This window comes from Halichondria panicea, chromosome 1 (assembly GCF_963675165.1).
Source record: "Halichondria panicea chromosome 1, odHalPani1.1, whole genome shotgun sequence".
Taxonomy (NCBI): domain Eukaryota; kingdom Metazoa; phylum Porifera; class Demospongiae; order Suberitida; family Halichondriidae; genus Halichondria; species Halichondria panicea.
This window is the reverse complement of record NC_087377.1, coordinates 14,247,516-14,369,411: the sequence shown is the minus strand read 5'-3', so window position 1 is coordinate 14,369,411 and position 121,896 is coordinate 14,247,516. Positions and strand designations below refer to the sequence as shown.

The window sequence follows — 121,896 nt, the reverse complement described above, 5'->3', positions numbered from 1 at the left end:
TGTGAATACAGCTTAAATTGCTAGCCTCCTTCGCAGCCTCTCCTTTTTCTGTTCTTTGTCATAGTTCAATAAGATAAAATATGGGACTAATTGGAGGAACAAAGAAAGAAAGAAGGAAGAGACAAAGTTTCCTTCTTTCTTTCTTTGTTCCTCCTCTGTGACAAAGAACAGAAAAAGGAGAGGCTGCGAAGGAGGCTAGAATACAGCAATGGTATACCGTTGTCATATAGGCGCGAATGACTCCCCCAAATAATGACTCCCGGTCACTCCTATATACCTATAGTTACCAGTGACCCCCGGTCACTCATGCCTAGGAATAAATGACTCCCCCTGTCATTGACTCCTAGTCACGAATGACTCCCCCCCTAAATTTAACTTTGAGAGATTTCAGCGGAGGTCGAGGGCGGGGAGGTCGTGAGCTGGGAGGAGAAGATGAGCTGTGGGGTGGGGAGGTATAGGTGGGGGTTCCGTACAGAATGTCACTAAATGAAAAAAGTGCCCCAAGTATATAGGAGAGCTTTAATGCTCGTCGGCACTATATCTCTCCTATATACTATGAGGCATTTTTATAATGCATGTGCATTAAACAATTTCCCCAGGTATATAGGAGAGCTTTAATGTCCATTGGCATTAAATAGGAGAGCTTGCACAGTTCGTAGGAGTGGGGATTGCCTCAACCCATTTTGTAAAATAATCACTAATGGTCAGTATAATTATATCTAGAGCCATCCTCAGAGATCGGGGTGATAGGTCCAACAAAATCTATGCTAATGTGGTAGAAAGGGCTTTTCACATGCACGAACAGGGTGCAGTTCAGGTGACGTGGTTGTCATCTTTTGCTTGACCCGTTGACAAATGTCACATCCAGACACCTTTGAAGTATTACTCAATAAACATTATGATAACAGTAATAAGTATAACACACACCATATGATTTCCTCTACATCCTTGGATGAGTCCATGCCATACGAACCTCTCATTGATACGATACAGGTTCTTTTGATTCCCATGTGACCAACTGCATGTTGGTTCGATATGTGATGCTCGAAAAATTCTTAGTTGTTCACTCCGATCTCTTATATATCTCACCTCAACTGTACTCTTATATATCTCACCTCAACTGTACTCTGTGCATAAAGTAGATACACGTGCATTGAAACATTCTAATTTCCTTTCTTCAATTAGAATAGCTTTCCATTCTCTACAGCAAATTTCTTGGCCTTTCTTCTAACTGATCTCTTCTTGTCTGCACTTGCTTCCACTGGATACCTGACTTCATTTATGTAATTATATACTGCATCAAGCAGGTTGTCTTCAGCACTCATACTCTGTGCTTCTACATGATTCTGAACACTCTGCAGCTGCAATATCTTCCATCTTGGTCCAATGGGCTTCAGCAATCTTACTCTGTCAATCTGTGCTTCTTATTCTGACTGTATATAGCTAGCACTCTGCAGCTGCATTATCTTCATCTCTTTGGCTACACAAATCAAGCGTGGCGGCCGGACCATCTTTGGTGCATGTGAACTAAATTTGGCAGCGGACCGATTTTGTCGTGACAGTCCAACAGTGCTTGGCTCCCCCATTGGAAAACCAGAATTTATCGTAAACTTTGTGAATAAAAAAGCGAAGGTATGGTGTGAAGAAATTGTGAAGCTTTCAGAAATTGCCGATAGCCAACCACATGCTCAATGACACATGGATTCACCAGCAAATGGGCGTACCTCACTAGAACAACTCCAAACATATCATGCTTTTAAACCCCCTAGAGCAAACCGTCAGGTGTCACCTAATCCCAAAACTCACTGGAAGAGAAGCCCCCAACGACACAGAAAGACAATTGTTCGCATTACTAACAAGACTTGGTGGGTTAAACCTCCCTGACCCTGCCGCAACAGCCGGAGAACAGTTTATTATGTCTAAGTCAATTACAAAACCCCTTGTGGATCTTATAGTAGCAAAGAACATCACGTACCCGTACGACACTCTTGTGGAACAAATGGAGGAAAAAATAATTGTCAGAGAGAAAAGAGGTGAACATGCAAAACAATCTGCAATTATGGTTAGAGATTCCCTGCCTCAACCTCAACAACTAGCGATGGACCTTGGGAGCGAGAAAGGTGCCTCAAGCTGGCTATCTGCTTTACCATTGGAAGAGCACAAATTTACCCTATACACAAAACTGCCTTTCGTGACGCAATAGCCCTGAGGTATGGTTGGCCCCCAGCAAACACACCATCCCACTGTGTTTGTGGACAGACGTTCTCCATTCAACACGCTCTCTCATGCCCCAGAGGAGGCTACCCCAGTATAAGGCACAATGAACTGAGAGATATCACTGCCTCTCTGCTGAAAGAAACCTGCCACGATGTCGCAACAGAACCCACCCTACAACCAGTGACAAGTGAAACCTTTGAAGGCGCCTCAACAAATAAACAGGATGGTGCCCGCCTTGACGTGGTGGTGGACGGATTCTGGGGAAGTACCTTTGAAACTTGAGAACGTACCTAGATGTGAGGGTATTCAACCCCCTGCCCCCCCTCTAACCAAAAGCGCTCCATGTCCGCCACATACAGGAGCCACGAAAAAGAAAAGAAAAGGCAATACGAACAAAAAGTCCGTGAGATAGAACACTCCTCATTCTCCCCCCTCGTGTTTTCGTTGACCAGAGGACTGGCCCCAATCGCAACCACTTTCTATTAAAAGACTTGCCTCCCAATTATCAGAAAAGTGGAAACAACCCTATGGCCCCACGATGCGCTGGCTGAGATGCCGTATCTCCTTCTCCCTATTGAGATCATGCATCATGTGAGCAAGGTCATCCGCAAAGAGCTTCAACAGCCAGCTCGCAGCAACGATAGACCTGACAATTGCTGACACCAATCTTAACTAACTCCTCAAATCATTATCAACTAATCAAGGTGGCAAGGTTAATAAACTGGAGCCAAGTACTGAGCTGAAATCTCGCCCAAATGTAGAAGCACACAATGGGTTGTTACTGTGACTGTCTGTGGGCTTTATTCAGCAGCAGAACAGTGGCAGCAACAACTGTAGTTTATTTGCTATTGCCGCTGCATACCTAGCCTCGATCCCGCACTTCACTCAGGGAAGTGGAATGAAGGCCAGTGAAGGAGGCTACTGCATACCACGAATTGCAAGGAGACAATTATTTGGATGACATCATCCCAAAATGAGGCACCACCTTGTACGTTGTTTTGATGAAGAAGATTTTTGAAGTCAAAAGAACTGAGTAGCCATGCACAAGAGATTTTCCAGCATTGTGAATACTATAATTATACTGCCATTGTCTCCACCCAGACTCTTACGATGAAATGATACAGTGTGATACGTGCAACTTGTGCATGGTATCATTATACGTATTAAAGTATCTCCACTTGCAGAATATATAGCTATAGCTAGTTGTAGATCTAAATTGAATCTAGGCTGCTTTCGTTATCTTCCACTGCTGTTTTTGTTTTTCATAATAATTATTTGCACTGTATTGTTTTTGTTTTTCGTGCACTGTAATAATTATTGTGATGGATGTTGTTGTTTCAAAATTATATTGCTTTACAGTGGATGTGAAAATGTTAACAGAGTGTTTGACTAAGTACGATAGTTAATTAAGGAACAGCTATAGCAAAAAAAACTATCACTTGTAACAGGTCTCTCACAGATATATAACAGTCTTGAACTTGATTGTATGTATATAGTGCAGTCTTTTGAGGTCTGGATGTATACTTAGTAGCCCCACAGCTCATCTCCTCCTCCCAGCTCATCTATACCTCCCCGCCCCACAGCTCATCTCCTCCTCCCAACCCACCTACCTCCCCGCCCCACAGCTCATCTCCTCCTCCCAACCCACCTACCTCCCTGCCCCACAGCTCATCTCCTCCCAACCCACCTACCTCCCCGCCACTGGAGCTATCGTATATTTCCCCATCATTGCAAACACTGAGATTGTTCCAGAGCCAAACTTAAGTTTTCTTGATGAAGATATTTTTATCTTAACGGCTCCAGCACCTGTTTTGAACTTATTATCAAGTATACAAGCAAGCAATACCCATTTTTCCAATATTGTCAAGCTCTCAAAAAATTGCACACTACATTTAAAACGAAGACATAATAATTATGACAAAGGAAACACCTGCTGTTCTTCCCCCATGCAAGAAATCTCGAAATGAACAAGCTTTGCTAGAGATTCAAAACAACGACAGAAAAGGAATGCTTTAAAGAGATGAAAAGCAATGCAAGATGACAAGAGCGAAGACAACTCTGAGTCAAGGCCTCTCAGTTTGGTCTCCATCACTGAAGCTAAATATTCAAGGCCGACAAAGACATCTTAGAACATCCACATCAATGCATGGCTCACTGATAATTTGATTGATGTCGGGCAACATCTACTACATTCTCAGTTTGGTCATCTAGTCTCAGGTTTACAGGATGTTTGATAAACTTGTACCCTCTCTATTGATATAGAAACTGCAGAGTTTGTGCAGGTTCTTAATGTTGCCGATAGCCACTGGATTCTGATTTCTACCATTAATTGTCTTCCTGGATTCGTGAAAGTGTATGATAGTGGTGGCAGATACACAACAAGTCGAAACAAAGAAGAAATTGCTGCTCTACTTCACACAAGCAAAGATACCATAACGATTCAGTATAATTATGAACGTACAGCATCAAATCGGTGCTTCAGATTGTGCATGGTCTGTTTGCTTTGGCTTTTGCAACTTCCTTATATGTCTCGCAATCAATCCTACTAGTATGGTTTATAACCATGCAGATACAGATGAGAAACCACTTGATCCAGTGTCTTGAGAGCGGGCAACTAGACCACTTTCCAATTAATCGCTCAAGAAGAGCTATTAGTCGCCCCAGCAAAACAGAGTCGTTCAATGTATGTTTTCACTGTCGTTTGACAGATTCAGGAGCTGCATGCGTCTGACAGGGTGGTATGGTGCAGTGGTATCACGACACTTGCGAGAAAATCGATGAAGAAGTACTAAACACCAATAAACGCTGGTACTGTAGAAACTGCAAAAAGTAATTTACAGTTGGCTAAGCCCTCATTTATACTGCATAGATGTAACTGATGCATTCATCTACTTTATTGTGAGTATACACTAGCCTGATTTTAATATTGCTGATGGCTCGCGATGTGTTGTTGATGAAAATTGAAATAAACAGTTGAGACACTATCTACAGTCCAAAAGAAGGAGGCTCAGAAGATTGCATCCTCACAGCATTCAGGCAGGGTATAGGACCAATTATGGCAATCCAATCAAGACCAGTCCGGGGGGACCACTTTTGCTGCCAAAATCGGTCCCCCTGGACTAATTTTAGGGGGGGACAGATTTTGCCGTGACAGGACTTCCGCCCAACTAGTATTAGGCGGTCACTTTCCTGCAACAGCACCTGAGCCACAACTATTTGCAGTGTCATCACCTTTTTTATTTTTCACAATAGTTTGTCTATAAAAAGGTTCACAAAATTTCTAACATAGTCATATACCAGGAGTGCTCTTGGTCATACCCAGTACAGCAGAGTTTATGGAAGAGTTAGATTCCCAGCTTTTTCCCCTGGTGTTTGTCCCAGTATAAAATGTCCCTGCAAACATCCCGATAATCATATAACGTCTTTTTGTCTGTGGGCGAGGTCGACCAAGCCACCCATTTCCACTGATAATTACAGTACCTTTAGTCTAGAGAGTAAAAAAACGCAATATTTGCTCCTCAGTATTGGTATATATAATTAATTATTAGCTACAATCACAAAATAATTTCTAAGTAATACTACTGATACCATTGTGTAAGTAGAGAACGATCCAAAAAAGATTTCCATGGTAACCAAAGGTGGTGGGTATATATGGTGGTTAATTATAAAACAGCAACGGATTTTTCTATATAGTGGACAATCTCTTAGCAAAATGGAAAAGACCAATTGTTGTCCGCTAAGGTCTGCACAACATTCCTGAATAGTTTAGCTATTATAATTATATATGCATGAGTTCTTATAGTTTACATAAGTACACACATGCAGTGATTACTACTCGATTATCAGGTTTTTTGGGTGCCTTTTCGAGCCCTTTTCGTTTAGCGATGGATTTCAAGCGAACTTGTTGGCTAAGTTTTTGTTCACGCTCAATGCTAGGCCTGAGCTAATTATACACTTGAATAATATTTTGAATAATAGGCAGCATCTTGAATAATAGGCAAAATTAACCGCAAAACACTATTGCACATGTGCAGAATGCTCTAAATACTATAACAGCAAGATCATCTAATTTGATCGAAGTGTTCAAAGCTCCTCATGCTCATGCAAGCCTTGCCTCAAGCATCAAATCTCACAAGAGAAAGGTTGCAATCCACTGTAGGAAGAAAGAGGACAAATTTATACTGTTTATGCTATTACATTCCAGATTATTCCGAGCATAATAATTATTTATCAGGGCTTATACTTTGTCTACTGGAATCTGAAGGGCAAGCTAACGTAAGACCTATACTCTCCAGGTGATCCTGATTATGAAATATGAAGTTAACTGAACACTATAACCAGGTACATAGAAAGCAATGTTTTGCAACTGATAACCTTGTCTTCAAATATAGATCTAATCCACATCAACATGTGAATTGAAGTATGAGAGACTGCACGTGAACTACGAGATAGCTACATGACTGTATATTTGTTTTTAGTAAAATAATTTGGGAGAATCATAGTAATAGCCATTATTGTTCTGTCTCAAGTAGCTATTAGGATGGCAGTATTTCACTTGGTAATGAGTATTGTCTTACTGTGTTTCACTGTTGGACAAATCGGAGCAATTAGTAAGATCCCAGCATGTTTTCAATGATTTAATTTGCTATGCAACATTGAGTGCATGTCATGTTGCAGGTGTTTCTCTGACTGTCGAAGGAGGAGTGAGTCTGGTTGGTGAACACTGTCCTGGAACTGTCAGACTGTTTTGTGAGGGAGTGGACCTCACTAGTTTGCGTTGGAGTTACAATGTCACTAAGGAAGAAATTCATTCATTCTATCCTGACAGTATGATTTCTACTCAAACTGTACCAAATCCAGCCTTTATTTCTGTTGAGTTGAGCTCAGTTTTGCAGAGTGATAAACGGAATTTCGGAAACTTTTCTTCAACTCTTACCCTCGACATCTCAGAGCTTGAGGAGCAGCACATTAATGAAATCAGATGCGGCGATCCGGTAACGCACCAGACAATCACAATTGATGTTCAGGTAAGGCAACAGGCATTATCAGAAGACCCTCAACAAATCAATATTGTCAAATCCTTTAAATCTTCTGCTTCTGTTATGCTGACCGTTTCATGGGAACCACCAGTAAGCCATACCATTTTTACCATGCAATACTGGCCGAGGGGCTATATATTTATACCTTATCTGATCCATGCATGATTGTCAATCACAGGTTGTGGCATGCCCTGCTTCTAGACGACAAATACGCTATGAGGCCACCCTAACTGGGAATGATTATCATCACATCTCAACTACTAATAGTGGTACCTGTACAATGGTGTGCAGCGTCACATTCACTGTCCCGCTTTCCAGAGATGGTAACTACGTGTTGGAGCTCCAAGCTATCAACAACGTGGGGAGAAGTGATCCTGTCCTACATAATATTTTTATAGGTGACTTCTATTAATGCATAAGCCTTTAACATCAGCTGTATAATTTCAGTGACGGGGAGCAGTTCCAATGGTATATCTGTCAGAGTGATCGTAGCAACTACTGTTGGTGTATTCATATTCTCTTTGGTACTCGGTTTCGTCACGGGAGTTGGTACATACTATATTGTGCTAAAAAAATTAAAATTGAAAAGAGAAACAGAAACTAGAGTGCAACCGAGAGAGAATGCACCGGAAATACGAATACAAGAATCAAGGGAAATTGATCGGGAGGTTGTCTATTCGAATCCAGAAACAGCACAGCAAAATGAAGACCTGACTCACTCTTATTGTGAAGCCGATGATCCAATAATAGGCAGTAGTGTTTATACAAAGTCGAGTGTAAGTTCAAAGGAACCAATTCCTAACGAGTCTTATGGAAAGCCAAAGAAGGAACGTTCCCGACCAGATGAAGAAATGAGATTAAAAGCTAACCTATCTTACGATAAAGTGGGAATTTTGAAAAGAAGTGGAGCTAGAAGAGGCAAGATGAACATGGAAGCGAATCAGTCGTATGGTTTGGCAAGAGTATGCACTGACCCAGAGAATAAAGTGGAGTACGATTACGTTGACAATGAACTGTTTCAATCTTGCAAATAGAGTCTCCCATTTAGATCTAGCACATGCAAGCATGTCAGTTTAGTGCAGTATCACAACGTTGTACCTTATCGGATATTTTGTAACAGTATGTGTATATCACACTTCCAATTATACAACCCTTCTTGCACTCATGCATACAATCAATGTAACGTAATTGATTATCATAATTACTGCATGCGTACTTTTAAATTGATCGCTAGTCTCAATAGCAAAGTGTAGATAAGAAGTTGAGATATAATTATTATGGACAAACACGCACTAATAATAGTGAAGTGGCATCACGTACATACACACAGCACATTGTGTCACAAGTACCGAATTTACAATCAGTACACCGTTATAGCTGCAATGTTTCTATCAATGCGAATACATAATTATACAACTCAACATTATCCAGCTTTATACTCTTGAATGGAAATTGACGGAGTTCTGGTGTGTACATGATATAACCTCTTCAAGTTTCCCATTAAGTCATCCTGTGTGCCACGTCTGTTTGATGGCCTTAATTAACCCCATTGCATGACTCGATGAGCCAAAAACGCGTGGTCTGCACTGCGTCCACCAGATATGGCACATGCAGAGAGTGCACAAAGTTAATTGCTAAAATCACCACGTGTAGTGAAGTGAAATTATTCTCCCGTGTTTTGGCACATCCTCTTGCCCAAACATGTATGGAGGAATTTTAAGAGGGCGCAAAAGCCCTCCTTAACCGGGGTTCGATCTCCTTGGTTCCATACTTTTAAGGTTTCAGAACTCCCGAGACATCATTTGGCAGCTAGCTGAGGGTGTACGCTATAGAGTCTGGTACCAACCTCATCATGTCCTGTTACATACGTGTCATCATGCAGCTGCTTCAAGAATACTTTGAGGCTGCCGAGAATATCAAGAATCCCTGCACATTCCGGCCATTATGAAAAGGGGAGGGATTTTACTAGGGTGCATGTTGGATGACATGTGGTGGGATTGGGTTACCAATAGGAAAAAGGGACCTGAAAATTGAGGTCAGTGGGTGACAGCTAGGCCCTGACAAATTATGATCGGAATAATTATGTGTCTATAAATTATAATGTCCACTTTTGGTAAAGATCATTGCATGTATAACGACGTTTTCATTGCAAAAAGGTGAATTACAAGTCAGCAAACATAATTATAATACTGAGAAAATTATGTCGTGCATGTGTCAGTTGTGTGCTGTGTTTATGTCTTGGTCTTAATTTTATCTATAATTATTATGTCACACAGATTTTTTATGCGGATTTTTTATTCTGAGAATAAGAGGCACATTTTCAAGAATAGAATAATGGGAGAAGATAGCATAATTTATCAGGGGGCTGCTTGTTGTAGAAATCTGCACATGAAACGGACGAGGTAGCATGCCGAGATTGAAATTTTTGTCACAATCATTCAGCTAGTAAAATTAATGAGAAGTGTGCTCCAGAGTGCTATAATTAAATTGCACGTACACATTAATGCATTTCTTTGTATCTTCGACACTGTAAACAATCTTCATGCTAATACCTCTGACGATTCTTGGATATTACATTTCTGTAATTTGCTGCTCTGACAATTGTTATATCGCAACCAGACCTATTGCATGTCACACAATTAACAGATAAATACTGTTACATACAACTGTAAATGGTTTACTTACCTTTTGTTTACTCTAGCTGTTTTATAAACTTTGTATCCCACTGAGACTCATTAAGATGCTATACGAAGTTAATAACAGTGCATCAAGCTGTTGGGAACTTGTTAGTTTGTGAAACACACATCTATATGAAAAGAAAACATGTAAGTTGGTATACCAATTCAACATACCATTATACACAAAGGTTGTCAACAGAGTGCCATATCCAATAAACAGGACCATGCAGGAGAATCAGTGTGATGATTGAGATTTGAATGTGTTTCTTATAATGAACATGAAGTTAGAACACAGTATGCTCACCATCTTTATGGTGCCATCGCCAACATTGATCTGAGTGACAGAACTTAATTGGTACATTATCATCGTATAATTATAGTGTGGACAGTAAAGTATCCTAAGATAATATTAATGGCAAGGATGACACCTTCTCAAGTGTAACAATTCTGTAGGTGTGTGGGAGTGACAATACACGTCATGGATACTTGGATATAAAATAATCTTATTAACCTTAAGTAAAGTGTGGTCTGTAACGCTCACATGCAGACATGCCCACTGTCTCGTATTTCAAAGGGAAGGGGTGTTAGAAATAGCCTTGCCGATGAGATCTGAGTCAATCTCTCGGTAATGGAGGGAATCTTTACCAGGAAGTTAAATGAGGGAGGCTCTTATATATAACATGCAATTGAGTCATTGCAGGTGATAAACTAAAAAACTGGTGCACTTTGATGTTTTCAACATCACCAGTTCCTGAGTCCATTCCAAACGTCCTTGCATTATGAACAGGTCTCAAGCATGCAAGCTCATGTGTCCTAGTACGTGTGCATATATACCTAAGGGCAGAAATGACCTCAAAATAGCAGGACCCTTTATACATGCATTGTCAGTGAGTGGACTGACTGATACTTATGAAAGGCCAGGTCTCAACTTGCACTCGAATATCTCTCTTATAAATTATGTATATAGTACTGAGAGTCCAGCTCTACAGATATTTAACCAAGAATATACACAGTGAGTCAATGGTATTATAGCCATAATGTGATTAGCCTCGATCCCAGGCCGCACTTCACTCAGGGAAGTGGGTAAAGCCTTCTCTGAAGAACCCATGCATGCACATAGTCCAGCACAAAGTACAGCTTATAGTGCTCGTTTGAAAAAATATATTAATTTTAGTCCTACTAGAAATGGGTGAGTCATGACATTTCTCTTGGGCATGATATGTTTCATCTTTGTTTTGCAGGACGTTGGTGCCTCAGTTTCCTTGCGTCCAACCCAATTTAGACATGTGTGCATGCATGTTATCGTGTTCATGTGTGTGTGGTGAACGTATGACGAGGTGTGAGGGTGTGTGTACGTGTGTGAGAGTGTTTGCAATGGACAAACAATGCTGGCTAAACATAGTACTGTATTGTGCATCTAAAGAATTCTAGGGGACTATTTTAAGCAGCTTAATTATTCCCAACAAATATAATTATGATAACACGCATGCAATACACTCAGATGTTACGATGACAGAATTATACTCAGTTTGCTATACATTAATTGCAATTCTTTATGAAATTGTGTGTGATGAACTAGTTACTATATATAGGTGCCGTCCGTATAATTATGTATATAGCTATATGCTTGTGCAGTGGTTCTTATCCCTCGTTATTAGGAGTCCACGTATATATAGTCGTACTCGTGCAGTGGTTCACATCCTCCTATCTGACCCACAGCACTTGTTAGCTGACAATACGACTGATTAGATTTCAACTCTATCTGCTCCTGCTCAATAGCATTCAGCTTAGGATGCTCACTCTTCGGTTTCGCTTTGATCTCACTGTACTGATGACGTAATGACAAATCTTGCTGGATTTTGCTGGCTGGTGTTGAACATAATGGACAAGCAGTCACGTTGCTCTTGGCAGTTGAAAACCTCTTGTCTGTGTGCCCGTAAGACTCGTTAGCTTTCAACTCAACTTCTGTCATATCCGAGACATTGCCTTTCACTTTTGCTAAACCAACCTCATCGTAGAAAACACTGTTAGAATGTTGACCTGATTTTCTTTGTTTGGGAAGTGTAGAGGGTGGACATTTCCTACTAGGTGTCGTCATTAGCTGGCTGCCATTCAAAGGCTTCTTCTGCATTGGAACCATTTCGTTAACGCCTTCGGGATGCAATTGTTGGCACTCCTGAGAATCAGGTGTCTTCTGAATAGCAAAATAAATTGTCTTAATTTGAAACACAATTTAATTACCTCAGGTGACTCTTGAGCGTTATATTGAGCTCTTTGTGAAGAGATGTTCGAACGAAGAGCATAGTCGCAATGAGACCTATATTAAATAATTAACTGTACTGCATGTTAAAGGAAGAACATACGTCGTATTTTCAGGCTTGTTTTTGGTTCCTATATACACAAAATAAGATGCATGAAAAGATGTATAATACAATATTAATTACTCTCTCTAAGTTACCTTTAGTATGCTGCTTGTATATTTTATATTGTATGAAGACCCAATAGAGGAGAAGGATTCCTATCCCAACACATGAAAGTACTAACATTGCATCAAGCAAACTGTTGGGAACTTCTTCATTTAATAAACACATATCTGTATTAAAAACAATGTCACACAAAGTATTGCAAACGAGAGTTGGCACCAGTCCAATACGTACCATTTGAAACAATCACAAAAGTTGTCAACAGAGTTCCACACACAATAAAGAACATGAAGAGGATCAGTGTTATCGAGAATTGAATGTGTTTGTTAGAAATGAACCTGGAAACTGTAGGATGACCCTCTGCAATAATTATCATAATACTATGTTATATAGATAGTACATGGGCATGAGGTATCTATGTGTTATAGTGTCCCATATCACGAGGGCTTTGCCTGAGGGATGAGGGACACTATAACCATAGATACCGAATATTGATATAATTGAGTGACAAAAATTAACGTATACATGTATACCGTATAGCGGGTAATTTTCGGAGGACAAAATATTCGTGGTTCAGCAATATTGAGACATTTCGTGGGTAATATTTTCGTGGTTGCTGCTTGCACTGCAGGTAAAGGTAGGTAAGGTCGCTTCATTCGTGGGTAAAATATTCGTGGTCAGACCTCCAACCACGAAAACCACGAATATTTTGCCCCACGAAAATTACACGCTATACGGTATACTTACTATTCAATTTTAATTGGCACATTACGATCATAGTGTGTACAGTAAAGCATCCTAAGAAAACTGATGTAATGGCAATAATGACGCCTTCTCTTGCACCCAACTGGAACAATTCTGTAGGTGTGTGCAGTATGTATCGTAGAAAATGAGCATGCACATGTCTATGAGACAAGATCTTGCCAATTGAAGTGGCTCTAAACTATTATCTCAAGAAAAATTCCTTCCCGTACCTCCTGATTCTGTAACGTACTCAATTCTCTCTGCGATCAGTAAGGTATCATTCACCAACACTGAGAACTCAAAGTAGTACATAGAACCAGATGTGACATGTGAAAGTAAGACAGGTGTTTTGCCAACAGGATTCATAATAGGATTTGATAGATTTCCATACTCTGGATCTGTAGTGTATCGAATGGTACACGTTTGATTCCCTCTAAAATATCTATGAATAGGTAAGCACTGAACACGAATTTGGCACCTCGACGACTGATTAACAGCAGGTCGGAAATATTGATTATAGTAATCTGTAAAAACGGTCGATAAATATAATACCATACCAATATAAAGTTAAAGCTCTTACCTAAAGATGTGGGATAGACTACTTGTTCACTCTCAATGTCAGCGATTTTGGCTTGTAGTGTAATTTTTCTCACATACTCTGTGCAATTGCTGAAAACTGACGAGCAAGTGATATCTTGACAGGTGTTATGGTTGATCCACATCCACCCACATCCAGTAACATTGATGAGGTATTCTTGTGAATTTTCATATTCAGGACAATCTAGTTGCTACAAGCGATGCCATGTGCATGCAATTGAATATTGATGTTTCCAATCAATTTACAAGCATTATTATCAAGAAGTATACTATATATACGTACCTGAAATTTTCTCCATGATACATCTACATTTGATACAAGTCCAGACTCATAGCGTACAACCACACTTGTATAAACGTGAGAAATAGCAGGAAAATATGGCTGTAAGATGCTGATATTCACTGGCACTGTCTTATTCACACTAACAGAACCACAAGAAAGTAATCTAATATTCTGGTTGTAGAGCTTTGTGAGATCAGCAGTGAGAATTGTTGAAGCATTAATCCGTGACTGATTGTTTTGGTTTTTATATACATTGAACTGCGTTAACTGGACAAATGGAAATGCTGAAAAATCAGTTGTGATCGGGTCGAAAGTTATTGCATGATCAGTTTGAAAATCAGAAATAATCATGTTTATTTTACTGCCATTATTGTACGTCCATAGCAAATTAGGAACATTCGTAACATTGCAGATAAGTTTAACAGTTGTTGGACAGTACGAACCAGAAAGTGTATTTTTTCCATCATCCATAATTAAATGTACTGACTTTCCTATTGAGAATCCACAAATGCCAAGTTATTTTTAAGGACTCATTGTACATACCTTGGCAGTATAGTATAGCCAGTTTAGAAAACAGATTACAAAGCATCTTGTACAGTAAAGTTTCACCAACATCATAAACTAATCTTCTGCTTGCAACAATTAAGCTCTTTTATATTAACATGTTTTGTGCTTCCTGTGATAATTATAGCGGATTGATTGTTTTTCTATGTTTCAGTTTACTTTTATACAGGTAAATTTAGAGCACATTTGTACCCAATAACACTACATGAACAATGACTAAAACTTGTAAACGTTTACGCATCACAGACTAATGATACACAGTCGATATAGAACACACAATTCCTTTGGTAATTAAACTATAATTATAGTCTAAAAGTGTCGTCAGCAATGTTCACACATATGGAACACCCTCTGTCCCGTGTTTCTGTGCGCCAGAAATAGCCACGGCATTAAGCTCGAAGCCAAAATGTCCAAGGTACACTTCGTGCAGTAATATCGAAAGAAAAGTGACCATTTGATAATGCATCAAGATGTATATATATAGTACCACCTCAGTGAGGTTCTATAGAGCAGCTAGACAATGAGAATATCGACGCTTATGGCCTTGTTGAGTGAGAGGACAGTGAGTCCATCGGTAACCCTTCATCATGCATCGATCGTTCTGCTAGGAGGCTATAATGCTTGGTATAGGACGAGTGCATGCCAGTGTGCCAAAGTGGTTAACCCTTAAGGGTAAGGCCTGGCATAATTGTAATGCTAACGCTTAAGGCATGCATGATAGTAAATTATTTACTATCTAGAAAATACCGAAGGGTATTAGGGGATGTATATAGATGAGTGGCCTAGCTCAGCCTCCCGGTTTGCATGCACATCTTAATTCCACATTTCACGAGTTATCAATAGTGAATTGTAATGTGTAATAACCAGGGTAAAAAACATTATCCTAGGGTGAGCTCTAACTCAGTACATATGGAAGAGCATCATGACACACTTAGCATGCTAAAACACGTAAAAGCTTACCCCGGGGTAGATTCTTCACCCCTACATAAAGCTACCCATCACCCCGGGGCAAGCTGACCCTATAGGATAAGGTTTCTTACCTTGGCATAAGCGTGCTCGTCACCCTGGGATAATAGTTTAGTAATTTTGTTACACTTATACGAGCGCAGCAGGGGTAGAGTGATTGTTGAATTGTATATGTGGACACAAAAATGATCGAGCTGTTTTCCCAATGTTATAGGGTCATTACGATAAAACGTAGTTGATCATTATAGATTGCTATAGTCTCAATAGCAAGGTGTAGAGATATGTGTTCCAATTATGACAAACATGCACTAATTATAGTGAAGTGACAACACATGCACACAGTCTCGCGAGCAGACTTGTCCTCCCACGTCTGCTACTAACAGTATATACATTGTGTCACAAGTATACTGAATTTACAATCAGTACGCCGTTATAGCTGCAATGTTTCTATCAATGTGAATACATACAACTCAACATTTTCCAGCTTTATACCGTATAGCGGGTAATTTTCGGGGGGCAAAATATTCGTGGTTCAGCAATATTGAGACATTTCGTGGGTAATATTTTCATGGTTGGAGCTTGCACTTGCAGGTAAAGGTAGGCAAGGTCGCTTCATTCGTGGGTAAAATATTCGTGGTTAGACCTCCAACCACGAAAACCACGAATATTTTGCCCCACGAAAATTACACGCTATATGGTACTCTTGAATGGAAATTGACAGAGTTCTGGTGTGTACGTGATATAATAATTATAGTATTACCTCTTTAAGTTTCCCATAAAGTCATCCTTTGTGTAGGCCTGTGCCAAATATTTCGGAATAATTTTTTGAATAATAGGCACTTGTGAAAATAGTTTAATGATATTCATTAAACTAGTTGCACATGCGCAGTAGCTCAGAACACGCCCACATTTTACATGACAGTAAATCTAATGTTAGTCCAATCAATGTTGAAACCACATTTTGTGTGCTAGAGTTTGTTATTTCGCTGCTGAAATTAAAAAGTAATGACTTAATCCCATTTTATGGTGCTATATAATTTATTATTTCACTGCTGTGTATGTTGGTTGAATGATTTGAATAATAGGTGTCATTAATAGGCTGATGAAGTTGAATAATAGGCGGATCCAATGCGAATAAATAATAGGTGAAAAACTTTGAATATTTGGCACAGGCCTACCTGTGTGCCACGTCTGTTTGATGGCCTTAATTAACCCCATTGCATGACTCAATGAGCCAAAAACGCTTGGCCTGCACTGCGTCCATCAGATGTGGCACAGCGCACAAAGTTGCTAAAATAACCACATGCATGTAGTGAAGTGTAATTATTCTCCCGCGTTTTGGTGCGTCCTCTTGCCCAAACGTGTATGGAGGAATTTTAAGAGGGCGCATGTCCTGATATAGGTGCATGTCGTCCTGCAGTTCAAGAATACTTTGAGGCCGCTGAAAACATCAAAAATCCCCTGTACATTCCGGCCATTAGGGTGTTGGGTGTGGCTGGATTGAGTTACCAATAGGACTGAAAATTGAGGTCAGTGGGTGACAGCTAAGGCCTTGACAAATTATTCGCATAATATAATTATAGGTGTCTAAGGAATTATTATGTCCATTTTTTGTAAAGATCATTACATGCTATAACGACGTTTTCATGGCAAAAAAGGTGAATTACAAGTCAGCAAGATAATTATAACACTGAGAAAATCATGTCGTGTGTTAGTGCTGTGTTTATGTCTTAATTTTGTCTATGATTGCACATTTTCAGATTTTTTTATGCCGATTTTTTATGCCGAGAATAATAGCGTCGAATTTCTTGTTTCCACGCTTTTTGGTGGTTCCTCCGGCCAATCCTAGCAATTTTAACATTCCAAATGTTTTTCTAGTCGGATAGATATAGAATGCCTTCGCCCTTGAGGCCTGCGGCCCTCGGGCCTAAGTCACTACTGAGCCAATAGGTAATGGGAGAAAAAAAGCGTAATTTATCAGGGCCTATATAGCTAGTGACAGCTTGTTGTAGAAATCTACACATGAATCGGACGAGATAGCATGCAGAGATTGAATTTTTTCTACAATCATTCTTCAGCTGGTAAAATTAATGGTTAAAGTGAGAAGTGTGCTCCAGAGTGATATAATTAAATTGCAGGTATACACATTAATGCATTTCTTTGTATGTTCGACACTGTAAACACAATCTTTATGACTAAGGTAAAAACCTCTGACGATTTTTGGATATTACATTTCTGTGATTTACTGTTCTGACGATTGTTATATCGCAACCAGACCTATTGCATGTCACACAATTAATATAAACATAAAGTACTGTAACATACAACTGCATGCAAATGGTTTACTTACCTTTTGTTTAATCTAGCTGTTTTTATAAATTTTGTATCCCACCGAGAGATGCTACGAAGTTTGCATTAATCTGTTGGGAACTTGTTGGTTTGTGAAACACATATCTATAATATAATTATTATGACATAATTATAAGTTGGTACCAATTCAACTACAATTATACACAAAGGTTGTCAACAGAGTGCCACATCCCATAAACATGACCATGCAGGAGAATCAGTGTGATGATTGAGATTTGAATACGTTTCTTAGTAATAAACATGCAGTATGCTCACCACCTGTAATAATTATTATGGTGCCATCGCCAATATATATACTGATCTGAGTGACAGAACTAATGTATATTATACTTACTATTCATTATTGTGATATAAAGTAATTATCAGACTGATTAACTGAACCAGCAAAAGTGTGGTCTGTAACGCTCACAGACATGCCCACTACTGTCTCGTACATTTCAAAGGGAGAGTGTCAGAAATAGCCTTGCCGATGAAATTCGAGTCAATCTCTTGGTAATGAATGATGGAGGGAATCTTTTACCAGGCGGTTGAATGGAGGAGAGGCACATGCAATTTAGTTATCACAGTTGTTATACTCAGTGCACTTTAATGTCTTCAATATTACCAGTTCCTGACCCTATAATTATACAGATGTGCTAAATTGTTGAATAGGTATCCAGCACTGCATGCAATTGATGTTGTTGAACTGATGTTGAACTGATGTTGTTGAATTGATGTTGATGAACACGTAAATTAGAGCAAGATCTCAAGTCATAAAAGTACGGTGGTACTGAGCCCATATAATCTGGTAGGTGACCACGCCCAGACACCACCAGTAGATACTGCAGCCATGCTTGTCTTGTGTCTTTTTGAGGCAGGTAAACGTAGGGTGCCGCAAAATGTTGCAGTCGTGTCTCTGAGGTTTTCTTTGCGAAGTCCAAAGCTCGTTTGTGTGATGTGTCGTCCTTTAGTATACGTGTCCAGTAGCATGTTTTCAGCGTTGAGACCATATTGCACCTGCACATATCTGAGGGCAGAAGTGATCTCAGCAAAATATAAAAGTATATAAAAAAAATTACAGGGCCCGTACATGCTTTGTCACTGACCGTATTTACAGATACTTAATGAATATTGCTTAAGGTGCTCAACTATAATTATCTCTATACAGATCTTTCTCTGTATAAATATGTAGTTCCATAGATATATATGGTAGTTCACACTTAACCAAGGCATATACACAGTGGGTCAATGGCATAATTATTATATGTTGTATTTGCATTGCATGCACAGATGAAGGATTACTTAACGATTAAATTAAACCGAGCTAGACTGACTTATACTCATCTGGTCTGAGCTCGTAAAACCTTCTCTCTCGTTATGAAAGAATAGCTTTCCACCATTCACATATAGTCCAGCACAAAATACAAAATACAGCTTAGTGCTCGTTTGAAAGTAGCTAGTATAGTAGAAGTATGTAGTCCCACTAGAAACGGGTGGGTCGTGACATTTCTCTGCATGTGTTTGATGTTTCTTTCACAGGATTTTGGTGCCTTAGAAAACAACAGTTTCCTTGCGTCAACCCAATTAGACATGTGAGGGTGTGTGTGCATGTTATGGTGTTTGTGCATGTGTGCATGGTAACGTAGGTGAGGGTGTGCAACAATGCAATGGTAAAGGCTATATAATTATATACAAGTACTGTATATACTGTACTGTATATCAGTCAATTCTAGGGGATTATATACTTAATCGGCTTATCATAATAATAGAAAATTTGTACCAATAAACATGATCGGCACATGGCATATACAATAAGGATAATACGCAATATACTCAGATGTTATACGATGATACTCATACAGTTGCTATATTGCAGTTCTTTAGGAAATTGGCTTGTGATGTGATGAACTATATAGTTACTAGGTGTTCACGTATAATTATGTATATAGCCATAATTATATAATTATGCTCGTGCAGTGGTTCTTATCCCTCGTTACTAGGTGTCCACGTATATATAGTCGTACTCGTGCAGTGGTTCACATCCCCCTATCTGACCCACAGTACTTGTTAGCTGACAATACGACTGATTAGACTTCAACTCTATCTTCTCCTGCTCCATAGCATTTAGCTCAGGATGCTCACTCTTTGGTTTCCCTTTGATCTCGCTGTACTGATGACTTAATGACAAACCTTGCTGGATTTTGCTGGCTGGTGTCGAACATAATGGGCAAGCAGCCACATTACTCTTTGCAGTTAAAAACATCTTATCTGTGTGCCTGTAAGACTCGTTAGCTTTCAACTCGACTTCTGTCATATCCGAGACATTTCCAACCTCATCATACAAAACATTGTTGAAATGCTGACTTGATTTTGTGGAGGGTGGATTTTTTCTGCTAGGTGACGTAACTAGCTGGCTGCTATTGGATAGCGTCTTTTGAATTATTACATTTTGCATTGGAACCATATTTTCATTAACACTTTTGGTTTGCATATGCTGGCACTCTCGAGAATCGGGTGGCTTCTGAAAAGCAAATGTATATAGATATTAAAACTGAAACTGTGATTTATTACCTCAGATGACTCTTGAATATTACATTGAGCTGTTTGTGAATTAATGTTCTGAGGTAGAGGCTTGTCGTGATGTGACCTATAATAAATAGTTAAAACTGTACAGATACATAATAATTATAGAAAGAACATACGTTGTGTTTTCAGGCATGCTGTTGGTTCCTATATACAGGATTATGATATGAAAAAGATACAACTTTGAATGGTTACACTTTAAATTACCTTTAGTTCGCTGTTTATATACTTTGTATGTTATAAACACCCAATAGAGGAGAAGGATTCCTATCCCAACACATGAAATTACTAACATTGCATCAAGCAAACTGTTGGGAACTTGTTGGTTTGTGAAACACACATCTGTAATGAAACAAATACAGAAAGTATTGCAAATGAGAGTTGGCACCATTCCAATACGTACCATTTAAAATAATCGCAAAGTTTGTCAACAGAGTGCCACAAGCAATAAAGAACATGAAACAAATAAGTGTTATCAAGATTTGAAGAACTTTGTTGGTAATGGACACATTCAATCTGGATACTGTATAAACATGAGGTGCGTGGGGTGGCCTTTGCTTCATGTATAGTGACAGTGAAATTTATGCTTACCTTTCCGAGCTATTAAAAGGCACAATATCATTGTAATGTGGACAATAAAGCATCCTAAGAATGATGATACAATAGTAAAGATAGCACCCTCTCTTACACCCAGCTGGAATAATTCTGTAGGGGGAGAGTTCTCAAAAGTAATCAATCAATACAATAAGACGATTGCTCAGTCACTAAAGCTGTGACGGTTGTTACTTTACATTTATTTACCTCCTGATTCTGTAGTCATGTACTCCATTCTTTCCACAATCAACAAGGTCTCATTCACCAACAAGGAGAACTCATAATAGTACATATTACCAGGAGTAGTAAGTGAAAGTGAAACAGGTGTTATGCCAACTAGAGTTGTGATAGGATTTGATAGATTTCCATATTCCGGATCTGTAGTGTATCTAATGGTACACATTTGATCTTCACTAACATCTCCTTGAATGGGTAAACACTGGACATAAATTTGGCATCTAGAGTAAGACGACTGGTTAACAACAGGTTTGAAATAGACATTATCGTAATCTGTAAAAAAAAATTGGCAATCAATGCATCATAACGTAAGTATAGCTCTCACCTACAGACGTAGGATAAAGTACTTGTAATTCACTCTCAATGTCAAAAATCTTGGCTTGTAGATTAATTTCTCTAACATTGTCTGTGCAATTACTGAACAGAGACGAGCAAATATTATCTTCACAGGTGCTATGGTTGATCCACATCCACCCACATCCAGTGACATTGATGAGGTATTCTTGTGAATTGTCATATTCAGGACAATCCGGTTGCTATATATACAAGTCAATGCAAGTGTATCCAAGACTCTATTTAAATTCATACTTACCCGAAATTTCCTCCATGATACATCCACACTAGACAATACTCCAGACTCATAGCGTATGGTCACACTTACATAAACGTCAGGAGTAACAGAAGGAAAAGATGGCAGTAAGATGCTGATATTCACTGGCAATGTGGCTGTATTCTTTGGGCTAATAGAACCACAAGAAATAATTTCAATGTTTTGCTTGTAGAGCTCTGAGAGATCAACAGTAAGAATTGTTGAAACGTTAATCCGTGACTGATTTTGCTGGTTTTTGTATGCATTGAACTGTGTTAGCTGGACAAAGGGAAATGCTGAATAAGTAGTAGTCATCTGGTTCAAAGTTAGTATATCATCAGGTTGAAAATTAACAATTTCTATTTTGCTGGCATTGTATGTCCATCGAAAAAAATGAAGACTCGTAACATTGCAGATAAGTTTAACAGTAGTACGACAGTACAAACCAGAAAGTGCTTCTTTTCCGGCCTCTGTAAATACACTTACTGACATACCTTGGCAGTAATGTAACCAGGTTAGCAGACAGATTACAAAGCATCTTTCATATTTAACCATCGTGATATGAAGAGCACCTACTTATGCAAAAACAACATGCATGCATGCATGCATTATGTGCTTTTATGTGGTTAACAAAATAAACATGCTTCCTGTTGATTTAATTTCCTCTCAAGTTTAGAATGAAAGCACTGCGGTGCTGATGCCTCGACGAATAATAAATTGTCAAAGCTATATATATACATATTAACATAAAGCTATATATTACCAAGAGTAGATAAGTGTTGAACTGCTGTAGTAATCGTGGAGGAACCGCATTTGCCTTAACATGCGTCATCACTGTCGTCACTATTTGAGTGCTGTTAAGTAAACTGTGGTCTGCATGTGGTTTGTAGCACTGAACTGCGCATTGTGAGCAATCACAGCATGTGCGGTTTCTGGAAGTGTTGCTAACATAACAAATCAGTACTGATTACTATCAAGTGATGACGTAGGAGCAGGCAAATGCTGTTACTAGCAGTTCAACACTCTTACTCTTATCTATATACTCTTGATATTACTTATACTATAATTATAGCTGTTAGGAGTGCACGAATATTCATGCACTCCTGCTGTTGCTAATACATCAGCATGTAGGGAAACTCGAAGAGTGCGAAATGATCGATGCTAAAAAATTAATGATGCTATAGTAAAATAATGTAAAATTAATGAATGCATTGCAGATGGGAACGGATGTGCGATTTTTCACCCGATAGTCATAAACAACATAATATAACCTCCAAAACTCAGGCTCAAGCTTCATGCATGTATCTAGCTTCTATTCCAGACCGCAAGGGCGGCTAATTCGTGAGGCTATTGCAGATTGGTTGTTGTGTTCGCGGATGTCTGACTATCGTTTTTAACAACAATTAACCATGGTCGATCATTACCCACTCATTGAGTTTTTCTCTGGATTCTGCTCTGGATTCTGCCTGCATGCAGCAAAATTTATGCAAAATGTTCATCATGATAATTTTATAAGCTATTGCTATAATAGCTAGTTGACACCTCCACTGAGGCATCAGCACCTGCCCGTGCGGTGCTTTCATTATGTTAGCCGGGATGTCAACTTGGTTCTGCATGTCAGTATTGTTATGTTACACCAATAAAGGAAAGAGAGGGATTGGAAACGGAAGTACCCTCGAATGAACATTCGCTCTTCTCCGCGGTTCAATCATTGTCAAAGGCCTTAGGCTGTCTTTAGCCTGCCTGGTCTTTAGCAACCCTTATCTGTAAGGGGCATGGCTTGGGAGGTAGCCAAGCCAATGCCTATTTCTATACACACTGGAGAATAAACCACTACAGCAGATGTGCTTATGCTGTGCAACTCACTTCTCTTTAAAGATCTACAGAGTTATAACCAAAAATACCTAGGCTCGTTCCCATGCAGGCGTTCCTTTTTCTTGCTGTTGTCATTGTTCATATAAATTATAGCAATCAAATACCTAGGCTCGTTCCCAGACATGAGCTTAAAGACAGAGCATTAGCATAGTAATCTTTAGTTTTTAGCATGAATTGTACATGTGTCTGCCGCTAGTCCCTAGTATAGTCCCCACTGCATGGTCCCTGACAGTCTCTATAATAGTCCCCACTAGTCTCTCTTTAACTACACCTTCCTTTTTTGCTGTTGTAATTGTTCATGCATATAAATAGAAGGTAGCGAAAAAAGATGAGGCATTGGCGTATAGTTCAGAAAAAGTAAGGCCTGGTTTGGCGGGAAATTGTGTGATCCACAAGGATTTTTATGAACGTGAGCTATATATAGCCCACAATCGTGACATAAGGTATTCTCCGCATTCAGTTCTGACGGGTGGCCGGGGGATCGAACATACTTGTATAGGATTTGTACTGCTGTGTTGCAACACTGCTGTGTAAGCACAAATAAAATTATAAAGGATATGAATATCAATACTTTAGTCATGAATATCTTATCGTTATCTTAGAAATAGCAATCTGATTGGGCTGCACTCCTCAATTGGTGCAGCAGTATAAATCCTATAATTATAAGCGTGTCCCCCGTCCCCTGCCCACCCGTCAAAACGGGTGCCGGGCCACGCCCAGCTAGGTACTAAGCTACTGCAAGTCAGAACCAGCGTGGCCAGCTCTGGTGGCAGTATAGCTAGATGATAATGATCACTAATCTATTAGAAGAAAGATATTCTGTATGGTATATATAGAATCTAAACAGGTATATAGCTATAGCTAGCTTGTATAAACTGCTTGAAAACTTTTTAAAGCTTCATTGTTGAATAAAAGCGAGCAAAAGCTAAGAAGCTAAACCTGCATGCCCCCTTGGCCTAGATGCACACGCAGCTTTGACTCGAGGCTCTGAACCTCAAATTAACGCGAGGGTTTGTACTTTAGTGCTCCAGTTAATACCGTTTGAACGGTATTTTATCTTACTGAACGATTGTGATAAAGAAGAGTGCCTGTGTAGGCTATCAAATATATATATATAACTTTACTTTCATGTCTCCTTTTACTGTTAACTTTCAAGCGAGTTACCAAGCAAAAAGTAGGACAAAAAGCGGATCCTCCGTGCTAAATGGTCACGTGCACCACTTCCGTTTCCAATCCCTCTCTTTCTTCCATCTCTGGTTAGCTACACCTACAGTATATACAAACTTACAAACATTATTAGTTATTGTTATAGGTGTCTATACTTGTGATATTTGCCAGCGAGTTAATTGGAAGCTAATCACTGGCAGGCCCGAAATTCAACCCATCCGTGTGCAGTTTCCTTGGTATATATATACTAGGAATTGATTTTGTTGGTCCTCTCTCTCCAACTGCTAACGATGATTCCCGCTACATCTTAACCATGAGCGATTACTTTACCAAGTGGGTAGAAGCTATTCCAACACCTGACAAGAGTGCGTAGCCATGAAATAGTATTATTATGTGTGAATGCCACACACATGCACAATGCATTCACTGCATGCATGGGCAGTAAATAATGATCTTCACACATTTTTCCTTCTCAGGTATTTATGAGAATGGGTCTGCCTCGCATCCCTGAAATCGATTAAGATCCCACGCTTTAAATTGATTGAGACCCCTCCCCTGAAATCGAGTAGTGAGACCCCTCATGTCGCACCCCTGAAATCAAATAAGACTTTTTGTGTCATCCTCCTTCAAGCCGACCCATCAAAACGTAACTCAGAGGATGTTTAATCGTAGGCAGGCCAAACGACCTCAAGCTGTCATTGAGCGATCAAGGAAGAACGTCATTGATGTCAACACTTGTACACGAAAAGCCACTAAAATCCTGTATTGGATACCTGAGCTTTGTCTAACTGTCTATGACAGGGAAGTTTTCTACTAAATCCACTTGGATGGTTGACAGACAAGCTGATAAATGCGCTTCTCAAAAGAGCTTTTCCAGCAGTTTGCGGCTTGCAGGATATGTTATCAAAGGTATTGTTTTCTCATAATTATATACGAGATTGAAAGTGGAGAGTTTGTATAGGTTGTAAACAATCACGATGGCAAATTGGCTCTACTATATCGGAACTCTTCACCCATTGGTTAACATGTATGACAGTATGTATCGATCTGTTAGTACTGGAGTCAAAGCTCAGATTGCAACTTTGTTGCATACGGAGACCAAAGAAATCACTCTTAACTTCATGAACATACATATTCAGGCAGGAGGATGTGGCTGTGGCTTGTTTGCTATAGCTAATGCAACAGCTCTTGTCTTTGGCCACTCACCTGAAAGCTTCCAGACAATCAACATAAAATGAGGCAGTACTTGTTTCCTTGCTTTCAAAAGCAACAAATATATATACTACCTTTTCCAAGAAGTATTGTCGTGCTCCTGATTCAATTGTGTCAATCGATACATATCCCATATGCAGAATGCCAGAGATGCATGGTGACTACCGTATAGCGTGTAATTTTTGTGGGGCAAAATATTCGTGTTTTTCGTGGTTGGAGATCTGACCACGAATATTTTACCCACGAATGAAGCGACCTTGCCTACCTCTTTACCTGCAGTGCAAGCTCCAACCACGAAAATATTACCCACGAAATGTCTCAATATTGCTGAACCACGAATATTTTGACCCCCAAAAATTACCCGCTATACGGTATTATGGAAAACTGGGTGGAATGCAGCAAATGCAAGGAGTGGTATCATTACGACACCTGCATGTGCATGTAAACGTTCCTGCCGCTTCTCCACAAAATCAGCCATTTGGCACTGTATGCAGTGTCTGCGAAACTAGTGTCTGCTAAACTAGTCTTGACTAAGGTGTAACTGTCAACCTTCCATGAACTATGAACACAGTCACGTGCTGTCTGATTATTAATCGTTATGTATCTATTCCAGACAGAACTTCGGCACATTATACCTAGTAATACTTATCAAGCTGTAAAACTGTCAATCAATCTTTATTTTGAAACAGTTGAAATTTATGATGAACTGATCCTTAAAATTGTGTAGTCTCATGAATCAGCTGCCCTCTTTTGTAACTGGAAGCCACATAACACACTGACAAGCTATAGTCTATACAGTTCTTGAATATTATGTGACTGCCTGCATGCATGCATATGCGTATCTATATGATGTGGAGAGGACCCTAGGTTGGCTTTCATAAGCTCCTGGTGCAGAGACGTCTTTTTACTATTTTTTCTGTCCCTGGACAATTTTTTTCAGGACGATTTTTCCAGTGACAGTGCACGTACTAGCTAGTTGTTTTGTAGATCTATAAACTGCTGCTGGATTGATATAGCTTTTTATTTTGTGGTAATTAGACTAATTAAACTATAGCTACCAAAAGCATTAAATCTGGTAGCTCTGCCTCTTCAGGTTATAGTGTGTCTGATATTTCATCTGAATGAAAGGGGTTCTTGTCACAGGAAAGGCAAGTTAAATCATTGTTTTAAGATGAATAGAGCGAGCAACCTTTATTGTCTGAGGGAACGGAAGTCATCTCCCCCCCCCCCCTGATGGGACAGGGACCCCCGAATTGACCAAGCATGCAGGATAAGTATATCACCTCCCAATAGGGTTCACTCGGACCCGAAGCGACCGGCCGCCTGTGAAATAAATGTGCCGATGACTTTCATTGCTAACTTACGAATCATGTAGTGGACTATTTTTATTACGGAATAACTAGAGTATATGTAATGATCTATTGATGCCACTAGAGAGCCCTCTGGATAGCGTGTGTTATCAGTTTCTGTCATTCAAGCTATATACAGTGGCGCGGATCCAGGAATGTTGAGAGGGAGGTTCCAAAACAGTTAGAGTGGTCAGGCAAATTAAACATTTGATCGAGTCAAGGCAACTCATTATAATTAATCGATGCAATATTGACGATAATTACAAGGAAACCAACATGCAAATAAGTTACGTATATGATGCAATTTTCGATGATGACAACCATAATTTATATTATCTAACCTATAGCTAGCATTTTTCTCAGATATGCGATTGTCGCGAGGCACGTGACCTCTCAGAGTGCATGCCTGGTCAGGCCAGAGATTAAGGAAGAGGGGGATTGGAAACGGAAGTCCACGCACGTGCATGGCTTTAATTATATTGGAGGGCGGGACATATTCATTTAAAAGGTGACGTGAGATGCACGCACATGCAGTGTACAGCTATCAGGTATAGATCAAAAGGTAAAACTGTAGCAGCAATGCCTCAAATAATTATAAGTGTTGCGTACAGCTTAAAGTTGCATCATTTGCCAGACTTTGTCTTCTTGAAATGCCTGATCTTCAGTTGTCGCTGAAGACTCTGTTCTTCATCTATGTGAGAGTAGTTGGAATCAGTCATGTTTGGTACTGGCCTTGACTTCTCCTCTGGCCTTAGCTGATTATAGACATCACCATTGGGTTCAATAGAGGCCTAGTATATTTACAAATCAATGTTATGCGTATACACAAATAAAATTAGTGTTACTGATTATAGTCTAAAATGTGTGCTCGTAGTTTGAGTTTTTATAAGCTAATATAAGCTTTGCTTAGTCGGGCACCGTCGCCCTCGACCGTTGCACGGAAGGAGCTAGGTCGGGAATCAAGCCTATCCACGGTTTAATTTCTTTTGCTGGTGGAATTCCACCAGCTCCAATCAGATTACAGTATCTCAAGTGGACTGATCACACCCACTCAACTTTATCACAAACTTTATCACGTGTGAATTTATTGAGAGGCGTGGCCAACACCCACTTTAATAAATGATATTCATCGCTATTGGCTAGCACCCACTTAGAATGAGTTAAAGTCATGATAATATTATTATTGCGTAACAGGCCAGAACAAAACTGTGGATAGTTGATTCCCGACCTCCCTTCCGTGTGCAACGGTGAGGGCGGCGATGCCCGAATAAGATTTGCTTACCTCTTCAAGATTACCATACACCAATTTACATGGATCATGAATATCAACACTGGTACACAAGGAAGTCTCATTTCTATCCAGAACGTCATAGTCATCCTGAAGTGCAAGTTTATTAACTGATATATATTTTAGTCAAGGACTTGACATTCACATACCCGAATCCGTATGCTGCAAATAATGTCAGAAATAGCAGACTCTGGTTGTGTTTCTCCAAGATGAGAGTAATTGGCATCAGCCAGGTTAGGAACAGGTTTCGATTTTTCTGTAGCCCTCAGTGGCTCATACACACCAACGTCCGTAGGGAGATACTCGAATGTCTAATTATAGGGGGAAAATTATGGGGTGCCATTTGTGTCAAAATTAATACAAATTGCACGTACATCATAAATGAATACATATATATAAATGCAGGTGCCCCATATGTAAATGCAGCATGTGCATATAGCAAATTAAGTGGTTGCATATACAAATGCAGCACGTATACATTTGTATATGTACCTGATATATATAAATGCAGCAGCGTCATATAATATATGCAGCAGTCCCATATAATAAATGCAGCAGCGTCATATAATATATGTAGCAGTCGCATATAATAAATGCAGCAGCCTCATATAATAAATGCAGCAGCCTTATATAATATATGTAGCAGTCGCATATAATAAATGCAGCAGTTGCATATAATAATTATATGCAGCAGTCGCATATAATAAATGCAGCAGCCTCATATAATAAATGCAGCAGTCCCATATATAATATATGCAGCAGTCACATATAATAAATGCAATCGCATATAATAATTATGTCTTGGTGCGCATGCGCATGCAAGCGAGGTATTAACGGTAGTGTGTTTATGCGTCTTGTGTGTAGACTATATATATATAGCTGCTACAGCTGCTCAAGGATCAATGAAGTGCAAGTAAGAGTTTCTATAGGCCTTCTAGTCATATTTTCTTGGTGTATTTGCAATTCGTTCTTGAGTTATGCTAAGTGTTGCTTACTTGCAATGACATTGTAGCCTTTTGAGAAGAGTGCGTATAAAAACTTGTCCATGGTGACTGAGTGTTGCTACTCTATACTTATAATAGTTAGCTCTGCACTAGAACGCTATATATATAATATCTATTGATAGCTGCAAGAGTGAGAAGAGAGCTCTGCTGCAATTAGGCTCTATAGCCATTCATTTTAGACTTGCATGGACTTTGGCATCGATCCTAACAATCATATCATGGACGATCATTACCCACTCGTTGCATTTATTATTGGGACTGCTGCATATATTATATGGGACTGCTGCATTTATTATGTGCGACTACTACATATATTATATGGGACTGCTGCATTTATTATATGGGACTGCTACATATATTATATGGGACTGCTGCATTTATTATATGGGACTGCTGCATTTATCACAGTAAATTTCCTATACTTTCAGGATAGTACAAAATTTCCTGTAGACTTTCCTATATGAATCGTACACATGTCCTGAACTTCTTTAGGAATAGTAAAGGAAACTATACAGGAAACGTTGCACTATCCTTTGTAAGTAGGTTGCAGGACACTTGCAGGACACCTGCCATTTTTCAGGATATGCGCAGATCTTAAGGGCTGCACTGTAGCAGCACTGTAGCAGGAAATTTCAATATTTTCCCTGTGTATTATATGATGCTGCTGCATTTATTACATGCGACTGCTACATATATTATATGGGACTGCTGCATTTATTATATGGGACTGCTGCATTTATTATATGGGACTGCTGCATTTATTATATGACGCTGCTGCATTTATTATATGCGACTGCTACATATATTATATGGGACTGCTGCATTTATTATATGGGACTGCTGCATTTATTATATGACGCTGCTGCATTTATTATATGCGACTGCTACATATATTTTATGGGACTGTTGCATTTATTTTATGGGACTGCTGCATTTATTATATGAGGCTGCTGCATTTATTATATGGGACTGCTGCATTTATTATATGAGGCTGCTGCATTTATATATATCAGGTACATATACAAATGTACGTGCTGCATTTGCTATATGCACATGCTGCATTTACATATGGGGCACCTGCATTTATATACGTATTCATTTATGATGTACGGGCAATTTGTATTAATTTTGATACAAATGGCACCCCATAGTTAACAGTGTTATACTATACAAGGGACCGTTTCAGGTTACTGGGTGGAGGATGGGCTTTAGGTAACTTCAGCCATACTATGCCAGTATCTAGATAGTGGCACAGTTCACCATTATTTTGACCTGTGCCATATGGCAGATATTGGCACAGTGTTTCCTTTGATCTGCCCACTCAAAATGCAACAAAAATATGTTGTTCTACCTCTTCAATTTTTCCATATATTTCGTCCTGTGTGTCATATCTGTTTGATGGTCTGGAACTCAGGGCGTGTTCCAGAGTATTATAATGTTCCTAAAATACGAAATATATAACAGCTTGCATCTCTGTTGAAGTGTGTATCCGTTCTGCATGTTTAACATACAATTAGAAATTACCTCAACTGGCTCCTGTAGATTACATAATGATTTAGCTATTTGTACATGTGATTTGCCGTTTTGATGAAGATTGCCATTGCAATGAGACCTAAAATATATAATAGATAAACAGAAAACTTTACTATGAAGAACATACGTTGTGCGGTTTTCAGGCTTGGTTTTGATTTCTATGAAAGTAGAATGAAGTAGCTACATGCAACAATAAAGTTTAATGTTTATCTTACCTTTTGTACTCTGTTTATAAACTTTGTATCCCACTGAGACCCAATAAGTGAGAATGAATGCTATCCCAAGGCATGAAATTACTAACATTGCATCAAGCAAACTGTTGGGAACTTGTTGGTTTGTGAAACACACATCAGATTCTATGAAAAACGAACAAACAATGAAAGGAGACTAGCACTAGTCCTAATGGCTATAGATCTACGTATACCATTTGAAATAATCGCAAAGGTTGTCAACAGAGTGGCACACAGAATAAACAGCATCAGGAGGATCAGTGTGATTGAGATTTGAACGTGTTTTTTAGTAATGAACATATTCAATCTGGAGACTGTATATATAAGCATGATGACAAATAACATGTCCATTATTGAAACGACAATCTTACTTTTAGCATCCCGATATTTTAGGAGGCACAATATCGCTGTAGTGTGCACAGTAAAGCATCCAAAGAAAAGCATTATAGTGGCAATGATGATATTTTTTCCTGCATTCAGCTGGAATAATTCTGTTGGTGTGCCTTAATTCCGTGGAAACGCAATAGTTAAAATTGTGCTCTAAATATTGAATTAAAAATATACATTTTATACCTCCTGTTTCTGTAATCATGTATTCCATTCTTTCCACAATTAACAGGGTCTCATTCATCAACACGGAGAACTCAAAGTAGTACATATTACTAGGAGTGATATGTGAAAGCAAGACAGGTGCTGCGCCGACTAGAGTTTTGATAGGATTTGATAGATTTCGATATTCCGGGTTCAAAGTGTAGCGAATGGTACACATTCGATGCTCACTATTATCTCCTTGAATGGGTAAACATTGAACATGATTTTGACATATTGACGACCAGTTAACAACAGGTTTGAAATAGAGATTATCGTAATCTGTAAAAAAAGTTGGCAATCAATGCATCATAATGTAAGTATAGCTCTCACCTACAGACGTAGGATAAAGTACTTGTTCACTCTCAATGTTAAAAATCTTGGCTTGTAGATTAATTTCTCTAACATTGTCTGTGCAATTACTGAACAGAGACGAGCAAATATTATCTTCACAGGTGCTATGGTTGATCCACATCCACCCACATCCAGTGACATTGATGAGGTATTCTTGTGAATTGTCATATTCAGGACAATCCGGTTGCTATATATACAAGTCAATGCAAGTGTATCCAAGACTCTATTTAAATTCATACTTACCCGAAATTTTCTCCATGATACATCCACACTAGACAATACTCCAGACTCATAGCGTATGGTCACACTTACATAAACGTCGGGAGTAACAGAAGGAAAAAATGGCAGTAAGATGCTGATATTCACTGGCAATGTGGCTGTATCCTTTGGGCTAGTAGAACCACAAGAAATGATTTCAATGTTTTGCTTGTAGAGCTCTGAGAGATCAACAGTAAGAATTGTTGAAGCGTTAATCCGTGACTGATTTTGCTGGTTTTTGTATGCATTGAACTGTGTTAGCTGGACAAAGGGAAATGCTGAATAAGTAGTAGTCATCTGGTTCAAAGTTAGTATACCATCAGGTTGAAAATTAACAATTTCTATTTTGCTGGCATTGTATGTCCATCGAAAATGAAGAAGATTCGTAGCATTGCAGAAAAGTTTAACAGTAGTACGACAGTGCAAACCAGAAAGTGTTTCTTTTCCGGCCTCTGTAAATACACTTACTGACATACCTATATAATTTTAAATTGTTATTTTAGTGATGTACATAAAATAATTACATACCTTGGCAGTAATGTAACCAGGTTAGCAGACAGATTACAAAGCATCTTTCAATCATCCTCAGGCTGATATAATAGTGCTGCAGAGCATCTACTTCGACAACATTATCAATAATATTATTATGTGCTTATTTCATGCATGTGGTTAACAACATAATAAACATGCTTCCTGTTGGATTTAATTTCCTCCCATTGAGGCCAAGCCAACTTAATAACATGTTTCACGACTTTCAATGATGTTTAGGGTAGTTAAACCATAGATTCTATGATTAAACAAGGTACTCCGCTTGCCCCGCCTATACTGCATTATGTATACTGCCCAGCATCTACGCGCACGTGCAACTATCTCTATACACCTCGTGCTTGATTATAGCTGTCTGAGTAATGGTATATCTAGTGCATGGCTTGCATACTTGGTGTACTGTAGATTAATTAGCAATTTTTACAGACCAACCAGGCCTGTAAAAAAATATATATACCATACAGTAGAACCTCGATTATCCGGCCCTCCATTATCCGGAACCTCGATTATCCGGCTTGGCAGTTTTCTTGTTATCACTGATAACAAGATCAGAAAATGGGCGTGTCCCTCAAATGCGCATGTGCGTTGCAGCTGTTACCATGGAGACATGCCTGCTTATCTTCTGCGCATGCGCAGACAACCATGTGGCACTGCTGTTTATCAATAAAGTGGGTGGATCAAGGCGTGGTTTATCTATTCAATTATCCGGCATATTCACTTATCCGGCCTGCTTCTGGAACCAAGGTGTCCGGATAATCGAGGTTCTACTGTATATGTATGAAAAATGAAGGGAGAGTGGGTGTTTTTTAGACTGTTAGAGAATTTTTAGGCTTCTCAAACCACACTGGTGTAACTTGTGGTCACAAATATTAAGCCTTATAAGGGTATGGAGTGGGTGGTTGTGGGTTTTTTTACAAAAGAGACCCCCCTTGCATCCGTGAAGCGTGTAATTCAGTTGGCTTGGCCCAAGTGTTAGTGAAATTGTTCATGTTTTCGATTCTGTTCGATTTCTGAATTCCTGATGCATTCACGTTTTCTGTAGGCCTACGCAGAGGAGAGTTGGGCATGTCTGTTCGATGGGGTCAAGGAGAACTTCAAGTATGTTCTTTCGAATGCAAAAGCATCAATAACACTGACCGTTCCTTCTGTTTTTACAGGAGGCTTAAATTTCCAACCTTCCGCTTTCTCAAATGATTTTGATGGTGTCTCACTAGCCGATTGTCCTCTAGTCTGATCAAATAGGAGACAGGTCCTGTAATTATTGCGGGTGACCACCTAACTCCTGTCCTGTTAGAATGTACGGTGCATGGGGCGGTTTGAATGTTTCCGTTGGGACTGTTTCAGTTCGACATGATCGGTCAGGCACGGCTTCATAATGTCTAGTCTCCAGTTCGATCTGATACGTCTGCCTGGAAGTAGCTCGGCAGGTGACACGTCCGTTGTGCTCTGAGGAGGAGTTTTGTAAGCTTTGGAAACCCTTTCTTGCCAACAGTTTTCACAATTTGCACCGCTCTTTCTGCCAAACGGAGAAAATGTTAGGTGCTTGATTGGATCCATTCTTCAGTACGAACATTTCAAACTTTTTACTGACAAAACACGTCCTGTCGGTCACAATCATTTCGGGCAACCCAAATTGAGCAAACAGAGTTCTGGATAGTTGAATGACTGTGGCAGAACTGGTAGGGAAGGCCTCAATCCATGGAATGGGAGTCAACTACCAAATCATCTTCCCTTGAAAGGGTCCTGCAAAATTCATATATAAGCGAACACGGCCATTTCCATGGCTGCTGCTGTTGGCATGTATCACATTTACGTACTGATTCTTCAATGTCAACTTCCAAACCTTGCCACCAAACATACATATTCTGGCCAATTATATAGGATTTGACTCGCATCATACCAGGATGACTCTCGTGCAGTTTCGCCCTTGAGGAGGGACAACTACTCTTGCTCCCGACAAGACACAATTGATACAGATAGTTCAGTTTGTTTCAAGCGGTATTTCTTTGTCCCTTCGTTTGGCCACCCTCGTTCTATTTTTTCACTTTAGAGAGGACAGGGTCACATCTGGTCCACACACGAAGGGCGATTCTCTTAAGTGCTCCATAAATAAGACCATGCAGTTGCGAGGGTTGATGGGAGTCACAGTTAGTTTTCTGTAGAAGCAACCTGCTCAGTGCATGCATCTGCATTCCCATGCTCCCGAAATGTAATCAAGTATTCGTATGCTGACAATATCAGTAACTATCGACGGATCCTAACTGAAGCCTGAGCTTTATACTGATGTACGAGAGCTAGGGTCTGCCAAGCTGACTTTCTACCTTTTCGCGATAGAAGTATATATGGGATACTATGTCCCCTGAGAAATTTGGGGGGGGGGGGGTGTTGGGCTCAACCATAATTTTGGTTTTAAAACCCTTCCTAGATCTGTACCAAACACGCTTTTCTAGCAGTTCGTTCATGCAGAGTAGCATTGTGAACCTAAAAAATCTTCAACCTGTGCCAACCAATTAATAATATGACTTAATAGGCTTGAACCGTCTCCTTCGACCACCAGCAAGGGCAGTACAGCTTCTTGGCCACCGTACTTCACAAGCACGCTAATTACCGGTATTAACTCACCAGAGTATGAGTGCAGCGTGATCTTCGACTCTTCCAAGGGTCTGTCTCCCCAGTGCATGGTTGTGGTACGTCTGTTCCGATACAAGTGTTGGTGAGGCTCCATAGTGTCGATTTCCATTGAAATATATAGGCATTCCTTGCACTTCCACTTTTGTTGTATACGGTTTTTAGAGGAATTAATTGCCCAGACTCCTCTCCCGAACTATATCTTGCTTGGTAAAAAGTATCCTCAAGCTTCAGTACATTCTTGTGGCGGTGCAGCTACGTGGTTCTCTTGCAGAACTTCTTCAAGTGACCTCTCTTCTGATACGTATGACACACTACATTCTTGTGTCTACAATCTTCTTGTCTGTGTCCCATCTTTCCACAACAAATTAATTAAGCAAGTTTCAGTGAATTTCTTCGGTGCCATGGGAATCCACCTCTTCGAATACCAGGTGCCACCTTATTCACTTCTGCGTTTAACTCGTTAAACGCCTTGTCTCCTGGTACACCAAACTGGAATAATAGGCTCAATTTTTGAGAATAGTCAAAAAGAATAATAGCTATGCAAAATAATTTGCCAAGGCCTATACTCGTCACGACATGCATGCAAATTGGAATACTGAGAGGAATCACAGAGAACAGTTTAATTCCTATGAGAGCTGAATGTCAGAAAATCTGTAGTCCTATACACTGGATTGTTCATCCATCCTACCCCATGGCATCCTATACTACAACCTTCTTCGTAGAGAATGTATGATAGGGTACGACAAGGTAGGATGTATAATTACCAAACCGTTACCCCGGGGTGAATGATAAATTTACGTAGGGGTAAATCCATCCCGGGGTAGATTCTCGTGTTTTTGCGCATGCTCAGTGTGCTATTAATAGCCTATTAAGTACTAAGCAGCCCCACCTCTCTGCAGAGAAATGACCCTACAACCCCAGAGAACCTCTGCTACAACCCTAGTTGGGCGTGGCTCGACCGTCTCCTGACGGGAGGTCGAGTTGCAAGCCTATCTGGGATTTGTTTTGCAGCATTATGTAACACTGCCATGAATATTCTTCTTCTCAAGTGGGTGTTAACCGATATGATGACGTGATAAACCACAGCATACTGCATGCGGTTTCGCAACTAGATGCAAATGGAAGTGTAACCAAGCACGTGAAAAATGCTGCAATCTGAAACAAATCCCAGATAGGCTTGCAACCCGACCTCCCGTCAGGGAGACGGTCGGGCCACGCCCAACTACTACAACCCTACAACACTGTCAGACACATGACTACAGAGAAATGACCCTACAACCCCAGAGAACCTCTGATACAACCCTACACTGTCAGACATATGACTACAGCCCGAGGCTTGGTTACAGAGCTTCAATTGTTGAATTCTTTTTCTCAGATAGACAGTTCTAGCTAGCCAATAGCCTAGGCAGTTAATGTAACCTAGTCAGCAGTGGCGTAACTAGCAATGAGGCTGAGGCGTGAGGCCCTTGCCTCCTGTACTTTTGAACTTCAAGTGTAATGTGACTCACCTCACTAGCTTTTAATAGCTCTGCATGGCTAGCTAACTTCTGGATAACTAGCTTAGAGCAGGTAAATAGCAGTTTACTGCCATTTGCATGCACTTCTAGGCGATAATTGGTAGGTGTGGTTTTCGGTGAACATTTTGCGGGGGTGTTGCCTCCTTCCCATAAATTTTCTAGTTTTACGCCCCTACCCTGTAGTGCCTATAAGCTAATAGGCACATAGATCAGATCAAGAGTACATGAATATAGGAGTAAGAAACTACTATACAGCCCATACAAACGTGTTGTTATCTCACTGTGTCATGCCACACATCATACTATATGTGTAAAACGCCCACATCTCAAGTGGCATACAACCACAATCAAAACAGTGTGGTTAATTATGCAAGCACACTAGGCCGTCCAGGTGGCTAGCTCTTGCACAAAATGAAGAAAAGCAAAGAAACATGAACACAGCAAAGCAACTGTGATAGAAGTTTCCAAAAGCTTGCTACTGAATAAAATAATCTAGCATTGGTGAGAAAATTAACTGAAGAAGTAGAGAAGCTAGAGATGTACCCTGAGAGAAAACAGGTTTTTAATATATTAATCTCTAAGGAACAGGATGATGGCTTGGTGAAGCTTGCAGACTGCCTGTGCAATCAATACAAACAATTTTACATCAAGTGTAAAGGCAAAGATGCATACTTAAATTTTCAAATTCAGTGGGTACGATTTCCTATGTTGCATTGCATCTGGGGTAGAAATAAAAGCTCTCAAAAGACTCACAAGTAATCGACTCAGACTATGAAGAAACTCCTACTTTTAGTGCATGGGCATCCCTTGTTACTGCTGTGTCTTTCAAGGTTGACGTTGTTTCCTCAGACACACAACTTGCAATATTCCATGACATTGCAAGTAAGAGATGAGCAACTTTAGTAGCTTGTCACACCTCTAGTTTAGTTCTCTCTATAAACGGTAACCTGGCACAACACACAATGTTAACTGCTTTGCATTGCATCAAACATGTTATTTAGCAAAGATTAGTTACCAATTTCATGGTGAACAGCAAAGTCTTGTATATAGTTTCAGCCTAGCCTAGCCTGCACATGCACTTGCACTCTTGTTGACAATTTCTAAGTGAGCCCGGTGTCATAAAATTTTGGGCCCCCCCATGTTTAGGCCCCCCGGGCCTAGAATTTTAAAATTTTGGACCCCCCGGGCCTAGAATGTTAACAGTTTAGGCCCCCCAGGGGTCCATACTGTTAACATTCTAGGCCCCCCACTGTGATATTAGGCCCCCCTCTTCTGCTATCCTTTTCTGCACGATAGAACGAAGTCAAAGAGATATAATAATATGGTAAGGTTAGCTCTATTAGTTGACAAAGCATCAAAGAGACTGCATGCATGCAAAGACTCTGTATCAAAGTAGCAAAAGTGTTTGCATTATTATTCTATCATGGAATTCAAAGTGAAGGAAGATTTACCTTTCAAGTTACTCATGCTTTACCTATAAGAGTTAAATGCTTTGATGCAGCTCTGCAATGTTGGATCTGCCTGTAAGACAATTGATGTTGTTGCATAGCTATCACCATATTTGCAACTTCGTGCTTACTTTCTCAGCCAAATTTCAGGATAAAAAAGTATAAAGCACACAATTTCAATGCAAAGACAACAATTCATATCTTCCTCCATGTTTTCCTATACATAGAAGATGTAAATTGTTGTGGGGATGCTCCAATAGCATCACTGGCTCAGCTCTCAAGTAATGTGGAATCACAGATAGAAGTCAAGAGAGAAACTGTTGTATCATGATGGAATCACAATAGCAGTTTCCTTTCGGGACAAAGGTAATCTTGGACAGTCCTGACCAATTCGGGACAGTTGGCACCTATGTGCTTTGTGCTGCATGAGGCCTGATTCATAGAATGACATGGTGCAGTGTGATGGCTGTGAGACCAGTGGTATACTACTGTACATGCATGAAATGTGTGTGTGTGAGGAGAGCTGCATTCAGTAACTGGCACTGCATAGACTGTGAAGACCATAGAAGACTGTATTGGTGTATTTTGAGAATGCACTGTCACATAATGTTACCGCTGTTGCGCTGTTAATGGGGGGCCTAAAATGTTAAAATTCTAGGCCGGGGGGGCCCAATCTCATGGGGGGCCTAAAATTTTATGACACCGGCTACCATGCAGCCATACATAGTCATGTGTACACAAAGTAACCACAGTTTACACTACTACATGTATTTGTGACGTAGTGAGATAATAACGAATTTATATGGTGTACATAGTAGTTGCTTACTCCTATTCATGTACTCCTGATCAGATTCATAAAGATTAAACAATGTGGTGCAGAGACCAACAAAAAAACAAACACTAAAAAAAGAACAGGAGGAGACAAAGATATATAGACATGGAGAGTTTAGAACATTCCACTGATACATATAGAGCACATGACAAACGTAAGTGGAACAGACATGACATACATCACATGAGAGGTGATCAGTTAACGGTTAATATCGAATTTATACTCCAACAATAATTATTATAATGTTGAAGGGTATTAGAGGACGTAGATAAGTAACCTAGCTCAGCCTTCTGGCTCCTTATAGTGCTACAATCATTCTCAGGCCTTACTCTACCCCAAGACTTGCCCTTAAGATTAGGTTAACCACCTCGGCACACTGCCATGCACTTGTCCTACCAACAAATAGTCTAGCAGAACGATCAATGAAGGATCACCGGTGTGGTGAGTGCATAGGTGGGCATGCATGCAGTTGCTGGACATTACCGAGGTCTATAAGCTGAATGGACAAAGGTTCTGGTGGCAGCTCGAAACCATACGTTGAAGCTACCAAGCCAACTTATATACTGGAGCAAGCTATAGCAGCCCTCTGCACTTAGGCTGTAGTCATGTGTCTGACAGTGTAGGGTTGTAGCAGAGGTTCGCTGGGGTTGTAGGGTCATTTCTCTAAAGGTTGCAACAACAGCATACATGGCACTTATAATATTATATGAAGAGGATATTTGGGGATAATTGGGTGTCGGGGGTAGCTATACACCCCAAGGAGCCAGGAAATCCAAAATAGTCAGCTCTCAATCTCTGATACGATAGCAAAACAAGCTAGAACTTTACATTAAAGTCATAGTCAAGCATATATGAGCCAGCTCAGCAAAATTTGTTGCACGTAATCGTGTCCAACCTCCCCTGACTCGCGCTCTCATATGCATGCAAGTCTGGGGTCAGGTTCGTTGACGTTTCCGTCATGTGAATGACGTTGTAACGGATTGGAGTTATGTATACTCACCGAATTTCTTGCTTCTATACGCTTTTTCGTGCGTTTCCTGGCAATCTTAGCGTTTCACATTGCAATTATTTCGATGTATATACATAATTATGTTTTGTGCCATGTGCTTTGGTCTCCATTTATATAATAACTGAGCTGTTGATCTATTGCTAAAGACTTTATCAATTCTGTTGCTACCACTGCTATTATAAACTGACTGGCTGCGCCAATAGAGGGAGTAATGGGTGTAATAGCGTAATCACCGTAATGGGTATAATCACCATTGGAATACACTGATCACTGTAATGGAATCATTGTAATGGGTGCAATGTAATCAGGATTCACCGCTATCGAAGCTAGTAATCACCGTAATGGACGTAATCTACGGGATTCCATATATGAGCCAGCCGCCCGCTAAAACTTACACATATCTTGATTAGGCCGCCCTCCTCTGCAGCTGTGGAGCCTCAAAAACTATCCGTGCAATGCCTTATATATAGGCGAGACAATTTTTTCTGGGTAACTCGCTCAAGATAAGAAAGTTGTGTTTCCTCAAGACATCATCTCTTTCAGCAATAAGACGCCTATACCTAGTTCCACGTTTAAGTACCGTATAGAGGGTAATTTTCGTGGGGAAAAATATTCGTGTTTTCGTGGTTGAAGGCCTGACCACGAATATTTTACCCACGAATGAAGCGACCTTGCTTATACCTTTACCTGTTGTCAAAAAGTTTTCGTGTGTCCGTGTTTGTGTCCCCCGTTGTCAGTTACACTGCATGGCCTAGGCCGGTCGACTTCGTCGCTAGGGTGTGTGTCTGTGTACCCCTGTTGTCAGTTACACTGGCCTTGGTCGGTCGACTTCGTCGCTGGGGTACCAGATGTGTGTATTAAAAATACATGTGTATCACACCATTTCAGTGGGGCACACCAATATTTCACACACCATTTAAGTGGTGTGAATCCAGCACACTCAGTGGCGGATCTATAGGATTCTTGAAAGGGGGGTTCCAGGGCTCTGAGCGGGTCAAAAAACATGGATAAGTGATATTTTACCTAAAAAAAAGGTCGTCACTTCTTTGAAACAGTGAGCATGCGCATTAAACACACCGAATATTTTCCTAAAAAATGGTCGTCACTTTCATAGGCAGTCTGCATGCACTAAGCTGGAGAGTTTTTAGCCTTCATAGTCACTGAAACTACACAGACAAAGCTTCGCAGGACTAACAAGGACTAAAGATAAGTGAGAAGTGCATGTGAAAGCTAGTAAGAAAGGAACAACTTGCTAATTAGTTGCTTGAGCCTCCCACTCACTTCTTTCTCAAAGGGGGGTTCAATTGAACCCAAAGAACCCCCTCTGGATCCGCCACTGACACTAAATTGACACACCATTTTGTCAGTTGGTGTGTATCCACACACCATTTTTTTGCACACCAAAGTCACACACCATTTTTTAATTACCACACCAAAATCACACATCTAATTCGACATGCATGGGCCGGTGTTTGTAGCACACCAAAAAGTTGGCACACCCTACCAAAGGTGCACGTCACACCAAATTGTGTGGTGTGCCAGATATTTGGTGTGCATTGCACACCGCTGTTTTTAGAGTGTACAATAGGTATATATATTATACTATATAAGTGAGTTGCATGCATGGATTGGACTGAGCACAGTTAATTGATAGCCGGGGTTGATAGATTATGCTATTCTTTTATGCTCAAGTTAACAGCGAGATTAATTAATCCCGAACTGTAATTATAATTTATAAGTGTTTTATTTCGCTGCATGCTGTGTATGTTGAATAATAGGTGTAACACAGTTCATTTAAGCTGATCAAGTGCGAAGAAGAATAGGTGAACAAATTTGAATATTTGGCACATGCCTAATTGCAACATAATTACGCTGTCCAGTGCAATATAATTATGGCATGTTGCACGAGAGCCTGCAATAACTAACTTGTTGCCCAATGACGTCAAACTCTTCTGATTGGCCAAGTTTTTCCTTTTTAAATTGTGGAATTTTAGTGAATTCCAAATTCCTAGGTTTTCTTCCTACAACTATAATTATAGTGGAAAGGTATAGTAGCCTATATAAAAGGGATCAAATGAGTTATTGGGTGGGAATTAAACACATAATAAAATTATTGTAGATATAGCATTATAATTTATGAGGTGTCTCTAGCTAGTATTTTTCAACTTCAAAAAAATCGGCCCGGACCAGGCCATGCATACCTGAGAGGTAGACATTACAGAAAGTGAACTCTATGCCGAAAGAGAAAATATTCCTCCATGCCTGCTTAGTGGCTAGTGCATGCTTAACAATAGATCTGTACTAAGCACTAGCCACTAAGCAGGCGACTATCTAGCTACATTATAAGATGTGATGAAATTAGGTCTACCGCCTATACGGACTCTGCATGAGGGTCAATTAAGTGCCTTATATATATATTATATGTGTGACGTCTACGGCCACTAACACTATTTATAGCAGGCGATGCAACTAGATAAAAGCAGCTTGCTTCATGCTCACTTTCACTATTCATATCAAGACCTCTATATATCACATCACATGACACACTGTCACAAAAATAAATAATCGTTACATATATGCTTGTTGCAAAGTCTCCCTATCATTTCAAAAATTATGCTAGCATAATTTTCTAAGCCCTATAGCCATTATACAGAGCACTGGAATGCTTTGATCTGCCCATGCACTCACTGGGCAACAAAGGTATTTGAATCTGCCTGGATTCGACGCTAGCCTATACAGTCATTATATGATTCGTATACTGCATGACTACTTCCAAACCCTGCCTATAATAATGTGTATTATTACATGGCTATATTCGTGCAACAAGCAGTTTATTGGCCGAATGCCCATGTAATAACTAATTTGTTGCCATGAAAACCATATTTTGCTGCACGATATAGAAACCAGCATAGAGACCACTTGCATGCAGCGTAGATATGAACAAAATTGTTGTTATGTTTTGGTGGCTGGAATTACAATATTGAAATAGTATAATTATGAGTAACTGCATCAACCATGCATATGTGAATTTCCCATAAATGTCTCATGAGTGTGTCACAATAATTTGACAGATTGGGTGGGAGGTGGAAGGTCAACTTAATTTCTGTATGCCATATACAGAACTGCATGACCACAGTGCAATGTGCCATAATTATAATTATTGGTACTGCTATTTCTTTGATCTCAGAGGTCAAAAGGCAACTAAGGTAACTAGAGCACTAAAGTGCAAACCCTCGGCTGGTGACATGATTATAAAGAAACCAGAAGACTGATATAATGCAGTGCATATAGTGATGTTGTTATCATCATCATGCAAGACTTGCACAGCAACTCAGGAGCAATAAAACTAAACCAGACTGGAGGCATGCTGAAACATTTGAGAACAGGTAGTAGTACTATAAATATATGCACTGTGGATTAGGATCACAGCAAAGAAGCATGGAGTCTCAGAGAAGTATGGCTCCAGGTCCTGCATGGATCCCAGTCAGCTAAAGCAAGCTTTCTGCTTTAGTGACCCTGTTCCAATATTGTTCCTGGTATATACAGCTTTCTACTTTAGTGACCCTGTTCCATTGTTTCTGGACCTGGTACAGGATCACTTCAGTTATAAGTAACGCATGTGCAAGTTCTGTTCAAGCTACATTTTGCTCGCTTTTATTAGACAACGAAGCTTTAACACCGAAAGCTGCCACTATTAGAAGTACTGACTTATTGTGTGGAGGCTACCCATGCTGTAAACGCAGTGCTAGAGCATCCAGGTAAGCAGACCCAGTCACAAGCTTCTTAGCTTTTGCTCGTTTTTATTTGACAACGAAGGTTTAACATGAAATTCTGCCACTATTAAAATTAATAACTTGTTGTATGAAGGCTATCCATGCTGTAAACGCAGTGCTGTGGCATCCAGGTGAGTAGATTCACCTGTCACAAACAAACAAACAAACAAACAGACAAACCAAACGACTACTATACCCGTGGCTGCCCACGCACGCCTCGGGTAACAAACCAAACGACTACTATAACCCGTGGCCGCCCACGCGCCTCGGGTTAATGATTATGCTCCCAAAAAAATGTGCCTATTAATTTTATGCTCAAAATTATGCCAGCACAGGTTGATTGTAGTTTGTTCTGCACTGCATGTGTGTATATATTGCAAACTGCAATGTAATGCGGATTTTTCTCGAGGGTATATCTTTGTTTCGAATCCCTTTAACTCTTATCTCTGGTAAAGCATCTGGAATTTTTAATAGTATAGAGATAGACATTCAAAATTATCAGTATTGTGACATTCACCAAACTAATTATTACAGCTACTGTTGTACAACATTCATAAACAGGTATAACTATACAACTAATTATGTAAATCCATCACAAGATCTTGAACTGTTCCAGGCAGAGTAATAATTTCAAAACTGTCATCATTCACCTATATAACAGACGAATAGCAGTTAAATTTGGTATGAATTAATGAAAGCAGCACATGCAGCGGGTGCTGATGCCTCTGCAGGTGTACATATACTTAATAACCATTTACCTGCCGAATGATTTTTGCAATCACACGTGCAGATTTCTAAACAAGCTGTCACCCACTGACCTCCCTTTTCCCCATTGTAGTAACCCAATCCAGCCACACCCAATACCTGTTTTTACAAATGATTTGCTGCATGCAGCACGGGAAACGCTATAGGAATGGGAAATGATTGACGTTGATTGTTGCTAAAAAGGACACCAGGAGTTCAAAGTTTAAAATTAATGGGAACAGTGTAGCTTTAGTACGTTCTTTCCAGCTATAGCTTTCTAGTCCAAAGCTAAAACTAAAGTGGAACCCCTCTATAATGGACACCTTTGGGGAACAATGTTTTGGCCTTTATACAGAGGTGGCCTTTGTTGAGAGGTTGTTTTTACACAAACTGTTCACATGGGACCTAGTATCCTTGGCTAAACTAACTTCGAGACTGGACAGTGTGAGGTAAGAGTTTAAACCCTCTGATATACGTTTCTCAAACAAGATTTATCTGAGTAACGAATAGGGGCCTAGAATCAGAGAGGTCCAGAAGCCTGCTAAACCTTCTTGAAAAATAATTTGAGGCATTTAATCATCCTTAAGTTTCCCTGGGTCACTATAATCATGCTGCAGCACAACTGCATGGCAACTCCCCTTGTGAAGCAGCTCCCTATGTGCATCTTTTGTATACTCACTGTGTGAATTTTCTATGTCAATTATAAATATTTTGCCGACAAAAATTGACAACGCACGCGCAGACAACTAGTATACCAGGCCTAGTTGTTTGCCTAACTGTATAAAAGCGAACAACTCGGCCTGGGATCGAGGCTAAGTGATAAGACAGACGCATAGTGACTTTTATTTATGATTTAAGCTTTCAAGCCAGTATTTTTGAGCTGCTATCCCAGCTCAGGAGCAGCAACCTTGAAAATCCAGTGCCTATACAGCCTAGAGAGTAAGTAATAGGGTGAGTAGTTGCATGTATACTTAAATGTATCAACATTTCTAAGAAATTGTGCTGATACCATTGTAAATTTGCAGGAATCTTAGACTAGTAATTTTAAACACTGATAACTCGTCAGAATGGAGATGCATGGGAATAGTTGCATGTCGGGGTAGCTTAAAGGAAGTCCAAAATAGTCAGCTCTCAGTCTCTGATATACGCTAACAAAACAAGCTGTACATTGAGATCATTGTCAAGAATGTGAGCCAGCTCAGCAAAATCTTGTTGCACGTGATCGTGTCCATTCTCCTCTGATGGGCACGCTGTTACCTTAATTGTCTGATCATGCTGAAAGAATGTGAGACATAGATGAGGTGGACTTGGACCCTTTTTGTTCCAATTCGGGGCGTTTCTAGAGATTGAAGCAGGGGGGTTCTCAAGAGCAGAGAAAAAAGGAGGTCGCAATTTTACGCCCACGCATTTATTATGGCGTGTCTTTTACATGCATAGCGTGTTAGTAAGAGTATCAAGACATAATTATTAGCTATAGCTAATAATTATGTCTTGATACAGTGATCTGTAGGATCTCGGGTACATCCTAGCAAACTGGTCAATTGCTGCTTCTACATCAATGGGGATGTCACAGTGCATTTGGAAGTCCAGTCAGTCTAGTATTAGTCATTGCAGATGTTATTGCAATCTAAATGGCGTCTTAATCCTAAGCTAGCTATATCTCTGTCACAGAGACATCCGGTTACTAAGTGGGGGCTCGAAAATGATGGCGCATTCTCGAATATAAGCGTATACAACTCTGCTATGACCCCATGAGCGTATGTTTCTACGGTAGACCAAAAATTATTTTGTGCAATAGTCACTATATAATTATAGTGATTATCTGTCCCTCCATTATCTGGAACCTCGATTATCCGGCTTGGCAATTTCTTTTAGAAAATGGGTGTGTCCCATGCACATGCGCGTTACAGCTGTTACTATGGAGACTGGCCTGCATATCTTCTGCGCATGCACAGACAACCATGTGGCACTGCTGTTTATCAATAAAGTGGGTGGATCAAGGTGTGGTTTATCTATTCGATTATCCGGCATATTCACTTATCTGGCCTGCCTCTGGAACCAAGGTGTCCGGATAATCGAGGTTGTACTGTATTGCAACATAATTTTATTACTGCTATGAAAAACACGAACATTTCTACAGTAACGAAGTACCGCTTCTATAGTGAGTATATAGTCCTATTATTATTTCAAGGCAACTAATAACTCACGTCAGCTGGCAGGTCGGTCTGTCCAGGGGGAACTATCGGTGAGGTCACAGGAGCACCACTTACTGGAGTAGTGCACGTTGCTTCGTCAGTTTGTAGCTTCACAAGTTCTGTTTGACCATTCTCCTCGTCAAGTCGGTTAGCAGAACTCTAATAATAACAATAATATAATTATTGATCAACTCCGGAAAATGATACGCTCCTTTTTCTTCTTATTACTGTATTCTACCGAGATTACGCCCATTCTAATTGCATGTTACCAAGGGTGTAGTTTTACACCCTCGCACTCATTAAGAAAAAGAAGTATTTTCTGTCTGCGTCTGAGGACTGTCAGCTATAATGATACATCGATACAATAATGGTAATGCATGGGTAAAGTAGCTAGGTATAAAGAAAAGTGTACAAGTAAATAAATTATTCTGCATCAGAAGGCTGTTCTTGTCACTGTCAGAGTCTTCAATATATATAGAGATTCAGAGAAGATTGTCCTTAATTTCTCTTGTAAATATACTTGCAAACAGGTGGATCTACATGTAGCTCTATCTAGCTATGTTCAGAGCTAACCAGCGTACACAAGAAGCTGCTAAACCTTTTCTTGACAACTGCTCACTGACAAATGCATCACTTCGTGGTGGGTGTATTCTCGAGGCAAATTAGCCTATGCAGGAACTTTCACTCAAAAGTGGGGGTAGGCGTAATTTTGGACGTATGCATTATCTCGGTATCTGCTTTAATTTAAACACTGCCCTAAATTCAGCCTATTATAAAATTATGCTTGTCAAAAGAACTCATTATGCAACGTCATAAATATATATAACTTTAGTATTGCATGTAATGATGTGTTCTAAATGTAAGAGAAGAAGTAAACGTTAGAAGCAGCAGAGAATAGCACCAAACTGACCAAAGTCGCAATTTTAACCCAATCATGCCAGTAAATAGTGACAGGCCATCCTATTATGGCATAAATTATGCTGGCATCATTTGCCAGGATATACCATATTGGCCACTTACCCCAGCTGGCAGGTCCGTCTGTCCAGGGGGAACCACCGGTGAGGTCACAGGAGCACAACCAATTGGAGTAGTATCTTTGCTCCTTCCAAACTTGAGAGGCCCCAAAGAGTATCTGTACTTGGGTTCCTGCTTTGCGTCTTTATCTTGCATTACTGCCACGGACAGTGGTGTAGCATCCGAAGTGTTGTAGGTAGTTTGTGGCTTCACAAATTCTGTGTGAACATTCTCCTCTTTAGGTCGGTTAGCAGAACTCTGTAGTAATATTGATCAATCGTTTATGTGCTCTTTTTTCTTCCAATTATGGTTTTGAGTATATACTGCCTCAATTTAGCCTATTATAATTATGCTAGTCAAAAGAATTAACCCAGGCATTATGCCTCACATTGATATATTTTTTCACAGTATTATTTCGTATTGTAACAGAAAGTAAGGGAAGAAGTTAATTAAAAGAAGTTCTGTAATCAGAAACAGCACTAACCAAGGTCGCAATTTCAATTTTAATCCACAATTAGCCAGCATAATGACCCTTCATAATTACATTATTATGCTCTAAATAAAATTTATTATAAATATGCTGCGATTTACCCCAGCTGATAGGTCTGTCTGTCCAGGGGTAACTACTGGTGAGGTCACAGGAGCACAACCAATTGGAGTAGTATCTTCACTCCTTCCAAACTTAAGAGGCCCCAAAGAGAATCTGTACTTGGGTTCCTGCTTTGCGTCTTTATCTTGCACTGCCTCGGAGAATGGTGGTGCATTGCTGGTTTCAGAACTGTTGTAGGTTGCTTCGTCAGTTTGTGGCTTCACAACTTCTGTTTGACCATTCTTCTCGTCAGGTCGGTTAATAGAATTCTGAAACAATAATAATTTACCAATCGCAAAATATTGGTTACTTACCCCAGCTGGCAGGTCCGTCTGTCCAAGGGTAACTACCGGTGAGGTCACAGGAGCACAATCAATAGGAGTAGTATCTTCACTCCTTCCAAACTTGAGAGGCCCCAAAGAGAATCTGTACTTGGGTTCCTGCTTTGCGTCTTTATCTTGCATTGCCTCGGAGAATGGTGGTGCATTGCCGGTTTCAGAACTGCTGTAGGTTGCTTCGTCAGTTTGTGGCTTCACAACTTCTGTTTGACGATTCTTCTCGTCAGGTCGGTTAATAGAATTCTGAAACAATAATAATTTACCAATCGCAAAATATTGGTTACTTACCCCAGCTGGCAGGTCCGTCTGTCCAGGGGTAACTACCGGTGAGGTCACAGGAGCACAACCAATAGGAGTAGTATCTTCACTCCTTCCAAACTTGAGAGGCCCCAAAGAGAATCTGTACTTGGGTTCCTGCTTTGCATCTTTATCTTGCACTGCCTCGGAGAATGGTGGTGCATTGCCGGTTTCAGAACTGTTGTAGGTTGCTTCGTCAGTTTGTGGCTTCACAACTTCTGTTTGACCATTCTTCTCGTCAGGTCGGTTAATAGAATTCTGAAACAATAATAATTTACCAATCGCAAAATATTGGTTACTTACCCCAGCTGGCAGGTCCGTCTGTCCAAGGGTAACTACCGGTGAGGTCACAGGAGCACAATCAATAGGAGTAGTATCTTCACTCCTTCCAAACTTGAGAGGCCCCAAAGAGAATCTGTACTTGGGTTCCTGCTTTGAGTCTTTATCTTGCACTGCCTCGGAGAATGGTGGTGCATTGCTGGTTTCAGAACTGTTGTAGGTTGCTTCGTCAGTTTGTGGCTTCACAACTTCTGTTTGACCATTCTTCTCGTCAGGTCGGTTAATAGAATTCTGAAACAATAATAATTTACCAATCGCAAAATATTGGTTACTTACCCCAGCTGGCAGGTCCGTCTGTCCAGGGGTAACTACCGGTGAGGTCACAGGAGCACAACCAATAGGAGTAGTATCTTCACTCCTTCCAAACTTGAGAGGCCCCAAAGAGAATCTGTACTTGGGTTCCTGCTTTGAGTCTTTATCTTGCACTGCCTCGGAGAATGGTGGTGCATTGCTGGTTTCAGAACTGTTGTAGGTTGCTTCGTCAGTTTGTGGCTTCACAACTTCTGTTTGACCATTCTTCTCGTCAGGTCGGTTAATAGAATTCTGAAACAATAATAATTTACCAATCGCAAAATATTGGTTACTTACCCCAGCTGGCAGGTCCGTCTGTCCAGGGGTAACTACCGGTGAGGTCACAGGAGCACAACCAATAGGAGTAGTATCTTCACTCCTTCCAAACTTGAGAGGCCCCAAAGAGAATCTGTACTTGGGTTCCTGCTTTGCGTCTTTATCTTGCACTGCCTCGGAGAATGGTGGTGCATTGCCGGTTTCAGAACTGTTGTAGGTTGTTTCGTCAGTTTGTGGCTTCACAACTTCTGTTTGACCATTCTTCTCGTCAGGTCGGTTAATAGAATTCTGAAACAATAATAATTTACCAATCGCAAAATATTGGTTACTTACCCCAGCTGGCAGGTCCGTCTGTCCAAGGGTAACTACCGGTGAGGTCACAGGAGCACAATTAATAGGAGTAGTATCTTCACTCCTTCCAAACTTGAGAGGCCCCAAAGAGAATCTGTACTTGGGTTCCTGCTTTGCGTCTTTATCTTGCATTGCCTCGGAGAATGGTGGTGCATTGCTGGTTTCAGAACTGTTGTAGGTTGCTTCGTCAGTTTGTGGCTTCACAAGTTCTGTTTGACCATTCTCCTCGTCAGGTCGGTTACTCTAAAACGATAAAATAATATTGAACAATCGACCCTGGAAAACTACATTATGTTCTTTTTTCTTCCAATTATGCTTTTGAGTATACTGCCTCAAATTCAGTCGATTATTATGCTGGTCAAAAAATTAACCCAAGGCATTGGACATTAATATTTTATAGTTTTCTTGTTGTATTGTCATTCTAAATGTAAGGGAGGAAGTTAAGGAGAGAATTGTATCAAACCGACTTACCAGCATAATGAGGGCCTACCAATCGCAGTATATTGGCCACTTACCCCAGCTGGTAGGTATGTCTGTCCAGGGGGAACTACCGGTGGAGCACCACCAATTGGAGTAGTATCTCCACTCTTTCCAAACTTGAGAGGCCCCAAAGAGAACCTATACTTGGGTTCCTGCTTTCCGTCTTTATCCTGCACTGCCTTGGAGAGTGGTGGTGCATTGCTGGTTTCAGTACCGTTGTAGGTTGCTTCATTAGTTTGTGGCTTAACAAGTTCTGTCTCCTCTTTAGGTCGGTTAATAGAACTCTATAATGTTAACAATACAATTGGTTTGAGTATACTGCCGCAAATTCAGCATAATTATAATGGTTTCATATCTAATGCATCGGGGGGGGGGGGGGGGGGCAGGGGTGACCCTTCCCCAAAATGCTCAGCTTTAGGTTCTAATATTCACGTTTCAATGCCAGGAAACCACACCCACCAATAGCTTTGCATGTGAAATACCGATGCATGAGAGTTTATACCGGTTTTAATTTTCGCGTAAACTGCTCTGCTCTCAAAAAACGCGAAATTTTGCACCTCACGAAAATTTCCAGCTAACGGTATTATAAATTATAAATCTACTGTGATGCATTAGCTTGTAACAGGGGGTGTGCTCAACAAAAGTAGGTTTAGCATTTTGCAGTACGCATAACCCTAAACTTTTTATCCAATAGATGAAACCCTGATGCACTTGTCAAAAGAATTAACCCATTATGCCATCATTTTAAGAACTGTATACATTCAATATACTGTTCTAAATGTATAATAAGAGGAAGCCCATTTGTCGGATTAATTTTCACTGTATGCCTCATGTACTAAGAAATCCCCTAAAAATGTTAGATATAGTGTTGTGAAAATTAAAGCCAGAAAATATTTGTCCATTATTCATATTGAATGTGTTTTGGTTGCCTAGCAACCTAAATTGAATTGAAGAGATATCTCTAAAGCCGGGCGAGGAGATTCCAGACAAGAAGTAGCTATGGAAGGAGCCATTTACACTTCAATATATCTAGTAGTGTCTACATTACCTTTCATGTATAAAAGATAATAGTCGGTGTGGTCAAGTCAGAGTATTGCTACAAGTGATGAAGAATTCAAGTACGACACATGGAATATCTTCCTCAGCAGCCTCAGCAAGCCTCAACAAAAGAATTAAAGCATGCAAGCATTGATCCATGTACTAGAGTACCTATGAACAGTAAATACACTAATGCTATTACCCGAGGTGCGCATGGGCGGCCACGGTATAGTAGTCGTTTGGTTTGTTTGTTTGTCTGTTTGTAATAATATGTGAATCTACTCACCTGGATGCCACAGCACTGCGTTTACAGCATGGATAGCCTTCACACAACAAGTTATTAGTTTTACTGTGGTAGATTTCGATGTTAAAGCTTTGTTGTCGAATGAAAGCGAGTAAAAGCTAAGAAACTTGCACGTTGCCAGCTAGCTAACTACACGCGGCCTTTATTCGAGATAGCCTACACATTTACAGCTCAAGTGATCTTGTACCAGGAACAATGAACAGGGTCACTAAAGTAGAAAACTAGAATTATGATTGTGGTTGTTTATTGTTTCCTAGCCCCAGAGCATACCATGCATACCCCAGAATCCATAACTAAGACTCCAGGTATTTGCCTGTCTAGTACACAGAATACCGAGAGGAGGTACAGAGGTGTAGGAAGCAATTTTGCATTGGTCAGGCAAAAAAGGGGGGGCGAAGACGCCCTTGTTATTACTATGAACTTTGAACTCAATCATAGATTGTGATGTCATCAGATTCTAGTTTTTGTAGCAGCTACTAAAGCAGAATCATAGAATTTAGCTAAACGTAGACAAGAGACTACTGGTAGACTACATCTATAAAGACAAGCTAGAAATATTGGTCAGGCATTTTCCTGGGCTGCCCCCCCTGCTCCTACGCCACTGAGGTATAAGACTCAGATGTCACAAACAGGCAAATAATGCATGTACTATAATTACTATACTAAAACTCCAATCTCATCCTGTCACTTGCTGCTTTATAGCCAGCAATTACTCTTTGGGTTGCTATATGCTTGTAGATCATGTCAACAGTTGGGGGTTAGCACTTCAGTGCTCTAGTTTCGCAGTGTGTGTGTCTATGTTTTCTTACTTAGAGTGATTCTCATCAATATCTAGTCTTCACAGCCATCCAGAGCTTCAAGATGTTTCCTGAAGACTTGTTATCTATAGCTATATACACTTAATTGCTACACTGTATTATCAAAAGAGAGCTCACAAGGGTCAAGTAAGATTAAACTGCACGTGATTTTAGTCTATATGTGACAGGCTCTAGGAAAACCAGACTATTGGAGCAGACTAAAATTTTGGTGATTAATGTACCAAGTGATAGAGCAGAGCATTGCCTACACAATGATATGCTTAGTGTTCACATACCTAGTTTCATACCCGAGTTATGCGCGTTGGAAACTCGAAGCCGTAAAATGTAGTATCGAGAAAAACGGCTCTCAAAGATTGCTTAATTAGGAAAAATAAGGTAATAGCGAAAGTTTGGACGAAGCGTTTCGATGGAAAGAGTTGGATTTAGAGCATCAGATTTTACAGAGAGGTAGTAGAAGGACTGTAGATACTTATACATCAATAACATTTTATTTGAGATTTTATACTGTAGGCATAAATTTAGCTGTAGCTCAATACTAAATTCTGCTCCAATAGTCTGGTTTTCCCAGAGCCTGTCACATATTATATATGGTGAGTTTTTTGCTAGTCTTGCAGTAATGCCTTAGCTATACAGAATGATGTCACTCAGCATGCAGCAAGTTAAGTATTTTCAACAGATTTTAGTAATTAGCTACCGCAGCGGGCTACGCTCGTGGCCCGCGGCATAAAAGAGACAAAAAAGCAGCAGAGAATTGTACCAAACTGACCAGGGGTCGCAATTTTAATCTTATTATGCCCATTATAATGACCCAGAATAATTGCAAGAAATTACAAAGCCTCTCGCCATGTTGTGTGCTTTTGTTCAAACAGTATTAGAGTGTTATATAGTAGAGGGAATAAGCTTTTATAGTTATAGGCTGAGTCCATGGTCTCTATGGGGTTTTGATAACCGAAGGCCCGATATTCTCAAAACTTTATAGTGACTGTTGGACGAGGCCTATGTAACTGATTTAGAATAGTGTAGCAACCACAAAATAAACTGCTAGCTAGCTATGGATAGCGTGAAGACACAACTTCAGTACCGCTGGGGATGCTGTTCCAGTGCTACGCTTTCTACTAGAAATTCTAGCTCTACTATAATTATATAGACTGACTGTAAAACTGACCCTTTTGATCCAAGGTGGAGTTTAGAAAATGCAGTTGAAGCCCTACTGAGTACGAGTGGCCACAAACAAGACCATAAACCTGAAACTGCCCCTACGCAGCCAAGTTGAAATGAAGCAGCTTCAATCTGCTGGTGTTGGCTCTGTATATAAGCAGGCTGAACTACTTTGCCTTGAAGAAGAAGAGTTGCTGTGGGATAAAAAAAAAATCTTAGGAGACCACAGTGCGGACACTCTTTTGAACATATATTATCGGTGTTCATTAATGGACTCTATTTTGCATTGCGCAGTGGAGGTGAGCACAGACAACTTCGCTATAATTCTTGCCAGATTGAACTTCGTGAGCCTCGAAATGAACGATCATTCCTCAGATACAGAGAAGACATAATAGAAAAATCGTCCTGGAGTAATGAAAGGACGCAAGTTCAAGCCCAAAGTAGTGGTTCACTAATCAAATCCCGAAAATCCTCAGAGATACTTTGTTGAGCTGTTTAAGAGATACAACAGCTTGTGTCCTCATGCATGATTGGCCGAGCAATGCGTCATACCTCTCCTCTGACAAAACCTAAAAAGATTGCTGGTTTTCCTGAGCACCTTTGGGACATAACACCTTGAAGAATATGGTGAAGAACGTGTGAATACAAGGATTCAAAACAAACCCTTTGCTCTGAGCCACAAATGCAACCAAGTACTCCAGTGGTGTTAATGAACAACTTGTAATGGAGCGTACAGGCCATACATCGCAGTATCGAAGGGATCAGAAGCTACAAGCGAACCTCCTTAGAGCAGAAAGAAAACATTTCAGACATCCTATATACGCACGATAAAAAGCCTAGTATGGACATTGTGCTTGTAGCCAGAAGCCAATTCATCAAGTCTTGTCTGCCATCTCTGCCTCCTCCAATGGCCACCACCATATTTTCTTGCTTACAAGTGTTGACAAACAACATCAGCGCACCTCGCACCTCATAAGTGATGGCTACATAAGTTCATGCTCATCTTCAACATATAATCATTCCAACTAACTGCATGTGAACTCTGAACGTCATTATCATTATTCTGTCGATATACCGTGTTGCTGCTTGCACTGCAGGTAAAGGTGGGCAAGGTCGCTTCATTCGTGGGTAAGTGGTCATACCTTCAACCACGAAAACCACGAATATTTTCCCCCACGAAAATTACCCTCTATATATATATATATATACGGTACATGCATGCTTAAAAATTAGTCAATTCAGTATTATTGTACCTCTGAATGTCTGAGAGGTATCTATGAGAAATAAAAGACCTCCACGTAACCAATTAGATTGCACCATATTTGACAAGTATTTTCTAAAATGAATTTTACGTTAACAATTTGCATTTGAATTTCATACAAAGAAAGTATAATATCTTATCTATAATTCTGCCTCAAGGCATTCTCTTGGATTTTGATTCGTGGATTAGCAAACTAAACGTTCTTTCTCGAGTTATGGCTAGTTTGACTCACATTGAAGGCTGTTGCAGTCTCTTCAGAATCATCATCTGTTCGCAAAAACTTTCTATTCAACACATGAGTTAGCCTTGCACTATAAAGCGTTAGCTTTTTGTTAGCTACAAGAGTCAGAAAAGATCTGTTAAAACTGCTAGCTCTAGTAGCCATTGTGAACTTGATCTCTTTGGACACACCCTTTAATTATTCCTGTGGATGCAATGCGCATGCGCGCTCATCCCCACATGTTAGAGAATCCAGTAGCAGAATCAACATACTTCTTTTTCTTGAGGTCCTGGTATACCGGTAAGCCACAAAACAAAAGATACCGTATAGACTAGATAACAATATTCATGTACACAAGTCTGATAACAATAGATACATTTACACAAGTCTTTTCTTCTCAGTACTAATATAGATAGATACACACGTTCTGCTTGTTTATATATACTATACTGTCTGTGATATACTACTGTCTGTGCTTAAATTCTCTCTTACTCTGTGCCTTTGCATTGTTTGGCTACAGGCCATTTAAATAACATGCAGTTGCTTCAGTGTCGTTGATTTAATTCTGTGATTGAATTGTACTTATCTCACAGATTACTGCATGACTATATGCCTTTGACAAAGATTTGCTCCCACTGTTTGGCTACAGGCCATTTCAGGGGTGGAGGAAGTTTAATGGCATTGGTTAGGCAAAAATAGGGCCCTACTAGCTGCGAAAAAATGTATACTAAATTTGACCTTTGAACTTGCATTATCATACCTCTGTATCATACCTGGTTAGGCTGGACTCCGCCCAATAATTATTATTGGATCTAGGTCCTCCCACTATTAGATCTACGTATAATTAGAATAGAACATTAAACATGTAACATTGAACTGGAATAGAGTTCGATCGTAGCTAGCTAGCTAGCTAGCTTATCCTCGGCCTCTAGCTGGTAGTTGACTATAAGTTAGCTAGAGTCTATAATTATAGCTAGGTTTGATTCAATATTGGTCAGGCAGTTGCCGGACCTGCCGGACCACTTCCTCCGCCCCTGCATTTAAGACGATCAGTATACACTATATATATTAACTGTGGATGCCCCTTTCTTGTGAAACAATCAAAGCACATTGCAAATTATTTACCTCTTCTATAACACTCTAATACTTTTGAGCGAAAGCAAAAACATGGCGAGAGGCATTAGCAAGCGCACGCTTGCAACACTCGTTATAACTGAGAAGAAAAGACTTGTGTACATGCATTTATAATAGTGTTTTGTGGCTTAGCTGCCAAGGACTGGGGTTCAAAATGGATTGTCTCATACGTGGGGATGAGCGTGCATGCGCAGTAGATCCACTGGAATAAGGGGTGTGTCTGCAAGAGGTCAAGTTCACAAAATTATTGGCTAATAATTTAAAATAGCGAGCTGATTTAGCAGCTCTTGTAGCTAAAAAGCTAGCGGTTAAGTTTAGTTTAGAAATTTTGTGCGAACAAATGATGCTATGAAAGAGTCTGAAGAGACTGCAACAGCAATCAATGTGAGTCAAACTAGCAATAACTCAATAAAGAAGCTTTAGTTTGCTAATCCACGAATCAAAATCCACGAGAACGTGGCTATAGAAGCCTATAGAAGCTGTGAGTTTTCGTCGCATTGCAACCGTTGAGTAGTTACAGCTGGAATACACACACAACACACAGCCAGCTTTACTGTATCCCTCGTGCGGCTACGCCTCGAGGCATAATTAAGTGGCTGCGATTTACCTCATCTGGCAGGTCCGTTTGTCCAGGGGGAACTACCGGTGAGGTCACAGGAGCACCAGTAGTATCTTCGCTCCTTCCAAACTTGAGAGGCCCCAAAGAGAATCTGTACTTGCGTCCCTGCTTTGCGTCTTTATCTTGCACTGCCTTGGAGAGTGGTGCATTGCTGGTTTCAGAACTGTTGTACGTTGCTTCGTCAGTTTGTGGCTTTGCATCATTGGACAAGTGTTGGTCGGCCTGCAAGCAAACATACAGTTACGAACATAGTACAACTTAAGGACATGAATGGTTATATTTTTACCCTAGATAGTGTGGTAGCAGGTAGGACACCGGGAACAACAACTGCAGGATTAGAGTTTTTGATCCTTTTAAATTTGAGGCGGCCAGAAGAGTCTGTGCACTTGGATTGAGTTGTGGACTCGTGACCTCCTTTATTGATTAGAAAAGCCGATGATTCACTATTTGCTGTACCAACCTTTGACTCGTCCCGCATATCAATAAGTTCATTTGTTTCTTGTCTATTGGCTGGTCTACTACTCCACCAATGTTTAGATTTTTCTTTTTGATAGCCAGTCTGTTTGTCAGCAGGATCACTGTATATATGATGATGCATGAGAATAGTACAACTATAATTAGGGTTCCATTACTTTCTATGTGGGTCAGCATGGAAAAGTACTGGACTGTGTTCTAATAGATCTATATGCACATCCATCATGTTTGAATCTGAAAATAAACATGGAATCGATTGTTATGAATTGATGCTGCCTTACTTTTCTTTACACAAGAGACAAGCAGGATGCAGACCAGAAACATGTTGCCAAAGCAAGCTAAAAGAAAGGCAGAAATGATCAATGCGTTGCGTGTTCTCCTCCAGTCCAAACTGCATGTGTCTAGAAATAATACACAGTTTAATAGAATAAGTACAATTTGTTTTAAAAAAACTTGCCTTGCTGGACACCAGTGATAATTAAGAAAACAATAAGAAACACCAAGCTCAATAATCCCAAGAAACTTGCCACACAAAAAAAAAGTCTTGTTACAAACTTTTGTAATTGCTTTAAAACACAGTCAACTGCAAAAGTGTAATAATTATAAGTGAATGCTTTGGTGATAAGTAACTAACCTATAATAAATGCTGCTACAAGAATGAGAGCCAAAATAGTCAGAGTTAGGAACACAATGACCAATAAACTGAGCCTCGGACCTAGAGCAATAACAACGTGTGACCATAACAATAATTATAACACTATTACATAATAAAGCTTACTTGATATCGATTGTTTTGTAATTTTGTTCCTAACAAGTAGAGTTTTGTTCACAGATAAAAAAAAATCAAAATAGTAGATGGTATTGGAAATTATTCCAGTTATTTCAAATTGTGTATTGAGCGGAGAAACAATTGCTGATGGATCCATGTACATCGAGTCAGTTGTGTACAGCACATTGCAACTGTCTGTATCCAGACTTCCATTTGAGAAGCACTCACAAGCAAACCGACAGTCGTTCGAGAGGAAAGTAGGTGTAAAGTAGAAGCTGCTTTTTTTCACTGAAATAATTATCAATTACAGTTCAGATAATAGCTTGTGTAGGTCAAAGTTCACACTATGTTGATGAAAAGGAGTACGTTCATTGTGCGTATGCGCACGTGTACTAATGTATGAAGCGCATGTGCGCACACTGGTAATCTGTGTATATATAGTGTATAGCTTATACTATTAAGCTACAGCCATGTACAACTGTATCCAGTGGCGGATCCAGTGGGGCGCTTTGGGGGCTTGAGCACCCCCCTTGTAGTTAATTTAATTGAAGACATCCTCACAAAACCACTATGTTGTTACTTGTGGTTACTACTATACTAGCGCATGCATTGAAATTAAATACTGCGTGTGCAAGTCTCAGGATTTAAACGTTGCATTTTTGTGGTTAAATTATGTCAATTTGTTACTATGTGCGGGCACCCCAATTAGGAATCTGTCATTACAAAGTTGTCAGCCGATGATTCTACTGCTGATGAGTTTGTCTTATCATTTGTTAAAGCAATTTCAATAAAGAAGCTATATATATGCCCTGACCAAATATTTAATTGCGATGAGATGAGACTGGTGCAGTATATTTCCAGATTGGTTTCACGAGGCATTTGTTCCTTACGTTCGTCAAGAACTGATCAAGCTTGGTTTAGAGCCCCGAGCAATCCCAACAGTTCTGCCCACCCACACATTAACCACCTGTTAGTGAGCACATTGTAGATGAGATGTTCCACCATCCTTGAGCATTAGTTTGCCTCTTAGATCTAGTACTATACTGCACTTACTGTGTATATATAGTAGGTATCTTCAAGTCTAGAGTTGATAAAACTCTCTGGGACAAAAACCATTGTGTAGCTCTTATTTTCAATTCAAATAGCACATGTATTGCAGAATGTAAAAGAGTGTGCTAACTCGATCAGCACAATTTTACTGCGGAAGTTATACTGGAAGTAATTAATGCATGGGCATTCGAAGAGCAATCAAAACTCCAGGCTCTATAGGACTATTACAGCGCATGTGCAACACTAAGATATTGCTGAGTAAGCTGCATTTGTGGGTGTAGTTAATAATATAGTCAATTATCTGGTTATCTGGCCTGCATGGCTATGGAAAAAAGGTGTCCGGATAATCGAGGTTCTACTGTACCATTAAAAACAATATTATGTCCTGTCACGCGATGGCAAAACTATAATTATATTCATGTACCAATCAGAGGCTAAATATTTCATTTTGCTGGCAGAGGAGGCTACAATTCGAGAGAGGCCACTGTTCAAGAGAGGCGTCATCAAAAGTTATTTTCACCTGCATAAACTCGAACTCTGCCATGAAAAAGTCTTTGTGAATTGAAGCACTAACAAACTGTTACCTACCTACATGTACATGTAGCTAGCTGCTAGTATTAATATGGCTTCTACGTGCAGAAATGCGCTAGAGTCAAACTTTACTGTACTATATTTGAGAGCGGCTATATACTACCTTAAGGTGACCTACTTTCGCGAGTATTAATTTCTGTGAATGAGAGTAAAATCGAAAAATGTGTACTCGCAGATAATTGGAAAATGCAATGAATCTCATTAAAACCACTTGTGAGTAATTAGAAACGCTATGAATAATATTAATTTCACAACTTGAGCAGCAGCAAAATTAGCTAAAACAGTGAAAACACAAACAAATCTACCTGTGAAATATGTCACTTTAAGGTAAACGTTTCATTATGCCTTGAACTATAGGCGTAGCCGCACGAGGGACACGGTAAAGCTGACTGTGTGTGTGTCTGTGTGTCTGTTCCAACTGTAACTGCTCAACGGTTGCAATGCGAGGAAAACTAACAGCTTCTATATAGGCTTCTAGCCGTTCTCTTGGATTTTGATTCGTGGATTAGCAAACTTTCTTGAGTTATGGCTAGTTTGACTCACATTGAAGGCTGTTGCAGTCTCTTCAGAATCTTTCATAGCATCGTCTGTTCGCACAAACGTTCTATTCAACTTATGAGTTAGCCTTGCATTAAAGCGCTAGCTTTTTGCTAGCTACAACAGTCAGAAAGAGCTGCTAAAGAAGCTAGCTATTTTAGTAGCCATTTGTGAACTTGCACTTATTCCTGGATGTAATGCGCATGCGCACTCAATACCACGTGTAAGAGAATCAGATCCTGGATTTTCTTCTTTGTTGAGGTCCTGGTAAGCCACAAACTAACCTTTTCTGATAAATATAACTCTTTTTAGATTGCTTGTTATAGAGTCTACTTTCTGTGGTTGAATTCTGTGTTTAAACTCTTTTTAGACTGCTTGTTATAGATACTATAGTCTACTTTCTGTGATTGAATTCTGTCTTTAATGCTTATCTCACAGACTACTAACTATGCCTTTGACAAAGGCTTACTCCCACTGTTTGGCTACAGGCCATTTAAACAATCAGTATGCACTATTAACTGTGGACCCCCCTTTCTTGTGAAACAATCAAGCACATTGCAAATTATCTACCTCTTCTATAACACTCTAATACTTTTGAGCGAAAGCAAAAACATGGCGAGAGGCATTAGCAAGCGCACACTTGCAACACTCGTTTTGCTAGCAAAGGAGGCTATATACTATTTGAGAGCGGCCTCTGATCAAGCATATACGGTACATGTAATTCAGACATACCGATAGTGGTTGGATATTCCACAACTTCACTTGTCCCAATAGAATTTACAGCATACAGCAATACCCTATACTCCACAGAAGCACCAGAAAAATTCTGAAAGCTGGTCATACACACTTTTCCACAGCTTGTGGGATTTACTGCGACAACACCGGAGCCTAACAGTGTGACTTGATAGATCAAGGAGGTCTGAAAGTCTGGACATCGTATTTCCTATATCAAGTATTTACAATTCATCATTTACATGAGCATTTATTGATTTAGTATAACCTATAGCCGGCCGATTAAAATACGGCCTGGTATCTATTGCATGTGTAATTAATCATAGGCCATGCATGCATGCACTATCTATACATTGCATATGTCTTATGGGTAAAGCTTAGCTATAGCTATAGCTGTGGCCCTCTATTGTGTTGTTGCGAAAGCTTGCACTAGTCTGAAGCCAGAAGAGGCTCTCATCTACCTCAAGAATGGTCGTATGGTCGGGATGTTTGAACTTGGTTTCTGTACAGACTATAATTATGCATGGCAAGTGTTTGACTTTGTGCTTCCAACTGCAACCATACGACCATCATAGAGGTATAGATGAGAGCCTCTTTTGGCTTCAGACTATAGCCTTCTCGAAAATGGATTAGAGGACATAAGCCACAGCTTCACAGGAGACAAAATACAATATAATTTTTTACCACGGTTTTACTCGTAGAACGAATTCTTCAGATTTTGGGGAACTCAGTTTGCACATAGCTATGTACTATCACCCATGCAATAGATACAAGCCGTATTTTAATTGACCTGGATTTGAGGCTAAGCATAACCAGGAGCACATGAGGAGATGTCGCGTCTTACTACGCGGATTCTGATATCGTCCTGCTATATATGCACAAACATTGCTAAATTATAATTATGTTAAAGCGCAATAAGTACTGCTTACATTATTCATTGTATACTTAAGGTTACGATGCAGTGTTTGCTCATAAATTATCATGAATTTTTGTTTTTTGAGAAAGAAAGACATTGTTTCTATTACTTTATGTGTCTTTGTAGTTTTTTGTACAAAGATCAAAGGAAAAACTATGCTAACAAATCCATAGACTAGGATCTACAACTGTAGTAACCACAGACCGTGCTCTATTATTCTGTGGTTGGCATTTTTGGAACAGTTTGGTAGTTATGCCTCGGTGCGCATGCGCAAGCGAGGTATACGGTAGTGTGTTTGTGTGTCTGTGTGTCTGTGTAGACTGTTTCAGCTGCTCAAGGATCAATGAAGTGCAAGTAAGAGTTTCTATAGGCTTCTAGTCATGTTTTCTTGGCTTGGTATTTGTGGATTTGCAAAATAAAGTTTCGTTCTCGAGTTATGTCTAGTTTTGCTTACTTGGAATGCCATTGCAGCCTTTTCAAAAGAGTCCGTAGCAAAACTTGTTCACCGAGTGTTGCTACTCTATACTTAGTAGTTAGCTCTGCACTAGAACGCTAGCTATTGGTAGCTGCAAGAGTGAGAAGAGAGCTGCAAGGCTCTGCTACTTGCAGCCATTAATTTTAGACTTGAACTTTTGGCATCGATCGTTATTAACAACAATCATCGTCGATCATTACCCACTCTTTGTGTTTCCCTGTGATTCTGGATTCTGCATGCAGCAAAATTAAAAATATTCATCATGATAATTATAATCAATGTGTGTATAGAAGCTAGCTATTAGTAGCTTTATGTTATGTAGCTTTGGCACCTCCACCGAGGCATCAGCACCCGCGGTGTTTTCATTAGAGCATGGCTGGGCCGGGGTAGTTAGAGCACGGTTGGTGGTCAAAATAATTGATTTTTGATTTTTAAGCCATAGAATTTTAGAATAGAATAGCTACAACTGCTCCATGGTTGCAATGCGAGTATACATGCAGCAAAGTGATTCTTAAAATAAGCTTCTAGCAATGCTATCTTGCTAACAAATGCTTTATTCTTGAGTAAAGGCTAGTTTTGCTTACCAGTACGTTGAAAGCCATTGCAGTCTCTCCAGAATCAGGAATAGCAAATTTTAAATCTTTTCGTATAAGGTTGCTATTCTACTTAGTAGTTAGTTCTATACTAGAGCCGATAGCTATTGGTATATAGCTGCGAGAAGCTAAAAACTACAAACCAGTTAATGCACTGTTTTACGCTCATGCTCTATGGATATTATTGGCCTCGCGGAAGTTCTCGAAGCATCATGTAGCACTCGGCTTTGCCTCGAGCTACATGAGCTTCTCGAACTTCCGCTTGGGCAATAGAGCACTTGCAACCGTGCATTAACTACTGTTGCACTGCTCATGCATATATAAGTAACTATTATATACAGTGCATGCTAGCTATCAGTACGCTAACTAGACAGCACAACTTCATGCAGGGGTGTAGGCAGGATTTTGAAGAAGGGGGTGCTATCATAGATAAAAGAGGGCGCTTTTGATTTTTAGCCGCGCAGCGCCGAAATTTGATTGACCGGAAGCCACACCTCTTATTAGTGACGTCAAATTAACTTATCTGGCTAGTTGGGCTTGCCCCAATCTTCTACAGTGCATCCAGCTTAGAGAGTAGATTACCACAAATTTCTGAGTAGCTGTACTTAAATGTAAATATCTTTCGATTGGAACATTTCTAAGAAATTGTGCTGATACTAATGTGTAGGTGAATGACCAAGCTACAACATACTCAAAAATGTTTCCATGGAAACATAAGGTGGTGGGTTTGTGGTGATTAATAAACAAATTGTTATAGTGGGTAATCGGTTATGTTATAGTTAAACAATGGCCTCGAGTGGTATATTTGATTTACACGCGAGAGTAATCTGATAAACCACGAGGCGCAGTCGAGTTGGTTTATCTGATTACTCGAGCGTGTAAAGCACGAGAGGCCATAGTTTAACTGGCTTGTACTATGTTTAGAACTGTACTACTATGTTTAGAGCTACTTCCTGTCATGCTTCTTCAATGAATATGCTTATAACTACTGTTTACTGTCACTGTTGCTATAGCTATGCAATGAATTTGCCTGAAGAATTGTGAAGGAACCAGATAAACACTTGGCAGTCTGGACCCTTCTTACTGCTCCTGGTCCCATGCAGCAATGTAATAAGCAGGTTGTGACAACCAATGTTGAAAGAAAGCAACACAAACAAACCAGTATCGTTCACAGAGTTCTTCCAAATTTGCCTCCCTTTTTGGAACTATTCATCGCTCGAGCTTGGCTCTTCTTATGTTGACTAGTAGTCTGTTTTGTATTGAATTCTCTCTAGCTCTAATATCGATCGAATTGAGTAGTGTGTCATTGTTTTAATTGAAACAGTGTGTCAATTTTGTTGCAAAGGTGGGATACTGTATTCAGTTCTAGCTGTACATGTAGTTTGACCACAAGCCATGGTATATGGCAGTTATACACTAGGGTATAATGCCATATACCATGGCTGTGGTCAGACAGGTTGTATAAGTAGTATAAACTACAACTGAAGCCTTTGATCTTTGGTGCAACCGTAGTACAAAGTCAGTAATCTTGTACAGCTAAGGTCCTAGACTTTGTCATAATTGTTCAATGGTTTAGGTATCCTGACCATCCCTTTATGGGTCTTACATAATTATGTTCACAGTATAATTCATGATTTACTAGTTTTTAGGTACACTTTTGGTTAGAGTAATATCTTCTGAAAATTTTATAGCTTAGGTTTAAAAGTTCTCTGGTAAGTTTACAAATAAATGGGCTACATTTTGATACCAAGAACATCCTCTATGCTTATTCCATTGTTGAGATATCACTGAAAAACTACATATTCTACTATTTTCTACCGTTTTGATGACATCACAAGCTGCTAACCACAAATCGATGACACTTTAATTAACTACGTAAGTGGGCGTACAGTCACTCTTAATTAAGTTTGTGGTTGATTAAAGCGACATTGGTTTGTGGTTTGCAGCTGCTGATGTCATCAAAACAGTAGAAAATAGTAAATTATGTAGCTTTTCAGTGTTATATCAGCAATGGAATAAGATGTTCTTGGTATCAAAATGTAGCCCATATATCTGTAAACTTACTCTACAGAAATTTGAAAGCTAAGCTATTAATTTTTCAGAAGTTATTACTCTAACCAAAAGTGTACCTGAAAACTAGTAAATCATAGACACTGTGAACATATGTAAGACCCATAAAAGGGATGGTCAGGATACCTAAACCATTGAACAATTATGTGATAAGTCTAGGACCTTAGCTGTACAAGATTACTGTTTTATTACTCTAACCGATTAATACCCACTATAACAATTTGCTGTTGTTCTATTAATCACCACAAACCCACCACCTTATGTTTCCATGGAAACGTTTTTGTAGCTTGGTTATTCACCTACACATTAATTGGTATCAACACCATTTCTTAGAAATGTTCCAATCGAAAGATATTTTACATTTAAGTACAGCTACTCACAAATTTGTCGTAATCTACTCTCTAAGCTGGATGCACTATATTTGCATACAGAAGCTACGAAAGAGAACTAGTTCACACATTTAAGCCAGAATAGCTCACAGTTTATAGAGACTGAATCGTTTTTCTTGCCTACTAGCTAGCTAACTGCAGCAAGATATGGAAGAGAAAGGGTGCAGTTGGATAATCAGATACATTTCTTTGTGTTTTGTACTTGACACAGGCTGTATACGGGGGTGCTCGAGTACCCCTAGCACCCCCCTGCAACTTTACCGAACACATATTGTGGTCATAGCCGATTTTAGTCGTCAAATATCAGGACTCTAACCAGAACTAAACAGTTACCTACCAGCAGTTCATGATATTCCTGAGGACGGCTCGAAGAGTTCTTGATGACTGCATGTTCATTGTTTTCAAGAAATTGTTTCGAGAGTCGCCCTACCCCTTTCCTCGTTGCTGGCAAAGAGCATGCAATATCTATCATATAAAGTGACGACTAGTGTATACAGTCAAGACAGCTTGCATGATTTACTACTATAGATAATTACTGCGTGGGCGAACACTGCATCGTACACCTTAATAATACACCTTAATAATACTCACTATTACATCAAACGCGTTATTAGCCACACATGTACAGAGAACTTAGCACATTACAAATGTAGTTATAGACTACTATGCATAATAACCCGCTCCATCTCCTCATGTGCTCCCGGTATATAACTCACCAATTGTTCCCAAGAAACAATGACATCCGTCAAGGATCCAAATTCATAGAGAGCTGTTACATTAGTTCCATTGGGACTCTCAGGTTCAGTTTGTTGTATAATCTCAACATCCACTGGAATCATTTTGAAAGTATCCGGATCTCCGCATGTAATGCTCATTACACTCACTGCCTGCAACTGTGACACATTTACAACAAGTTCTGACGAAAAGTTACCGAAATTCGGATCCACTGGATCTTGTGCTACTGATAGCAGCTCAACACTTAAGAATGCTGGATTATTGATCTCAAATGAAAAAGGAGCTGAGGCATCTGAAAAAACGGTTACTATATCTATGTTCCCATTGTATCTCCATCGTAAAATTGACAAGTCTATTCCATAGCAAAACATTTTCATTGTCCCAGGACAGAGCTGACCAACCAGACTGCCTCCTCCTTCAACAGTCAGAGAGACTGATGGCATTGTACCTTTAAAAGGAAGCAACAGAATCAACTACATGCATACAATAGTGCAGGTGTTTTAATTTCCCACCTTTAGACTGAGCTGTCAAGTATGCAGTTACAATGAAGACAATGTAGCCTTGGATCAGATGTTTCTGTATGGTGGTACAATTGAACACAATTAATGTGGTTATATACATATGGCTGTGGAATTTCCCTGGGAAAACCCCACTACGTATTTATACATAACACACCACCTCACTGATATGGGTTAACCCTGATATGAGGTACACATGCATGAATGAATAGCATTACTAACACCTGCCTATGACGATCACATACTTTCTAATCATGAATTTCGCTACTAATCAGTTTATTTTTGTAAAACATGATGTGAAAGCTATGAAAAGCAACTAATTATAGCACCAGCCAAATAGCGCCAGCTATAATATATAAAGTTAACTACCGTATAGCGGGTATATACTTTCAGGGAATAAGCGTTAAAAAGTTTTCGCAGAAAAGCAGCTTTTTTGCAGCATGCATGCATGCGATATTAGGGTGTAAAAATGTTTGTGGTACATGCTAGATTACTGCAGGCACAGTGGACCAAAGTGGCCAACTTGGATTTACACTGCATGTGACAGAATCTGGTGCCTAGTGCACATGAAATTAGCTTTTGGTTATAAGCTCAGCTTTCAGCTATCAGTTCAGTGGACCAAATGGATCACTTGAAGTTAGGACTGTAGTGAGGGCATGCTACCCTTCATGAGACCGGATATACTGTACACAAAATATATTAATAGATACTGTGCTTTTCCATCCCCTTTAGTTTTTACTCTCTATATGCCCTTGGCACTACAGTCTGTGAGGTTCTATTCAGTAGCTTTTTAGGTGATCATGCAGCTATACCATGCAGGAGCAGAGTGCATGGCCAACTCGGTATACAGGTATACAGTCATATGAAATTAGCTTTTGGCTAACAGTTTTGGTCAGTACATGCACATAAAGTCGCCATGGCAAGTTGAATTTAGAGCTGTGATTCTAAAATTAGCATTTGGCTTTGATATGGTAGATTGTTATTAAGATCTATTATAATAGCCTGCCGAGGAAGCTTTCAGCATCCAGTTTATTAATAATAATTGGTTTCTATCTAGTTAATATAGATTCTATTTTCTATTAAAATGTATACATGTACACGATCAAAAAGTATGCAAATTAAACCTGCTCTTGGTATAATAATTACCTAAGGCGCGCGTGGGCAGCCACGGGTATAGTAGTCTGTTAGCTTGTTTATTATAGCTGCATGATCGCCTAAAAGCTGAATAGAACCTCATAGACTACTGTGAGTGTCAGTGCTCACTTCACTTTTAGTTGGTCCAGAATAATACACCAGTTTCTGTGGTAACAGTCCTAAATTCAACTTGGCCACTTCGGTCCACTGCATGTGCAGCGCTGATGATAGTTGATAACCAAAAGCTAATTCAGATTCTGTGGTCTCACAGTGCTAAATTTCGAGCATATTCAAGTTGTCCACTTTGGTCCACTGATACGATCCTGGCACTTAATTTATATATATACTGGAGCAACCCTTCTCAGCTTACCTTCATTTTACTCAGTATTATCCTTACCTTCATTTTACTCAGTATTATCCTGGTGCACAGGCCAGTAGAGATCGTGGACCAGTGTAAACTTAACTCAAAGTAACACGTATAGATCTCCACAAGACGAAAAGTTAGGGTGGGGCTCGAGGTGCAACAAGTGAAAATCTCGTAGCTTTTTTACAGCCCCACTGCACTAAAGGCTTGAACTCTTGGAATCAGTAGAAGTTTATCAATACGTACGTGTGGTCTTCAATCAGAGGAGCTACGACATAAGGTTGACCTTTTGCTAATGAGTTACTCCCGTATTGCATTCCTGCAGCATGACAGGATGTCACGCCCATATGATATTGGTCTTTGTGGTTTCTCTAATCGCTATCCGTTATGCTCGCGCTCATGTATGGTTTCTCTAATTGCACTTGTACACTGAATCACTTGTACCGAGTACTGCTCTCTACTATTGCACTACCTGTCATGGCTACAAAGAGACCAAGAGGCCCTCCTACAGGGCAAACTCCAAAGAAGCCTCCTAAAGTCCCAAGGAAGGCAAGCAAATTCAAGGAAAATGCAAAAGGAAGTGGCTGGACTACCTCGAAGATTCATCTCTAGTTCAATTCATAGCTTGTAACGAGGGGTTTATGAATAGTTGGCCCAAAGCAAGAGCTGGTCATAGTGTATGGGAAAGGGCTTCAAGCTCCTTGATTTCACCTATTCATAGGACACGGCGAACAAGTATGTGGCTTTCCGAGCTTGTATTCACTGTCCATGCATGCATGTTTAGTCTGTGCTGCATGTAGCTTGATAATTACAAGTGTAACTTCTATAGATGGAAGCTGTCGTGCTCGAGTTGTATTGGTGCTGGCTAAGAAGTTTGCTTCTCCCAAAGATGCAATCACATCAATGACTGAGCAAACGAATGTGCAATCAACTCCTGCATCTTCATTGAGTTCAATTCCTATAATCAAAGAAGAATTATTGATGAATTCTTTTCTTCTATTATCGTCTGACGAACAGTTGGTGTTAGTATCTGATATGTTTAAGCACATCGCATCAAATCAGTACAGCCTCAATGCACCAGATGACTTCGTTGAAATGTCGTTGAAAGGCATGCAGAAGTTACTGTCCGATGGAAAGAGTAATGTCATCTATGGTCTATGCAATGGATTTGGACGTTCTCGGCCAGAAAACGAGAATGAAAGTTATTTTCCTACATCACGAATGCCAATGGGGTTACTCGAGTACATGGTGAATTTTTTTATCACTGAACATGGCAACAAAGTAAGTACTGTTATTGTTATTTCGCATCATTCTGTGTAAACCCCTATAATCAACCCCATAATTTCTCAGGTCAAATGCCCCACCGATTATTCCGAATGGCTACAGAGTATGTACACTCTGTTTGGAACGAAATGGTGCAAGCTGCATCGTGGTCCTGCTTAGTCGTATGAAGCTATACTGAACAGGGAGCAAGGCAATCACATATGGGTTTAAGCCCACTCGTTGTAAGATTGCAGTGTTGCATGGTGTATAGCGTGACAATTTATGTTTCTAATTTCTCGATCTATATAGGCTCGAGTAAACGTTCCTGCACCAAGTGACAGAAGCATACAGAGAATGATTGCTAATTCTGATGTCACGGTCACTGCCGAAATCCAGGTATATAAACACATATGCACATACAGTGTATACGTATCTATCACACAGGTATAATATTTTCATTATAGCAATCAGTTTTAGATGAAGCACACCGTATTCTCCCCAATGCTCGTTGGTGGATTAAAGGTGATGGGGTGGATTTGACATGTAGTCTCCAAGAGTCGGTTGCTGGTGAATGGAATGGTGATGTGGACTTGGGAAATGGGAAGTTGCAGCTACTCCGATCCGAGTACACCAAGAGACTGGAAGAAGTTCCAAAACTGCAAGAGCTTGTATCTTTTGCTCGTATCCAAAAACTGGTTAAGGATATTGAACAGGACCTCAATAATATATACAAATGTAAGTTAAAACTAGTTCAGAGAAAATGAGTATGTGTGTATATTTTTAGTGCTGGACACAGCCAACAAGCAATATGAGAGTCAACTGCAGTCTGAGAAATCTGGAAAAGCTACTTACAATGCTGGATGGAAGGTGGAAGAGCTGTCCACATTGAATGAAGAGGGTCGCCGCATTGTTGTCGAGCTGAAAGTGATTATGCAATCGATGCAAAGTGATGAGAGGGTTCATAAGGCACACAAACTGTACAAGATAGGGATTGATCTGGCGTTGTTCCTTAAGGGTAGGTCACTGTTTTTTAATTGCCCGTCAATTAATCTATATAACTGATTGCAGGCTACTTCAAACACCGACGTACAGCATGCAGCTACTCACGTATATGCTGTTCTAATCAGTCCTGAAGATAGAAAGCGAAAACCATACGCACTTTCAGTACAACTGATTCCTTATGTTGGAATGGGACAAGAGAACATATACGGAGAGTTCTCAACAACCTCATCTTGAAGATGAAAGAAATGGGTATGCGTGTAGCAGGTATGTATATATGCTTGTACTATGGTTGCACCAAAGATCAAAGGCTTCAGTTGTAGTTTATATACTACTTATACAACCTGTCTGACCACAGCCATGGTATATGGCAGTTATACCCTAGTGTATAACTGCCATATACCATGGCTGTGGTCAAACTACATGTACAGCTAGAATTGAATACAGTATCCCACCTTTGCAACAAAATTGACACACTGTTTCAATTAAACGAGCATGTTGGCTTTAATTACCGGATTAGCAACTTCCGGAACTCGGAGCGAGTTTTGAGTATAAAAAGAGCTGCCGTGGGCGCAACCTTTGACCCCTAAATTTTCATTCAAGCCTTAGTAACGAGCTGTTTTTTTCTCTTGCGCAAAATCGCTCAGAACCCACTCACTACACACTGTGAACACTAAAAAATATACACAAAGGGAAGGGAAATACATTCTTGGTAGTTTTTCTTTTTTACCAGAAGCAGAAACAAAAAACAAAAAAATAAAATAAATGGCTGACAAATACTTTATGTATATACAGCAAAAGGCAATGCACAATAAAGGAATCTTTTCAGCTCCAAGTCAGCTACAGTGAGCATACTCCAGGGCACGTTGTGGAAGAGTTAGGAAGCTTGCTTTCTTGCATAATAGACGGCATTGAAACTGTGCCATTGTGGAAATTCACCGAAAGTTTGATTCTGAAAAGGATTTATATGAATATCAGTACATCTATATCAAACAAATTCTTTACTACCATTTTAATAGGGCAAGTGGAGTGCATGCCACCAGATAGTGAGGCTCTCCTCCCCCCAGCAAAGAGCTAGGGATATATGCTTGATACAGAAGTAATACTTACATTTTATACATAGGTTGATGATGTATCCAGGGAGACTGTCAACAAGCAAAGGCAGTCGCAGTCCTTCAAAGCGTCCTTCAACGCGACCTGAGAAAAAAATGAATGTTACTGAAAGGGTGATGATGCCTCAGTGTAGGCAATGAAGCATGCAGTACCATTATTAATGAATACACTGCACATATAATTTACAACATTTTAGATGGATTCATCGGCCCTGGTGGATAATGCTTAATTCTTTTTATTTCTCGTTATTCCCCTATTTTGCTACACACAAGTTGTACTAGCTTTCAAAGTAAGCAAACATAACCGTAAGTATTATTTTGCAAACCCAACTAATTGCAATTCAAGAAATAATTATGATTAGCAGCCTACAATAATTATACAGAAACTCTTCGAGCTTCATTTATCATCGAGCAGCTGTAACAGTCGATCTACACACACACAGACACACTACCGTATACCTTGCGCATGCCCAACTGAGGCATGACTGTATATATGAACGAACAAACTGCAAATAGATATTATACAAAGGTCTTTCCCTACAGACTTTCAACTCTCCTCTTCGTTACTTTATCCATGAAAAATGAACAACAAGCTAAGAAGCGAAAAAGCGTTCGCAGGTTGATGAAGTCACATTACTTTATACTAGACTAGTACTTTTACTATAGACCTATGGACTACTTACTTGAGTTATTTATGTCCACATCTTCAACAACAGCATCAGTTTGTCAGGTCCTTATGTTGGGCCAATGCATCTCTTGCCAGAGATAACGCTCAGCACTGTCAATTATACCTACAAAGACTTGCTTGGTATCTTCAGTCTCGAACTTTAGCTCCTGTGGAACCCCCAGTAGGAGGTTGAGAACAGACTTCTTCATGCTTCTTGAAATAAACTTTTGACAGCCATTTTTGTTGTGTCTACTATCTCGTGAGAGAGCGGAAGAAGGCGTATCAAAAGAAGAATGTAAAAATGTAAAGAATGTGCATTATAACTGTCAAGGGCGTCTTTTTGCAAGACTCAAGAATATTCATTGTTGCCATTTTGTCATTTTTTGGTTGCTTCCGGTCGGAGCTGCCCACGGCACGCCCTTTTATAGTCAGCATGCTCGTTTAAAACAATGACACACTACTCAATTCAATCAATAATTATTAGCAATATTAGAGTTAGAGAGAATTCAATACAAAACAGACTACTATACTAATGATTTTAGTCAACATAAAAAGAGCCAAGTTCAAGCGATGAATAGTTCCAAAAAGGAGGCAAATTTGGAAGAACTCCGTGATCGTGAATCGAACGATACTGGTTTGTTTGTGTTGCTTTTTTTCAACTTTCAACATTGGTTGTCACAACCTGCTTATTACATTGCTGCATGGGACCAGGAGCAGTAAGAAGGGTCCAGACTGCCAAGTGTTTCTCAGACTAAAGAGACTGCACTGCACTGGGCCAGTACAGTAGGCTTGTGGAATGATATTTTGGGGTACATTTGCACTCTTTGTAGACAAGTAGCACCAGTGTACTTTCTTGAAGTGCCTTCTATAAAGATGCAGAAACACAGCCTTCACAATTGCTTGCTTGAATCATAGACGCTTGCTTGAATCAGCCATCGCTTTTTTTAAAAAAATAGCAAATTCATTGCATAGGTATAGCAACAGTGACGTCAAACAGTAGTTATAAGCATATTCATTGAAGAAGCATGACAGGAAGTAGCTAAACATTAGTACAAGCCAGTTAAACTATGGCCTCTCGTGGTATATTTGCTTTACACGCTCGAGTAATCAGATAAACCAACTCGGCTGCGCCTCGTGGTTTATCAGATTACTCTCGCGTGTAAATCAAATATACCACTCGAGGCCATTGTTTAACTATAACTTGTATATACAATGTTACAGTTAATTACATCATGCATGCATGCCGGTACATGAATTACACGTAATTGTTTCATATATATAGGTTTCGTCTCCAACGGTGAACACAACACATTGAGAGCAATGGGTTATACTCGTCCGGTATCTGTCCTTAGGATAAAATCAACTGTGAAGGACAAGTATTCTAGGATGAGTGTCAAGAAACTCCTCATGATGATTACTCCAGATGGTATATGTTACATAATTATAATTATGTAAGCGTAATAATAATTATATACTCATGCATATTACTGTTTCAGACAACTGTGATCCGGCTCCAATTGCTCAAGAACCCACGAGTCCAGTACCACAAGAGGTGATTTGTGAAGTTGCCAGCCTACAAAAGAGTGGTCTATCATTGGAAGATATCGTCTCAAGGCTCAGATGTAGGACAGTTCCAACGGGGTATCCTATTCATCCATGGAGAGCAGGTACAGTGTAGATGTTATCACTATTACATATACATACCTAATGTATATATAACTGAAGCAGTGGATCCAGTAAGTTGCATTCAACTGCTTCTACCTATTATATATAGATGAAGACGAGGAACTGCCTGACAAACTACGATCCATACTTGCTCAATACGAGTTTGCCAAAACGATCAAGTCCTGGGATGCAAAAGGGGTTCCATTCTCAACTTACCTCTATGTACCAGAAGTGCATCCCATACTGAAGACTGTGTTCCATGAGAGGGAAGATGAAGGTCATGTTTACAAGGTACTGTATAATATATACACCAGAGTAGTGTAGACCTTACATATTAATTTTTTGTGTGCTAAATACATTGATTGTGCCTGTGCAGAGAATGGGGGAATCCACTCGAAAGGGAGGTCCTGACAAAATGAAAACTGAACGCTACACTGAGGCTCTTTATGACCCTTCAACCAATCTGACGTACCCGGCTCTTACTGGTCAAAGAAAGCAGTCGATCAGAGATGTAGAGGCGTTATTTTCCAAAGGGGTTGAGGACTTCATGAAGCGAAAGGGTTACAAAGTTGAGGAAGAATATATTAGAGCCATTAGACGGTGGAGACTTGCCTGTGACCAGAGAGGACTCACCCAACTACAGCGCTGTCACTACAACTACGAACTTCTTTGTTTACTGTTAAGTGACCTCATGCCCTGGTACAAAGACATCTACGATTTCTCTACATTGGAAGTAACCAGGTGCATCAGTGAAATATCATATTTTGCTTGGCTGCATGAATATTGTGCAAGTTAATTTGTGTATAGTATTAAATTATTATTTCATACATAATTTCATTATTTAGACCAACTAAGGGAGTGCTTGGACTGACTCGAGAGACTGTCATCGCTTTGACTACAAATATTGAAAGTCGAGAATGGCGAAGACGAGAGAATCGAGACCCAGAGCATCCGAGGGCATCAACTACAGATGACGTAGAATGTATCTTCAGTATAATGAGAGATATGGTTGGAAATCATTTCACCCTACAGTGTGTAAAGTACAATTGGCGGAAAGTGTGCAATGAGTTTATGAAGCGACTGGACCCTTCACTTCCTTTTTACTACCACACAAGTACTCACGATAGATTCTACGAGGGAGATCGGCCATCATTTGATGAGAAACGTGGTACATCGTAAGGAAATCCGAGAGCACAACGTTTACGTGCAGTAGAAAAGTTAGTGCAAATGCAAGGTCGTGTAACGCTTCCTGCACCAGTCAATTAGGAGCACATACCACAACAAACCTGTTGATCAGCCTCCACCACCTTCAGGAGTTAATCCTCTCAGTGAGCACAACTATGCAACACTATAAAACTAACTTTCATAACTATATATCACCTTAGTTTGCGCATCAATGTACTGTCGTTTTCATAAACACGATAATTATACTGTCATTACACATCACAAATTAACAACAATAGCAGCTAGAGGAGAACAGCCTATACAATGAAACAGAATAGCGTGGGTTGTTATTAGAGTTCATAGAGTTCAGTATAACTATAGAGGTCCTCACCTAGTACTTTTTGCACGAATGACAATAGAAGGCCATGCACCTCTCTTAGTTACATATATACACCTGCGAAGAATCCGGGCCCACATCTGTACCAATCGGTCACGTATTTAATCCATTTAAAGGGAAGGTACCATGAAAAAATAAAATATTATTTTTTTGCCTTAAAATGTTCTTTGTGAGATATAAAATAACCTTGATGCAAAAAAATTTTTTTTAAAATTAAAGTTTCTGAGGAACAGGATTGTTAAGAAAGGCTTAAAATTTTACTTCCTGTTGAGGTCAAATGTGGGCGCGGTCAAACGTGACGTCAGAGTAGGTACTAGTAAACATTGAATTGATGCATACTGGTGGCTGCATGAGTCTGACTGACAGACACATGTGATTTTAGCTATGATTTTCAAGCCAGTTGAGTTTTTCCTACTCCTTCTCATCTGTTGAGCATGAAAAAAGCTGCAGTGAAGATAAAACAAGCGCTGTGGAGCCATATCTGTATGAGCGAGAAAGCCTTCCCATGCTAGTTCGAGTGGTGATGATGATGGTGACAATGAAGGCAGGATAGGAAATATTAATTGACTAATTAGTATATAGACTAGGTCTATATGTATAAGTATACAGTCATGCAATTGAGTGTGTCAGGTGTGAATGCATGCGGTAGTACGTTGTGTAGAAATGTATATACCAATAGAGAATCAGTGTGATGGATTTGATCCTTGATATGTGGGTGCTACAGATGGCGTACACTGCCCACAAACACAGATATGGTGAGGCAGATGAGAATGAAGTATACACCAGTAAGTTTATCAGTGCGAAAGGTATAACTTTCTTAACTAGTCGGTTGTGCTGGGGCTGGCTTGGAAGACATATAATTATACGAGTTGTTCTATCAAGCTGTGCATGCAGTATAGCTGCGATTCGTAACAAATTTCCTTCTTCTTCACATGCAGGATTATTGACTCAACCTGTATTACGTGTATTACTCTTGAGACAATTTAAAAGTTACGTTTTTGTCAATGTCGCGACAAACGTTTAGGAGAAGAAGATGCTGGGCTCAAAATTAGGTTGTATGGGATTTAACAACAGGGGGAGAGTCACCATGCATGAGTCCAAGCACTTCACACTAAATATCGACATCCTTGGTAGTTATAATTTATAATTTAGATGGGGTTTGAGTTACTATCGGTAATCTTTACATTATTAACACGTCAAGTTTTGGTTTCACTTGTCTTTGCATGACAATGAGACCCTTGCTGAAGTTGTTTCCAACATGAAAATAGGAAGAGAGGTACTGCATGCATATGTAGTCTGATCAGGAGTCTCAGTTGCATGCCGGGTCTACATGCAGGAGTCACGGTATAGAGAGGTTGTCTCTTGTAAAGCATCAAGTATCAACTGCAGCGAGGTATTATAATTATACATGATTGAACAAAAACAGAAGCTATTAACCTGTCTCCGTTCTCGCTTTTCCGTATACAGCGGCCGACCGGGCACTTCTCTATAGGGCTATCTCTCCATTCCATGACTCTGATCTCAGGGCCTCTCTTTTTACAGGACGATATGGCAGTTTATTTCTGAATAACTGCCTTATAGAAAACAGTTAGAATGGCTCCAGACCTCAGATCTCAGCTTCTTCCTCTTTTGGATCCCAAACTGAGCAGCAAGGGAGGTCATATCTGTGAGTTTTCACTGTACACAAAAACAGGATTCTGTTGCTTTTCAGTGAGCTCTGGTACATAGGACTTGTTTTTCCCACTCATATTTCAACTGAGAGAACTGTATGACTGCTAGATGTAAAGGAGCAACCAGCTGCAACACACTCAACACACACAGAATACATTTTACATGCAGCACAAATGCCTACTCTGACGTCACGTTTGACCGCGCCCACATTTGACCACAACAGGAAGCAACATTTTAAGCCAGAAATTGTGTTTCTACAGTCCTGTTTCTCTGAAAAGTTAATTTTCAGAAAAATATTTTTTTGTCTCAGGGCTATTTTATACCCCACAAAGAACATTTTAAGGCAAAAAAATAAAACTTTATTTTTTCATGGTACCTTCCCTTTAAATGATACTCTTGTGATATCGTTTGAAATTAAAGCTGCATGAACTGCATCTTGCACCTCCTTCACTACATAACCGATTCTTTGAAATTTATTTTCCACCTCACAAAGGAAAGCAATTTCTTTGCGATCAAATATATTATCTGGTTCTGGGGAAAGTTTCACACAAACGGAGTGTCCATCTTCCAACAAATCTCGACACTTTTCAAGGATATACTGGTACTGCGGTTCCTTAGTGCAACCAATCACTTTGAACACAACTGTGTGTGTGTGCATGGAAGGCACGGGTAGAGTAGTATCTCCTTCAGGTTCAGAATTTTCACACGAAGAGGATGATAAGTTGTCAATGGAGTCTTGTGACACATGCCAATTATCCTCAGAATACAGCATAGTCCACTCTCCAATTATTATCACATTATCGTCGTCAACAAGGTTCAATCCTTCAGTACCCTCAACCGCTTTATTGAATTCAGTCAGCTGCATTGACAAAATAAGGTGTTATCATAATTATGCTAATAACTGGCGTACCTCTACTGTGCACATCTTTTCCACTTGAATTGAGAATGAGAAACTGTCGGATACCACTTGGCAAGTACTTTCATTAAAGAAAACATCAATTTGTTCACTGCTTGATCCAAATGTAACTATGGCATGTCGCAGCTTCACATTTAGTATTGAGAAGGAGGGAATTACATACTTTACCACCTCATGAGTACTAAGCACATTAATTTGTTGGCTGTTATCACTTGTTTGACATATATATCCATTTGAAAATCTGATTCATAGGTTGTTGCCTGAGAGCTAGCACCTTCATTCTTTGAGATGTCCGAGGCTTCATGGTCAAACACTAGTTTTCGATTGCGTTTGCCACTGGGATTCTTTGGGATTTTAGGAGGCTTCTTTGGAGTTTGCCCTGTAGGAGGGCCTCTTGGTCTCTTTGTAGCCATGACAGGTAGTGCAATAGTAGAGAGCAGTACTCAGTACAGTGTACAAGTATTAAAGTGCAATTAGTCTTGGAACGAGAAACCATACATGAGCGCGAGCATAACGCGAGCATACGGAGAGCGATTAGAGAAACCACAAATACCAATATCATATGGGCGTGACATCCTGTCATGCTGCAGGAATGCAATACGGGAGTAACTCATTAGCAAAAGGTCGTACCAAGGGCGTATGAAGAGAAGAGGGCATGCAACTCACAATGTAAACTGCGTATGCGTCAAAAAACTGATGAGTCAGCAGGATATGCTATATTTAGTCAACCGCCCAACTAGAGGAGGTTGGTCACGATTAATTAAGATTCACGTGAGCTTATGTTTTCTATGTAAAAACTCTAAACTCATCCAAGCTGCTGAGTCGGCACATTTTATCTACTTTCTTCCATTAGCTTGTTTATCTCTCTTGTATAACAGGTCCTGTTAGTTTATGAGTCGTAATAGTTTAACACTATGATTGCTATACCTGCTACATCAAGACAGGAGTCAAAGAAACCAAGGATTTGAGGCAACAACTCAAAGTTTGTGGTTTCTGGCTTGTTGCTTCTAGTATGACTTATGCTACTCACTTTCTAGTGTCACTGAGCATTGTTAGCATCATTTACTACTAATATAGAGAGCTACAATCATCTGCAGTATGTTAGCTAGCTAGCTTAGCTACTTTCTCTGTAAGTTTCCGTATATCTTCACCGTGCACGCACAAAAACGGTGCACGTGCAATGCATTCTTTAGATATAAGACCCCGCCCATTTGTTTTCTGATAGATAGTAGTTGCATGCCCTCTTCTCTTCATACGCCCTTGGTCGTACCTCCTCTGGTCTTCAATGTGTTGCAGATGACACCACACCCATTATCAATTTTGTTGTGCAATAGTTATGCTTTGGTGCGCATGCGCAAGCGAGGTAATACGGTAGTGTGTTTGTGTGTCTGTCTGTCTGTGTAGACTGCTACAGCTGCTCAAGGATCAATGAAGTGCAAGGAAGAAATTCTATAGGCTTCTGGATTTTTATTCGTGGATTTGCAAAATAATGCTTCGTTCTCAGTTATGCCTAGTTTTGCTTACTTGGAATGCCATTGCAGAAGAGTGCGTAGCAAAACTTGTTCACCGATCGAGTGTTGCTACCCTACTTAGTAGTTAGCTCTGCACTAGAACGCTACCTATTGGTAGCTGCAAGAGTGAGAAGACAGGGGCGGATCCATGAAAAGGGGGGGGGGACAATTGAAAGAAAAATGTTTACTAGTTAACTGTTCTTTTAAAGCCCAATCAGTTTCATGGGTTGATCGATGACTATAATTATCAACAATAACTAGAGCACTAAAGTGCAAACCATCAGCTGGTGACATGATTATCCAGAAGAGTGATACAATGCAGTGCATGTAGTGATGGGTATGACTGAGCTGTCTAGCACAGCAACTCAGGAACAATAAAACTATATACCAGACTGCATGGAAGCATGCTGAAACATTAATTTTGAGAACAGGTGGTACATGAGACATGCACAGTGTACGTACTATATTATAGGTCCTAGTCTAAGATCACAACAAAGAAGCCTGGAGTCTCAGAGAAGTATAGGCTCCTGGAGTATCCCATGCAGAGTCAGCAGAGCAACAAACCAGTCACAATTCAAGCATTTCTGTATGACCTTTTTATTATTTATAATTGCCCCTCAATCATCATGTCTGATCAAGGAAGAGAATTTATCAACAAGGTCATATCGAACATGCGAGAAGCTTGATATTGATCAGCGAATATCTTCTGCTTACCACCCTCAAACGAACGGTCTATAGACGAGAGGTTTAACCAGACATTGATTCGGTCACTGCAGAAGGTGGTTGAGACAGAAGAAGAATGAAACTTGTGTATCAACTGTTCTGTTTGCTTACAGAACTTCCAAACAGGCCTCAAAGAAATACACTCCCTTTGAGCTTCTGTATATGGTCGCAAACCATGTCTTCCAATTGAGCTGGAAACAGCACCCACACAGCTCAAAGTGTGTGAGGGATCGGGGATTTAGAGTATTTGAGATAACAGTTTCACAGTCAATTCGATGGATCTCAACAAACAAAACTCAATACTTAAATACTAAACACCTGTTTCTAAGAACGTTCTACTAACAAAACGCATTATCTAGGATGTTCTACTTCAACCTAACTAAAATTGTCTATAGACTACATGTATAGTACTTGTGGTTTACTACATGATTAATTAGTAAACAATGTCCTGTGAGGCTGTGTCCTCACAACTGAAATGAAACAACTCAAAGTGAGTTCTTCCAATGACGCCTTCGATGACACTGCATGTTGTAGAACTTTGTAGAGACATCCGCTCAGCAGCTAAAGCCAACATTGAAGTCAAGTTGCTCAGAATAAGCAGAAGAGGATCTATGATGCCAAGCATGTTCTTCCTTCCTTTAGAGACAAAGTGTTGTTGAGAAATTTCAAAAAACAACTAGGAAAGGAGGAAAACTTGATCCAAATCGGACTGGTCCGTATGAGATTGCTGAGAGGCTAGACAAAAGATGCTATATTCAAGCTGAATAATGCAAGTGGGACTGTAACTTGTCTAGGCTATAATTAAAGCTCTAGACTACTACAATCCACCAAGTGAAGGTATGAATGACAATCATGTATAATCATACAGACCATGCTACTGAGTTTACTCCTGATGGTCAAACCACCGTCACCTGCAGTCGTTATATTACCAACCCTAATATGGCTCTAATGCTGCTGTCCCTCCTGGTTAGGCCTGTGCCAAATATTCTGGAATAATTTTTTGAATAATGGGCGGTCTTTTTACAATTTGAATAATAGGCACTGTGAAAATAGTTTAATGATATTCATTGAGCTGCACATACGCAGTAACTCAAAACACGCCCACATTTTACATGGCAGTAAATCTATTGTTAGTCCAATCAATGTTGAAACCACATTTTTTGTGCTAAAGTTTGTTATTTCGCTGCTAAAAATAATGACTTAATCCCATTTTTTGGTGCTATATAATTTATAGGTGCTTTATTTTACTGCTGTGTATGTTAAATAATTTGAATAATAGGGCTGTTGAAGTTGAATAATAGGCTGCATGATCAAGTGCGAATAAAAAATTTGAATAATAGGTGAAATAATGTGAATATTTGGCACAGGCCTACTCCTGGTGTGATCCTGCCATTCCTGATGATCCAACCACTGCCAATGATGGTTCTACTGATAGCTTTAATGCTGCTGTCCCTGATGATTTTGCTGACCCTTGCAGAAGAAGATGAAGACTTTAATTGATGTAAGTAATTATGACTCTAGTAAATTACAGAACTGCATGAATGTGTATAATAATACAATGCAGATGATCTGCTTTCACTTGGAGAAGGGTAGTCTCATGAATCATCCAGCCTTGGAGAGTCCGTCTGAGCACTTTAGTCTGAACTTTTTTGGCCTTCCGACCTGACCAATCAGATCAAGGATTGAAAAACATTGTGCAACGAAATGCTTTTAGAGGCCAATCCACGAAATATAAGTGCCTTGAAAATTTCTCGCTATAGAGCGGTTGCATCGACGTCATCGCATTACGTCATAAAAAGTTTTTGGAGGACAACCTCCCGAAAATTTACATGGCGGCTACACAAAACTCTCATTTTAGCTTTGCTCTCTTAGCAGAGAAAGCGAATTAAGCAACGTTAATAGCTATAGACGATCAAAGGACCCCTACCTGAACTGCTGCAGAGGAAATGAGTTTGATGTAAGCTCTCATGCTTATAAATTATCATATTAAAATTATGGATCCGGAGTGCATGAATAGATCTATATGTCTAGTCTATATCTGCTAGCTGCCTTTTAGATCTAGTCAGCAGCGCAGCTTTATATGAAGTACATACACAGTACATCTAAATGATCATAATGGCAGGGGAGCATATAGCGTCTACTTTTGTACTCGGATTACCTTCTGATGTATGCACACACAACACATATACAGGGTGTGCTCCTCCTCTCAATGATATGCATGGTACAAAGATTTGGACGCTTGCTTCTGTCATCTTCTAAGCTCAATAATTAATAAGAGATGCAGTGTTTTTTGTTGTTATTTACTCTTTTTCTTTGTCAATCTTGAGTCAACCAACATTCATTAATTGCTTGACCCATAATTATTTAAAATTACTATTAATGTTTCAGAGACCAGAGACGATGTCGGTAAAGGTATGTACACTGAGCACATAATCAATACATGTACTGACACATGATAATAATACATCAATGTCAATTTTATCTTGACTCTTGTCTCCCTGTGTGGGAGAAATCATGTAATCATGAGCACTCAAAGGAGGTACTGTATAATATACGAGATCACGGATATGAATGACCTTTTTTTTAGCAAAAATGTTCAGCTGTAATTTTGCCACCCCTGCAAACCTAAGCTATCTACGGCCCTGCATGTGCATGTTCTATCTCCTCTATTGAATACCATATGCATAGTCAGTGCCTTGCACAACACACATAATTTAGCCAGACATAATAATGCTTTAGAATTAACCACGAACGAATGTGAACAAGTAAAGGTCACATCTACTGAACTCAACTGTGTATATACTTGACAAAAAAGTACTTGAGATAGAAAAATACTTGAGACACACAGGGGCGTAGCCAGGATTTGGGAGAGGGGGGTGCTGAATGAATGGATGTTACGAATTACCAGTGCGCTCTGCGCACTGCGCACTGGCAGCCACCATAGGTGCGCCCCAATGGGGGGTCTGGGGCACTCCCCCAGAAATGTTTGTTATTACATGCTCTGAGATTGATTCTAACGCAATCTGGCTAAAGAAATGACAATATTATACAATTTGCTTATTATTATAATCCTCCATTCGCTCAGCTGCACTTCACACCTCTGGCTCTGCAGGACCCTCCGGCCTGGACGCATACCAATGGCGGAGGTTATGTACCTCTTTCAAGAGAGCGTCAGACGAACTCTGTCACCAACTTGCCATAGTTGCGAGAAGACTCTGCACCTCCTATGTAGCCCCCCCCCCTGATTGCCCCTTTCCTTTCCTGGCATGTCGACTCATTGCACTCGACAAAAACCCTGGGGTTCGCCCTATTGGCATAGGAGACACAGCACGAAGAATAATTGCCAAAGCTACCCTGTCCTTAATTAAACACGACATCCAAGAAGCGTCAGGCTGCATCCAACTCTGTGGAGGCCAGTTGTCGGGCATAGAAGCCGCTGTACACGCAGCTAGAAGGTGCCTTGATTCAGATAACAATGAAGCCATTCTCCTAGCAGATGCTACCAATGCATTTAACTCACTGAACCGCAAAGTTGCCCTCCACAACATACGCAGACTCTGCCCGGCACTGGCCACCATCCTCATCAACACCTACAGAGAGCCCACAGATCTTTACGTTGATGGAGACCGCCTACTCTCCCAAGAAGGCACCACACAAGGTGACCCCCTTGCCATGCCCATGTATGCTCTGGCCAGCATCCCCCTCATCACAAAACTCTCTAACACTAACATCACCCAAATTTGGTATGCGGACGATGCTGCAGCTGCGGGGAAGATATCTGACCTACGCGAGTGGTGGGACACCTTAACCAAAGAAGGCCCAGCCTTTGGATACTACCCGAACCCCCTAAAGACATGGTTGGTTACTAAGGAGGGATTCCACACCATTGCATGGGTCCACTACCTTCCACCAGACTGGTGTGAACGTCACTCCGGATGGAAGACCCTACCTAGGATCACCCATTGGCTCCCCAGGGTACATGGAGTCCTTTGCTGAGTCTAAAGTTGCCAGCTGGGTCTGCACTCGTGACTAACCTTGCAGATATTGCCACCACCCAGCCACACGCCGCCTACTCTGCATTAAACCATGGATTATCAAGCAAATGGACCTATATGTGTCGCACAACACCAAGCAGGATCATGAGTCAAAGAATGGCACCGCTGGACGAAGCTCTGCGTAAGAAACTAATTCCTTCCCTCACAGGTACTCCTCCACCAAACGACACTGAATGTACACTCTTTGCCCTTCCAGCAAGGGAAGGTGGACTAGGTATCCGTATACCATCCAAACAGGCTACTCATGAATACAATGCCTCCCTATTCGTCACATCTGCCCTCTGTAATCACATCATCAAACAAGACACACACTATGGGCAGGAGATCATCTCGGAGTCACTAATGGCCAAATCTACCGTAGACCAACAAAACAGAGAGAGAACCAAGAACGACATCAACACACTGACGCCACTACTCTCTACAAACATGCAAAGATCTGTCAATCTATCTAAAGAGAAGGGTGCATCGTCATGGCTAACCACCCTACCGCTCAAAACCCATGGTTTCACCCTCCACAAACAAGCCTTTAGAGACGCCCTATCCCTGCGTTATATGGTTGGACTCCAAACAAGCTACCCTCGAAATGTGCCTGTGGTTCTTCCTTCACAGTAGAACACGCTCTCTCTTGTGCGAAGGGCGGCTTTCCGTCCATTCGGCATAATGAGATCAGAGACTTGACTGCAGATCTTCTTAGTGAGGTCTGCAACAACGTGTGCACAGAACCAGAACTGTTACCGGTTACAGGGGAGAACCTAGCAGGAGCAAGTGCCAATATACAACCGGGTGCACGCCTAGACATTGCAGCCAATGGAGTATGGGGTGGCTCCTTTGAAAGAACTTATTTTGATGTCAGGGTATTTAACCCACACGCTGCATCCAACAGACACACCGACCCTCAAACAGTCTACCGCAAGCACGAGCAAATAAAGAAAAGGGCCTATGAACAAAGAATTCTAGACATCGAACAGGCATCCTTTTCCCCATTAGTCCTCTCTGCAACAGGAGGCTTAGCTCGTGAAGCAACCACCTTCTACAAGAGACTCGCTTTGATGTTAGCATCTAAATGGGACCAATCATATAGCAGTACACTATGCTGGCTCCGTTGCCGACTAACCTTTTCCCTCCTTCGCTCATCGATCCAAGCCATCAGAGGGTCCAGATCGTCAAGTGGACACCCCTTTAGATCTGGGGCCATCGACCTGGTGATCTCGGAGACCCACCTCCACCAATAAACTGAACCTTTGTATGTACCCTTAATCCTCTTTATTTTCTTTATTTTCTGTACCCTCCACCTTTCATTGTGTCTACATAGAAGCACATTCCCCTGTATACACTACCTTATACATGCATGAGTGTGCCACTAGCCTCGAATCCACGCCGATTAAAATACGTATTTTAATCGGCGTGGATTCGAGGCTAGTGTGCCACAAGCTCAAGCTCAGGCTGTGGAGTACCTCAAGAAGCTCATACTGTGGACAGTGTAGTTGAAGCATCAATCTATGGTTAAAGGATAAAGGCTTCATGATGGCATCCATATCAGCAAAAAAGCTAGATTTATTTTATTCACGACAAAAATGTGTTTATTATCTTACTAAACTAGAGTCTTGACACTAATCATAAGCATGATAAGTGTATTGTACTCTAAGAATGTTATAATTATAATATTAAAGTGGTTGCAGAGAGAATAAAAACAAAAACAGTGTATACACACACAAGCAAAAATAAACACGTACATGTATACTTAGTATGAGGTGAGGTTACTACGTGTCTTATGGATGACATTGTTGAATTCATGTCTTCCTAGATGCTTTTGTTTTGTTGAGAGAGAGTGGGATCTGGTTAATGGTTGAGGAGGACTTGCACCTTTTCTTACGAGCTTTTTGCTTCACATCCTAAAAAGACAATTAATTAAAAAACATGATATAAAAGTTGTTGTAAATCACGAATAGATGCCCTGATCACTCCAAAATCAGTTGTATACTACATTCTAGCATGAGTACTACAATAATATAAAACAATACAGCTAATCTGCAAAAGTCTATTTGAGAAATAGCTTCCACAAAATTGTCACTATATAGTACAACATTTTTTACTTAAACAATCCATAATACCTTACATTGAGTAATAGAGCTTCTGCAAACAACTCACCCTAACTTTCAAGGTTTAAAAACACTTTTTGGGGTGCAATACACCATCCAAACTTTATGGGACCACTACCATTGGAAAGCTTATGTTTTTATGTACCCAAACAGCTTACTTGATTGGCTTGAACGCTGAAAGAATGATCTTGAAGTCCAAAAATATAGCTCAAAAAACAACAAATGACCTTTTGACTAACAATGAATAACATTAAAAATCGTAAGTAGGATTGTACCATCCAACTTTTGTTGAAAACATTGGTGCACGTAATGCGTTTCCAATCCCTTTCCTTTACTATCTATGGTATAGCTAAGTGTAACGTAAGGTAAACAATGGCCCCCGCACCACTCTATCCTCAAAGGAAACTGTTACACTTATTTTTGGAAATTTACCACCTTAAACTGAGTGTGCAGTGAGCGTAGTTTACAGCTTCCAAATCATTTTTACACAAACTTCCTATTGTAAAAACTTAACACTTGTACTTATTCTTATTAGTTAGTTACTATGGTGTTTGTTAGGAATGTATGATTAGCCCTTAATTGTTTCCTGTATGTGTGCTTTTGTTCTATTGTTCTATTGTAAGGAGGCCCTGCGTGTCTCTTCTATTTATAGCTTGTCTATTTATAGCTGTGTGTCAGTCCGTCCATGTGCTTTGTCTTTTGTCTATGTCCAACTGTGTGTGCCGTGCTGATTACTCTAGCCAACACTTCCCAAAAATATTATGGTGGCGCTTAAGCGCACAGCTATTATAGCTATAGTAGTATGCAGTGGATCTACTGTACGGTTTGATTTTTTGTCTCTGTATTTTACAGCAGCTCTACGGTACGAATCAAATGCATGTGCATAATAAAAGAAAAGCCTACTGCCTTGGATCTAACATCACATCTTTTAATTACAGCAACCGTTGGAGGACTTAAATAATGGCACTCAGTCAGAGTTGGCGCTGTAATTACAGCATAGTACACGAAGAGTACTTAATATTGTGGTGATCGTGTCCCACACAATCCTCCCAGCCAGCAATGATCAATGCCTGACGTGACATGATCGGGCACTCCTACACCCTCTTCACTTGAACATAATTATGGTAACCATCTTCACACAGAGCTCAGCTTGTTCAGCTAGTACACTGTCGAGAACCAAGCAAAAAAAAACCTGACAATTTTGTACTGAGATATAAATGTGTGTAGAATAAAGCTAGTGAATTTCAATGGATTTCCTTAGCTTGTACATCATGATGCATGCAAGTTTCTCACCTCAACCTTCTCTGTAAGCTAAGGTAGACTGACAGTTACAATTACTAGAGCACTCTGTATCCTGGATCATAGTTCTACTGTGCCAAATGGTGTCCAGTTCTTCGTGTACTTTTACATTGTTTACACCTGTGTTTTTGGAGGTTGTCCTCCAAAAACTGTTGTGCGTGGGTGGATGACGCGCGATGCAACCGCTCTATACGGTATATATCGATGCATGTTGCCATAAAAATTATTTACTGGTATTTTAAATATATATAGGAATGAAAAATCTGCTACAGTACATCTTTCTCTTCATTATTAAATGTAAATTGTCTTGATTTAGCTCATACTAGCTCATACAGTGATTTATATGGAAATCCTCCAGGTGGCTGCAACACTCTGGCGTTAGATAATTCATCAGTCTCTCTGATGGTCGAAGGAGGAGTGAGTCTGGTTGGTGAACATTGTCCTGGAACTGTCAGACTGTTCTGTGAGGGAGTGGACCTTGTCCATCTTCGATGGACACACAACGAAAACAATTTAATCTATGACTTTCAAACTGATTCAGAGACATCTTCTGATCCTATTCCATTATTGCGCCCTGAATTTCTGTCTGTGCAGCTCAGAGCAGTTTCTCAGTCCTTATTGTCCTCCGTTCTAACAGTAGATGTGGAGCAACTACAGCTACAGGGGGTTACTAGCATCTCATGCGGAGATGTTGCAACCATTAGGACTATACAAGTGGATCCCATTATCATCCATGAAACAACTCCAGACAGCCCGAAAGTATCTTCGATCAGTGCTCGCTACCATTCTGGCCTACTGAACAGCTTGCAAATATCATGGATTAAACTGGTAATTCAAGTTATCACTCATCATTATAATGCATTCACAACTTGTGCATGCCCCACAGCAACCTGCTTACCCTGAACACATGCTAGATTCAATAGCATATATAATTGGCCTAACAGGCTCTCAATCCATTCAAGTCAATTACAACACATGTGGTAGAATGTTTTGTACAAGAATCTTTGAAAACATTGCACGTACTGCGGAGGATCGTGAACACAACTTAACGATTGTGCTTACAGACACGCATTCATCAGGTGACTCAGATTCATACGAAACAGTAAAATTTATAGGTGAGTTTTCAAATTTTAAATGGATAATGAAAGTATATTTTCGTCAATGCACACACTGCATGCAGCTCATAGCAGTGACTACTACTTCTCTATAATGCATGCATACGATGGCTGCAAATTGAGAGGAGTTTGTATGTCACCACTGAAAGCATCAACGGTTGCCTTTTGTTCCGTTGTTTATCTAAACAATTTACACCAAATTTTAGTACAGATAAACACTAGTCTTGATGAGCAATACACCTTAACACCATCAAATATCAATTTTTACGAAGCCTGGGTAGGAATCAATGATTCAGAAGTCGATCAAGTTACTAATAGGAGAAATTTCACTATTGGTAAGCCAATAATATTTATGTATATTCTGTATTAACATGTAAATACAATTAGAACCTAGTTATCCCGAGATTATGATGGTAATTGTTCTGTACTCAAACAGGGGAGAGTTGAAAATAATTCAGGTTGATTGGGTAAGAACGTACCTTAGCCAGCATAATTTATTGCAGTATAGTTATAATTATGACACAATGCAGGTTAACGTTGCCTCAGTGTGTGGTTACAGCCCGATACAATATCAGCTGAGTATCAGATACAATGATATGGAAGCAGTAGCACTCTCGACAGCTGAAGTCCAATCAAACGAGTGCATGCCAGCAACATGCACAGCGAAGATTGTTATTGCTACAAAGTTCTTAACTTCCAGTCTCAGGATTTTCCTAACAGCAAGTAACAGTGGAGGCACAAGTACACATGAATTCATCAGTCCTATTCGTAAGTTCATAATAATTTGTATTATAGCATTGAAAAGATTTATGGAGTCAATTGTATATACACACTCAGATCAATCCAGTTCACTGTACTATCGACCCAGTATTATGTTTCTAAACTGTACAGCCTTGCAAATTAACTGCTTTAGCTCAGTAAGTGTACAAAATAATACATAATGTTTAAATAACTATTACGGAGGAGATCCATTTTACCAGCAAATTCAGTCAACTCAGGACCTCATTTCTAATAATGTTTTAACATTGCAAGAGACCACCACATCACACTATTTCCTTCTGAAATGGAACATTAGTGACACACTGCAGTTGCAAGAAGAATTCGTGTACATCACCCGTCATACATGCTCACAAGGTATAAGTATATATAATTATATTCTAGAATAAACAATTATAGTGAATTGCTTTATACTTTTTAGGAATGGACGAATCTGATGTTTCAACTACCAGTGGAATTGCCTTTAGTAATGAAATAATTATTGGTATTTCAATTGGGTTAACAAGCTTGGTCTGTCTTCTGTCGACACTCATAATTGTGGTTATTGCTGTGGTACTCAAGCGACAGAAGATAAGTGGAAACAAGACCACCAGCAACAATACTGGTGTGTCCATGGTGATCAATAATTTAGAGAGGACTCCGAGCCCTGTGTATGAAGAGATTGACGAGTTGCGTTTCAAACAAATCGAAGTGAATAGAAATGAAGCATATGCACGCTATACTCAAGAGGCTGTGTACTACAACACTCGCTCTTAATTTAATTGGTATATAGTAACAGTAAACAATAGTTTAATCAACTGATCACTCTCACTAACTTTCGATGCTAGTTATATTGACTGTGTGGATCCAGTTTACACAACATTATTTAGTCCCAAATTATCTGGCTATAGCCCTCTGATTATTTCCACAAACAGCTGCGTTCAACACCATGCATTGTATATACAACTTATCTCACACAACGAGACAAACTGAATTATTATACAATCCAAGAGACATAGCTTTTACTGTGGTCAGTCAGAATAAAATACAAAATACGTTACAGTATTATGAGTATATACACTATTATAAACGGGTACAACAGATCTAATTAATTTAGCGTATATTAGGGAATTTGTTTAACGCTAAATTATGTCTGCGCTAATAATAAAACACATTTAAAAAAATTATGCTTTGAGAGTTAAGCCGAGAAGTCTGCACTAGTGAATAATAGTGAACTAATACTGTATGCTCACATGCCTGTATAATGCAGGCATGTGACAATTGTATATACATCGTTCCCCTCCGAAAAATGAAATTCGTCCCAGATTATATCAACAATTCTCAAGTGGTATATATATCCCATGAATCGATCAGGGGGCCGTCGTGATCAGTGAGGGTAACGTCGATGATGAGCTATTGGCTGGGCTGTAGCATCATATCGTCCTCAAGCAACTGTATAAGTGAGTGCCGGCAGGTGTATTGCTGGGAGGATTGGCTGGTCGATCTACTTTTACAAGTCAAATGATTGGGGGACATCGTTTAAGTCGATCAAAGTGAATGATTAGACATTAACGAGATAAACGTGGATTCTGTAATTGATGAGAACTGAGTCAGAAAGCTGTTTCGGAGGATACTGTACGGTCTTGGTCTTGTCCATGGTCCATGGAGTTTTCTACTGACACCATGAGGAATTACCTTGGACTGTACCCAGACAAAATCGTCCTGGGCATAGGGTTTTCCATGTGCTTTCTCTTTGTAGAGTCTGTCTTGGAGGTTTGATTGTGATTTAGCTTCTGTAGTTGCACAATCCAGACACGTCTTGCACCATTTGCAAACATCGTTTTGATAGCCAGGCTAGTAGAAACGATCACATACTCTTGAGAACATCTTCTCCCCAGGTGTCTACTTTGTGCACCTGCATGTAGCTAGAGACAACTAGGCTGGGAATGAGACTACCTCATGTAGTGCTATCAATACAACTTACACATGGAATAATTATAATGTGTACACCAAACTGGAATAATAGGCTGACGTTTTGAGAATAGTTAAAAAGAATAATAGGCAAATTAAAAAGCATAAGTTGCCAAGCCCTAGCCAAGAGCAGCTTCAGTACCCCATTATTGGCCAAACCTGTATATTACGGGCTAAACAAGAAATCAACTGAAAATCAAATTAAGTCACTGAGCAAATCGACAAGACTTCTTTTTTAGATATGGATGCAACAGTATCTAAAAGATACCTTGGATTGTAAATGTTCACCTAGTCATTCCAGCTATAGCAAACGAGCTCAAAGGAGCAGTATTTTTCAACTTCGTTCTATTAAAAAAAATCGACCCGGGACCAAGGCTATACCTGAGGTAGCATTACAGAAAGTGAAATATAATCCTCTAGTGCCGAAAGAGAAAATACTCAATTCTCCATGCCTGCCTATAGTGGCTAGTGCTTACAGTACAGTAATAGATGTCTATCTAGCTACATTATAATTATATGCCCTATTATTCTCAATTATGCTTGTAGCTAGATAGTCTCCCTATTATTCCAAAATTAATTATGCTAGCATAATTTGCTAAGCCCTACTTTTGGCTTACATCAATAACAAGAGTGGCTCGAGATGTAGTAGTGTAACCGTTCTCGTCATTAATGTCGCATGGCTTTCCTATTGCTTGTGGTTTTCCAAAGGAATTGGGGCTGTTGACAGACACCGTCTCAAAGTCGACGCTTGCCTTACGTTCTTGAGACCCAAAAATAGCTTCTGTGTGTTAGTGGACTTACCAAAACAAGTCTTATTGGATAACTGTGCCTGTGCAGCAAAACGTTTACTCTTGCTTTCCCATGCACTGTCAACGGACTCCCATTGACTCCTACCAGTCGTACTTCAGCCCATGGCTCCAATTGTCCGTATTGCATATCATCTCAGGCGTCCCGTGAATCAGGGTGACTGTTGTACCTGTGTTGATAAGAAAGAATAGTGCTTTTTCCTTCACCTTGCCTCCGACACGAAACCCGCCTGTAGGTGTTACTATATTATTATATAGGTTTATCAATAATTGAGTGTTTTGTAAATTTACAACTCACATTTATGTGAGTCGTATTTTCAGTACAACTACTCTCCTGTGTGCGACCCATCACGCAGGGGGTAGAAATTTTCCTGAGCCGTCTTTTGGGGGGCACAACATACTCTAGACACATGGCCTGTCTTTCCACAGTTCCAACTGACAATTATAGGAATGTCTGTAAGTGCGAGTACAGATGATGGAAAAGACACAATTTCTGGTCCGTACTGTCCTATACTGTTAAACTAATCTGCAATGTTACAAAAGTCTTTCTTTTTCGTGATGGACTGTGCCGACCTGTGCATGTACATTTCGATTTGATCCGATGATTTAAGGCATTTTCACTTTTCCAGCTAACACAGGTCAATGCACACAAAAACAGTGGCGGGATTAATGCTTCAACAATTCTCACTGCTGATCTCTCAGAGTACAACCAGAACATTAAAAGAATTCTTGTGATTCTTTTAATGCCGCAGTTGAATATTTATATATTAGCCATCTTTTAATTCACAATATACAATATCTGCTCTATGATCAATTTATTAGCTCAGGATGATCACTCATTCACTTTCTGATACTATAATTGCTGTAGTGATGACTCATCACAATACTCTTGGCAGTTGAAAACCTCTTGTCTGTGTGCCTGTAAGACTCATTAGCTTTCAACTCAACTTCTGTCATATCTGAGACATTAATTGCCTTTGACTTGACTTCAACTTCATCGTACAAAACACTGTTGGAATGCTGACTTGATTTACTTCGTTTGTGGAGTGTGGAGGGTGAACCTTTTCTGCTCGTTGTCACTAGATGGTTACCATGGGATAGGTTTTTCATTGCATTTTGTACTATAGAGAGTTTTCTTCAATTCTTTCAGAGTGAGTTTTCTTCTAAACACTGACATTCTTGAGAATCAGATGGCTGCTGAATAGTAATGCTGTCATAATGATCTGAAAAAGTATCAAAATGGCCATTTGTGGGTGGCAGAGGTTAATTAGTGATCAAGGTGTTTGAAGAGAGACCCTATACTTTTACAATAGAATGGCATGCAGGACGCTTGACAAATCTATTTAAAAAAGCCACTGCACTAAACATTTTGTCCATCTCAAGTGTCCTCCACTTGAAATAAATGACTTCGCTGACCAACTTGCTCACCTAGACCCTTCTGATTGTCCAAAAGATTGGCTGTGTACAAAAGTCTATAGAAGAAGTATGATTATCTTGCAGAAACTGGAAAATCTATGGGCTGCACCCTCCTCCTCTGTCATAATTGTCATAGTAACGGCGATTATGGTCTTCTTCAGGATAAGCATAATATTATTGATCTCGACTGGGTTCGTGTGGAGGTCGATAGTCGTCCCTGTGTGGGGGGTGTGAGTAGTGTGAGGGTGGTTCTTGATGTGTGGGCGGTGGAGCTTGAAAGCTAACTTTGGATGTGCATCAAAGTTAGCTTTTAAGGTGCATGTAGTTTTAGTCATGCATATGTACAATGTAAACTTAATATATGTAAGTACCAAACACAGCAGTTAGGTAGAGTATCCTCCAAGATTGGAGTTTGAAGGGTAGCAGCATGTGCATGTGATGGCATATCTCCTAAAATGCTAAAAAATACTGCAGAAAATAGTGCCTCTCCACTTGCAATGTTGTCAATCAGCACAGCATGGAAAAAGGCACAAGTTGTTTTCTCATATACCCAAGAGTGGTGATACATCACTTGTCAACAACTACCAGCCAGTATCAATACTATACCATGCAGTTGTAAGCAAGATACCCTAGAAAAACATGTGAAAACACTTCTGGAGGAGCACATGAAGTTACATTCACCAATTTCCCTAAGGAAATGGGGCTTTATGTCACCACGTTCAACTGTGTCAGCTCTCATTCAAGTGATTGATGACTGGAGCAGGGCTGTCGACGGGGGATATGAGGTCATGTATTGTATTTTCTATGTCAAAAAAGCTTTTGACTCTGTCCCACATGTTGCTCTATTGCCGGAAGCACCTTCAGTATCTGCACGTCAATAAGTACATTGTAAAGTATCTACTGAGCAGACAGCAATTGTTGGAATAGACTATGTACTTCAACTAGAGTTCCTCAGAGCTCGGTCTTAGGCCCCGGACCCCTACTATATATCAACCAAATATATTTCACATGACAGCAATCTCAACATGTTTGCTGATGATATGGCCCTGTATAGAGTCATCAAGTCTAATAGTGCATGACTACATGCTACTTCAGAACGATGTAAATGCTGTTTTAACCTTCATGAACTCTAAATTCAATGGGACAAAATGCAAGTTTATATTCGTCTCCAAAAAAATCTCACGCTCATTATTGCCTCCTGCTCAAATGGAGCCTTGCTTGCAACAGGTTCCAAATTACAAATACGTATATCTGGGACTCACCCACATGCTACTACCATTTGTAATAAAACAAGAAAACTAATTGGTCTATACTTTATCAGAGATTCTCAACCAATGCATCGATTTCCATCCACTCTCTGAAAATTATATATAAGAGCTTTGTGAGGCCACATATAGAATATGCTTCAAAAGTATATGGAGCCCCCAACTATAGATGATATAGACAACCTGGAAAAAGTACAGAGATTTGCCATGAGAGTGCATGTGTCTGCAACAGTGGGATCTAAAGCAGGAAGAACTACTGTCAGCATTTGGCCTTACAACTCTAGAGACAAGAAGATTAATTGCAAGAATGTGTCGATGTTTATAGACTTTCCCAACCCATGGTTAAAAGAAGAGCGATTGTCTACAATAGCCGTTCAGTTAATGGGCTCTCCCTGGTACCAATTAGATTTCAAACATCAAATGTACCAATACTCATTCTTCCCACACGCTGTAACTTTATGGAACAAACTTGTTAGTACACACAATATAGAAAATATTGTTACTGTCAGTGTGTATAAATATTTCTGTACACATTCTTTAGGATGCACTTTATATCTACTCTATAGCTAATTATTCTATGCGGTTATGCTAGATCTAGATTGTTAAAATAAAATAAATTCTAACCAGTCGTATGGTATTGAGGGTCATAAACTATTACTTTTTAAGTTAGTATAATTATATAGATCAAGATAATTCCCTTAACAACTGCAGGTAAATTAATATAGCGCATTATAAAACTGTATAACGTGCTATGGTTCGCTTCAGTATTCTGTTGCAAAATTAATACATGCATGTTGCTTTCATAGTTTCAATATTGTTATGGGATAGTGGTTGGAAATCACCTGTATATACCTATTGGTAGTATAATAATTATACCGTATAGCGGGTTATTTCGAGGCACTAAAATTTCGCTGATTGCCCAAACTAAACATTTCGAGGATTTTATTTTACAATAGAGAAGTTTCAATACCGGATGTAAACCAATATTTGAAGTACTAACTTTTTGTTTCTGGGTCAATCCTCGAAAACCTCGAAAATTCCGTGCCTTGAAAAGCCAGCAATACGGTACATGCAGCATCATCATTAAAGATTCAAACGAAGTATATAAACACAAGTCACTGTGGAACGAAACTTGGCCTTCCTGGAGAGGGTGGGGTTCATCATAAGGGTATTCACCACATATACATCACTCCAGAAACTGGTCTCAGCTAGCTATAGTCACACTCAATAATTTTTTATAAGAAACTAAAATTTTAATACCAATACACACACACTATAGCTGTACTATATGTTCATTGTCCAGTCTTTTTCAAGTAAAACTTCTTAGGTTTCACTTGCGGCTCTTCTACTTTAGGTTCGATATTCACGTGTGAGTAGGTAGGATCGTCCACATTGGGCACTGGCGTTGACTTCTCACCATGGTGCAGATGTAGGTAGAGTCCAGCTCCAAGAGGCTCAATGGATGCCTGTAAAAATTGTTAGCTACTGCGCGATGATGCAACGCAGTGTTATTACTATACCTCACTGATGTCTTCATAACAGGAGTGAAACCTGCTGCTGTTGGTTGTATCTTGAAAGTTAATGCTCTGCTGACTAAGAACATCATAATCATCCTATATAAAAGAACACAAAACCCAATGGTACAACAAGACAAAGCCTATATTTACCGTCGTGTTTTCACTTTTACTTCTGAAAACAACATCAGGTACAGTTGAAATTGACTGTGAATTTCTCTTTGCAATATGAGTGTAACTGGGATCTGTCAGGTTTGGCACGGATCTTGATTCGTGTTCGTAGGCATCTCTTAACTTCAGCTCAATTAATGTTTCCTATATAATTTTTATACAGCATGAATTAAGGTAGCGATAATATCATTACCAGCACAAATGCGTGCAAGCATAACAATAAAATTACCTCATTAACAGTCGAGTAACAATCATTCCGTACATCGCAACTATGTGAAAATCTAGTTGTCAATGGGCGCTCCAGCATATTATACTGACTTTTCTACAACACAAATTAAAGGAATATAGAAATGGTATATATAGAGTCACCAATAGTATATAGTACTGTACTTTGTTTCAATGATAATTATTATACCTTTCGACCATCTCTAGATCTCATATTCACCCCAGGGACTTCACTTGAAGAGTTGGCTGCCACCTGTAAAATCACATGCAGGCATGTATATCAATGATAATATGAAATTTAACCTGACGGAGATGCACATTCTTGTGTTGTGTTTCGCAATAGGCGTCCCTTTTAAGATCGTGATTGGGCTCAGTGTTCCTATACAAAGGATGGCAAAATTAACTACCACATTAATGCAAGAGAAAACATTTGCAAATCAAGCCAAATCAGTAGAAAATTAATTTTGACACTTGGTGATTTAACTTTGCGATCAGGCAAAGGATCGTGATGCCATACAAGTACTGCATGGTATAGGTCTTTTCAATCGTATTTTGCAAAGCCATTATACCACTCGCTAGCTTGCAAAAACATTATACAGTGGAACCCCTCTATAACGGTCACCTTTGGGGAACAATGTTTTGGCCTTTATACAGAGGTGGCCTTTGTTGAGGGTGTACACAGCCTGTTTATTTGGGACCTGGGTGCCCTGGCCGTTATATAGCAGCTGGCCTTTATTCGGAGATGGTTATTAACAGAGGTTCCACTGTAGTATTACGGTATATAGGTACGTACAAAAGTTGCATTATTAAAGAATGCATGCATGCAGAATGCTAGCCTCGATCTCAGGCTGCATGCATTTCTTCATTAGAGGCATGTGTGAAGGAGGCTAGCAGAATGCATATCTCAGGACTTACCTATTTTCTGATCGCAATGTGAATTCTGAAGGAATCAAATAATACAAGGTGTGCATGTATGTTCGGGATAATAAACATTTTCCAAGGCTATAATAAAAGGGAAACTTACTGCGATTTTTATACACTCCATATACGATAAAGCTCCAAATAGTAATCAAAATGGTTATTCCCAAACATGAAATGACCAACATTGTATCAAGCATATTGTCGTGAAGTGTCATCCTAACCTGACTGCATTGTGTACCTAAATAAAGAAGTTTGTAAGAATAACTTTACTATGAAAAGAATAAATTATCTGATCTGTTTACCATACGAAATGATCCCAAAGGCAAATAATGAAGAAATGCAAATGACAAGCAGTACGAGTAGAATCACCATAGAAACAACAAGAGATTTCTTTCTATAGACCAACACCTTCACCTTACAAAAAGCTGTATTTCCATTATATCAGAGAGGAATTGGTCATTATTTTGAGTTGACGGTATCTTACCTCCTATAAGTAGTAGTAAGAAGTGAATGACCGTAAAGAGAAGGTACAGTGAAGTTGTGCTAAGAATAGCAGTTGACCTTAAACCAAAAAGAATTCCATCTGCATAAGTTGCTGATAAGGGGATTTCATTTGAAACCACTGAAACTCCCCTGGATCCACCACTGGTATAATATGAGTTTTTACATAATTACGACTGCATGTATACGTGTGATCGATGGCAGGTAGACGCAGCTAGCTATATATAAGAATAGTTCAGTTCATGTTTGTGGTAACTCTGACTAACTCTTTAGACTTAACCTTATTATTAGTAGTACATATTTGTGGGTTTTAGTGGTAGTCTCTGTATGCATATTATTATTAGGTATGGTTTCCTGTCTGACCTGTTTAGTTCTAGTTAAACTGGTTTTGTTTCTGTGTGTATTTAAGTCAGTGTTTGTGCACAGTGTTCAGTTGTCATTATCACATTCAGATGCTATAGGTGAACCCCTGTCCCTAGACATAGTGCAGAGTAACAATATATCTATAAGGCTGATCTAGAGCATCGCTAGGCTATCAAGGATATAACACCCCTTTACCCTAACTCTAACCCTTTACCCTAACTCTAACCCCTTTACCCTAACTCTAATCTCTTACCCTAACCCTTTACCCTGACCCCCTAGCCTGTTACCCTAACCCTAACCTTATGCCCTATAACCCTATCCCTAGCCCTTATACCCATACCGGTACCTAACCTCTTATATACCCTTATAACCGCCCATAATCCCGACATTATGCACATTATATGCGTAATATACATACACAATTAAGTGTACCTGTAGCTATATCCGTAACACCAACACATCCCAACTTGTATCTCACAAATTTGACATTATGCATATTATACACAATTAAAATAATTATTTGACATTATGCACATTATGCAGCTCAATTATACATCAAATATAAAACTTGACGTTATGCATAATTAATATACACCACTTACTAAAATGTGACATTATGCACAATATGCATAACAATTATACATCAAGTATTAATTTACAATTGACCACTCAGTACTTGTTTTTTCAGTGAGTAATATCGCTAGATTAACAGTATTTGCACTGAAGACAAAATTGTCGTCCATTCCTAGCACACCTACACAAGTGATACTTGGCAAAATTGAACTTATGTTTGGAATCGAATTGTCAATTATTAGCTCAAATATTTGTGGTGTTGTATTATCCATGGTGCAACGCCGATTAGTAGTATTTGTTTGAATAAAATTTTGAATTCCATTGATATTGTAGATATTGTTACGATTAGATCTAGAATTTCCTATATTCCAAATAATCTTTGTGTAAGTGCAGTTCACTAAACAATTCAACGTGCGAGATGAGTTGTTTAAGCGACTAGTCAATATAGGCCTGAAAGTTTCATCAGTGGATGAGCCTGAGAACAAATTAAAGCCAATCTACAAATGCAGGCATACACATTTAGTTATCATACCTGCGCAACAGAGCAGAGCAGCAAGCATAAATATTTTGGATGCAATGGGCATAATGTTCTTCTCAGACTCAGTCCTCCTTTCTTCCTTGATTGGTAAAAATTAAACAGTCTGCCCTAAGACCCCAAATGTTGTAAGACAGGAAGTGCTACAAGTTGCCTCATGAATATATTAATGAGAATTTTAACAGTTTTACTTTGTTTCTGATAAAAATAGAGCTATATATATCTAAGTTGAAATGTGTAATAAGAAGACAGTTTAATATACGATAAACACTTTAAATTTGGGTCAAACAAGCATAAAGTTGTGTTAAATGATTGCGAATTTTTGAGAAAGCTGTTCACCATCGACGTAGCAAGCTAAAAATTGGTGAACAATTAACTGAATAACAACATATCGAGTCAAGGTAAATGCCATACAAATGAATGCCAGAATGGTATTTGCAAAGCAGTTTAATATACACAAACTTTAACATAAATACACAACTTGGCAATAGCATAGAACACATTATGAATGACTTCAAGCCTTCTAGCTTGCTGCTAAGCATGCACATGCATCAGATGCACTAGTCAGTTGATACCGGTTTAGGCACTGAGTCACTGGTTCCTTTCACATCTGGAGATATGCAGCCATGAGTTCCACCAACCACAGAGACTATTCAGAATGAGCTATCTTTGAATTTTTACGCAAGCTGTTCACACTAGATATCTAGTCTAAACTTGCTGAGATATTATCAACATATAGTTGTGAATACAGCTGCTAGCCTCCTTCGCAGCCTCTCCTTTTCTGTTCTTTGGCATAGTTCAAATACGGGACTAATTGGAGGAACAAAGAAAGAAAGAAGGAAGAGACAAAGTTTCCTTCTTTCTTTCTTTGTTCCTCCAATTTTCTCTTCTAGAATACAGCAATGGTATATACCGTTGTCATAGGCGCGAGTGACTCCCCCAAATAATGACTCCCGGTCACTCAGTCCTATATACCTATAGTTACCAGTGCACTGACCCCCGGTCACTCATGCCTAGGAATAAATGACTCCCCCGGCAGTCATTGACTCCTAGTCACGAATGACTTCCCCCTGGAAAAAATGACTCCCCCTTAAATTTAACTTTGAGAGATTTCAGCGGAGGTCGAGGGCTACTAAGTACATCCAGACCTCAAAAGACTGCACTATATACACACAATCAAGTTCAAGACTGTTATATATCTGTGAGAGACCTGTTACAAGTGATAATTTTTTTTTACAGTGCACGAAAAACAAAAACAATACAGTGCAAATAATTATTATGAAAAACAAAAACAGCAGTGGAAGATAACGAAAGCAGCCTAAAATTAATTCTATTTAGATCTACAACTAGCTATAGCTATTATATTCTGCAAGTGGAGATACTTTAATACGTATAATGATACCACAAGTTGCACGTATCACACTGTATCATTTCATCGTAAGAGTCAGGGTGGAGACAAGGGCAGTATAATTATAGTAATTACAATGCTGGAAAATCTCTTGTGCATGGCTACTCACTTCAAAAATCTTCTTCATCAAAACAACGTACAAGGTGGTGCCTCATTTTGGGATGATGTGATCCAAATAATTGTCTCCTTGCAATTCGTGGTATGCAGTAGCCTCCTTCACTGGCCTTCATTCCACTTCCCTGAGTGAAGTGCGGGATCGAGGCTAGGTATGCAGCGGCAATAGCAAATAAACTACAGCTGTTGCTGCCACTGTTCTGTTGCTGAATAAAGCCCACAGACAGTCACAGTAACAACCCATTGTGTACTTCTACATTTGGGCGATTTGCAGCTCAGTACTTGGCTCCAGTTCATTCCCATATTAACCTTGCCACCTTGATTAGTTGATAATGATTTGAGGAGTTAGTTAAGGTTGGTGTCAGCAATTGTCAGGTCTATCGTTGCTGCGAGCTGGTCGTTGAAGCTGTTTGCGGATGACCTTGCTCACATGATGCATGATCTCAATAGGGAGAAGGAGATACGGCATCTCAGCCAGCGCATCGTGGGGCCATAGGGTTGTTTCCACTTTTCTGATAATTGGGAGGCAAGTCTTTTATAGAAAGTGGTTGCGATTGGGGCCAGTCCTCCGGTCAACGAAAACACGAGGGGGGAGAATGAGGAGTGTTCTATCTCACGGACTCTTTGTTCGTATTGCCTTTTCTTTTCTTTTTCGTGGCTCCTGTATGTGGCGGACATGGAGCGCTTTTGGTTAGAGGGGGCCAGGGGGTTGAATATACCCTCACATCTAGGTACGTTCTCAAGTTTCAAAGGTACTTCCCCAGAATCCGTCCACCACCACGTCAAGGCGGGCACCATCCTGTTTATTTGTTGAGGCGCCTTCAAAGGTTTCACTTGTCACTGGTTGTAGGGTAGGTTCTGTTGCGACACAGTGGCAGGTTTCTTTCAGCAGAGAGGCAGTGATGTCTCTCAGTTCATTGTGCCTTATACTGGGGTAGCCTCCTCTGGGGCATGAGAGAGCGTGTTGAATGGAGAACGTCTGTCCACAAACACAGTGGGATGGTGTGTTTGCTGGGGGCCAACCATACCTCAGGGCTATTGCGTCACGAAAGGCAGTTTTGTGTAGGGTAAATTTGTGCTCTTCCAATGGTAAAGCAGATAGCCAGCTTGAGGCACCTTTCTCGCTCCCAAGGTCCATCGCTAGTTGTTGAGGTTAAGGCAGGGAATCTCTAACCATAATTGCAGATTGTTTTGCATGTTCACCTCTTTTCTCTCTGACACTTATTTTTTCCTCCATTTGTTCCACAAGAGTGTCGTACGGGTACGTGATGTTCTTTGCTACTATAAGATCCACAAGGAGTTTTGTAATTGACTTAGACATAATAAACTGTTCTCCGGCTGTTGCGGCAGGGTCAGGGAGGTTTAACCCACCAAGTCTTGTTGGTAATGCGAACAATTGTCTTTCTGTGTCGTTGGGGGCTTCTCTTCCAGTGAGTTTTGGGATTAGGCGACACCTAATGGTTTGCTCTAGGGGGTTTAAAAGCATGATATGTTTGGACTTGTTCTAGTGAGGTACGCCCATTTGCTGGTGAATCCATGTGTCATTGAGGCGTAGACAGCATGTAGTTGACTATCGGCAATTTCTAAAAGCTTCACAATTTCTTCACACCATACCTTCGCTTTTTCATTCACAAAGTTTGTCCGCATGCGCCAAAAATGGTCCGCCACACTTGATCTGTGTAGCCAAAGAGATGAAGATAATGCAGCTGCAGAGTGCTAGGTATATACAGTCAGAATAAGAAGCACAGATTGACAGAGTAAGATTGCTGAAGCCCATTGGACCAAGATGGAAGATATTGCAGCTGCAGAGTGTTCAGAATCAGAAGCACAGAGTATGAGTGCTGAAGACAACCTGCTTGATGCAGTATATAATTACATAAATGAAGTCAGGTATCCAGTGGAAGCAAGTGCAGACAAGAAGAGATCAGTTAGAAGAAAGGCCAAGAAATTTGCTGTAGAGAATGGAGACCTATTCTAATTGAAGAAAGTAAAGAAGGTAAATTAGAATGTTTCAATGCACGTGTATCTACTTTATGCACAGAGTACAGTTGAGGTGAGATATATAAGAGATCGGAGTGAACAACTAAGAATTCTTCAAGCATCACGTATCGAACCAACAGTTGGTCACATGGGAATCAAAAGAACCTGCATCGTATCAATGAGAGGTTCATATGGCATGGACTCATCCAAGGATGTAGAGGAAATGGTGTGTGTTATACTTATTACTGTTATCATAATGTTTATTGAGTAATACTTCAAAGGTATGAGGTGCCGTTTGTGTCAAAACTATGTAAAAGTGAGACATATATAATATGTCCATGGGTATTTATAAATGTCCATGGGTATTTATATATATCCACGGGTATTTATAAATACCCGTAGACATTTATAAATGTCCACAGGTATTTATAAATACCCATAGACATTTATATATGTCCATGGGTATTTATATATGTCCAATGGGTATATATAAATGTCCATGGGTATATATAAATGTCCATGGGTATATATAAATGTCCATGGGTATTTATAAATGTCCATGGGTATTTATTATATGTCCATGGGTATTTATAAATACCTGTGGATATATATAAATATCCATGGACATTTATAAATACCCATGGACATATATATATGTCTCACTTTTACATAGTTTTGACACAAACGGCACCTCATAGATTACTACTCGATTATCAGGTTTTTTGGGTGCCTTTTCGTTTAGCGATGGATTTCATTCAAGCGAACTTGTTGGCTAAGTTTTTGTTCACGCTCAATGCTAGGCCTGAGCTAATTATACACTTGAATAATATTTTGAATAATAGGCAGCATCTTGAATAATAGGCAAAATTAACCGCAAAACACTATTGCGCATGTGCAGAATGCTCTAAATACTATAACAGCAAGATCATCTAATTTGAAGTCTTCAAAGCTCCTCATGCTCATATGCAAGCCTTGCCTCAAGCATCAAATCTCACAAGAGAAAGGTTGCAATCCACTGTAGGAAGAAAGAGGACAAATTTATACTATTCATGCTATTACATTCCAGATTATTCCGAGCATTATTTATCAGGGCTTATACTTTATCTACTGGAATCTGAAGGGCAAGCTAACGTAAGACCTACTCTCCAGGTGATCCTGATTATGAAATATAAAGTTAACTGAACACTATAACCAGGTACATAGAAAGCAATGTTGTGCAACTGATAACATTGTATTCAAATAGATCTAGTCCACATCAACATGTGAATTGAAGTATGAGAGACTGCACTATAGTGATGTATATTTGTTTTTAGTAAAATAATTTGGGAGAATCATAGTAATAGCCATTATTGTTCTGCCTCAATTGCAAGTAGCTATTATATTAATAGGATGGCAGTATTTCACTTGGTAATGAGTGTTGTCTTACTGTGTTTCACTGTTGGACAAAGCGGAGCAATTAGTAAGATCCCTGCATGTTTTCATGATTTGCTATGCAACATTGAGTGCATGTAGTCATGTTGCAGGTGTTTCTCTGACTGTAGAGGGAGGAGTGAATCTGGTTGGTGAACACTGTCCTGGAACTGTCAGACTGTTTTGTGAGGGAGTGGATCTCACTAGTTTGCGTTGGAGTTACAATGTCACTAAAGAAGAAATTCATTCATTCTATCCTGACAGTATGATTTCTACTCAAACTGTATCAAATCCAGCCTTTATTTCTGTTGAGTTGAGCTCAGTTTTGCAGAGTGATCAACGGAATTTCGGAAACTTTTCTTCAACTCTTACCCTCAACATCTCAGAGCTTGAGGAGCAGCATATTAATGAAATCAGATGCGGCAATCCGGTAACGCACCAGACAATCACAATTGATGTTCAGGTAAGGCAACAGGCATTATCAGAAGACCCTCAATAAATCAATATTGTCAAATCCTTTAAATCTTCTGCTTCTGTTATGCTGACAGTTTCATGGGAACCACCAGTAAGCCATACCATTTTTACCATGCAATACTGGGCCAGGGGCTATACATTTATACCTTATCTGATCCATGCATGATTGTCAATCACAGGTTGTGGCATGCCCTGCTTCTAGACGACAAATACGCTATGAGGCCACCCTAACTGGGAATGATTATCATCACATCTCAACTACTAATAGTGGTACCTGTACAATGGTGTGCAGCGTCACATTCACTGTCCCGCTTTCCAGAGATGGTAACTACGTGTTGGAGCTCCAAGCTATCAACGACGTGGGGAGAAGTGATCCTGTCCTACATAATATTTTTATAGGTGAGTTCTATTAATGCATGAGCCTTTACATCAGCTGTAATTTCAGTGACACACAGCAGTTCCAATGGTATATCTATCGGAGTGACCGTAGCAACTACTGTTGTTGTATTCATATTCTCTTTGGTACTCGGTTTCGTCACGGGAGTTGGTACATACTATATTGTGCTGAAAAAATTACTCATCATAAAATTGAAAAGCGAAACTGAGTCTGGAGTGCAACCGAGAGAGGATGCACCGGAGATACGAATACAAGAATCAAGGGAAATTTATCGGGAGGTTATCTATTCGAATCCAGAAACAGCACAGCAAAATGAAGACCTGACTCACTCTTATTGTGAAGCCGATGATCCAATAATAGGCAGTAGTGTTTATACAAAGTCGAGTGTAAGTTCAAAGGAACCAATTCCTAACGAGTCTTATGGAAAGCCAAAGAAAGAACGTTCCCGACCAGATGAAGAAATGAGATTAAAAGCTAACCTATCTTACGATAAAGTGGGAATTTTGAAAAGAAGTGGAGCTAGAAGAGGCAAGATGAACATGGAAGCGAATCAGTCGTATGGTTTGGCAAGAGTATCCACTGACCCAGAGGATAAAGTGGAGTACGATTACATTGACAATGAACTGCTTCAATCTTGCAAATAGAGTCTCCCATTTAGATCTAGCACATGCAAGCATGTCAGTTTAGTGCAGTATCACAACGTTGAACCTTATCGGATATTTTGTAACAGTATGTGTATATCACACTTCCAATTATACAACCCTTCTTGCACTCATGCATACAATCAATGTAACGTAATTGATTATCATAATTACTGCGTACTTTTAAATTGATCACTAGTCTCAATAGCAAAGTGTAGATAAGTTGAGATATTATTATTATGACAAACATGCACTAATAATAGTGAAGTGGTATCACGTACATGCACACAGTACATTGTGTCACAAGTATACTGAATTTACAATCAGTACACCCTTATAGCTGCAATGTTTCTATCAATGCGAATACATAATTATACAACTCAACATTATCCAGCTTTATATACTCTTGAATGGAAATTGACGGAGTTCTGGTGTGTACGTGATATAATTATAGTATTACCTCTTCAAGTTTCCCATAAAGTCATCCTGTGTGCCACGTCTGTTTGATGGCCTTAATTAACCCCATTGACTCGATAGTCAAACATGCGTGGTCTGCACTGCGTCCATCTGATGTGGCACATGCAGAGAGTGCACAAAGTTAATTGCTAAAATCACCACGTGTAGTGAAGTGTAATTATTCTCCCGCGTTTTGGCGCGTCCTCTTGCCCAAACGTGTATGGAGGAATTTTAAGAGGGCGCAAAAGCCCTCCTTAACTGGGGTTCGATCTCCCATGTCCTGATATATACGTGTCATCATGCAGCTGCTTCAAGAATACTCTGAGGCTGCCGAAAATATCAAGAATCCCTGCACATTCCGGTCATTATGAAAAGGGGAGGGATTTTACTAGGGTGTTGGATGACATGTGGTGGGATTGGGTTACCAATAGGAAAAAGGGACCTGAAAATTGAGGTCAGTGGGTGACAGCTAGGCCCTGACAAATTATGATCGGAATAATTATGTGTATATAAAGGCATCAATGTCCACTTTTGGTAAAGATCATTGCATGTATAACGACGTTTTCATTGCAAAAAGGTGAATTACAAGTCAGCAAAGATAATTAGAGAAAATTATGTCGTGCATGTGTCAGTTGTGTGCTGTGTTTATGTCTTGGTCTTAATTTTGTCTATAATTATTATGTCACACATATTTTTTATGCAGATTTTTTATTCCGAGAATAATAGGCACATTTTTCAAGAATAGAATAATGGGAGAAGATAGCATAATTAATTTTATCAGGGGCTGCTTGTTGTAGAAATCTGCACATGAATCGGACGAGGTAGTATGCAGAGATTGAAGTTTTTTCACAATCATTCAGCTGGTAAAATTAATGGTTAAAGTCGGAGGCTATAATTAAATTATAAAAATTCATGGCCTGGTACACATTAATGCATTTCTTTGTATCCTCGACACTGTAAACACAATCTTCATGGCTAAGGCAAAAACCTCTGACGATTCTTGGATATTACATTTCTGTGATTTGCTGTTCTGACGATTGTTATATCGCAACCAGACCTATTGCATGTCACACAATCAACAGATAAACAACCTTCCAATGTAAATGGTTTACTTACCTTTTGTTTACTCTAGCTGTTTTTATAAACTTTGTATCCCACTGAGACCCATTAAGATGCTATACGAAGTTAATAACACAGTGCATCAAGCTGTTGGGAACTTGTTAGTTTGTGAAACACACATCTATATGAAAAGAAAACATGTAAGTTGGTATACCAATTCAATATACCATTATACACAAAGGTTGTCAACAGAGTGCCACATCAAATAAACAGGATGCCGACCATGCAGGAGAATCAGTGTGATGATTGAGATTTGAATGCCCACTGTCTCATATTTCAAAGGGAAGGGGTGTGAAATAGCCTTGCCGATGAGATCCGAGTCAATCTCTCTGTAATGGAGGGAATCTTTACCAGGCAGTTGAATGAGGGAGGCTCTTATATATAACATGCAATTGAGTCATTGCAGGTGATAAACTAAAAAACTGGTGCACTTCGATGTTTTCAACATCACCAGTTCCTGAGTCTATTCCGAACGTTCTTGCAATATGAATGGTCTCAAGCATGCAAGCTCATGTGTCCTAGTACGTGTGCATACCTAAGGGCAGAAGTGACCTCAGCAGAATGAAAATAGCAGGACCCTAGCTATACACATGCATTGTGTGAGTGGACTGACTGATATACTTATGAAAGGTCTCAACTTGCGCTTGAATATCTCTCTTATTTATGTATATAGTACTGAGAGTCCAACTCTACAGATATTTAACCAAGGCCTAATGCTATATTATATCCGACTAGAAAAACATTTGCAATGTGAAAAATTGCTATAGGATTGGCCAGGGGAACCACAAAAAAGCGTGGAAACAAGAAATCCGACGAGAGCTAACTCCAATCCGTTACAACGTCAATCACATGTACTGGTTGTTTTCCTAATTATAATATAAATACGCAATTTTTACTGGTGGGGTGATGACCAATCCTTTTATTATACATCCATTTTGGAATGTGCGCATATAATCATGATGATTTGTGATGAATTGATGTTCCTAATACATGCAGTATTGAGCACAGGTACACACAGTCCATCCATGCGTAGTAACATGCACGGACCGTACTGGTGACTTGCATGGAATGATGTGGTGGATGGAAGCTGGTAGAGATGGATCTGGAACACAGTCTATATACTATGTATTGTACATGTTCATGACGTTGTAACGGATTGGAGTTATGCTCTCGTCGGATTTCTTGTTTCCACGCTTTTTTGTGGTTCCCCTGGCCAATCCTAGCAATTTTTCACATTGCAAATGTTTTTCTAGTCGGATTCCCTTCTTTTTCAATACAAGTGGAACGTCAAGAGGCAGTACAGAAGTTCAAGAAGAGAAGACAGGACTAATCAGATATCTTCTCGAATGATCTCTGGACTAATAATTATAGTAATATTGCTTGATAATTATGTTGAATTTGTGAATCAGTATTAAATGACAGCCATTTTAAGAGCATGATATATATAGCAAGTGCATATAGCATGCTTGTCAGAGAAAGGGAGCTAGAGCTGAACAGTGTGAAGAAAAGCAACACCTCCAGGCTCTGGAAAAGCAGCACTGATTTTAGACACAGGGTTTCTTAGCCACGCCTATCTATTATTTGGCCACAACGCAATTGCTGAGTCATTAAAGATGGCGGAATTGTCTAGGTAAGAGAAATAGAGACTGAGAGGTCATCTGCCTTGTGGAAGCAATCGCAAATCTGAAGAAGCGCTTTGTAATCCAGGTTGTAGTCGTTTGGAAACCCTGTGCAGAATGTCCTGGAGATGGCTGTACTTGGAGTAAATGCTGGGCAAGAAACTTACTTACTCACTCACTTACTTACTTAGTCAGTCAGACAGAGAGCGGTGAAACGTCGAAATAGTGCAATTTTAAAAATGACAATATTCATACATTTAAAACGTTCATGGATTATGAAATGAGAGATACAAAGAGAGAAAAGGCTAAATAAACTATCTGTCCATTCAGTTTCTTGATGTGGCCTTTCCCTGCAGAGATAGAACAGTTTGAACATGAGTCAAAATAATTGAAATATTGCTAAACACAGGCAAACCCACTGCCAATCCTATGTAAAGCCTACTGGTTTTACTAATACACAGTGGGTCAATGGCATTATAGCCATAATGTGATTAGCCTCGATCCCAGGCCGCACTTCACTCAGGGAAGTGGGTAAAGCCTTCTCTGAAAAAACCCATGCATGCACAAAGTCCAGCACATAGTGCTCGTTTGAAAAAGTATATTTAGTCCTACTAGAAATGGTGAGTCATGACATTTCTCTTGGGCATAATGTGTTTGATCTTTGTTTTGCAGGACGTTGGTGCCTCAGTTTCCTTGCGTCCAACCCAATTAGACATGTTATCGTGTTCATGTGTGGTGAACGTATGACAAGGTGTGAGGGTGTGTGTACATGTGTGAGAGTGTCTGCAATGGACAAACAATGCTGGCTAAACATAGTACTGTACTGTACATCTAAAGAATTCTAGGGACTATTTTAAGCAGCTTAATTATTCCCAACAAATATAATTATGATAACACACATGCAATACACTCAGATGTTACGATGACAGAATTATACTCAGTTTGCTATACATTAATTGCAATCCTTTATGAAATTGTGTGTGATGAACTATATAGTTACTATATATAGGTGCCGTTCGTTTATAATTATGTATATATAGCCATTTATGATATGCTTGTGCAGTGGTTCTTATCCCTCGTTATTAGGAGTCCACGTATATATAGTCGTACTCGTGCAGTGGTTCACATCCTCCTATCTGACCCACAGCACTTGTTAGCTGACAATACGACTGATTACACTTCAACTCTATCTGCTCCTGCTCAATAGCATTCAGCTCAGGATGCTCACCCTTCGGTTTCGCTTTAATCTCACTGTACTGATGACTTAATGACAAATCTTGCTGGATTTTGCTGGCTGGTGTTGAACATAATGGACAAGCAGTCACGTTGTTCTTGGCAGTTGAAAACCTTTTGTCTATGTGCCCGTAAGACTCGTTAGCTTTCAACTCAACTTCTGTCATATCCGAGACATTGCCTTTGATTTTCGCTAAACCAACCTCATCGTACAAAACAGTGTTGGAATGCTGACCTAACTTTCTTTGTTTGGGAAGTGTAGAGGGTGGACATTTCCTACTAGGTGTCGTCATTAGCTGGCTGCCATTCGAAGGCTTCTTAGGCATTGGAACCATTTCATTAACGCCTTCGGGATGCAATTGTTGGCACTCTTGAGAATCAGGTGTCTTCTGAATAGCAAAATAAATTGTCTTAATTTGAAACACAATTTAATTACCTCAGGTGACTCTTGAGCGTTATATTGAGCTCTTTGTGAAGAGGTGTTCGGATGAAGAGCATAGTCGCAATGAGACCTATATTAAAATATAATGAACTGTACTACATAGGAAGAACATACGTCGTGTTTTCAAGCTTGTTTTTGGTTCCTATACACAAAATAAGATGCATGAAAAGATGTATACAATATTAATTACTCTCTCTAAGTTACCTTTAGTATGCTGTCTATATATTTTATATCGTCTAAAGACCCAATAGAGGAGAAGAATTCCTATCCCAACACATGAAAGTACTAACATTGCATCAAGCAATTTGTTGGGAACTTCTTCATTCAATAAACACACATCTGTATTAAAAACAATGTCACACAAAGTATTGCAAACGAGAGTTGGCACAAGTCCAATACGCACCATTTGAATTAATCGCAAAGGTTGTCAACAGAGTTCCACACGCAATAAAGAACATGAAGAGGATCAGTGTCATCAAGAATTGAATGTGTTTGTTAGAAATGAACCTGGAAACTGTAGGATGACCCTCTGCAATAATTATTATAATACTATTATTATTATGCCAATACTGATGAGTGACAAAAATTAACGTATATATATATATACTTACTATTTAAGCACAATATGATTATAGTGTGCACAGTAAAGCATCCTAAGAAAACTGATGCAATGGCAATTATGACGCCTTCTCTTGCACCCAACTGAAACAATTCTGTAGGTGCATGTGTGCAGTATAAAATGAGCATGCACACGTCTATGAGACAAGATCTTGCTGATTAAAGTGGCATTATCTCAAGAAAATTTCATTCCCGTACCTCCTGATTCTGTAATGTACTCAATTCTCTCTGTGATCAGTAAGGTATCATTCACCAACACTGAGAACTCAAAGTAGTACATAGCACCAGGTGTGATACGTGAAAGTAAGACAGGTATTGTGCCAACAGGATTTATGATAGGATTTGATAGATTTCCATACTCTGGATCTGTAGTGTATCGAATGGTACACTTTTGATTCCCTCTAAAATATCTATGAATAGGTAAGCACTGAACATGAATTTGGCACCTCGACGACTGATTAACAGCAGGTCGGAAATATTGATTATAGTAATCTGTAAATAAAAAAAACAGGTCGATAAATGTAATACTACCAAGTTAAAGCTCTCACCTACAGATGTGGGATAGACTACTTGTTCACTCTCAATGTCAGCAACGTTGGCTTGTAGGGTAATTTCACTCAGGTTCTCCGTACAATTACTGAAAACGGACGAGCAAATATTATCTTGACAGGTACTGTGGTTGAGCCACATCCACCCACATCCAGTGACATTGATGAGGTATTCTTGGGAATTTTCATATTCAGGACAATCCGGTTGCTACAGGAACCATGGGTTTGCATTTGCATTTCTTTCTGTATAGTTATTATATTATACGTACCTGAAATTTCCTCCATGATATATCTACACTAGATACAAGTCCAGACTCATAGCATACAATGACAGCTGTATAAACTTGGGGGCTGACAGAAGGAAAGGATGGTTGCAAAATGCTGATATTCACTGGCACTGTCTTGTCCAGAGCAGAAAAACCACAAGAAATAATTTCAATATTCTGTTTGTTCAGATCTGACAGATCAACAGTGAGAATCGTTGAAGCATTAATCAGAGTCCGATTCATATGATTTTTGTATACATTAAACTGTGTTAACTGGTAAAATGGAAATGCTGCAATTGGGTAGCGTACTACACTATCCGAGTTAAAAATAACAATTATGTTTTTGCTGGTATTGTACGTCCATCGCAAATGAGGAAAATTCGTAACATTGCAGATAAGCTTAACAGTTGTTGGACAGTATGAACCAGAAAGTGTGTCTTTTCCATCATCCGTTATTACACTTACTGAAGTTCCTATAATTATTCATTGTCCATCCACAAGGGATTGTAATAATTTTTAGCTTGAATAATTTATAATTATAATTGTTTCACATACCTTGGCAGTAGTGTAACCAGCTTAGAATAAAGAGTAGAAAGTAATATTTCACCATTATAAAGGCATCTGGATTCTGTGTGTGCTTAACTTATGACTGTATATAGAATCTATACTCTCCTTTTTCATAATTATGCATGTGCACGCTTCCTGTTGCATTATTTTAATACCATAAAATGATCATAATCTGCAGTACAAACACAATACATTATATAGATCAGTACATCACTATGTACATTACGTATACTATAGATCATCATCTATAATTACTATAATATACGTCTTGTAAAGCATGCAGTCGCTAGAACTGCTTGAATTTATAAATATAATGTCACAATCAATAATGTACATACCGGTATAATAATTATAAAAACAGACACACACAGAGAGTCAAATTCTAGTTCATTTCCGGTGATAAATTATAACAAAAGTGTGATCTGTAGCGCTCACAGACACGTCCCCTGTCTCGTGTTTCAAAGGGGAGAGTGCGTCATAATAGCCTTGGCGCGGTATAAAGGCAGAGCCAACCTCTCGGGTTCGAGTGCGTCCTCTGCTGGCCGGAGGTTAAGGAGACTCCAATAGCACTTATGGAACAAGCAGGTCATTTAATTATACACACACACCCTCACCATGCCATAATTATAGGCTTTCACCACACACATGATATATGCATCACATGCACCCATGCACCATCAAAGATCTACCTGAGTCGCCACAAGAACTGGTGGTTTCTATATGCCATCAACATCCTTCAAAAGAAAACAATCGTCGAACACAACGTGTGGCATGCCTTTCTATATACAGACCCAAAGCTGTATAAATATAGCACTACAAATGGGAATGGGTGCATGGGGAATTGAAACGAAGGGGATTGATAGAATAAACCTTCACCTCTTTTGATGGCTGCTTGCAAGACTAAATAACTCCCTGTGTGAGTGCGAGTGTAAGCTTTAATATTAATTAAGGAGTGATCATTAACTTCTTCATCTTCAGTATGCTATTGAACATAAAAGGCAATATTTGAGCAGATAAGATCAATTGCCTAGCTGGTCCATATTACCCATGCAATAGTGCATGTAGGGTGTAAATGCAGTGGCTTTTGGACTTATTCCCCACCATCCCACTCAATAATAACTCCATTTTATAGGCTACTACCTTTTGCACTAATTGTGGGAAGAAAACCTAAGAATTTACTATGGAACTCAGCAAATCTAATCAAAACACATGTCTTTTTATTACAGGGAAAAACTCGACCATTCAGAAGAGTTTAACGTCATTGGGCAACAAGTTAGATTGCGGCCCTCGGGCATTATGTCATCCAGTATGGCATGTTGCACGAGGGCACCTGCATGCAGTAACTATACTTGGCTTGACACAATAAATCAAAAATAAATGATCAAATTATAACATGGACTATATTTTTATAGCTACAACTTCAAATACATCGTTTTAGTGACAGTATAGGTCCACAAATTAAATGTACACATTACTCCTTTTTTGGGGTAATGTATACACGCATGCGTGAGGTAGTATAAATTTAATTATGTACATAATTTATATACCTTGTGTTTAGGAACTTGCATGGTCCAATTCAACAAATTAAAACACCCACCAATTAATGTTCTAGTATATAATTATACATTAATCATTAATTTTAGCAGTATTGCTGCCTCCGATCGAGGTAAGTGGTGGCTCATGAGATCAGGCACTTGAATTGGTCAGTTACCAAGCAGGATTTCAGTCATGTTACTTTCCAAATACATGCATACCTGATGCAAGGCTATTATGCTTCGTTCGTACTCTCTATTATAAATGCATGCATGTATACAGCTCAGTTAAGTAATAATAAAAACTGATTATATAGTCATTTACCAGATCTAGTTTTTTTGAAATGTCTAGTCTAGCTTCTTCAGTTCATGTTGTCTCTTTGGACTTTGTTCTTTAAAATCCACATGGGAGTAGTTGGAATCAGTCATGTTTGGTACTGGCCTTGACTTCTCCCCTGGCCTTAGCTGACTATAGACACCATCACCATGGGGTTCAATGGAGGCCTATAGATTGTGTGACAAAAATAGTTTCAAATGCGTGCTCGTATAGTTTTGAATTGCATGGATATAATTATTATATAGACTTTGCTTACCTCATCAAGATTGCCATACACCGATTCACATGGATCATGGATATCGGCACTGGTACACAAGGACATCTCATTTCTATCCAGAACATCGTAATCATCCTGAGGTTCATCAAGGTTATATTATGCATAATTATGACATTACGTCTTACTCTCATGTTATGGATCTGCATGTTGCATAGAACATGAGTATCAGCAGGTTCTGATTGTCTTCCAATATGGGAGTAACTTGCATTGGCTACGTTATGAACAGGTTGCGATTTTTCTCCAGCCCTCAGTGGCTCATACACACTGACGTTCATAGGGAGATACTCAAATGTCTAATTTAGGGGGGAAATTGACAGAGTAAATAATATTATTCTTCTGGCCCCCCCAATTATATTCTATTTGAAAAATTTGTCTCCATAAAAAATAATTATTACATGCACATGCAAGTGACAAAACACATAATATGACTCTCAGTGTTATTTTGCCGACTATAAACTCTCCAGTCTCCAACCTTTATAGGATGTTGTATGGCAAACTTAATAATTATTAAATTTTACCAAAAATGGACATTGATGCAATGCTTATTTTATTCCCTAATATTTATTCGAGAGTATATACATGATAGTAAAACCTCTTCAAGTTTCCCGTAAATTTCGTCCTGTATGTCATGTCTGTCTGATGGCCTTAAACTATGGGTGTGCTTCAGAGTGTTATAGTTTTCCTGCATGTGGTATATATCCTTCGTAAATACAATCTACATCATAAACCATAAACAAATTACCTCTTGGATATTACGTTCATGCGTTTTTGATTTGCTGTTCTTGTGAAGATTGCTGTCGCAACAAGACCTATAATTATTGTATGTCACATAAACAGAACATTGTTACTGAGGGAGAACATACATTGTTTGAAGCTTGGTTTTGTTTCCTGCATGAAAAATATGAGTCTATACATGTACAACTGTAATATCTTACCTTCTGTTGTACTCTGTTTATAAACTGTGTATCCCACTGAGACCCAATAAAGGAGAATGGATGCTATCCCAATGATTGAAATTACTAACAATGCATCAAGCAAACTGTTGGGAACTTGTTGGTTTGTGAAACACATATCTATTGAAAAGAAAACACTCAAACACATACTAAACACTCTGATTCTATCAAATTAGCACAATATTAATACTCCAATATACCGTTTGAAATAATGGCAAAGGTTGTCAGCAGAGTGCTACACCCAATAAACAGCACCAGGAGAATCAGTGTTATCGAGATTTGAATTCGTTTGTTAGTAATTAACTTTTTCAATCTGGAAACAGTATGATCATCACCTGCAATGATATCATTATGTACCATCGTCTGAGTGACAAGAATTGCTTACTGCTAAATTTTAAATGGCACAATATCATGATAGTAGTGTGCACAGTAAAACATCCTAAGAAAACTGATGTAATGGCAATGATGACGCCTTCTCTTGCACCCAACTGGAACGATTCTGTAGGTGTATGGTAATACGGTAAGAAAATGAACACAAGTGCATGAACTTCTTGTGCTAATTGAAGTGAATACACATGAACCTCTTAATCACGTGCCATACCTCCTGATTCTGTAATCGTGTACTGTATTCGTTCCACAATCAACAGGGTATCATTCATCAACACAGAGAACTCAAAGTAGTACATGGTACCAGGAGTAGTAAGTGAAAGTGAGACAGGTGCTGTGCCAACTAGAGTTGTGATAGGATTTGATAGATTTCCATAATCTGGATCTGTAGTGTATCGAATGGTACACATTTGATGTATACTAACATCTCCTCTCATGGGTAAACACTGCACATGAATTTGGCATCTAGATGACTGGTTAACAGCAGCTCTAAAGTACCGATTATTGTAATCTGTAAAAAAAGCCGATACATCTAAAAACTACTAGATTAATGCCCTCACCTACAGATGTGGGAAAAACTACTTGTCCACTCTCAATGTCAGCGATCTTGGCTTGTAGGGTAATTTTACTCAGGTTCTCCGTACAATTACTGAAAACGGACGAGCAAATAGTATCCTGACAGGTACTGTGGTTGAGCCACGTCCACCCACATCCAGTGACATTGATGAGGTATTCTTGGGAATTTTCATATTCAGGACAATTTGGTTGCTACAGGAACCATGGGTTTGCATTTGCATTTCTTTCTATAGTTATTATATTATATGTACCTGAAATTTTCTCCATGATACATCTACACTAGATACAAGTCCAGACTCATAGCATACAATGACAGCTGTATAAACTTGGGGGCTGACAGAAGGAAAGGATGGTTGCAAAATGCTGATATTCACTGGCACTGTCTTGTCCAGAGCAGAAAAACCACAAGAAATAATTTCAATATTCTGTTTGTTCAGATCTGACAGATCAACAGTGAGGATCGTTGAAGCATTAATCAGAGTCCGATTCATATTATTTTTGTATACATTAAATTGTGTTAACTGGTAAAATGGAAATGCTGCAATTGGATAACGTACTACACTATCCGAGTGAAAAATAACAATTATGTTTTTGCTGGTATTGTACGTCCATCGCAAATGAGGAAGACTTGTAACATTGCAGATAAGTTTAACAGTAGTAGGACAGTACGAACCAGAAAGTGTATCTTTTCCATCATCCGTAATTACACTTACTGAGGTTCCTATATACACAAGTCAATAAAGAGTACTCGGAGTATAATCGATCATTAAACATACCTTGACAGTAGTGTAACCAGCTTAGCAGAAAGATCACAAAGTGTCTTGCATGATACTTCATTATAAATGTATTGACCTCTGCATTAAGTAATTCTCTGCTTTGCAGCAACTGAAAATACTGTTGTTCATTAAATTTTGTGCATGCCTATAAGTATAATTATATGCTTCCTGCTGCATTATTAGTTGCATAATCAATTCAGAATTCACCGGTATCATACCGATATCCCTTTACCGGTCAAAATGTTGTAAATTTTACAACAACAATCTGGGAGGGAGCGTGCTATCAACAACTTGTGAATGTTGCATGATATTGGATTCTGTGGCAGATTGGATAGTATCATGAATGCGATTATCCTTTGATGTTCTGCTGAGCTGTTCAATTAGGAAGTGATGGAACTGTTCCAGATTTTCCAGATTGTGTGCGGCTAGATCTACGTACTTGCAGATAATTATATAGACTTTGATTTACCTTGTGCGGTCAAAGGTTACGCGTGGGCGTTTTTGTGGGCATTGGAGCGTACAAGTGAGAAGCAACAGAATGCCGTATCCAGAGTTTTATCTGCAAAAAAGAAACCAGTTTCAATGTGGAAATGACGAAACTGGCAGAAAACACAGCGAACATTGCAACTCACTCATCTGTTCCATGCAGTCATGAACTTCCATAACTGCCAAGTGAACATCAACCAATACAGCCACGGGTCCATCGTCGACAGTGGAGCTTCTCTCAACCATTAGTTATGTTATTACGTTACTCGACTGCAATTATCTAGCTCTTATAATTATTTTGTTATTACTGTCATTGTAAATCACAATAAACTGTTAATGTTGTAGTTTATAGTACCGGTGTAGAAGCGATATGGGCCTCCCCCTTATTTTGGGGCCCCCGGCCCTAAAACGCTAGCAATTTGGGGTGTTAGGGGGGGGGTCTATTGCGCTAGTGATATAGGCCCCCCATAGTGATTTAGGGCCCCCCTCGAGATAGCAACGCAATGTTCTACCATGTACAGTTCATTTAGTCTAGAGAGTAGATTACCACAAATGTGTGAGTAGTTGTAATCTTTTGATTGGAGCATTTCTAAGAAATGGTGTTGATACCCGTGTGTAGATAAATGACTGAACTACAACATATCCAAAAATGTTTACATGGAAACATAAGGTGGTGATTAATAGAACAACAGCAAATTGTTATAGTGGGTAATCGGTTAGAGTAATAAAACACTAACCTTAAACAGCTAAGGTTTTAGACTTTTATCACACAATTGTTTAATAGTTTAGGTTTCCTGACCATCACTTTATGGGTCTTACATATGTTCACAGTGTCTATAATTCATGATTTACCGGTTTTTAGGTACACTTTTGGTTAGAGTAATATCTTCTGAAAATGTTATAGTTTAGCTTTAAAAGTTCTCTGGTAAGTTTACAAATAAATGGGCTACATTTTGATACCAAGAACATCCTCTATGCTTACTCCATTGTTGAGATATCACTGAAAAACTACATATTCTCTAACCACAAATCGATGACACTTTAATTAACCACGTAAGTGGGCGTACAATAACTGTACGCCCACTTTTAATTACGTTTGTGGTTGATTAAAGCATGCTGCTGATGTCATCAAAACAGTAGAAAATAGTAAATTATGTAGCTTTTCAGTGTTATCTCAGCAATGGAATAAGCATATAGGATGTTCTTGGTATCAATGTAAACCCCTAGTATCTCTCATCGTGTCTTAAGACATGGATCAGAATCCAGACCCGATGATAACAGCAACCGCTAAAAGAGATGTGAGAGCCCTAAACCGTGCGGAACATGCTCAACAAGCCAATGATGTCAAGGACAAGTTACCCAGTGATCTGAAACATCACGCAGACCTGGCAAGTGAAAAAGGAGCCTCATCATGGCTATCGGTCATACCCATAGGCACACACGGCTTCCAGTTACACAAGGGAGATTTCAGAGACGCTCTACGTCTGAGATATAACTGGCAGCTCAGCAACATCCCTAAAACATGCAACTGTGGTGCAAACTTCTCTGTAGATCACGCCATGATTTGCCACATGGGGGGCTTCCCGACTATTCGCCACAACGAAATTCGTGACATCACAGCCTCACTGCTCACAGAAGTATGCCATAATGTCGCTACAGAGCCACCCCTCCAGCCCCTCACTGGAAAGCTCTTCTCTGCCAGATCAGTAAACACAAGCAACCATGCTCGCCCCGATATTCGTGCAAGAGGCTTCTGGAACAACCACCAAGATGCATTTTTTGATGTAAGGGTATTCTACCCTAACGCACCTAGTAACCGTTCCGGAGATGCCTACAGGAGACACGAGCAAGCAAAAAAGAGGGAATACGGACAAAGGGTCAGAGAAATCGAGCGGGGAGTCTTCACACCCTTAGTCCTCTCAACCTGGGGAGGAATGGGCAAAGAAGCAGCAACTTTCTACAAGAGGCTCGCTGATCTGTTATCCTCAAAAAGACAAAATCCGTACCCAGCAGTAATGGGATGGCTCAGATGCAGGCTATCCTTTGCATCGATCCGCTCTGCAATAATGTGCATTAGAGGAAGCCGTTCATCGTTGCACAGACCTGTCTACATGGACAATATCAACCTTGTATCTCAGGAGGGGCGAGTCCCCCCCCCTGAATACATAATTCATCTATGAACTACTTATATTCGCTTTGTTTTTATTTTTGACTGCTACATAATTACTATCACTAAACTACCTCCTTCTTTTGTACAATGTACTTTTTTTCTTAGCCCCGAGATGGAGAGCTTTCATGCAAAAAAAAAAAAAAAAAA

At 39.6% G+C, this 121,896-nt stretch overlaps 12 protein-coding genes, 3 long non-coding RNA genes and 1 pseudogene across 22 annotated transcripts; 7 read left to right on the top strand and 9 right to left on the bottom strand.

Moving 5' to 3' along the window:
* Positions 1-6,720: 6,720 nt before the first annotated feature.
* On the top strand, positions 6,721-8,422 carry LOC135351457 (uncharacterized). The gene is made up of 4 exons (XM_064550457.1): positions 6,721-6,827; positions 6,895-7,346; positions 7,435-7,654; positions 7,704-8,422. Exons 1-4 carry the CDS (start codon positions 6,758-6,760, stop codon positions 8,288-8,290), a joined length of 1,329 nt encoding a protein of 442 aa, XP_064406527.1. The 5' UTR covers positions 6,721-6,757; the 3' UTR covers positions 8,291-8,422.
* A 3,014-nt stretch (positions 8,423-11,436) lies between these two features.
* LOC135351259 (uncharacterized) lies at positions 11,437-14,959 on the bottom strand. 2 transcript variants are annotated; one of them, XM_064550237.1, is made up of 9 exons: positions 13,982-14,959; positions 13,682-13,889; positions 13,332-13,625; positions 13,105-13,215; positions 12,592-12,717; positions 12,393-12,527; positions 12,298-12,325; positions 12,176-12,251; positions 11,437-12,125 (listed from the first exon to the last, which is right to left on the bottom strand). In XM_064550237.1, the coding sequence occupies exons 1-9, from the start codon at positions 14,450-14,452 to the stop codon at positions 11,589-11,591; spliced, it is 1,986 nt and encodes a 661-aa protein (XP_064406307.1). In that variant the 5' UTR covers positions 14,453-14,959; the 3' UTR covers positions 11,437-11,588. The 2 variants fall into 2 exon arrangements, with proteins under 2 accessions (XP_064406307.1, XP_064406299.1); XM_064550229.1 differs by having other exon boundaries at positions 11,437-12,128; positions 13,982-14,957.
* Positions 14,960-19,738: 4,779 nt separating this feature from the next.
* LOC135351183 (uncharacterized) lies at positions 19,739-22,433 on the bottom strand. The gene is made up of 9 exons (XM_064550133.1): positions 21,867-22,433; positions 21,600-21,810; positions 21,245-21,547; positions 21,035-21,148; positions 20,847-20,966; positions 20,651-20,785; positions 20,563-20,590; positions 20,432-20,507; positions 19,739-20,381 (listed from the first exon to the last, which is right to left on the bottom strand). The coding sequence occupies exons 1-9, from the start codon at positions 22,416-22,418 to the stop codon at positions 19,857-19,859; spliced, it is 2,064 nt and encodes a 687-aa protein (XP_064406203.1). The 5' UTR covers positions 22,419-22,433; the 3' UTR covers positions 19,739-19,856.
* Positions 22,434-28,021: 5,588 nt separating this feature from the next.
* LOC135351174 (uncharacterized) lies at positions 28,022-33,553 on the bottom strand. The gene is made up of 13 exons (XM_064550124.1): positions 33,250-33,553; positions 32,707-33,197; positions 32,443-32,650; positions 32,095-32,391; positions 31,893-32,024; positions 31,716-31,835; positions 31,507-31,647; positions 31,419-31,449; positions 31,283-31,370; positions 31,110-31,199; positions 28,904-29,065; positions 28,749-28,844; positions 28,022-28,257 (listed from the first exon to the last, which is right to left on the bottom strand). Exons 1-13 carry the CDS (start codon positions 33,302-33,304, stop codon positions 28,090-28,092), a joined length of 2,079 nt encoding a protein of 692 aa, XP_064406194.1. The 5' UTR covers positions 33,305-33,553; the 3' UTR covers positions 28,022-28,089.
* Positions 33,554-44,959: 11,406 nt separating this feature from the next.
* Positions 44,960-69,570, bottom strand: LOC135351061 (uncharacterized). 3 transcript variants are annotated; one of them, XM_064549967.1, is made up of 22 exons: positions 69,297-69,570; positions 67,787-67,850; positions 67,256-67,722; positions 62,097-62,307; positions 59,196-59,474; positions 59,052-59,132; positions 58,875-59,000; positions 58,699-58,818; positions 58,576-58,651; positions 58,230-58,521; positions 57,932-58,165; positions 51,427-51,675; positions 50,894-51,154; positions 50,582-50,848; positions 50,270-50,536; positions 49,958-50,224; positions 49,646-49,912; positions 49,334-49,600; positions 49,022-49,288; positions 48,437-48,688; positions 47,429-47,575; positions 44,960-45,127 (listed from the first exon to the last, which is right to left on the bottom strand). In XM_064549967.1, exons 1-22 carry the CDS (start codon positions 69,327-69,329, stop codon positions 45,053-45,055), a joined length of 4,569 nt encoding a protein of 1,522 aa, XP_064406037.1. In that variant the 5' UTR covers positions 69,330-69,570; the 3' UTR covers positions 44,960-45,052. The 3 variants fall into 3 exon arrangements, with proteins under 3 accessions (XP_064406037.1, XP_064406046.1, XP_064406052.1); XM_064549976.1 differs by having other exon boundaries at positions 69,324-69,570; XM_064549982.1 differs by lacking the exon at positions 59,196-59,474.
* A 153-nt stretch (positions 69,571-69,723) lies between these two features.
* Positions 69,724-70,949, top strand: LOC135351725 (uncharacterized). Its single transcript, XR_010399499.1, has 4 exons — positions 69,724-70,025; positions 70,120-70,571; positions 70,641-70,795; positions 70,863-70,949. It is a non-coding gene; the product is annotated as an uncharacterized LOC135351725 (long non-coding RNA).
* Positions 70,950-72,214: 1,265 nt separating this feature from the next.
* On the bottom strand, positions 72,215-73,406 carry LOC135351680 (uncharacterized). The gene is made up of 3 exons (XR_010399480.1): positions 73,348-73,406; positions 72,663-72,749; positions 72,215-72,504 (listed from the first exon to the last, which is right to left on the bottom strand). It is a non-coding gene; the product is annotated as an uncharacterized LOC135351680 (long non-coding RNA).
* Positions 73,407-73,851: 445 nt separating this feature from the next.
* LOC135351537 (uncharacterized) lies at positions 73,852-76,359 on the top strand. The gene is made up of 5 exons (XM_064550559.1): positions 73,852-74,757; positions 74,828-74,998; positions 75,106-75,287; positions 75,373-75,737; positions 75,842-76,359. The coding sequence occupies exons 1-5, from the start codon at positions 74,652-74,654 to the stop codon at positions 76,173-76,175; spliced, it is 1,158 nt and encodes a 385-aa protein (XP_064406629.1). The 5' UTR covers positions 73,852-74,651; the 3' UTR covers positions 76,176-76,359.
* A 9,096-nt stretch (positions 76,360-85,455) lies between these two features.
* LOC135351532 (uncharacterized) lies at positions 85,456-86,699 on the top strand (annotated as a pseudogene).
* Positions 86,700-86,986: 287 nt separating this feature from the next.
* On the bottom strand, positions 86,987-89,026 carry LOC135351690 (uncharacterized). Of its 2 annotated transcripts, none has more exons than XR_010399482.1 (3): positions 88,826-89,026; positions 87,582-88,698; positions 86,987-87,325 (listed from the first exon to the last, which is right to left on the bottom strand). It is a non-coding gene; the product is annotated as an uncharacterized LOC135351690 (long non-coding RNA). The 2 variants fall into 2 exon arrangements; XR_010399483.1 differs by having other exon boundaries at positions 87,691-88,698.
* A 35-nt stretch (positions 89,027-89,061) lies between these two features.
* On the top strand, positions 89,062-91,678 carry LOC135351283 (uncharacterized). The gene is made up of 9 exons (XM_064550258.1): positions 89,062-89,128; positions 89,190-89,659; positions 89,718-89,946; positions 90,012-90,281; positions 90,334-90,413; positions 90,477-90,714; positions 90,784-90,863; positions 90,927-91,080; positions 91,145-91,678. Exons 1-9 carry the CDS (start codon positions 89,086-89,088, stop codon positions 91,477-91,479), a joined length of 1,899 nt encoding a protein of 632 aa, XP_064406328.1. The 5' UTR covers positions 89,062-89,085; the 3' UTR covers positions 91,480-91,678.
* A 5,645-nt stretch (positions 91,679-97,323) lies between these two features.
* Positions 97,324-99,577, bottom strand: LOC135351581 (uncharacterized). Its single transcript, XM_064550631.1, has 10 exons — positions 99,476-99,577; positions 99,294-99,416; positions 99,095-99,229; positions 98,986-99,010; positions 98,374-98,449; positions 98,261-98,323; positions 98,075-98,167; positions 97,828-97,989; positions 97,681-97,773; positions 97,324-97,626 (listed from the first exon to the last, which is right to left on the bottom strand). Exons 2-10 carry the CDS (start codon positions 99,361-99,363, stop codon positions 97,453-97,455), a joined length of 891 nt encoding a protein of 296 aa, XP_064406701.1. The 5' UTR covers positions 99,364-99,416; positions 99,476-99,577; the 3' UTR covers positions 97,324-97,452.
* A 6,220-nt stretch (positions 99,578-105,797) lies between these two features.
* LOC135351589 (uncharacterized) lies at positions 105,798-107,559 on the top strand. 2 transcript variants are annotated; one of them, XM_064550642.1, is made up of 4 exons: positions 105,798-105,924; positions 105,989-106,440; positions 106,529-106,748; positions 106,795-107,559. In XM_064550642.1, the coding sequence occupies exons 2-4, from the start codon at positions 106,414-106,416 to the stop codon at positions 107,388-107,390; spliced, it is 843 nt and encodes a 280-aa protein (XP_064406712.1). In that variant the 5' UTR covers positions 105,798-105,924; positions 105,989-106,413; the 3' UTR covers positions 107,391-107,559. The 2 variants fall into 2 exon arrangements, with proteins under 2 accessions (XP_064406712.1, XP_064406718.1); XM_064550648.1 differs by having other exon boundaries at positions 105,824-105,924; positions 105,978-106,440.
* A 3,897-nt stretch (positions 107,560-111,456) lies between these two features.
* LOC135351213 (uncharacterized) lies at positions 111,457-114,344 on the bottom strand. Of its 3 annotated transcripts, none has more exons than XM_064550172.1 (10): positions 114,244-114,344; positions 113,692-114,161; positions 113,423-113,630; positions 113,073-113,366; positions 112,868-112,969; positions 112,660-112,785; positions 112,461-112,595; positions 112,371-112,398; positions 112,251-112,326; positions 111,457-112,203 (listed from the first exon to the last, which is right to left on the bottom strand). In XM_064550172.1, exons 1-10 carry the CDS (start codon positions 114,296-114,298, stop codon positions 111,664-111,666), a joined length of 2,034 nt encoding a protein of 677 aa, XP_064406242.1. In that variant the 5' UTR covers positions 114,299-114,344; the 3' UTR covers positions 111,457-111,663. The 3 variants fall into 3 exon arrangements, with proteins under 3 accessions (XP_064406242.1, XP_064406250.1, XP_064406258.1); XM_064550180.1 differs by having other exon boundaries at positions 111,457-112,200; XM_064550188.1 differs by having other exon boundaries at positions 112,660-112,770.
* Positions 114,345-116,024: 1,680 nt separating this feature from the next.
* On the bottom strand, positions 116,025-119,214 carry LOC135351235 (uncharacterized). The gene is made up of 13 exons (XM_064550199.1): positions 119,094-119,214; positions 118,569-119,038; positions 118,302-118,509; positions 117,956-118,252; positions 117,740-117,853; positions 117,555-117,689; positions 117,337-117,474; positions 117,265-117,289; positions 117,144-117,210; positions 116,994-117,083; positions 116,527-116,694; positions 116,381-116,476; positions 116,025-116,291 (listed from the first exon to the last, which is right to left on the bottom strand). Exons 1-13 carry the CDS (start codon positions 119,152-119,154, stop codon positions 116,136-116,138), a joined length of 2,025 nt encoding a protein of 674 aa, XP_064406269.1. The 5' UTR covers positions 119,155-119,214; the 3' UTR covers positions 116,025-116,135.
* A 1,582-nt stretch (positions 119,215-120,796) lies between these two features.
* On the top strand, positions 120,797-121,872 carry LOC135351571 (uncharacterized). The gene has a single exon (XM_064550620.1). It carries the CDS (start codon positions 120,830-120,832, stop codon positions 121,757-121,759), a length of 930 nt encoding a protein of 309 aa, XP_064406690.1. The 5' UTR covers positions 120,797-120,829; the 3' UTR covers positions 121,760-121,872.
* Positions 121,873-121,896: the final 24 nt, after the last annotated feature.

Bases quoted from the DNA above. Each gene is read 5' to 3' on its own strand.
- LOC135351457 (XM_064550457.1), top strand. From the start codon at position 6,758: ATGGCAGTATTTCACTTGGTAATGAGTATTGTCTTACTGTGTTTCACT. The intron at 7,347-7,434 runs GTAAGCCATACC...TGTCAATCACAG, and splicing joins CCGTTTCATGGGAACCACCA to GTTGTGGCATGCCCTGCTTC. The intron at 7,655-7,703 runs GTGACTTCTATT...GTATAATTTCAG, and splicing joins CCTACATAATATTTTTATAG to TGACGGGGAGCAGTTCCAAT.
- LOC135351259 (XM_064550229.1), bottom strand. From the start codon at position 14,452: ATGGATGATGGAAAAAATACACTTTCTGGTTCGTACTGTCCAACAACT. The intron at 13,890-13,981 runs GTACGTATATAT...CATCGCTTGTAG, and splicing joins TATCATGGAGAAAATTTCAG to CAACTAGATTGTCCTGAATA. The intron at 12,326-12,392 runs GTAACTTAGAGA...TTGTGTATATAG, and splicing joins ATACAAGCAGCATACTAAAG to GAACCAAAAACAAGCCTGAA.
- LOC135351183 (XM_064550133.1), bottom strand. From the start codon at position 22,418: ATGGTTAAATATGAAAGATGCTTTGTAATCTGTCTGCTAACCTGGTTA. The intron at 20,967-21,034 runs GTAAGCATAAAT...ATGTTTATACAG, and splicing joins CCTTTTAATAGCTCGGAAAG to TATCCAGATTGAATGTGTCC. The intron at 20,508-20,562 runs GTATGTTCTTTC...TATTTATTATAG, and splicing joins AGCATGCCTGAAAACACAAC to GTCACATCACGACAAGCCTC.
- LOC135351174 (XM_064550124.1), bottom strand. From the start codon at position 33,304: ATGATTGAAAGATGCTTTGTAATCTGTCTGCTAACCTGGTTACATTAC. The intron at 32,651-32,706 runs GTAAGTATGAAT...TTGTATATATAG, and splicing joins TATCATGGAGAAAATTTCGG to CAACCGGATTGTCCTGAATA. The intron at 31,200-31,282 runs GTAATTTCTAAT...TTCGTATTTTAG, and splicing joins ATCTACAGGAGCCAGTTGAG to GAACATTATAATACTCTGGA.
- LOC135351061 (XM_064549967.1), bottom strand. From the start codon at position 69,329: ATGAAGGTAAGGATAATACTGAGTAAAATGAAG. The intron at 67,723-67,786 runs GTGGGAAATTAA...TTCCTTTTAAAG, and splicing joins CTTGACAGCTCAGTCTAAAG to GTACAATGCCATCAGTCTCT. The intron at 50,225-50,269 runs GTAAGTAACCAA...TTATTGTTTCAG, and splicing joins AGACGGACCTGCCAGCTGGG to AATTCTATTAACCGACCTGA.
- LOC135351537 (XM_064550559.1), top strand. From the start codon at position 74,652: ATGGGTTATACTCGTCCGGTATCTGTCCTTAGGATAAAATCAACTGTG. The intron at 75,288-75,372 runs GTACTGTATAAT...GTGCCTGTGCAG, and splicing joins ATGAAGGTCATGTTTACAAG to AGAATGGGGGAATCCACTCG. The intron at 75,738-75,841 runs GTGCATCAGTGA...TTCATTATTTAG, and splicing joins TCTACATTGGAAGTAACCAG to ACCAACTAAGGGAGTGCTTG.
- LOC135351283 (XM_064550258.1), top strand. From the start codon at position 89,086: ATGAAAAATCTGCTACAGTACATCTTTCTCTTCATTATTAAAT. The intron at 90,715-90,783 runs GTAAGTTCATAA...ATACACACTCAG, and splicing joins TGAATTCATCAGTCCTATTC to ATCAATCCAGTTCACTGTAC. The intron at 90,864-90,926 runs GTAAGTGTACAA...CCATTTTACCAG, and splicing joins AAATTAACTGCTTTAGCTCA to CAAATTCAGTCAACTCAGGA.
- LOC135351581 (XM_064550631.1), bottom strand. From the start codon at position 99,363: ATGGTGATTCTACTCGTACTGCTTGTCATTTGCATTTCTTCATTATTT. The intron at 98,168-98,260 runs GTATAATAATTA...TTTGTGTTGTAG, and splicing joins GATCTAGAGATGGTCGAAAG to AAAAGTCAGTATAATATGCT. The intron at 97,774-97,827 runs GTAAATATAGGC...TCTTTTATATAG, and splicing joins GTAAAAGTGAAAACACGACG to GATGATTATGATGTTCTTAG.
- LOC135351589 (XM_064550642.1), top strand. From the start codon at position 106,414: ATGCTGACAGTTTCATGGGAACCACCA. The intron at 106,441-106,528 runs GTAAGCCATACC...TGTCAATCACAG, and splicing joins CAGTTTCATGGGAACCACCA to GTTGTGGCATGCCCTGCTTC. The intron at 106,749-106,794 runs GTGAGTTCTATT...CTGTAATTTCAG, and splicing joins CCTACATAATATTTTTATAG to TGACACACAGCAGTTCCAAT.
- LOC135351213 (XM_064550172.1), bottom strand. From the start codon at position 114,298: ATGGTGAAATATTACTTTCTACTCTTTATTCTAAGCTGGTTACACTAC. The intron at 112,596-112,659 runs GTGCGTATTGGA...TTTTTAATACAG, and splicing joins CTTTGCGATTAATTCAAATG to ATGTGTGTTTATTGAATGAA. The intron at 112,327-112,370 runs GTATGTTCTTCC...ATTTTAATATAG, and splicing joins AACAAGCTTGAAAACACGAC to GTCTCATTGCGACTATGCTC.
- LOC135351235 (XM_064550199.1), bottom strand. From the start codon at position 119,154: ATGAAGTATCATGCAAGACACTTTGTGATCTTTCTGCTAAGCTGGTTA. The intron at 118,510-118,568 runs GTACATATAATA...TGGTTCCTGTAG, and splicing joins TATCATGGAGAAAATTTCAG to CAACCAAATTGTCCTGAATA. The intron at 117,084-117,143 runs GTAATTTGTTTA...TACCACATGCAG, and splicing joins ATGAACGTAATATCCAAGAG to GAAAACTATAACACTCTGAA.
- LOC135351571 (XM_064550620.1), top strand. From the start codon at position 120,830: ATGGATCAGAATCCAGACCCGATGATAACAGCAACCGCTAAAAGAGAT.